The sequence below is a fragment of the Mizuhopecten yessoensis genome, unplaced genomic scaffold (assembly GCF_002113885.1).
Source record: "Mizuhopecten yessoensis strain PY_sf001 unplaced genomic scaffold, ASM211388v2 scaffold4701, whole genome shotgun sequence".
NCBI classification, from domain to species: Eukaryota; Metazoa; Mollusca; class Bivalvia; order Pectinida; family Pectinidae; genus Mizuhopecten; species Mizuhopecten yessoensis.
In genome coordinates, this window is record NW_018405678.1 from 262,381 (window position 1) to 399,714 (window position 137,334).

Below are 137,334 nucleotides of genomic sequence, written 5' to 3' on the forward strand. Positions count from 1 at the left end.
AGTAGCAGTGGCATTAACTCATTCACCCCTACATATCTAAACTGGACTTGCCCAGTCATTGATTTGGTAAGGTTCAAATGTGACTTTAGGGGTGAATGGGTTAATAGAGGTGGCAGAGGGCAGGTCAAAAATAACAATATTATCTCCCCTTGATTGTTTTCATCTCAATTGATTTTTTATATTGTTATACATCATTGAAAATTTTAGAATATTATTTTCCTTGATTGTTGAAAAGCTTTTTTTTTATATTCAAATAATGTTTCAATTCAATATATAATTTTACTTCGTTTATTCTACATACGGTATGCATGAACATTTGAAAAGTTTATTCCGTTAGCTGTACTCTTGATTTGGTGCATGTAACTATTTCCGAAAAATATTTGATCACTTAATTAGTTATATAAATATTTTATTATTTTGTACACTGCAAGCTGTACTCGTGAATTGTTGCTTTGAACGATTTCTAAAAACCTTCACTATGATATATAAAGGTATCTTTTGTTTGTACTATGACCCTTAAAGTTATACTTTTTTTATTCGTTCATCTATAAATTGTAAGTTTCTCATAAGATTGCTTAAGTCAATGGAAAACGATTATTAAAATAAGGGCGAACTCTAAAACCTTCATATTTTAACCATTTTAGGTTCTCAGATACTGATTTCTTTGTTACTTAGCCTTCCCTACCTCCCTCCCCCATTCCAAACTATACATTTCATAACTTCCTCCATAATAATTACTTTCAAACTTTAATAGGTGACTATTTAAATTTAAATTTTATTGCATTCATGCATACAGGTTGGATTAACAAATGAATATATCATAGTGAATATATAATTCTGAAGTGCAAAAAGAGAGGTAGCAAACAATATGTTAAGCAAGTTATTTAATAGTTAATACTTAACTGACATTTAGGGTCCCTCAACTATCAAAGCAACAGATCTAGAACTAAACTATATTGTCGATCTCATATAATATAGTGCAAAGCTATGAGAAAAATATTTCAGTTTACCCTTCTATTTCATTTTTCTTTTTTTATTATCAAATTTTTACCAATCCAATCAAACTTGACTAAGTTGTGTTCAGATTAAAGTTCATCATACTCAAAATAATGTGTACCAAGTTCACTAGCAAGGAAGAGTTTTCCTAAGTTCATTTTACGGGTGCTTGAAATAATGTGGCTGACATTTTTTAACTTTTGTTAAGAAATGTTTACATTTATTTATATACGACTACGATATTGATATTTTACTGCAGCCTCTACCACCAAACTTGAGTGTTGTTACAAACACAGAAACACATGATTAACATCAGTTTGTGAAATGAAGGAATTAAGAACAGTATTACTCCACACAACCTGTAAACATGTTAGACGTTCAGATTTATCATATTCTGTATCACCTAAACGTTTTAACGACAGAATTAAATATTCCTCAATCTATCACTGATAAAACTGATCTGTATAATTCTGTAATACCAATCAAATTTTGTTTTTATGAAACTAAGATTACACATATAATATTGTTGTTTAGAAATAAGATGAGCTAGAACAATACAAATTATATTAGACAGTTTATTAATTAGAATTACATATTATTGCTCGCAAAGAATAAATAAAATCAGAATGATCAAAACTCTATTTAGTTCCTTCAGTATTTTGAAACCTAAATATTGTACATGTAACAGGATTTAACAATCAGATGCATTTTGTCGACATCACTTTAATCAGAATTTCTGTCAATGTCAACAGAACATTTTATGTTAAGCTTATTCAAAATTATTTTGTGCTAAAAATCAATAAAACCATAAATCATGTAAACCTTTAAGAAAAATAATCGCAAAAAAAATATGCAAATCAATGAAATGTCAGCCTTAAAAATTCAGCCAATAAAAACATAACACTGATTTTATAACAGAGCTATTCTTTTGGCATGCTTCATCGCCTGAGGTATGATTATAACTCATATAAAGATAACAATACTGCATCTTAAAGAAAATAAATAGTCATTACATCTGAGGATAAAGAAATTTTATCCATCTATTAGCATGTTAAATTTTGAGTTCTTTGAATTAAGGTTATGACTTGATTTGACATTTACACACATGCAAACTTAACTTGGCCTTCATCGTTGTCCTACAGACAACATAATTATGCAAACATATTATTAAGTAACACAGTTAAAAAATAGAAAGATGCAGAAAGTTGTAATAAGCTTTTTAAGTGGAACTGTTCAATTTTCCAAAACGAGTAACTATATAAATAATATACAATTGACTTTTGGATCCGGTTGTCCAAAGCTTTGTTACTTTGAAGAGTAATTCAATCACATTTTTCAAATGAAATTTTCAATTTTTTATTAATATTTCATATTTTTTTTCTTCAGTTGATTGATATAAATTCATGTACACCTGTGGTCTGACTTTTGAACTGGATTTCATTTTATGGAAGAGGTGCTTCACGAAACATTTTGCATGAACTTTTCATTAAGCTAAGTATATAACTGGCTTTGACCAACCAAACCCAGATATACTTATACCTATATCATGTAACATCAAGTGGGCCTGAAGAACCTGAATAAGGCTGCAGGAAGGCCTTAAGCAGCCAGTCCTGTGCGTTTGTTGGTATACATCTACATGTATATAATACAACACAGCTACAAGTCAGGGTTGTCTGTTACCTCAATCTTAAGACAATTTTAAAAACGTGAAGAATTCTAAAAAAAAAAATCTAAAAAATCTGGGATCAATCCTTTTATAAGACAATTTAACTCATTTACCCCCGAAGACACATTTAAACTCTTCCAATTCAAAGTTTGGAATAATTCGTTATGAAATTCAGGGGTGAATGAGTTAATAGAAACTTGACCTTTATAGTCCTGTGATACTGAAAGTAGTCCAGCTACAGTATACTAAGAGAAATTTTCGCTGCAGGATGAATTTATCATTACATTGAATATAAGGTAATAACAGCTCAATAAACATTGTAATTAAATGTGAAGGGCGAAATTTTAATTGGCAAAAATTGATTTCATGAGCGAAGGTTTGACCAGGCAAAAATTTCTCTGTACACAGTCTACTGCTATATACATGTATATATGTGGCTTTAGGATTTGAACAGTTCCATTGTCATCTATATGTAATATATAAGAATGAGATTACGAGATTACAAAGTGGTGAGGATTACAGAATGAGTGAAGCGTGGAGGAAGCATTCAGGCCAAAACGTAAACACCATGCACACCGCATGTTTTGTACGGATACATATATTCATGGTACGTCAGAATTCCCAAAAATTTTCTATGTCATCAACGATACCCTAAAAACATCTCTGTATATTATATCCATGCATAAAAACAAATCAGCGAAACTGATTTAAAATTGCGTTCAATCATGATCATCTAGATGCTCTGAGCTGTTACTCAATGTCTGGAATCTACTGAGTTATATATATATAAATATAAAAGCTCTGCATGAGAAAAATACCAAATCCAGCAAAAAACACACAAAGCTACACAATTCACACGTAGTGCTAGCTGTTTATGAGCAGCAACTGTGAGCCCCACTCTCTGATGGGGAGCCTGACAATGCATCGGCATATGAATCACTTTCTGGTCCCGAAATCCCAGGATGACGGCTTCATTGATTAAATAGAACACAGCTCCATATTGTTGACATCACTAACTTGGTGTATAGAGGCGATTCATTTTTACAGCAGCAAGACTTCTATCACTGTTTCTAGTGTCTAGGAATTATAATAGATGTTGTGAACAGGGATGATCTTCTAATGGATTTGTCATTGAACTGATTTTAAGGAGGTCTAAGGTTAGGGGTGGGGCTGCCGGGTTCGATGAGCGGTGTTGTTGATGTCAGAGAAGATATATTTCGATTCCTAATATTAAATCCAATATTATCTTGTGTTGTACCACACATTATATGACAAAGCAGGAGAAAATCTGATGTTTTAAAATAAACTCAAGCATTACCTTTTAACACCTAGTGTTTATTTTCTATTTGATATCAATATGTGAAGCTGACAACACCAGTCAACAAGATCTCATTTCAACAAGATCTAATGTCAACAACAAGATCTAATGTCAACAAGATCTAATGCCATCAAGATCTCTTCATTTCCTATATGAAACTTTTAATACAAACCTTTGATGCACTTAGAGACCAAAGGATTATTTTAGTTTCATTATATAATTGCCAGCGTAAAGTATAACCAAAAGGAATGTTTCCGAAAGATTTTTTGTTTGTTTTATATACAATATGCCAATGGAAATTTACAATGTACATGGATAATCCCGGAGGAGGCCATATGCATGGGGCCATTTAATTTTACATACAAGGGCCCCTCTTAATTTTTGATATTGACAAAAAATTGCTGAAATGGCCCACTGCTCTCAAATTCCAGAATTTTCCCTGATGTACTATATGACAAAGCTAAAACAAGGTTTATTAAAACTACCATAACACATGACTCCTTCTCGGGTAAGTAGCTCATGATGACAATGTGAAAAGCTGGATTTGTTATCATTTCTGTAAGCCACCTAGACACTAAGGTCTGTGCAGGCATGTATAAAGGCATTCCAGTGAACATTGTTAACATTTTATTTCTATCTGTGTATCTCCCCTCACATGAGTATGTTGATGTATACTACAGTGAGATTTATACCTGCCTACTTTCTATGTACACAATACACCTATGTAAGGTGTGTTATTGTGGACCTGCTCAATGACGGTTTAGATGCCATCTCTATTAGCACTCATCCATCCAGAGCTTTTACATACTGTATGTTTATGACATTGGTAAGGATATAGAAAATCCTGATAAAGATACGACGCTTCTCTTGTACATTACATCTACTTGGGTGATCTAGAAATACCTAACATAACATAACATATCATAGACTGGACTTCAAAAACGTTCATGGACACCTTTAAACTTCATGACTGAGTTTTAGATGGCTTGCATGGGGGATAATATTTTTCATATTTTTTACTCTAGTTTTTTATTTTTATTTTTTATTTTCAAAAACAGTGTTTACAAGTGTTTTGTTGAGAGATTTGATAACTCGATCATTCAAACAATAGTTATATCATAACATTTATTTTTCCATATGAAATCATTACCAATAATAAATAAAAAAAATTCTGCTTCTTACACAATTCTTCTATCACTACTTATGTTTTCTTATAAATATCCAAGTTATTAACCCGTAGGCTGAAGAATGCTCGACATAGGTCTGATGAGGACCAGGTACGTGATTTTGAGGAAAGGTGACCCTTGAGTGTACAGTCAGGTATATATATACCTGTGGGAAGATGTTAAAGCAGACAAGGTGTCAGGGAGCTGTTTTTTAAATACTACCTATGGTCGCTTCTTGCTTCATCATACATATATAGGTACCTTGAAGGGGTGCATCACCTTCACATCTCACAAGTTTTGCATTCTATTTCTCACACTATCTATGAATGAAATCGTTTAGAACTGTTTTGCCTGTACAAACTTCATGAAAATAAACTGATAATGTAAGACCAAGGAAAGATTATGTTGTGTTTCTGGTAACCTTACCTACCCTATATTAGTGCATATCCTCAATTTTTTCAGTCGATTTTTCAATAAATTTACAGGAAATACACTTATTTCTTGTTTGGCGTAACTACTGTGCTTGTTTGTGTATAGCCAATGAAATATTATTGATGGAGCAGTACTAAAAAAATCTGCTGAAATTTTTTAAACATCACCGAGATATTTTTCATTATAAATTCACTAAATGACTTCAACTTCTGCAACAGTAATAGCAATAGTATTCAAGTTTTCCTGGCTAAACACAACACCCAAACCAGGTGTCCATGAACACAGCACAGTATAATCAGAAACCTGACATTTTCAATTTCTACAGATCTTTGCCATAAAATATCAAATTTGACATGTGTGCTACCTTTGTATGGGATTTTACCCTATAGAAATGTATAACATGCTGTGCCCTTGTAAATTGTTGCCAGCAGAAGTGCTAGTACAGTAGCTGCTTTCTTACCGTGGATCACTCTCTTTATACGTGTGTATATGTTTACCAGTAATTATATATGTAGGGTTCAGCCACATCATATGCTACTCTATTATCTGGAGGTAAAACACCATTTTTTTCATTCTTCATTCTATGATATACATTATAATAAACTGATAAGATCATTCATACATTTAAAGTGTTGTGTTTATCTTCAGCATAAGTACAAGTTTAAATCTTTTAAATTTATGAAAAAAAAAAAAAAAAAAGTTCGAAATATAGGCTAATCATTACAACTCCACCAAAATATATTGTGACAGGAATTTGGCACGAAAACAGGTTTCCCTTGAATGTAAAAATAAAGACAGCTTTTTTTCCATACAGTGATCAAGTTTCGATCAACACCTTTGAAAATTGTTTTTTGTTTGTATATTTAACACACCGTTATTGAGTTTCCAATGATCCAGTTACCAATATATGCTTAAATGATCAACTAGAAACACTTGTAGCGAACTGTAACGAAAATATAAACCTGATTACTGGGAAGATAACAACCCTGCTTACACAGATAGGACGGGTATACACATGGGTATACACATCGCTGACATTCTTAACCAATACTATCCACGTGGCCAATTTCTTTCAACAAGTTAACATATAAATTTAAATAAGTTTTCCCCGTGACTGGTTGTGTAAAGATAATATTAACTGGCTGGTGGGCATCTCATGATTATACACTTAATCAGCTGGGCACTATAATATGTTGTGTATAAATATAAGGCAGCAAAATTAAACAGGCCTGGCTGAATTCTGTCCCCCCTCAGAGCAAAAAAACTATAGCATATATATATTATACGACTAACCAACTTAACGCCTGAAAAATGTTCTAGGTAATTTTCAGAATATCAAAATATTTTTGCTCATAAGCAGAATATTTAATATTTTTGTGTTTTTTGTTTGGATACATGGAAGTCCCCTTAAACCACATCTTTAATTTCATTTGATAACATACATAAAATTATTCACAAAATAATTGACTGGTCGTTTTTCTTTATTTTTGAACTATTTAAAGTTAAGCTAACAAGTCTTAGCCGACATGAAGCAGAGATTCAACACCCAAGTACTGTACTGCATTTAAATGTTTATCGTGAGATCAGATTAGGGATAGAGACAGGTTTATGTAGTAATCAGGATATCCTGGCCAGATGAAATGTTTACTTAGCAGGCAGAATTAGCTTACTGACTTTAATTCAAGATAACCAGGAATCAGGCAGTACGTAACAAATTACGAAAAACTAACATGTAATATACCTGCTAATTGAAACCATTTAGTAAATCTTATGAAATACTTTAATCTATTTTACTTTAAGAAGATTATAAGGAGCTCTAGCTTGTGGTAAAATTGAAGGTAGTTTTCTCATGACTACCTCACAAATACCTAAATTTTTCATTCACAGAAAAAAAAAATGTTGCGACATTTTATTTCGGTAGTACATGTACTACAATTCTGACCTAACTGCAGAACATATGAATTCAATTTTTAAACATTTGTCTTTGCCTTTTAACTTATCATTCCGTGTATTCTACCGGTTTCAATTTGTACTATATGCCATTCCCCAGTGTTCATATATATATATATATATATATGTACCAGTGCTGTGTGTAGTACAGCTCTGTGGGTTACTTTGTCTAGACATTACTTACTGTCCAGTACAAACAACACTGTGACATATATAAGCCAACGTCTACAGCCATACATGATGGCAACGCCACTTATAAATGGTATTGATATCGGGCATCCGATCAATCAAGTGAAACATACATGCGTCAGATTTCACACTTAATCTGACCGTAAGAATTTTAATACCCTACAGATGTACATTTTTATTTGACCAAGTGTAATAATCTGGCACAGAACCTGTGGTAGTAAACCCGAACTGTTTCCTGTTACGATCAATAGGATTCTATATACAATCTCAGGTCACTCGTACTCGTCCAGACTCCCCTACCCTTGAAGGAGACTTCCAAGCACAGACAAGACTGTACCAGTGATGTATATGATGTCTATATTAAAAGTGACGCAACCCTTTCAGTACCAGACCTATTGTTCATTTGTACACTAGCAACAGCACTAGGGGCACTGGTATATGATCCATTCCACAATCAAAAGCACCGAATAAATAGCTAGCAAGCTAAGTCTGTCCACAGCTGACAAAGGCGAAAAGGTAGGGTCTGCCAACAACACCAATCATATGAAAGAATTACATGCAGAAGTAAGGATACTGTGGTGGTTTTATTGGTCTGTAGTGGATATAGCAGGTGTTCAGATGAACACAACCGTTTGTCTGGCGTTGAAGTAAATAACAACGCTTGATACTGTTCCAAACCTCCAGACATAATTACATTGCTGACATTTTGTATGTCTGATAAATAACAAATTCTGAGAACTACATTGGGGGGGTGGNAGTATATATGGCCAATCTGTCTATATAATACATTCATTGATAATACTACAAATGCAGCTATATAGCTTTGCTAGACCACTTTAAGGAATATCGTGTTAAATTCCTAAAATACTCTATTTCCTGAATATTTTCAGACAGTGCATAAGTAATATAATAAGCCAGGATTTTTTTCCCCCATTACATAGTTAAAACAATTCCAGGATTTTAATTTATATAATTATGATCGACTTAATTAAAATACACCTTGTTTAGGTAGGTCAATGCTTTTACTGTCATAAACTTTTATAAAACTTTAATACAGAGCAGATGAATTACACATAATTGGCATTATTAATATTGTACACAGGCCTTGATACAAAACCATGACTACAAAGTGCATCCCGAAAGGGTTAAAAGGCTAAAAAAGTATTCCTGTTCCTAAATTTTCAATGTGGTGGGGAGGGGCATTTATTTAATTAAAGTTGTGTGTCTGGCATGTATAATATAATACAGCCAGATATCAAGGGTCTGTTCCTGTATATTGAGTTTCAACAATTCAAGATGTCATACAGTTTTTTATTTATACAGTTTCAACTACCCAGACCTAAACATTTTTCAATATTTCTGTCGGATGTTGATCACCATGCATGATGCCATGTCTAACTGTAAGTTTGAACAAAGCTCGTGTACTTTTAACACAGACCTTAAAGCTTTATCCTTCAATTAGTATAACAAACCTATGCATGTAGCCACATCGCAGTTTCATAATCCAGAAAAATTCACTCACTGAAAGTCATTTATATGACAATCTACATGTAGATCTATAAACCTAATTTTTTGTGAAGCTATTAAAAGAAAAAAGAACCCTATCATCCTGTTTTTGTTTTGTGAAACTGAGAATTCATTTTGACAAATTAAGAAAAAGAAGGGACCAACTTTCAAATAAGAATGGGACCATTGCTGTAACAGACTTTTACCCTTTCACCACTGTAGACCATAATGGACTCATCCAGATCAAAGTATGGTAGAGTCTACTAAAGTTTTATAGGGGTGAAAGGGTTTAAAGAGTATGGTAAATCTCTGTTAAGTATATCACAACAGTATCCTTATCAAACCGGTCCATAAACTCATTCACCCATGAAATTTCATAATGAACTATTCCAACCATTGAATTGGAAGAGTTCAAATGTGTCTTCAGGGGGGTGAATGAGTTAATATGGATAAGTATAAAGCAGCCAGCTGGATGAGGGAAGCAACCAGACAAAAGGAATAAAATGTATAACTGCTCCACAGAATGAGAGGAGTTAAGAATCCACAAGTATAGACACGTTACCGGTGACAACGGTGACTTTTTTTGGATACGACGGAGAGGCAACTGATTCATAAAACAGAAAACATTCATAAACCAAAAATCAAGCTAAAAAAGCATCATACTGATCAAATAGATTACAGAGCATCACAAACTAAAAGAAACGTCTATCGTTTATAAATACATGTACAATGTCTGTACTGTATAAATATACCAGCTCTGATACCCTAGTATTAGGAGCAATACAGTACAAGTATATGAGAGAGAGTTACCATATTCAAACTAAAAAGTTACCCATTCGTTATAAGAGCTCCCTTCCTCTTTTTCTGATCCAAACGTTTGGAAATGTCTGATGTATGATGGTTATTTTTTGAAGAATTTTTGGAAGGATTTTGTTTAGAGCTTCTGATGATTCAGCATTCAAACTTTTCCGAATTGTTAATTGACCTGCCCAGGGTGCTTATTAGGTTTGAATACGGTATATATACATACATGTATACAAATGTAAATACATTTCTGGCTTATACACTTAAATACTGATTTGTTTAATCCTACGTATACTGACGATATATAATAAACAATACTGCAATATTCACATCATATATATATGTCTATATCAATAGAATACAAAGTTAAATGGTTGTACTGTCAACCAGCTGGTTTCGGGAATTTTTACTGGCGATGCAAGCTAGATCTTTCAAGAATAAATTAGAAATGAATTTCATGGAGTATTTAGTTAGGAGCGTAACTTTACTAGCATTTTTAAAGAAAATCATGACAGTAGCCTGTTACATTGATAATTTGATACAACTCAGTCGGAAGTCTTAACCGCTTCACCCCTAGCTAGCCTGTAGACCATAATGGACTCATCCATATCAATGCATGGTAGAGTCTTCTACTAAATTTACATAGGTGTGAAAGGGTTAAGAGTATCATATTAAAGATTTAAAAGTGGTAAGTTAAAATCATATTAGGTAGCGATATAGATGAATGTACAGTTATTTGATAGTCATATTATAATAGGGAGCTGAATAATACATAGGGGGGCATACAGATTTGACTTTACAAAAAAGTGTTGGATATAGGTTGGAAAGTTGAAATAAAGGCATAATTTCAATCAATTCTGAAGCATCTGGTTATAATGTTGAATGCACTTATACCAGGGTGTGTTGTAATTCAATGTTGCCTATATCTCGAGCAAAGAAAATAATATTATTTCCTTGGTAATACATGCTTATATAGAAATGTTTATGCAATATCTGCATTGTAATTATATAATAAAAGTAAGGAAAAACATTATTTCCTTAAGGAATATCGTTCAAATTCTTGCAAGAATTCAAATGATTATATCTCAGTTAAGATTTTAAGGCTGGCATGCTTCACGACCGGAATAATCTCAAGTAGCAGTATAATATGATAAATATGTTGAAAGTCCAGATATACCATGGTCTACCATACCTAGGTAGGGTCAGTGTTTACATGTGTTGGTAAGTCATCCTCGTATTATATCTACATCATATGCCAGTGTCCAACAATGTAGGTCCGTAAAATGCAGACAGTGAGCATTTACTTTATATTTTACCATATTTATCCTGCAATAAGCCCATGGGACCAACACATAATCTTTAACTTAAAGTAGAGGGTGGGCTTATTACAGGACAATTAATCAATAGTTGTTGGCATTTCCACTGAACTGCAAAAGATATGGGTGGGCTTATTACAGGACAATGAAAAAACTTTTAATTGAGATTTCTACTGAACTGCAATAGATATGGATGGGCTTATTACAGAACAATGAAAAAACATTTAATTGAGATTTCTACTGAACTGCAATAGATATGGATGGGCTTATAACAGGACAATCAAATAGCACTTTATTGAGATTTCTACTGAACTGCAATAGATATGGATGGTTTTATTACCAGAAAAGTTCATATGCCAATCTTATGCAGAAATGGAAGAAGCATGTGCATCATGAATCTAAGATTTGGGGCAGGAAGGCTTGTGAATGCTTATTACGTTATACACAACATATAAAACACAACATACAGAAACGTTAGGCTGCGAAATAAATTAACATGTTTTTTCACAAAGTGTAATCGAAAACAGCTTTAACGTGACAAGACAACATAAAATGCCATGCAGCTTACTAATGCAACAGTCCAAAGATAAGGAAATAGGCCAGAAGTGAGGAGAGATAGTTGTCTACACACACCACACGCACACGGTCATTTCGGAAATCAAAATGTCACAAAATGTGAGAGGAGGTTGATTGCAATTAATTAATTAATTAATTCTTTAGAATCTTAGGGTTACAACATGTATGTGGAAGTAGAGATTCGGCTCGGCAAGTTGTAGGTCTCAGGGAAACACGTACGTACACACCACTGGTCTATAGCAGTGATGATATGATACACTATATTATAGATGTGAAATGATAATGGTCATTTAGTATGAGATATAAAATGATGATCATACAAGTGATGAATGGTTATGATGACAGTGTATATATACAGCCTTAGGAAGCTAGAATATCTACTTTCATTTTAGATATGGTTTACTTTCATTTCAGTTTTATGTTTTGTATCTACTTTCATTTTGTGCTATTTTATGAAAAAATACCTTACTTCAACTAATATAAGTGACACAAAATTACATAAAATGTGACCACTCAACTTTAACAAATAAGTAATGTTAGTTTCATTGACTTTGAAAGGAAATAACATGCAGCAATTTTTTTAACTGAATTTCTTTTAATTAACCTTATAGTCATATCCCATGCATCAATGATAATTTTGATGTTTACAAATATTTGCAAGAAAATAAAATCAATAAATGCATTTTTCAATTAAAAGACTGTGGGGTAAAATTATTAGTATATGATTAACAAATATTGTCACAACAATTAGTTACATTAGATTATTAATGGTATATAATAATGTACAGCTACATGTACAGTTTCTGTGCAGCAGGTGTACCATACATGTGTACCTGTTATGTGAGTACACAGTGTTACCTGGGTTATAAACAGAATGTAAATAATGCAAACTAACAAAGTTGCCATGAATTTACATATTTTGTCATAAGATTTTTATACAAATATTTTTATTTTAAATATATTATTTGACTACATAAAAGATTTAAAGATTGATGAAGTATGTATTGTAAGAGTAGTGTCATTTCTTTATCCAGCGCCTTCTACTTCTTCCTGTTATTTCACCCTGTCCAGTGTTTTAGCATTAATCCAATATTACCTCATGTAGCCTTGTGTCAGTTCATTTATCACGTAAATATAAAACAAATTCAGTCCTGCAGTCATCCAATCAGTCCAGTGTCCACGCTATGCTGTGAGACCTAACAGGTCCTATATATATCTAATAGACATAGTTGATTCAGTGTTAGTTAATTCAGTGTTGCCTTGTCTATACTGTGTCCTGTCGTTTGTCCCTATATCATTTAATATAAACAGTTCTGTCATTTTGTTGGTCTATTTCGTCTAGAGTCACATTTTTAGTCTAGCTTAATATTTTAAGGTACTTTTATTGAGTTACCTGTAGCATGAATGTAAAAAAAATGCAATTTTCCAAAAACCCTTATGGAATAAAAAAAATATTTTCAGAAAGAAATCCCACATGCATTTTACAAAACAGATTCTGAAACTTGGGTTTCTGTCATATAGTGATGATGAGTTATGATTTGGGTTATGTTAGATGATCTTGAAACACCAAACTGTAGTAACATGGGATACATGTTGTCACATGCGTGTAAGCACCATATATGACCCACACATCTAACTGAGCTGACTATGGGTAGAAATACTTTCCGTAGAACACAAGCCAAAGAGACCCACTACTGTTCAGAACCTAATCCTTACTTCCACATCAACAGACACATATATAGGTATTAGAAAATAAAAGTTTGGTGTTGTACCAACATCTATACAACGAAATCCATACGTGTGAGGCATATATTTAGGTCACAAAATCAATATGATCTAGCTATGACAACCAGTGATGTCACTCAGATCTCAAGTTCAATTTTTCTTCAGAAATTTTCTGAGAACTTTGAAAAATTTACAGAAACAATGTGATCTAATGATGACAACCAATGATGTCATACAGATCATAATTAAATTTTCAAAGATTTTTTTTGAGAATTTTGATAAAGAAGCATCAGTAAAGCTGCATGTACCTGGTTACTCAAGGACGTCACTCCGAGTCTTACCCGACTTCGTGACACACTGGACGCAGAGGAACTGATGGAGCTGACTGACTCCTGACTCCCGCTCCGTTCCCGTGACAACCGTAGACTAGTGTTCATCAGAGAACGTGCTTGAGGGCTCGGAGTGGTGCTTCCTGTACCTACTCCGGGCCCAGACCCTGATGTGAGGCGTGCAACTTTGTGTAATGGAGCAAACAGCCCATACATGGGGCGGCAATCAAAATATCTGTGAACACAAAAACAGATTTTCATATGGTAGTAAATAGAAAAAATATAGGATTCTATCTCGCAAATCTGCAAAGACATTTAAGCAATATATATACATGTATACCCTTTTGGATTATAGCTTATTTTCTATGGTACAAAGTATTTGTAGACTTCATCTAAATATTTCTCAAATATTCATTTGGAGTAATATAAACATCTCTTAATTATTGTTCACTTCACTATAACTCAGTTGTAGAATAAGTCATTTAATGCACAACTGTGAAAAAACTAAATAAATGTAGTCAAAAAAAATAATTATCTGTTGAGTTCACAATATATATTTGATATATTAATACATCTTACCTTTTCCCTGCTACAGCACCATCATTTTTACCCTGCTTTTCATCGAGATCTACACCAGCCCAGTCTCCCTTAGCAAAATCTGTTAGCCCTACGTATCTGAGAGTGCCCATCTTAGTCCCACTGACCAATACGCGGTCACCTATCTTCAACACCGCTTTACTTCCCCCAGCAGAGACGGGTTTTCCTCCGAGTGACATCACAGGTGCCTTGGACAGACTGGTTGCTGAACCTAACGGCCCTCTACTTGGTGTTAATCCTAATTTTGGCGTTGTGGGCCTCATATGAGAACCGTTTGGTGTTGCTTTCACAGAATGTCCCGATTCGGACATGTTTTCGTCTGGCTTTGGAGTTGTAGACAGCATCAGATTCGGTGTCCGTGATAGTTTTGAGATTCGCGCAAACACACCCCGTTTGGGTTCACATTGAAAGTATCGGATACCCTGAACTGACCCATCATTTTTCCCTTCAAACTTGTCCAGCACAATTCCTGCCCATTCACCGGCTGCAAACTGGGTTTCCCCCAGGAAGGCAATGAATCCTGGTTTGTTGCCGGACACCCAGATCCTGTCCCCAATGATGAAGTCATCAGCAGGAGGAGGGGGGTTAGGCAGCTCAGGGCCTACAACCAACCAATTACCAGGTAAGCTCTAAAATCCACATATAGTTATAGTGATTGGAATCCCCAACCTATCATACTTCTTGTAAATAACAACCACTATATGATATTACATTAAATCAAAATCCACTAGTAGACAACATATTATTAAGTCAACTTACCTTTGTATCTCTACAACATAATGTAATTTTTATCCTTTACAACTTTCATAAAATATAATAACCTGGAGTTGGTGATACGTCTGTGGTACGTTACAACAAGAAACCACTATACACACAAATGTTCCTTAAAGTAACAGATGTTTTAAAGTGAATTTTAGCTTCTTCCACACTTCAAAGCCTTTCCTGTAAATGTATGCCTTTTAAAGTTATAAACAGGGTCCTAATAGTACCAGCATGTAACATGTTTGTGACATATATCTAAGAGTATGGCAGTTTTTGTTTTGTATCTAAATGCTAACAAATCATCAATATAGTTATGAATGGTTACGATGAAAACAAAATTATTTAGATTTTTTTTAAAAAATTTACAAAAATAGTTACGAAGCTGTACCCTGCTATTTTTCCTTGTATGGTCATGAATACCCTTCTTTTATACAATGTTGAGTCTCTTGGGCCAATGATCCTTTACACAAAATTAGGAGGTACAAGGTTAAAATCTATCCTAATCATCTTCTTTCTTTAGCCAATGTATCATAATATAGCACTTTGAAATAAGTGTGATTCATGCTTAAGTAAGAATACCTCTTCTAGAATAAAGATGCTATCACAAACCTTGGTCCGACAAATACCAGTGACCAATCTACAATTTTTTTTCATGGGTCCTTTTCAACTGTATTGCCTTAAACAATGGGTCACATTATGTTAAATTTAAGTATTTCCAGGAATTCTACAAGTAGGATGTGGGTGGTCACAACATTGCATAGTTATATAAAAATGTTTCATTCCATGTCAAATCACAAAAATGTGTCTGTGCAGTTGCTAGAGTAAACGTTTATCACAGCATCAATGAAAAAATCATACAAGTCTGTAACTGCATGCGAAGAAAAATTAACAGTACACACAATGGGTTACAGGAACTAGGGACTGAAGCACTAGCAGACACAACTAGCAGAGTCAACAAGATTTAATCATATTTATATCATTCAATCATAATTATCAGCCTCATTGACATGATTTCTTGTATTTTTACTCAATATTAAGGTAAATATTACCGATTAATAATTTTACCATAAAAGATGTCCTCCTTAAAAACTTAGAAATATTGGTAGGTACATGTGTACATTGTGTATGTGGAAAAAAATAACTGGGATATACAGATCATTTATAATATATCTTAGTTTGTTATCAGCATGCATCAACTTTTGATAAACACGTTTGAACAACATTTGTCTGCAATGAATTCTAATACATTTCAAAGTGTTCTATTAGTTTATAAATATAAGAACACTGTCACATAGGACTACCTCTCAGTAAATTATATAACATGTACTGTCTACCACTATTGGTGACAGGGTTACCTTTCAGTATATTATGTAGTGTGTACCACTATTGGTGACATGGTTACCTTTCAGTATATTATGTACTGTGTACTACTATTGGTGTCAGGATTACCTTTCAGTATATTATGTACTGTGTACCACTATTGGTGACAGGGTTACCTTTCAGTATATTATGTACTGCATACTACTATTGGTGACAGGGTTACCTTTCAGTATATTATGTACTGCATACTACTATTGGTGACGGGGTTACCTTTCAGTATATTATGTATTGTGTACCACTATTGGTGACAGGGGTACCTTTCAGTGTATTATGTACTGTGTAACACTATTGGGGACAGGGTTACCTTTCAGTATAGTATGTAGTGTGTACCACTTTTGGTGACAGGGTTACCTTTCAGTATCTTATGTACTGTGTACCACTATTTGTGACAGGGTTACCTTTCAGTATAGTATGTAGTGTGTACCACTATTGGTGACATGGTTACCTTTCAGTATATGATATATTGTGTACCACTATTGGTGACAGGGTTACTTTTCAGTATAGTATGTACTGTGTACCACTTTTGGTGACAGGGTTACCTTTCAGTATATTATATATTGTGTACCACTATTGGTGACAGGGTGACCTTTCAGTATATTATGTACTGCATACTACTATTGGTGACGGGGTTACCTTTCAGTATATTATGTATTGTGTACCACTATTGGTGACAGGGGTACCTTTCAGTGTATTATGTACTGTGTACCACTATTTGTGACAGGGTTACCTTTCAGTATATGATATATTGTGTACCACTATTGGTGACAGGGGTACCTTTCAGTGTATTATGTACTGTGTACCACTATTGGTGACATGGTTACCTTTCAGTATATGATATATTGTGTTCCACTAGTGGTGACAGGGTTACCTTTGAGGTTATGTATGTGTACTGTGTACCACTATTTGTGACAGGGTTACCTTTCAGTATATGATATATTGTGTTCCACTAGTGGTGACAGGGTTACCTTTGAGGTTATGTATGTGTACTGTGTACCACTATTTGTGACAGGGTTTCCTTTCAGTATATTATGTACTGTGTACCACTATTGGGGACAGGGTTACCTTTCAGTATATTATTTACCTTTCAGTATATTATGTAGTGTGGACCACTATTGGTGACAGGGTTACCGTTCAGTATATTATGTACTGTGTACAACTATTGGTCACAGGGTTACCTTTCAGTATATTGTGTACTGTGTACTACTATTGGTGTCAGGATTTCCTTTCAGTATATTATGTACTGTGAACCACTATTGGTGACAGGGTTACCGTTCAGTATATTATGTACTGTGTACCACTATTGGTTACAGGGTTACCTTTCAGTATATTGTGTACTGTGTACTACTATTGGTGACGGGGTTACCTTTCAGTATATTATGTATTGTGTACCACTATTGGTGACAGGGTTTCCTTTCAGTATATTATGTACTGTGTACCACTATTTGTGACAGGGTTTCCTTTCAGTATATTATGTACTGTGTACCAATATTTGTGACAGGGTTACCTTTCAGTATAGTATGTAGTGTGTACCACTTTTGGTGACAGGGTTACCTTTCAGTCTATTATGTACTGTGTACCACTATTGGGGACAGGGTTACCTTTCAGTATAGTATGTAGTGTGTACCACTTTTGGTGACAGGGTTACCTTTCAGAATATTATGTACTGTGTACTACTATTAGTGACAGGGTTACCTTTCAGTATCTTATGTACTGTGTACCTCTATTTGTGACAGGGTTACCTTTCAGTATCTTATGTACTGTGTACCTCTATTTGTGACAGGGTTACCTTTCAGTATATGATATATTGTGTACCACTATTGGTGACAGGTTTACCTTTCAGTATATTATGTACTGTGTACCACTATTGGTGACAGGGTTACCTTTGAGGTTATGTATGACGTCAGCAGCATACTTTTCTGCGTTTCCGGCACTGATACCTGCAGCGCGAGCACTCTTAGCAATTGCACCTGCATTAATCAAAATCAAGCAACACACATACAGCAGAGGTTAGACACAGTTAGAAAACACTACTGCAAACCAATTCTGGCAATGTCACACTCATTTTCTGCAATAAAATAGTAAAAATTAAAGAGGAAACTTTAGCAGTTGATACAAAGAATCTTATCTACTCAAGATACATGTGGAACATTAAAACTTTTTTTTTTTTTTTTATAATTAGTTTCAAGAATTCAAAAATAGATAGAGGGTGCATTTCCAGTCCTAGTTAAAAGATAACAGACAACTCTGACACATAGAGTCATCATATCCTCAGGATCATAATTGCTCTATTTACTTAATTGTACATTTGAAGAACCCAAGAATCAGTGCATATATATACCTATTTGAAAGTCCACATGAACATTCCTGGACTTTTCAATCTTGTTAAGTTTTGAAATGCAGAAATGAACTTTGACCTTGACAGAATTTGAATAGTTCAGCAGAGATCGGTGATGGAAGGTTATTGACAAAAAGATGGAAATCAAAGAAACAGTGATAACCACAATAGTTTCCATGCACGGCTTCAATCAAGAAATATTTGACCAAATGCAAAACATAACACATCCTATCATGTGTGTATTTTATCTTCAATTGACCAATCACCAATGGTGATAAAAGTTGTTTTTCTACCCTCTTTTTTGAGTCTCTTGCGATTTAGGCAGTTTCTATTCCCCAATTTTGTAAAATATTTCCATTAAATACAAAATAAAATGCAAAATACACAAAAGCAATGATTTTCTCTTAGACAGGGCTCCTGTCTTAGTCCCATTACCAAAACAGCACTGCACTAAAAAAAACTTCATATTGACGGGTCATTTCATTATATATTATTTCATCAGTTACACATATACATATACAACGACATCATATCGCACCACCAATCCAAACATCGTAATTCAGTGATTGATCTATAAATATAACCACAAGGCAATCACAATGACGACACTGCCTATAATATCAATTTCTAACTGTTCAAACACAGTCATATTAAGTACTGTTATTTTTATTACAGGACAGCCATGTAACACAACAATCAAATCTACCATGCAATTATAATTATTGGAAATCTTTAACCATACTCAAATGTATTTATGTTTGTGGGTTAATTTGTTTTTCATATCACTCCAGGAAATTCATATCATCTTGATTACTATACAAGTACACTAAACAATATAATACCAGGTAAAGACCTTACTAGTAGACCTTGTCGTCCTATTTTATTTTGCACCATATTAGTGTATATTATGTCAATTTTTACTCTTTTTGCTATATTAGCATGTATGTTCATTGCACTTGAAGTGCTTTAACCCTCCTATTATATAGCAACACCTGTGGGATATGCAGGTGTTCACTATTATCTCATTACATCATTTTTAGTATAGTACTTTAAATTTAGTGCCTGTGATATCTATTTATATGCTGCTATGTTATTGTATGTTTTACTCGCTGATTATGTGCTAGCTAGCTTTCTGTGATAGTGTATGGCTTGTTTGTTGTTTTCTGTTTGCTTTTTATCCTGTTTGTCGCAAAAATAGCGCTACAGCGCTAATGTTTCTCTGTTTGATATATGAGATGCTAAATAAAGTTTCTTGTATAGATTTTAAACTGTGATAATGACTTACTATATTATTTCAAGGTAAACAATAAAAATCATTACTATTTTGTATGCAACAGGTTATTTATAACAGGTAAATTTTCAAGATAAAACATAGAAATATGCCGCCAGACAAGTTTCATAGATTTCCCTACAAGTGCCTCAAAGGGTGTGTTACAGGTACATAGGGGGGTCACTTGGTGCAAGTTTGGTGCTAAATTTTGCCATGTATATGTGGCGAGCTTTACACATTGGTGGTGTCAGTCATTATGCATTCCTATCAATCATTGAAATTACAAAAATAACTCTCATCTATGAATATTAAATACATTTCATTTTCATGATGATGACTGTATCAGGCACCATATTACAGACTCTCTAAATATATATTTACCAGACATAATACCAGCTAGAGATTAACGAAAAGTTGTAAAAGTTTTTTTCCATGTTAACACAGGTTTGTCAAGGTTTGTCATATGTTGTGTACATGTTAATAAGGATTCCATTATTTCTGATGTGATGTCAACACATGAAACGACAAAATCAATTAATACCTCTGTTCACCTTATGTATATCATTACATTGTATCACTCAAAAAAACCCCAGGAAATTTGAGTAACTTTTTGAAACACATGGGTGTAAACCAGTTCCAACATGTTAAAATTTACTAAAAGACAGATCTTGTCAAAATCAACGAATTACATTTCCTTAAAAATCTCAATTATCATTTCCTTAAAATCTCAATTATCATTTAAATATAATAATTACTAAATAGGAGATAGAAATAATCTCATTGTGTTTCAATAAATAATTATTTTGTTTAGCTTTTTATTACTAAAACTATGCATATAATATATGAAATATTTGACATCAGTTATTTCAATACCAGATTGTATTTGGTGAGCACAACATAGGGTTTAAACACAAATCACACTGTGGATACAAACATAGGAAGAACAGGCAAATCAACCAACAGAGGAAAGAAAGACAGAAGCAGGGTGGAGCAAGCTTACTTTGCACTTTTTGCACAGAACCAGGCAATGGAATGCTTGTACCTGATGGGCGTGGGGTCGGCACACTCAAGGGTTTGCCGATCTTAGAGGGCGCTTTTAGCCCTGACGGTCGAGGTAAACTCATCTACAAAACAAAACATTCTCTTTTATTATCTGATGTCAGATTTTTTCCTGAAAATATGTAACTTTATTGACAAAGTCATAAATATATTGCAATAAAATTAAAAACCTTATTGAAACTTAACTTAATTGATCATATACCTGAATGATTAAAGATATCAAATACTTTGAGAAATGAGCGAATCAAAGGCTGATCATGATAAAACAAATATTGTGAGGAATGAGAACAAAGTTCTTTTTTTATTCTTTTAATCAAGTGTATCACAGAAGGATCTAAACCAACACATTTTGATAGATTTCTAAGTAGGGCAATTCAACACTATTCTTATTTCAAAATCCAGTGTCACATACATTGTGTAAATCTTGGAAAACTTTTAACAATCTTTTTGGAACTACTATTTTAGAAAATAGTTTTTTGCTGGATAGCCTTTGCTATGTTCCCCATTTACCTACATGAATATGAGAAAATTAAACGGACAATCCTGATATTTTTGTATCATAGTATTGAGCATAAAGGTACAGTAGCATGCATGGAGAATTATAATCAAGGCTAAAAAATAAAGACAATAGGTTACTGCAGGTATATATAATATAGATAAACATTGAAGATACTGAAGATAAAATAATGAACTTGTAAGTTACTTCATTCTGGGCAAGAAAAAAATTGAACAATTTAACTTACTCAATAAACTTTGAATATATATTAATGAACAATTTAATTTGCAACATGATGTTTCTTGAATGCAAAATATTACTGGTCTCAAGTGCTTTAAATACATGTTCAAGTACTTCTTATGTGCATCATATTGTCAACAAATTATGAAGTGAAAATCAATGTTTGCATCTTGTGTCCTTATTCAAATACAATATCATATATTCGCTGAATATTAAATATCACACAATTACCTTTTTCAGCTTTCTTTGTTATTCCATTATATTAAAACATCACCACTTCACAGATGTTGGACAGAAATTAGCAAGAATCTTTCTTGTAGCTGGCAGCTATGACCTGGTAAACTAAATCATCAGCAGGCCCAAATCTTCCCGTGTATATGCACTTGGAAATCTCTTGATGTTTTTGTCTATATCCAACGCAATGGTAGAAAAGTCTCCTACTCCAGTGGCTTCTATAGTTTAAACCATTATTCTGTCGAAAACAAATGTTCATTTTGTAAATTATACACATGCTCATGATATGAAATATCTATTAAGTTTCAACTTCATCTAATAATTATCATGTTTGCAATGTATTTAATATTTAATGTTGCTCGCTCCATTATAAATGGAGAAATAATTATTTACATTAGAATATATACCAAATATGTTTATTTAAGGCCACCAAGTAGAGAACCAACAATTTTTTAATTATATTTAAAAAAAAAAAAAAAAACTTTTTTGTATTATATATATATATATGATTAGGCAAGACCAAAACAAAAACGGTTTCCTGTAACATATTGGACAAAGTTAGGGTAGGTAGGTAGGTAGGTAGGTAACAAGTTTTATTTGTAAAGATAATTTTATGTAGTTTACATAGAGTTATCTTGATTTTAACCATGCTTCTTTGAAAATTGCCTTAAAAAGTTTAGGTAAGACACAAAAAATTAGGGTAGGTAGGGTTACCGGAAACACTAAATATTTGTTTAAGGAAGGCAGAGATATCATAGTCAGCATTGCAGCAAAAGGAAGTAACTTTGATTAAGTTATCTCCTTTTAAAATATTAATTTGTCAATTTTAGCTATAAACTTCAATTACAAAGATGTGTGACACACATTCTTACTTTACAACTGCAGCTTCCACCGTAGTAAAATATGAGATTATGGTGATATCTGGTATTACATGTTGCTTGAAGATATTAACGAATGCTATGTATTGCCAGTTCAACAAGTATTGATCATATATATTCTGATGTACATATATCAAAACATTTCATCAATTATGTCATATTGCCAAATTTTAAAATAACACTTTATTGCTGTGTATTACAAATATAATATATACACTTATGATTATCAAAGTGTCAACATTCTTGACTGACATATGTTTTATGCGACATCAGTTGAATTCATAATACAATAATAAATAGAAAATACAACAAACATTCAGAAGACATATTGCCTATCAAGTCATTTATCCAGTTAAAATATTTAATGGTTGATCAAGTCCTGAACTTAAATACATATATATATATAATGCATTAAAAAATTAAAAAATATAGTGAATTAAAATGAATTAATATGTAATTATGTATATATATATATATATATATATACACACATACAAGTATAAATACATGTAAAATTCTGAGAAATGTTTCACCACATTTCAATGATTTAAGGACATTTTTTGGCCAGTCTTGAACTTCATTTTCAAAATATTGATTAGTCTGTATTCCCATTGAGGGTGGATGGGTTCTCAAAATGCAGATGAGTATACTGTATATAGAATGCAGGGGCCAGGACTCAAGCTTTTCATATAGGTCGACTCATCTGCATTTTTTTCAGTGTTACTTATGACCGATGAAAAATAAAAATGCATGCTGCAGGTATATATATGCACGTGTATATATAGTTGTATGCATTTCAACAGGATTTGGTTTGGTTTAGAGGAAAAAAAGAGACAAAACATTAATGGATCATATGTTATACCATTCTCATTATTCTGCATTATTTTAATGCATTTTTAATGTAGAATATCTTGAGTGGAAAATGAAGAGTGCTGCATATATATATATTATAAATTTGCCAAAACACTCAAATATATTGATCAATTATTCAATATATATATAAATGATATATATTGATCAATAAATTTGAGTGTTTTGACATATTTATAAAAACACTCAAATATATTGATCAATATATATATATATATATATTATCAATGATCAATGTATTTCAGTATTTTGACAAAATTAGAATGCATGACATTACTTGATGTACATGTTTATTTATAACATGCAGGAATAGCACATGTTCATCTCAGGACGAAGGAAACAAAAAGACCCAGACAGCAGACAGATGAATCACTCAATACCGTTTCAGAGTAATTAAAGCATAAGAGACGAACATAAGAAAAGCTGGAAGTCAAGTATATGTGAGTGACTAATGACGCTGTAGTGGTAACAGCTCCTGTGTTGTTGTGTTATGGACTGTCATGAGCAGAAGAGATGCACACAGGCAGACACAACTTCTTATGGCCTAAATTTAGTTTGACTCATCCAGAACACATGTACTACTACTTTACAAATGAACGTGTGAAAAAATATTTATTTTTTAGGGCAGAGCTTCCTATACAGCTAACATCTGTTGTGGGGTCAATTAACAAACAGAGCAGGAGACTGTTTCTCAATGAATGGCACGCTTTCTGCGGAAGCATCAACTACTGTTAGTCGTGTTAGCCTGAGGCACCTAAAGGGAAATTCAGGATGATGGGTAAACATGACAGCTCTATGGGACGATACTGCGGACATGTGTAATGTACAAGTGTGGACACTGTTAAGTGACATCGTTGTAAATTCACAAATAATGACATTATGTCCGACAGGAATGTTAGGACGACAGGTTCAGGTTGACGTCACAACTGTCACTTCAGTGTTCGCATTTATTTACTTTCCCCAACAGTGTAACGAAGTGTATAGAAATAACGTACTGAAATCAAACCTGTCCAAATTTTCACGAAAAATGCCATCTACTTAAAATCAACAGCCTAACTAAATACTCTGATGTTAAATTTTAACGTTACAAGATTACTCATTGACCTCTCTCGAACTCCGACGGGACCGTTTCCTCATCCGACCTCACATCTGCGAAAGTTTTTCGCTGTCTCGTTACTTTTAAAGCACAGATGACTTTTGGACTATATTTTAAAGGTTAAGCAGATTTTCATGTTTTCATTTGCACAGTATATAGGCGTTCAATTTACTCACCTAGTTACGTGGCGCTTGATCGTACCTTTACCCTGCTACCAAATTTATACCACAAATCATGGCTGCAAGAGATGAGGTCCCACATTGCGCATGCGCCGTAAATGAGTTCCGGTGTAAACAAAAAAAATCCCCGAGGCCTCCAGTAGCCTAGCTGTAGATATCTATATATAGATTAATTAATACGTAATTTCTAACCGAGTATATGATAAAACTTTATTTAGAATTCTTCTGTTTCTTTGTCGACATTTTTTGTTAATGAGTCAATCGACAGAAAAAACATTAATGTCACCAGTGTTGATGACTCAGCTGTGAAAGCGTTTAATGTAGAGCTCTACTATACAGTAGATCTGTTGCTGCAGTAACTGGCCATGGGCCTCAGGGCCTTCTTCTTCTTCTTTAGGGTGCCTTTAGGGTGTGATCACAGAATAATGATACTGTAATATAAATGGCAAATTGTTATTAAGCGATTTTCCTTAAGAATTATGAAAAAAGCTAGATGTTTAACATTGAAAAAATATATCGGTGTCATACTCATAGACAATAAATTATCATCTGATAAACATATAATGATATATCTGAAAAAGTAAATAGAGCCACGGAATTAGATAAGTCCGTGATAGAGCTAATTCCATTATGGGAGTTCTACGAAGAACAATGGAATATATGAACTTGGAGAGTTTAAGGATGCTTTAGACATCTTTAGTTAAACCACACATTGAATACGCGTAGCATCTTTCATGTTGATGTCCTTACAGACACAGTTTCAAAACATATTTTTTTGCCATATTTTATTGTTATTACTTATATCAGACTTGATAGACTTATATAACACGTCTCTGCTTATATTGGACATGGGTGTAGAAATTAATCCAGGTCCATCAGTAAATGAATTATCTATATTTGAATGTTAGAAGTATAAGGAATGAATAAGAATATATTGAAAATATTACAAATGAATTCAATATTTTATGTATGACTGAAACGCATTTGGATGAGTATGTATAATACCTACTTCTGAACTAGTTCTACCGGGTTTTGTGGAACCATTTAGAAAAGACTGAAAATTCTCCGGTGGTGGTATTTTAGTATATTATTCTGTTTCTTTAAGATGTGTCCGGAGGAATTATCTCGAATTTCTAGATGGAAAAATAATTTGGATACAGGTAGAATTGGGTCACAATAGTGTATTAATTCACGTCACCCTTTTGGGAGAATTTTAAGTATCGATTGAAAAAGCTTTAGAAATTACTTCGAATGTTATTATTGTTGGTGATATAAATGTAGATATGCTACATGTAACGTTATCACGTAATCATATTTTACACCAAGTCATGTTGGAAATCGACTTAACTATATAATGTTATGAATGGGCCGACTAGGCGTGGAATAACTAGAAATAGTTTACTTGATCCTATTTTATTAACTGATCTTACCAAATGTACTGATTCGTATGTAATTCCGATTGATCGTAATATAAGTGATCATGATGCATGTATTGTATTTTTGTTTATACCTGTTAATCTCTATTGTACCTACAGTCGAGAAGTTTGGGCCTATAAACATGCTGATTTTAATAGTTTATTTTTTTTGAGAATAATTTCTCCTTGATCATTCTTTATTTTACGAAAAGCAATCTGTTTTTATGATTCATCATTCCACTGTCCATCAGTTAATAGAAATTTACCATAATATGTGTTGTATAGGTTACACAAATGCTGGTGTACCACAAGGAAGTGTGTTAGGTCCTCTGTTGTTTTTTATATATATTAATGATATTGTTGATAATTTAAATAGTATTTCGCGCTTTTTTGCTGATGATACCTCTTTGATGTTTTATGGAGTTAAGGCGTTTTGTGGCTCTCTTCGATGTCCTCCTTACGTACAAGGAAAATTCATGTCTTGTGTTGTTTGAATAAACGACGTTGTTTATAGTCAGGATTTCAATAAAATACAGCTTGAGTCTTATGTGGTCTCGGTTTGTAAGAGTGTCATGATGACCCTATTTCAATGTAAACATGCGATCAGAACACGACAGGATGGTATTGTAGTGAGACATGATAACCTACTTCAATACTCGTCATTCCGCCTTTTCATGATGCATTATTACATCACGTTTAAATAGTGTAGGCGTAATAGCCAGCCAGCCAGTTAGACAACGCTAATCGTAAAACATCTCATACGTAATCCAATACATTAATGGTAGATTTTGTTTATCTCTGTCCCTTCTTACACAAAAAGATGACACACATAGTCATCTGTAACGCTTTGAATTATTCGAGACCTCTGTCAGTATTATATCAGCAAGAGACCTAAAGGGTCTGCATCGCTCACCTGGTATTCATTTAATGCGTGTAACCCTAAAACTATATTTCAAAAGGCTAATTAAAGCTACAAACGTTTAGGTATCGAGAAGAAGCCCTTTAAATGTAGAGATATTTGACTCATGTAACTCTGAAACTTGGTCAATGTCATTCATTTGAACAAAACTTTTAGCCCTTCACACCAGCATGCTAATGGCCAAATATAAACCCATAGGCCTCTGGTTTATTAAAAAGTTGTTTAAAATAAAAAAAAGTTGACAATGAAAGGACTACGTACGTACGGACGATGATGGATCCTACACCACGGTACATGTATGTATTAGTTCACTTGGCCCTTTGGATCAGGTGAGCTAAACTTAACATTCCAGATATACTATATGACATGTAAGCTTTGACTGATATACTTCTAATCACAATATCTGTCTATTCTTTGTACTTTATTTGATGCACACTTCTTTATTAACATCTTATCTGTGTTGTCAAAAGTCATAGTGTTATCTATTTATTATAGCATGTTTATTGTCGAAGAGGTCTTAAATAAGTTGTAAAACTTTACGATTCTTAGGCAACATGTTTTACGATAATATATACCGCAATAATACTTTCTGTACCTTTTTTTTCTAACAAACTCTTTTGAAAATGAAAATATACAATTAAAACCCAATCACTTTGTTTCAGATTCTACTTTGCATTGTAGGGGAAATAATGAACAAATTAAAGGTATCAATTTTCAGTAAAATAAAAATGAAATACTATCTGCGAGATCATTTTATCATGTTCTTGTACATTCGTCAGCAGAGTGGATAATGTATGCAAGAATATCACGAATATTAATTTAGACACAAATGAAATGTGGAAATTCAAACCTTCGTGAATATGTCGTCGGAACAACAAACGCGAAAATGCATATTCGCGGGAAAAAGTAATTGTTCTAACAGTATCTTGCTTATCTATAGTAAATTTGTTACGTGGGAGAGTGTTCTGTTAAATCGCTGGTTAAAATTGACATTGTGTCAGTTACTGAATGATAACCTCTAACGTTTTATTCATGTATTGTCGACACCATTTTATAAGCTATAAGGAATCAGTATAGACGTAAAATGCTGTTTAACTATGTCCGAGTCAGTTTGTTGGTAATATTTTTACATATGGTGACAGTGAATGCTAGTTGTAATGAAGACTCTACCAAGAGGATTCTCCTGAGTGACCCAGACTACAACAACTAATAACCCACCTCCAGGGAAAGCTGCAGACCCTCCAGACCACGGTACAGACACAAACTGGTGAACTACAGACCCTCCAGACCACGATACAGACACAAAATAGTGAACTACAGTCCCTCCTGACCACGTTACAGACACAAAATAGTGAACTACAAACCTTCCAGACCACGGAACAGACACAAACTGGTGAACTACAGACCCTCCAGACCACGGTATAGACACAAAATAGTGAACTACAAACCCTCCAGACCACGGAACAGACACAAAATGGTGAACTACAGACCCTCCAGACCACGGTACAGACCCAAACTGGTGAACTACAGACCCTCCAGACCACGGTACAGACACAAAATATTGAACTACAAACCCTCCAGACCACGGTACAGACACAAAATGGTGAACTACAGACCCTCCAGACCACGGTACAGACCCAAACTGGTGAACTACAGACCCTCCAGACCACGATACAGACACAAAATAGTGAACTACAAACCCTCCAGAGCACGGAACAGACACAAACTGGTGAACTACAGACCCTCCAGACCACGATACAGACACAAAATAGTGAACTACAAACCCTCCAGACCACGGTACAGACACAGACTAGTGAACTACAGACACAGTCTGCAGAACTACAGTCCTTAAAAACCAAGGAACTGACAGAAAATGGTGAACTACAAACCATGAAAACCATGAAACTGACACAGACTGGAGAAATGTCTTCACTCAAACAACAACTTTCACAGGCAAACAATGGTAGACTAGACTACTGTAATTATTAAAGTCCAACTTTTATTTGCTTATCTAACCGTATATTTGTCATTTAGTCCTGATCTACACCATCCGTTGGTTTGTTTTATAATTAGTTATATAAGTTATAATAGATTTATTTTTTACATTATTATAATACATTATACGTGCTTTTCCTTTTTAAAATATCGTTTATTTGCTCAAGCTTCACTCGTAACTAAGGCCCAGAGAATAAACATGCATGATTTTTATATTTCGTTCTAATTCCACTTGATACAGAGGCTCGGAGTCAGAATGGTAAAAACACCTCCATAATACAGCAATTGTCTCAAGGTAAATATGCCACTATTTAATTGTTTACATACCATATAAGCTCAATATGGTGTATGCTTGCATTTCCTTTAATAATCAAACCATCGTTCAATAGGCCACGAAAGCTTGTAGTTATAGAGAAATTTTGAATAGGTTAGACGAGCGATAACTCTGTGTATGATGTGTGAAAATTTGGTGGAACGTTAGAACATTTTATCTTCACGAGGCCGACAGCTCCAAATCAGTGGCGGACGATCATGGCTGATTGATCATCGTAAAAAGCACCAATTGTGAAATTTTCGAGATTTTGAAAAAACAAAAATCTTAAAATCACAATCAAAAACAAGTTTATAACCTTGACTATTTAATATTTTGATAAAATACCAAAATGAAAAAAGTCATGAAAAGATGTATTTTTTTTGTTGTTATTTAAACAATCGTAAACAATAGAAAAATCCAAAGCCATTTCAGTTTTTTGAGTTTTAAAAGTTTAGTCAAAAGTACAAAAAAATCCTATAAATTGAGACGAATTTTAATTATCAAATCTTATTCCAACTCCTGAATACGGCGATAGTTAGATTATATTCCATATAGAATTAATTTAAAGAATGCAAATACAATTAAACAGATTGAATTGTGTTTTTGTAATTGGTACAGGAACGCAAACTCCTCCCTAATATGTTAATGTGATTCACTCAATATGTAACGCCGAAAAAGAAGCTATTTGCTTTCATATAATTAAGATAATTGCAGAAATTCTGTTTAGTACGGAAAACATAGTACAAAAATGTCACTTGTCAAGATCTGCTTTGATATTCCTCATATCTCAATCCATGGCAATTTAGCAAGAGTTGCTTGCATATCTCTCTCATCCTAGTATACACTACTGTTATCCGAAAGTGATCTACATTCTACCTTAGTCAGCATAACTAAATCTCAGAACACAAAATCAGTCATTTTAAATCCATGTATTATCTTACAAATTAACGTTTTACATAGGTAAAATGTATCTGAATCGTGTCGACCGTATTTGATATTTGATAGGGTACCTCCAATTATTTTCAATGAAACACGCTTGATGGAAATAATGATGCAATGTGGATATGATGTTTTTGAAAGAGTTTTTGTAGTTTCGTTTCAATACATTGAAAGTGTTCACCTTTTTTGCAGCATTATCATGAAATTAGGGTTTTATACACTTGTTCGCTGGCACTCGTTTATGTAATGCTATTTGATTAACCTTCAAGAAATCGAATTCGCTTGTTCTGATATGACCAGTGATCAGTGATGGTGGTACATAGATTCAATATAAAACTCAAAACATAATTTCCCCTTTGTGATATAGTTGGTGGCGGATCCACGTTTGTCCGCTGGGGAAGGACCGACTGTCCTGCCAATCTGACGGAACTCGTGCATTCTGGTAGGTTTGTTGCTACAACTCTTTTTTCCAATCTATTTTTTTCACATGTTTCGGTTTTTCTAAATTCCTTTTAAAAATATGGAAACATTTTATGTCATTTGATAAACTTATAAAGCTGCATGATGAATTAAATCACGGCTGTGTGATATCGCATTTAAAGCATCATCGTCCATCTAATAAATTTTCCGTTAAAAAGCTACTAGTCCAGAACGACAGAGTAATGATTTGACAACAGTTTGTCTAGAGAATTATTGGGCCAAGGAACTTAGCGTTTATTATTAAATGAAGAGTGTTTTCCCTTCCCCCGTTAATTATTTTGATTAACCAATCAAATGCCATGTTACATCTCAAATGAATTAGAATAAGTCATACATGTATAAGTTATATTAAATTAATTTTCACATTATCAATATATATGAAACTTGCTTTTTCTTTTCAAAGTATGGTTTATTTGTTTATGCTTCACCTGTAATGACGGCGTAATGATTTGACTAACGTTTATCTGGAGAATGATAAGGCAAAGGATCTTAACGATTTAATTTAAATTAAGAGTATGCGCCCTTTCCCCCATAGACAGAAGGGCCGACCAAACAAGATGGGATATTGGTAAATATTTCTTGAAAATACAAGACTGAGTACACTTTATTTAAGTAAGCTTCATACAAATTTATTTTTAAATACCTTAACCCAAATGAACGGGTTTGATATAGGATTCTACTTAAGCATAAGGATGTGCAACCAAATTTGGTTAAAATCGATTGAAAAGGACATAGTATTGGTACGAATGGTGTATCAAATATTGGAAATAGATTATTAATGTACGTGTGTAAATGCCTCCAAGTAAATGTTACCTAGAGCATGATGGAAAGAGATCAAATGGTTTAGGCCCCCTTCCCCGACAAAAAGGGTGAAATGATCAATGTGAAAAAATACTAATTCTTAAGAATGAGTAAACTGAATTTGGTATGATTTATCACTTGGTCAAACGGACTGAATTATGTTTAAACAAAAGTTGACCCCTAATAACTCCCACCCCAATCGATCCCTTTCAAGGCTATGGGGTGGGATCAATAGGATAGAGAGAGTTGAATAAGGATGAAGGGATAGATAACCCAATTTGGTTAGAGTAAATTTCGGCCAAGGGGACACATCATTGTTAAAATAAAAGTCATAGCTGCGCTGTAAGCAAAATGACGCGGTCCAATAGTGGTAAGACTCAAAATTTTGCCTTTACTCAGATTGCACTTATTGTACCCTTTTGACATACATTATAAATGTATTTAGCGCATTTTAAAATAATGATTAAAAGACAAAATGAACTACTAAAACTCCCCGGCTTTTTTCTAAATGATTTTGATCCAACTACACACGAAGTGGGTGTACTGATTAATCTTGAAAAAATCCATTCCCTTGTAAGGTTATGCAGGAGGTTCATGGTATGACCACACAGGCGCTGCAGTTGACTATCTTTGTCTACCACCTGATCCAGAATGGTTACAGACGACTGTTGTACCGAATGCTTACACAGGGAGGATATATGGAGCAGAGTACGAATCTAACACCGGACATTTTCTATTTGGGCCTCAATCACGAGATGAAGAGGTTCCCTGTGCGGTCTGTAGATCTACGTCTTTTGTTTCCTCAGTGATGATACCGGCGAGGACGACCTGCTACAGCGGCTGGACGAAGGCGTACAGTGGGTCACTGGCTTCAGGGAATTATAATAATAAAGCTGCTACCCAGTACGTATGTGTGGACGAGAACGCACAGCCTCTCGCTGGAGGAGCTGATAGAGACGACAATGGTATATTGTTTCTTGGCGTCAAAGCTTTTTGTGGTTCTCTTCGATGTCCTCCGTACGAGCAAGATAAATACATAGCTTGTGTAGTTTGTATGAAATAAATCTTTAAACAAAACACCAAAGATGTCTTGAAGATTTCAAAACAGATATTTGTATTTTCTCTCGTATTATTCTTTTTGTAATCTTCCACGCAGCTGATGACCACTAATAATAAATGATCTCAAAAATTGTCTCTATCAAACTATCGGTTAACTCATTCACCCTGAACACTCATTTGAACTCTTCCAGTTCAAAGGTTGGAATAGTTCGTTATGAAGTTTTAGGAGTGAATGAGTTAAAGTTGACAAATTATATCACTTAGCACTTAGTTACTCAACATGTTTGTCAAGATGGATGTGACATAGAGGTCCAGTGACATTTAATCCCTGACGAAGGGCTAAGCCCGAAAGCTTGGAAAAGAGTCATTTACAAGTTCATTTATATCACTTAGGTTTTCTTATTTCTATATGTTTATTTGTAAAATTTGGCAATGCAGCATAATAGTTGAAGTCTTTGCAATTCCATTGAAACAATTAAAGTGAGGTGATGGTACTGCTAGATTCATTAAAAATAATTCAGTCAACATATTTGGTTTTAATTTTAACCTTGAAAGTTGAGTTGGTAGTCTTGATATTAACGAGGCCATGATCTCAACAATCTATGGTTGTTATTGAATTGAAAGTTTATTTACACATTTGACCCCTGACCTTGAAAGTTGGTCAAGGTCATTTGTGTTTTCAAACTTGCTAGCCCTTCACTTGAGCACGTCTCTGGTAAAACAATAAGTGTCTAAGCTGAGTTTGTTTAAATAGCTTAGCTAGTTTCTACATACTGGACGGAAGTGAGCGTATGTGAGCCATTAAGTAATAGCCCTTTACTGAAGCATGGGAATGGTCAAATATTATTTCCCCAGCACCTTAGTTTCTTAAAAGTTTCTGTATACTTGGCTGATATGACATGACAACAGTGACATGGACTTTTGATATTTGGACCTCAAAAAGCTATCCCAAGCTAGGATTTCTGATAACAGTGTACAAGTGCTGACTCCCTATTGTTTTCTACAGCAAGTGATATTAACCTTCGAAATTCTCATTTAAAAACAAACAACCGCTTTCCAGATGAAGCAGTGCATGTATTTAAATGAGCAGAGTGGTCGAGTGGTTAACACCATCCGCCTACCACGCAGGCGGCCGGGGTTCAACCCGAAGTCAGCGCACGCATGGAATATTCAGCGAAAGTGTTTTTCTCCTGCCCGAAAATCTCCAATAATCCAGGTGGAGTATAAAATGGTCTGGGGTTGGTGTTGTGGTATCTGTGCCGTAGCATTCAAGTGAGGTGGCACTATTAATTATGACGTTGGAAGCACAGTGCTAATACAAACAGATGGAGTTATGCCCCTTTATGCGAAATACTTGTCCGTGCAACTCCTCCTTAACTGACAGGTGGATTTCATTCAAACTTTGCACGAATGGTCGGTATCTTATGTAGTTGTGCACCGGCATTTGGGATTTCGACCCTTTTTGGTTGAGGTATGCCCCTTTGTGCGAAATACGTGTTACTAGTGGCACACTGTGGATTGCTTTGCAATGCTTTGCCTTAGTAACCCTTTAACTTACAGTTCTGATTTATATAGCAGCAGGAGTATTAGTTAGCCTTTGGCTTACAGTTCTAGTTATTGAGTGGCAGCCAATAGTAACAATGACCCTAACCTTGAAAAACCAAACAAAGCAAGCACTTTTGTTAAGGGAGTAGTGCATTTAGTTTGAGTGCTATCAGCCAATGAAACCTTTGGATGAACTCTAGGTGGGTCATCCCCTTTGTTTGTGTAACTTTTGTTCTCCATTAGCTAAAAGAAGCTACCACTCCATTTAGTCTAAAACCTCTCCAGTAGTTTGGAAATAAATGTTATTTAATGTCTTTCTCAATGATTTGATTATCACATTTTCGTAAAAGGTATGATAACTCTTTACAACATTACATTACATACATATAATGTATTTGATTTGAAGAAAGAATTTGAACACCTTTAGGGAATGTCCGACTATTCTATAGAGAGATGCATTATTAGCCTTCAAATTTCCTCGTAATGTTTCTGTGGACTGCAAATATAAAACCATGAAAAAGCAGTTACAAAAGTTTCAAAAACAAATAAGGTTTTATAAAGATTTTATTTCCGAATGAAATATATACATCAAATAATCTCGTATCTCCTCGCAGATAAAACCATAATTTAAAAAAGTATCTATACAAATTCTCTTCATGTGAGAAGCAGTAGAATGATAAAAGCAAAGTGTTAATTAGTCAACTGTATCTTGCTTATAGAGACTTAAAGCTGACAGTGAAAGTTAAAAAGCTTTCAATTGAGATTTAAGAAAAAACCGGTTATGTTATTTCCGGTTTAGAGATCTTCCCCATCTCTTCCTTCTATCGTTTCTAAGGAAGTGCCGACCTTTTAGTTTGTCCTTGCTTAGTAACGAATATGGGTCTCGCTGGGTATAAACAGCGCATTACCCGTCAAACCGGTTATCATTTGTTCAATATGTGCACAAGGTGACACTACTTTACTATATATATAGAACACTTTCACGCACAATTTTTTTACCGACATTTTGTGTCAGATCAGTTGAATAAAACTGAAATGGAACACATCAAAGATATTATTTATCTAAGAAAAGTGGAAATAGTAGTATAATACGACCAATTAAAATATCAAAATATATAATGCACTAATTCCAATCGTTTCCATGAAAACAGTTCAATTATCAAGTTTCACATTGTTGACTTCACACCTGGCAGTGTCGCATTTGGCAAGTGTTTTTTGTAGTAAAGGGTCTACACGACGAAGACTAAGAGTTCATAAGTTATTATTAAGGAGTCATCTGCAAATTGTCCGAGTTTATAATTATTGTGATGTATCTGAATGCCCTTGATATTTGTATTGTTTTCCCCCGTGTTATATCCTATATATATGAACCAAACAATGTGATGATTATAGTGTAAGGGAGGTAACAATTGCTTTATAGAAATTCACATAGAGAATATATACATTTCATATAGAATATACATGAACCAAACAATGTGATGATTATAATGTAAGGGAGGTATTGCTTTGTACTATGTTTGTGAACTTTCCAGGAAGGAGATGAGTAACGAACGAGAATAAAAAGAGAGACAGACGACGAATGGCGTGGTTTATATTTCCTCCGAAATAAGCGAGCCCCAATATATTTAATCCATAACACCTGAATAGTTAGTACATTGTAACTAGTAAGAATAGATACTGTGAGACGGGACCTCCTTGGGGGAATCCACATTTTACATTTAATTTCGACAATATATAATTTTGAGTTATATCCATCTTAGCCCGAGTTTCCTCTGGCCCTAACACCTGAACACTGCATCACAGTTTGGGGGTCTGTATATATTGTCTACGTGTAAAGGGTTTGAGTTCTTAAATTAGATTTGAATATTCAATATTTCCATGCCCTCTACCGCCATGTCTCTACGTCTTATAAACGGTGTATTGTTCTCTATATATGTCGCTACACCACCATGCCGTTTTCCATGCGGCCTGTCCAATCGTTCCAGCTGATAATTATTTATATTTACATCTCTTCTTCTTCAGATTAGTAAACTCTGACTTGGTATAAATTAGTATACGCAATGAAAAAAGGCTCGGCGGATTGATACCTGTTTCAAAAATGGCGCCGTTCACGCTTCAGTGAGATAACTGTTCGGCGACAGCTATTGTTTGGTTCCTTCAACATCTAGAAACATTGCACATATTTGAAATCTATGTTGTCTAATAATTCAACAATTGTATCCTGGCAAACCCTTATTCCGTGGATGCACATTCAAAATTCTTTGACGGTAAAGCAAACAATGGCGGCTTCCTTTTGCGAAGTTTGACCGCGTAACCACCAGAGCAGTGTGTCAATGCATGTACCTAAAGACCTTTATAAATAAACACATATGTTCGAAATGCTACTTATAATACTTAATTTAAACTTTAAAAGCGATAAAAAGAAGAAAAATAGTCTTGTTCACTGCGTCGTTTCTAAATATACCCATATATCGATGTAGATTCACTGGAACTATATTATCTTAGCAACCACGGCTACCTTAGTTAACATCGTAGCAACTCGCTTTGAATGTCTTTTCATTTGTATAGCATTTGAACACTATGATGTAATTATAATGATTGACCTTCGGTTTGACGGCGTAAACGGTAGTATGAACGCAGTTGGCAACGGATTATAGAATATGTTCGTTGCCATCTGCGTTCATACGACCGTAAACGCCGTCGAAATGCAGGCCAATCCTGAAATGTACACCTCATCGTCACTTATGTCCGAACATAACCAGATTCCTGTGAACACAAAATATCGAACTGCTAACGGACGACGTGGAAGGATATTTCTTACGGTGTATTGTAACTACTCCGTATGTTCTACGAACACATCTTTCAACCAGCAGGTAACGAAAATAAGGAATGTTCATTTTCCTCAATATTACCGTACGTAGTACATATGTACCAGTTATGCCAATTGTGCATTTGTAGAACATGTTAAGAATACAAACATTTATGATAGTCACACAATTAAATATCACAGACTGTAAAAGCTACTTGAATCATGTATCACAGTATAATGATATCGGGTAATTCTTCTTAAAACATTTACACTGCATGCATTTCTAACACTGCTGTTTAGCCCATTCCACAATACAGAGCATTTATAGGTAAAAGATCTCTTAAAATAGTAGTTTGTTCTGGCTAAAGGTACATACCGTTTCTCTGAAGATGATGCTCTTGTAAATCTAGCAGTGACCTCATTTACATAAGCAAACATATTGTGTAAAACACATGGAATATCAGTTTAAAATGTTGTCAAAACTGCTTTTCTTAAATCATTAAAGTCAGACACAGGCATCTATCTTAGGATTTAAAAGGTGAACAAGTAAGGTTAAAATATTTCAAACATCGAGTAAAATTCCAGCAGATCTTTTCTGAAGTTTAAAAATGTTACCAATATATATTCTTTATTACTTGGAGTGCTCAACATCGATGAGCGCGTAAACACACTAGTGTTGTATACCTTCAGAAGGATTTCATTAGACATAAAAGGTCTAAGTCGTCGAACAACATCAATCTGTTTTGACAACCTTTCCATGATAAACAATTATCTATGAAGACACCTAGAAGTTTGGCCCGGATAGCAGTTTCAATGGTAAAATCATCAATCCTAACTACAGGATCACTACATTTAGCAAGTTTTTGGACAGTTGTGTCATTTTTTCTTCTAACACTTCAACAGTCTTATTTCTGACATCCTGGGAAGTATCATCAGCATACATGGTAGCTGATGCATGCTTTAGACACCTTAGATAAGTGGTCCCAAAATTGAGCCCTGTCGGACACCAATATTTATTGTTTGAAAGGCGAAGAAAATATTTTCGAAACTTACAGCCTGTGTACTCTCTTAGACTTAAAAATACCAAAGGCCTTACGAAGGTCAATAAAAAGGACACCATTGCCATGATTAGCAACATTTAAAAGTACTGTTTCAGTAGAATGATGTGGTCTAAAACCAAAATGACAGTCACCTGTTAGTTTGATCTTACAATTGACCAATTAGCTTCGTAAAGCTGTTGAAACTTACGCAAACAAGAGTACTTCATTTATTTGCTTATTCCTTTTGTCTATAAAAGAGATAATGAGAAGATACCCTTCAAACACAATAGCTGACTTTTGAAAAAAAAAATCCTGCATTGTTAGGAATAATATTTGTATTATCAATATCATTTTTTTAATGTTGAAGTCCCTTTAATACTCTTTCAAAAGTAGCATTTAAATTGGAAATTTCTTTAATCTGCGATTTCCTTTCGTGCAAATTTGCGAGTAAGATCGATCATCTAAGGATGTATATCGCGAATTTTCATTGAGACACAATTAAAGCTGTTGATGTACTTTTTTCTTTCGTTAATTCAAATCTTCGTGAATACGTTGTTGGACGAACACTTGCTTTAAATAAATGTTCACAAAAACAAGCGTTCTACAGTATATGACTTATCTAACATAAACTAGATTCGTTGGATTTATTTTTGGTTCACCACAAGTTACTCACCTATGCACTGACACTGACCCGTTTTTGACGTGGTGTCAGTTACTGCCTGATAACCTTTGCACGAACTGTTGTCACCATTTTGTAAACTAAAGGGAATCGGTATAGACGTAAAATGGCGATTAACCGTATCAGTTTGGTAGTATTCGTCTTCTATGCGTTGATAGTTTGTGGTCATTGCAAAGAAGACTCTAACAAGAGGATTCTTCTGAATGACCCAGACTACATTCAACAGCTTATAACCCATCTCCAGGGAGAGTTACAGACCCTCCAGACCACGGTACATACCCTCCAGACCACGGTACATACCTACCAGACCATGGTAGAGACACAAACTGGTGAAATATCCTCTCTCAAAACACAACTTTCACAGGCAAACAACGGTAAGCTTCTTAATTACTATAATTGAAGATAGACAGATACTAATTATGTTGAATTTTAAAGTGTGTCATTAAAAAGAAAAGGCCTAACTATACCATTTGCTCTTCAGCTGGGCGAAGGTGTGCACGTATATCGTTAAGAGTGTGAATTGTATATGTAAAAGTAGTAATGATGCGTCTTGGTGTGTGTGTGTGTGTGTGCTTAATATCCCTTAGCAACGGCGTCGCCATCTGGTTGTTTTGACCTGCGTCGAGCGTGCTTGGGTTAAACCGCTTATCGTTGACTTCATTGATTATGGCCCTGGTATCCGACATGCGTGTGATCCTTGGCCACGAAGCGGTGACCCCTGTCAGTTTTTCTATCGGGTTTTCTGAGGTACTTTTATTTTTCGGCTCAACAAAAGTAAAAAAACTCGATGACGTCATGAAAAGTTACTCTCCGTATAAAATTAAAAAATCTCAGTTAAACCTGAAAGAAAAACTGACCAGGGTCAAGATGGCGGCACCGTTGCTAAGGAAAACACCATCTTGCAGCGCCGTTGCTCCCCCTCGTTGACTTCATTGATTATGGCCCTGGTCGCGTATCCGACATGCGTGTGATCCTTGGCCACGGGAAGCGGTGACCCCATTTCCATTTGCAGCATAAAAATTTGGTCTATCAAAATATTATTTTAAGTTTAAAAATCGTACTTATGTCGGCCAGATTGAATTTCAAATCAATTTCTTAGTAACAAGAATTGCTCTGGATCATACACCAAAAACTTTTCAAGTTTTTCAAGATGGCGTCTATATAGCGGCTATATTGAATTTCAATCAGCGCCAAAAAAACAAGTATCTGTCTTAATATAGACATGATTTATTTCCCCATTCAATTCGGCGAAACAAATCAAAAGGAATTGGAACAAATAAAAAACAAAAATCATACACCGATCATTTATCTATTACATGTCAGCGAAATCGGTCCTGAGTTGTCGTTGAAATATATTTTTAATATTGCTACAATTACTGTGCTATTGAATTTCAAATTTGCTTTAACACTACAAGATCTGGTCAGGATATGCATTGCTCATTTCCATTACATTCGAGCTTAATCAAGTCAGTAATATTTGTGTTTATAAAGTAAATTTTAAAAATGGCGTCCTTTGCGGTCATACTGGAATTCTGATCGGTTCTAAAACTACAAAGTCCAGTCACTACCATGTCATTATCATTCCAAATACAGTTCAGCCTAATGAGCTCAATAGAAATTATGTTAAAGGGGGAAAAATCAAGATGGATACCATGGAGTCCATATTTAATTTTAATTTTAAGTATTTAATTTCCATAGTAACAAGAGCAAATCTAAGCCACACATCACATTCCAATTATTTTCAAATAAATTTCAGCTAAATTGGTTTAGCAGAATTGGAGTTAAAACTCGAAATATATTCTGAAGACAGCTGCCATGGCGGCCATATTAAAAAGTTTTTTTGAATATACATGAAAGTTTAAAACCTTAAAAATCAGAACTTAAAGATAAATAAAATAAACAAATCAAGAGGCATGTATTATTTAAAAAAAAATAAAAAATAAAAATCGCAGGATATATTAATTCATAAATCTATATTAAATTTTGAATGATCAGCATGTACTACCACACTCTGTTATAATAAGGAACCATTCAAATCCATTTTGCGTTCAATCCATTGAAACAAGAGACCCAATCGGCCTGTATCAACCCGCATCTATGACAATTAAATAGGTCTTGGTCAAACTCTATTTAAATAGGCTAAAGTATGGTACTTTACAAATTATCAGTATTTTTGGGAGATTGTATTACCTGGTAGACTACACTTTATAACAATTTATAGGAAGGCTTTAACTTACTGTAATAATCTGACCTTCAAAGATTGTTTAGGTCATTCATTCAAATTTCACTGTAACAATATAATAGCAATTTACCCATTAACATACAGACAAATTGGAATAACACCTATGTGACCTTGGAATTGAGTAAAAAAAGTATCACTGGAAACAACTTCAAAGACTATAATATTTTACTTTTACTTTTTCATTCAAACAATTTGATCCTTTTCGGTGTTTTGGCAATAGCCTATTTGTTTTGTCTTAACACTTTGAACTATCCAGCTTTTTGCCTACATAATTATGACATGAATGTTTAAAACACTTACTCGCTATACATGCGCATAAATGTCACCCACTATTCTTTTCGATTCGATATATAAATCAGAACACGTTTTCCCATTTGTTATAGTCGGTGGGGGATCCACGTTTGTTCGCTGGGGACGGACCGACTGTCCTGCCAATCTGACGGAACTCGTATATTCTGGTAAGTTTGTAACTCTATAACCTAAGGACAGGAGTGTCTTGTCTCTTCATCCCTAGCAAGTTTATACCAAGGTATAAGATGAGAACGTTAACTGCTTCGATGTTATGACACAGGGAGTGAGTACTAAGGTGCGAGATACGAGTCTAGTCCTAACAACACTAGTATAATTACCTCTTCCTGCATGGGAAATGTATATACATTATGTAGGATGATGTGATGGGGATTTGCACTGTTTATTCCGTCTTTGCGTATTGTAGAGTTATCTTCTCTTTGGAGTAGGTATTGATTGTTGCGTCACTTGTTTGTGAGAATAACGTCATCAATTTTTGAGAAAACGATGTAATTTTCTCGCACAGACCAATGACGTAACAATCAATACCTGCTCCCAAGAGAAGATAACTCTGCAATACGCAAAGACGGAATAAGTTGTACCCCAGGAAGTAAGTCCGTGTTTGGTTTGGTAGAAATGTTTTATAATTTTACTAGTTTTCTGGTATAATGTTATCCTGGTATCATGAATGTTTTGTCTCTTCATGCCTGCCTAGCAATAATTTATGTGGTAATAAGGTGGAAATCCTGATCATTTAAGTTATGACCTGATTTCCCTATTATACCCCTTTCCTTTGTAAGGGAACAGACGCTAGAGCAATTTGTGGTAGCATAAATGCATTGTCTATTGATGTCAAGTATAATGCATAGACATAGGATGGGGATCACAACCGTTAATTTATTGTATTACTTATTCCATTGAAATAAGGCCCCGTCCGTCTACCTCTATAGGGTTCACATCCCCAATTTATAAAACATTGTCCCCTATGCCACAGATGTTCAAAATCAAACATGATTTAAATACGTTCAATCTTATGGAAGGCGAGGAATTTGAAAGATTTACCTCTACTGCCCCTATTGCGTCTGCCCCTCTGGCCCTTGTTTGACCAACAATGTTCCATACTAAATTTTACAAAAATCGAGTTAGCCGTTCTGGACTAGAAGTGTTTTAAAAGAAACGATATTTTTGTTTAAGATTTGTTTATCTTTCCTTTAAAAATGTGGCGTATTTATAAATAGGAGCCCATTTGTGTTAGGTTTAGCAGGAGGTTCCTGGTATGACCACAGTGGAGCGGCAGTTGACTATCTTTGTCTGCCACCTGATCCGGAATGGTTACAGACAACAGTTGTACCGGATGATTACACGGGGAGGCTCTATGGGGCAGAGTACGAATCTTTCAATGGATATACTCTCTTTGGGCCACAATCACACAATGAAGAGGTTCCCTGTGCGGTCTGTAGATCTACTTCCTTTGTTTCCTCTGTAATGATACCGGCAAGGACGACCTGCTACAGCGGCTGGACGAAGGCTTACAGTGGGTCACTGGCGTCAGGGTCCTATGCACACGTAGCTGCTTCCCAATACGTATGTGTAGACGAGAACCCACAGCCTGTTGTTGGAGGAGCTGATAGAGACGACAATGGTAAAATGTTTCTTGGCGTCAAAGCGTTTTGTGGTTCTCTGCGATGTCCTCCATACCAGCAAGACAAATTTCTATCTTGTGTAGTTTGTATGAAATAAATATTTGAGAAAATATTTAGTATCTTGCATTTTTATGAAAGATTTCAAAACAAATATTTTAATTTTCTCTCATATTTATTTTTTCCTCATTTACACGCAGCAGATGACCACTGAACGTAAAGGATCTCAAAAAATATCTCAATCAAACTATCAATTAATTCATTCACTCATAAAGACACATTTGAACACTTCTTTAATTTAATTTCTCTATGTTCATGTGTAAAATTTGGCAATGCTGCATAATAGTTGAAGTCTTCACGATTCCATTGAAACCATTAAAGTGAGGTAAGGGTACTGCTAGATTCATTCAAAATAATTCAGTTAACACCTTTTATCTAATTGTGACCTTGAAAGTTGACTTGGTAGTCCTCATATTAACGAGGCCATGTTCTCAACAATCAACGGTCGTTCGTATTTCGAAAGTGTTTTTTTACACATTTGATCCCTTACCTTGTAATTTGGTCAATGCCATTTGTGTTTGCAAACTTGCTAGCTCCTCACTTTTCACAGCACGTTTCTGGTAAAACATTAAAAGGATTTTGGCCACAATTTTTTACATTTTGTAAAAATAAGCGAAACCTGTAATATACTTTAATAAATACCGAATCATCCATTAACATATACTTAATACCTTATCATAATCCATCATAACGTTACATATCCCCATATCGACGTCAAAAAGTGAAAGTTTTACCAAACAAATTTTGCATCTGAGTTTGACGTAGTATTATAGCACGTAGACATGGAACGCGAAAACTTTCATTCAATTTGGACTTGAAAAGTAAAAACGCCGGACAGTATAGTTAGTTTGTATACCAACGAGTATACGTGAACAACTAATGTATGTCTAGTGTCGATCAAACTGTCACTGTCACGATTAAATTAGATTATGATAGTTTGAAACATTTGTTTCTTTGAAATATTGCTTTAGATGTCGGCTGAAATCGAGATACGAAAATTAAAATGACCCTTCCCCATTCCATGATTTTTTTTCATTTCACCTAAAATCAGTAACATGTTTTTTAACACTTTGTATGGAATTAGCAAAAAATAATCCTCTTTGAGGTGTTTTGAAATATATGAAAAGGTTTAACGTTCTGAGGCATTATATTATTTGCCTACTCCGTTGAACAACGGTTAAAAAAATGTACAATATCTATTTAAATAATTAAACAGATTCGTCACGCAGGTGTGGCTTGAAGTAATTACCCAAAACCCAGAAACAAACAAATATTGCTTCATATTCTATGCATACTTTTCAGAAAAGAAACAGGTTCCTAAATCTCCACTTATCGCTAGCTTCAAATTATACGTAAAATTCAAACTCAAAATAGAAAAGAATTTTGCCAGGCTTGTGATATTCAATTCAATTAGGCTTCACGGCATTGGTTTTGCGTTTGTTTTAAAACACAATTTCCATAAACAGGAACTTGATTAGTTAGGATCTATGCTAATATTGGAATGTTTATTATGAAAATAGTGTGCCACAAGTAAAGTCATCACAAGTTGTTGGATCCGCCCCTGAAGATATATTTTTGTTAAAAAAGGCTGCTAAACAAATGTTCATGTTGGTATTTTAAACTATGCAATAGATGGCATATCATCACCACCATTGCTACAAAAATAACAAAACTGTAGAATTCAGAATTTTCATCAAAAAACTAATATCGTTTATGATTCACACACATTTTTACCTTATTAACTTGGTCAGTTTTCAGTCCATGTTACTAAACGCATGTCAAATACAAATATAAACGCTGTTGAAATTTAGTTTAACACTTTTAACAACATTTTTTCCCCGAACACTTGGACAAAAAGAAACGCACCGGTACACCATACTACCTGTGTTAGTTGGATGATCGGTTATAAATGCCCTTTGGCCACGACATTCACAGGTAACACCTCTGACATAATGACAACTGTAGTTCACCAGGTAGGTAACGTAAATGCCCTTTGGCTATAATAAAATGTGGTAAGAACTACATGTAACTAACATACCTTTTAATTCACAGGCAAGATATGTAGGTGTGTGAACTGTGTATTACCACGGACTTAGATAACAATCTAATTCCGTGGTATTACTATATCAAAGTTTGGACCTGAACTAAAGTGTTCAGAGTAATTTTACATCTTTAGATCGACTTTCGGTAAAAATGACACCCCCAAAGATCACAAATATATACGAGAAGGGTGGGAAGCTGTCGAAAAGTCGACCCCACCTAACTTTCTTGCATCAAAAACAAAATTTCTAGTTGATCTACTGAAAGTACCGCTGCAAAGATAGATACTTTTCCACGTAAAGTTGACGTCAGCCTCGTGCCGAAACATGCAGTGGTTTAGCGAAAAAAATGGCTGCGCTTCTAGCCAATCACACCACGATCCGCGCGACTCTCCGCAAGTGGCTGACATTACCATCATTAATATTATACAACAAAAGTGGCACGATGACTGCGAAAAACTTTTTGAAATAGCGTGTGTTTTTGAAGCAAATAGAGATCATGTCCGCGGAAGGAGAATACATTTTATGTGCATAAAGGAGGTTTTTAAAAGAAAAACTATCCACCTTTCTAACGGTACTAAGCATTTACCCGTAGATCAACTAGAAATGTTTTTGATGATAGGGGGTGTCATTTTTACCAAAAGTCTATCTAAACACTTGTGACATGTAAAATGAATCTGAACATTTTAGTTTAGGTCCAAATATAGCTGTAACAAATTCTCATGTCCCTGCAAGTGGACATGACAACAGTGACATGGACTTTTGAGATTTTGCCCTCAAAAGCTTTCCCAAGCTAGGATTTCGGATAACGGTGTATAAGCTTTATTGTCCCACATGAATTGTGCTGACTCCCTATTATTTTCTACAGCAAGTGATATTGACCATTGAAATTCTGACTTGAAAAACAGTCGCAAGCAACCACTTTCTAAAGGAAGCATTGCATGAAACTCGAGTGTTCAACAATTAAGTAGAAACCAATAGTAACAATGACTTTGACCTTGAAAAACCATCCAAAGCAAGCACTTTTGTTAAGGGAGGAGTGTATTTAGTTTGAGTGCTATCAGCCAATGGAAACTTCAGATGTACTTAGCTTCTCAGCCTCTAGGCGGGTCATCCCCTTTATTTAGGAGGCACTNAGAATTGTTGAATGTTAGCTGTGAGCGCTGAAATGGCAACACCAGCTGTTTGCTCTCCAGGGAGTTGAGAAAGATATTTGCTGGTTGCAAAGGCTCTATAACCACGGATAATAATTTGTGAACCACTATGAAACGAACTAGGTTGTGATAAAGCGTTATATAAGAACCTAAACTTATTATTATTTGTATAAGTTCTGTTCCCCATGAGCTTAAAGATGCTACCGCTACATTTAGGATAAAACCTCTCCAGTAGTTTGGAAATAAATGTCATGTAATGTCTTTCTCAATGATTTGATTATCATATTGTCGTAACAGGTATGATAACTCTTTATAACATTACATATTTAATTTGAAGAAAGAATTTGAACACCTTTAGGGAGTGTAAGACTATTCTCTATAGAGAGATGAAATATTAGCCTTCAAATTTCCTCATAATGTTTATAATGTTTCTGTGGACTGCAAATATACAAATTGCTTTCATATCAAATTGTGAAAAAGTAATTACAAAAGTTTCAAAAACAAATAAGGTTTTATAAAGATTTTATTTCAGAAAGAAATATATACATCAAATGATCTCGTATCTCCTCGCAGATTAAACCATAATTTACAAAAGTATCTATATAAATTCCCTTCACGTGAAAAGCAGCAGAATGATAAAAGCAAAGTGTTCATTGGTCAACTGTATCTTGCTTAAGGAGACTTAAAGCTGACAGTGCAAGTTATAAAGCTTTCAATTGAGATTTAAAAAGAACAATTATGTTATTTCTGGTTTACATATTTTCCCCATCTCTTCCTTCTGCCGTTTCTAAGAAAGTGGCGACATTTTTGTTTGTCCTTACTTGGCAATGAGTATGGGTCTCGCTGGGTATAAAAAGCGCATTACCCGTCAAACCAGTTATCATTTGTTCACGCACGATTTTTACCGACATTGTGTATCAGATCAGTTGAAAAAGACCTGAAATGGAACACATCAAATATATCATTTATCTAAGAAAAGTGGAAATAGTAGTATGATACGATCAATTAAAATATCAAAATATCTAATGCACTAATTCAAATCTTTTCCATGAAAACGGTTCAATTATCAAGTTTAACATTGCTGACTTCACACCTGGCAGTGTCGCAATTTGGAAGTGTTTATCTAGTAAAGGGTCTACACGACGTAGACTAAGAGTTCATAATAAAGTTATTATTAAGGAGTCATCTGCAAATTGTCCGAGTTTAGGATTATTTTGAAGTATCTGAATGCCCTTGATATTTATATTGTTTTCTCCCCGTGTTATATATATATAGTATATATGAACCAAACAATGTGATGATTACAGTGTAAGGGAGCTAACAATTGCTTTGTAGAAATTCATATAGATTGCTTTATAGACATACATTTAGAGAAGATCTACATTTTATTTAGTATATATATGAGCCAAACAATGTGATGATTAAAGTGTAAGGGAAGTATTGATTTGTACTATGTTTGTAAACTCTCCAGGAAGGAGATAAGAAAAGAACCAGAATAATAAGAGAGACAGAAGACGAATGGCGTGGTTTATATTTCCTCCGAAATAAGCGAGCCCCAACATATTTAACCCATAACACCTGAATAGTTAGTATTTCAGCCTCATACATTGCAAATAGTAAGAATAGATACAGTGAGACGGGACCTCCTTGGGGGAATCCAAATTTTATATTTAGGTTCGACACTATATAATTGTGAGTTATATCCATCTTAGCCCGAGTTTCCTCTGGCCCTAACACCAGAACACTGCATCACAGGTTGGGGGTCTATATATATTGGCTACGAGTTAAGGGTTTGAGTTCTTAAATTAGATTTGAATATACAATATCAATATGTCCATGCCCTCTACCTCCATGTCTTTACGTCTAATAAACGGTGTATTGTTCTCTATATATGTCGCTACACTACCATGTCGTTTTCCATGCGGCCTGTCCAATCGTTCCAGCTGATAATTATTTATATTAACATCTCTTTCTTCTTCAGATAAGTAAACTCGGACTGCATATACATTTCCTTTGTACAGCATTTGAACACTATTTATGATGTTATTATAAGGATTGACTTTCGTTTTGACGCCGTAAACGGTAGTATGAACGCAGTTGGCAACGGATTATAGAATATGTTCGTTGCCATCTGCGTTCATACCACCGTATACGCCGTCGAAATGCAGGTCAATCCTGAAATGTACACCTCATCGTCACTTATGTCCGAACATAGCCAGATTCTTGGGAACACAAAATATCGAACTGCTAACGTGCGACGTGGAAGGATATTTCTTACAATGTATTGTAAATACTCCGTATGTTCTACGAACACATCTTTAAACCAGCAGGTAACGAAAATAATGAATGTTCATTTTCCTCAATATTACCGTAGTACATATGTGCCAGTTATGCTAATTGTGCATTTCCAGAACATGCTAAGAATACAAACATTTATGATAGTCACACAATTAAATATCACAGACTGTCTTAAAACATCTACACTGCATGCATTTCTAACACTGCTGTTTAGCCCATTCCACAACATCGATGAGCAATAGATAAAATGCGTAAACACAATAGTGTTGTATACCTTTGAAGAATTTCATTATACATAAAATGTCTAAGTCGTCAAACAACACCAATCTGTTTTGAAAACCTTTCCATGATAAAAATATCTATAAAGACACCTAGAAGTTTGGCCCGTATAACAGTTTCAATGGTAAAATTATCAATCCTAACTACAGCATCACTACATTTAGCAAGTTTTTGGACAGTTGTGTCATTTTTTCTTCCAACACTTCAACAGTCTTATTTCTGACATCCTGGGAAGTACATCAGCATACATGATAGCTGTTGCATGCTTTAGACACTTTGGATAATCATTTATATTTAATATTAACATCAGTGGTCCCAAAATTGAGCCTTGCGGGATACCAATATTTATTGGTAGAAAGTCGGACAAAATCTTTTCGAAACTTACAGCCTGTGTCCTCTAAGAGAGATAAGACTCCAAAATTGCAGAGCTGACTGAGAGACACCATGTGCATACAGCTTGTATAAAATTACCTTCTGATTTGCCGTTTCAAAGGCCTTACGAAGGTCAATAAAAAAATAATAAGATAGCCTTTGTCAAAAACACTTAGAAGTACTGTTTCAGTAGAATGATATGGTCTAAAACCAAAATGACAGTCACCTATTAGTTTGTCCGTACATGTTCATCTTACAAGTGATCAATTAGCGTCGTAAAACTGTTAAAAAATTATGCAAACAAGTGTACTTCATTTACTTGCTTATTCCTTTTGTCTATAAAAGAGATAATGAGAATATACCCTTAAAACACAATAGCGGATTTTTGGATTTTTTTCTTCATTGTTATGAATAGTATTACTAGTATAAAACTCATTTTTGTTCGTGTTTAAGTCCCAATAATACTCTTTCAATAGAAGCAGATAAATTGGAAATTACTTTAATCTGCGATTTCGTGCAAAATTTGCGAGTAGGATTGATCATCTAAGGATGTATATCGCGAATATTCATTGAGACACAATTAAAGCTGTTAAATCTTCGTGAATACGTTGTTGGAAGAACAATCGCTAAAATACATGTTCACAAAAACAAGCGTCCCACAGCATATAACTTATCTATTGTAAACTAGATTCGTGGGAGTTTTTCTTTGGTTCACCACAAGTTACACACCTATGCACTGACACTGACCCGTTTTTGACGAGGTGTCTGTTACTGCCTGATAACCTTTGCACGGATTGTTGTCGCCATTTTGTAAGCTATAGGGAATCAGTATAGACGTAAAATGTTGCTTAACCGAATCAGTTTGGTAGTATTCGTCTTCTATGCGTTGATAGTTTGTGGTCATTGCAAAGATGACTCTAACAAGAGGATTCTCCTGAATGATCCGAACTATATCCAACAGCTTATAACCCACCTCCAGGGAGAGCTACAAACCCTCCAGGCCACGGTTCAAACACAGCATGGTGAACATCAGACCCTCCAGACTACGGTACAAACACAACATGGTGAACTACAGACCCTCCAAAACACGGTACAGACACAACATGGTGAAATATCCTCTCTCAAAACACAACTTTCACAGGCAAACAAAGGTAAAGTACTTTACTATAAGTGAAGATAGACAGATATTTAAAGTGTGTGATTAAAAGAAGAAAAGTCCTAACTACGATTTACTCTTCAGCTGGAAAACGGTGTGCAGGTATATCATTTAGAGTGTGAATTGTATATGTGAAAGTAGTTACTAGTGTGTTAGTGTTAGCAACGACGTTACAAGATGGCGTTTCCTTTAGCAACGGTGCCGCCATTTTGTTGTTTTGACCTGCGGCGAGCGTGGTTTAAACCGATTATCGTTGACATAAAATTGATTATGAGCATGGTCACGTAGCCGCCATGCGGTTGATCCTGGACCACGAAGCGATGACCCTTGTCAGTTTTCCTATCAGGTTTTCTGAATGTTTTAGTTTTGGGCTCAACAAAAGCCGTTAACTCGATGACGTCATGAAAACGTACCCTCCATCTAAACGAGGTAATCAAACATATGCCGAAAACTACAAAACAAAAAAAGACACCACAAGATATCGGCACCGTTACTAAGGATAATGCCATCTTGTTACGCCGCTGCTACCCGTTCCATCAAGACATATCAAACACTACTTGTACATACATTTGAAATAGAAATATCGTCTATATCATGCTAAAATACCTACGGGTTTCTCACAGCAAATTAGTCTATTGAATTTGTTTCATTAAGGTGTAAAAAAAGTTGATGTCGGCCAGGTTGGATTTCGAATCAATTCCAAAAAAACAAGAATTGCTCTGGACCATACACCAAACACTTCCATTTAATTTAAAAATTAGCTTAGATGAATGAAGTTCCAAGTAGATTTTCAAGATGGCCTCTAAAGCGGCCATATTGGATTTCAAAACAGCTCCAAATAACAAATATCAGTCTGAATATACATATGATATTCTCCATTCAATTCGGCCAAATAAATCCAAATGAATAAGAACAGAAATTCACAAAAATCTTTTATCTATCATTTAAAATTTGACTTGCAGTTAAAAATATGTTTTCACCATCAGCCTACAGACTAATTATAATAACCCTTATTCCATTGGTTATTCAGAATAAGCCGTTTAAATGTTTAAGCACAATTGACCTCTGTGACCTTGGAAAGTAGTAAAAACATATCACTGGGACGAACTCAAAAGACTATAATATCGTAGTTCTAGTTTTTTATTCAAACAATTTGATTAGAATATAGTTGTACTATAAATGGCATATATTCGGTGTTTTGCCAATAGTCTTTTTGTTTTGTCTTGACACTTATCTAGCTTTTTGCCTTCATAATCATGACATGATATACATGTACTTTACTGTCACTCAGTATTCTTTTCGATATATAATACAGAACGCGATTTCCCCTTTGTTATATAGTTGGTGGCGGATCCACGTTTGTTCGCTGGGGACGGACCGACTGTCCTGCCAATCTGACGGAACTCGTATATTCTGGTAGGTTTGTAACTAAAATTACTCTATTCGTTTTGTTATTCAATTTGATAATTTTGACTATTTATGATTATTTTAAATACATTGTAGATTCAAACATTTTATAGCAAGCTGCGAGATAGGTAAACTTATGTATGTGCGTGATAAAAAACAACAAACAACAAGATAATACCGAAGTGTTAACAAAACTGAAATTAAACTGAAAATCAATTACACTAAGTAAAAATAATAACAGAAAAAAGAATTACGTAAAGTCACTTGAATATGTGGAAAATGATAAAACTTCCGATGTCCTGCAAAGGTAAGCGTTTTCTTTTTCAGCGCCAACACCCGCTTGTTGAATCTAGGTCAAATCCAAATTATGTCACGTCCTGACAACTTCGGTTGTGACAACAATACAAGAAGTCGTACTGATGAGATTAACCAATAAAAAATATCGACTTTCATATCACACAAAGAAATGACATATTTTCAAATGATATCATCATTGCCTATCCATAGTCTTTGTGAATCTGCATCTTTAAAAACCATGTATTTGTATGTTTGTCCGTCAGTCGTTGAAGTCTATCGTAGAAAGCAATGATAATCCGAGCAAGTTCTTGAATACTGAATCAACAGCGACATGTAAACATCGAAAGCTAAGAAAGGAAGGATGTTGCTATCAAGAAACGGAAACTTAACTATAGGAAAATCGAAATTGTCTGCATTTGTATAACTTAGCTGTAAACCGTCCTTTTTGATGTAATAAAGTTGTAATAAAAGATCGAGGAAAGCGTTTGGAGTAGAAGAGAATGTTTAAGATCGACTTGTTCAATGAATTGTTTTACTTAAAAAAACACATTATTGATATATGTGAAAGTGAAAATGAAGGATTTGGTTAGATTTGTCTAACCAGTACTGATAAGGCCATCATCATCAATGCATTGAGCCTGAAATGAAAACAAAAACAAGTCGACTAGGTGAGTGGCACTGTTTGTTCCCACAGGAATACCTACAGTCTGCTGGGAAAGTTTGCTTCTGAACACGACATAATATTGTCATCCTAGAACTGTAAGAACTCAATCATTCTCATAATTTCGTCTTCAGTGCTTTTCATTTTGGCATTTGTTCTTTTGTTTTGTTTTTGTAAACACATGATGGCTTCAAATATAATTTGCACATCCTATTTATATCGCCGATTGTCTTTCTTGAAAAAGAAAGCTGTCTTTATAGGTTAACAAAGGCGTTGTCTTCGCTCAATTTATATGCTTAATAAGCTATCTCGCAGCTTCCAGTTAAGAAAAAAAATATATGGTAAAACATATAGGTATATCCTTTAGTCAAGACAATTTGTCGAACATAGTCAGAGCAGAATTTTATATACATTGATGCTCAAATATTGGAGACGGCAAGGTCTACCACCGTCGATCCTGATTATTAAGAAAGAGATTCATCAATTTGGTATAGATTATTGTTAAGTTAGTTTTGAACACAACCATCAATAAATAACGCTTTCGAAAGTGTTTTCCTTGTCAAACAAATAGTGCAAATGACCGGTGTCTCAACTCTGAACCGCCGAAACAACTCATTATGCCACATTTTGCCAAGTCAGTAAAACTTATTAATAATCAAAACTTTAACGATGTTAATATGCAAATTTGGTCGGGAGTGTCCGTCCTTGCGCACAGGGACTTGTTCTTATATACCGAAGAGTATGAAATGTATAAATGATGATATGATGTGGATCTAAACTGTTTCAAACTGTTATGACCACGAAAGTAAGTCCGTAGTAGTTGGTCCTTATTCCTGGACAAATCCTGGTATCATGCATTTTTTCTCTCTTCATATCTAGCAATAGAATATGAAGTTATAGCAATTCCAAGTTATGACTTAATGCCCCTATTGGACTATTCCTTTGGGATAAGAACAGTCGAGATAGCAAACTCTGGTAGCACGAATGCATTGTCTAATGATTACAAGTATATATATATATGGAACTAGGATGGGGATCTATACCGTTGAATGTAGGCCCCGCCCCTCTACCTCTACATGGTTCTCATCCTCAATGTATACAACATTGTTCCCTATGACACAACTGTTCGAATCAAACATGATTTAAATACGTGCATTCATATGGATTGTTGGGGATTTTAAGAATTTACCTGTATTGCACCTCTGCCCCTTGTTTATACAAGTTCAAGTCCAGTTTAACCAACAATGTTCCACACTTAATTAAATAATATCCAGTTAGTCGTTCTGAACTAGAGGCGTTTTGAAAGAAACGATGACAAAGGAACCAAAGGAACGTTGATAGATGCCTTAAAGCAAAACATAAAAAGGGATCAAGAAAAAAAGACAAGGTAAGAGATCAATGCTAATGGGTTCTTTGCTTTTGTTTTAGATTTTTTCATCCAACTACACATTTTTCCTTTAAAAAAGCTGGCGTACTTATAAAAAGGAACCTATTTATTGTTAGGTTATGCAGGAGGTTCCTGGTATGGCCACACTGGCGCTGCAGTTGACTATCTTTGCCTGCCACGTGATCCAGAATGGTTACAGACAACAGTTGTACCGGATGATTACACAGGGAGGCTCTATGGGGCAGAGTACGAATCTAACACCGGACATACTCTATTCGGGCCTCAATCACGAGATGAAGAGGTTCCCTGTGCCGTCTGTAGATCTACGTCTTTTGTCTCCTCTGTGATGATACCGGCGAGGACGACCTGCTACAGCGGCTGGACGAAGGCGTTCAGTGGGTCACTTGCGGCAGGGTACTATGGACACATAGCTGCTTCTCAGTACGTGTGTGTAGACGAGAACGCACATCCTCTCGCTGGAGGGGCTGATAGAAACGACAATGGTATATTGTTTCTTGGCGTCAAAGCTTTTTGTGGTTCTCTTCGATGTCCTCCGTACGAGCAAGACAAATTTATATCTTGTGTAGTTTGTATGAAATAAATATTAAAAAACAAATGTTATCCTGTATTTTTATGAAATAAACAACACCACGAAAGATGTCTTGAAGATTTCATAACAAATATTTGTATTTTCTCTCGTATTTTTCTTTTTGTAATCTTCCACGCAGCAGATGACCACTAATCATAAAGGATCTCAACAATTGTCTCTATCAAAATATCGGTTCACTCATTCACCCTGAACACTCATTTGCACTCTTCCAGTTCAAAGGTTGGAATAGCTCATTATGAAGTTTTAGGAGTGAATGAGTTAAAGTTGACAAATTTTATCACTTAAGTATTTTAATTTCTGTATATTCATTTGTAAAATTTGGCAATGCAGCATAATAGTCTTTGCAATTCCATTGAAACAATTAAAGTGAGGTGATGGTACTGCTAGATTCATTAGATTAGAATCAGTCAACATATTTGATTTTAATTTTAATCTTGAAAGTTGAGTTGATAGTCTTGATATTAACGAGGCCATGATCTCAACCATCTATAGTTGTTAGTTAATTGAAAGTTTATTTACACATTTGACTCCTTACCTTGCAATTTGGTCAAGGTCGTTTGTGTTTTCAAACTTGCTAGCCCTTAACTTGACCACGTCTCTGAAAACATTAAGATCCTAAGCCGAGTTTGTTTAAATAGCTTAATTGTTCTTACTGTACATACGGAATGAGCTTATGTCAGCCATTTTTACTGAAGTGATAGCCCTTTACTCAAGCATTGGAATGGTCAAATATTTTTCCTCAGCACCTTAGTTTCTTAACAGTTTCTGTATAATTGGCTGATAAGACATGACAAAAGTGACATGGACTTTTGAGATTTGGACCTCAAAAAGCTATCCCAAGCTAGGATTTCTGATAACAGTGTACACGCTTTATTGTCCAACATGAATTGGGCTGACTCCCTATTGTTTTCTACAGCAAATGATATTGACTTTTGAAATTCTGATTAAAAACAGTCACAAGCAACCGCTTTCCAGATGAAGCAGTGCATGAAAATAAATGGACAGATTGGTCGAGTGGTTAACATGGAATATTCAGAGAAAGTGTTTTTCTCCTGCCCACACAACTCCAACAATCCAGTTTGAGTATAAAATGGTTTGGGGTTGGTGTTGCGGTATCGATGCTGTAGCATTCAAGTGAGGAGGCACTATTAATTGTGCTGCTGGAAGCACAGTCCTAATACAAACAGAACACAATACATATCCAGCACACACACAGGCATACACTCATTGGTAGATATTAGCCAGGTGAAATAGGACTAGTAGTTATCGCCTGATAAGGCAGCTCCTGCGAATTCGACAAAATTGTATTGATTAATGTATATGCTAATTGTGTTCATTGTTGATCTATGTACTGTAAAGTGCTTTAGAGTGGCTTATTCTAGCTAGATAGGGCGCTATATCAAATGTTTAATATTAGTATACCCCCGCAACGAAGTTAGGGTTTGGGTATACTGGAATAACCCTGTCTGTCGTCCACAGTCACTTGCCCGAAACACTCATCCTTAACTAACAGGCGGATTTCATTTAAACCTTTCATGAACGATCGTTATTTTTTGTTGTTGGAATCTTTTTGATGGAGNGTGCGCATTACTTTTCCGCAAAACTCCTCCTCTTTAACTAACAGGTTGATTGGTATCTTATGTAGTTGTGCACAAGCATTTTAATTTTTGGATATCGACCCTTTTGATTGAGGTATGCCCCTTAGGCGAAACACTTGTCCGTGCAACTCCTCCTTAACACATAGGTGGATTTCATTGGAACTTTTCATGAATGATCGGTATCTTTTGTTGTTGTGCATCGGCATTTTAATTTGGGATTTCGACTCTTTTGATGGAGTTATGCCTCTTTGGTAGAAAGACTTGTCAGTACAACTCCTCTTTAACTAACATGTGGATTTCATTGAAATTTTGCATGAACGATCGGTATCTTATGCAGTTGTTAATCGGCATTTTAATTTGGGATTTTGACCCTTTGTGATGGAGGTATGCCCCTTTGTGCAGATACTTAATACTGGTGGGAGACTATGGATTGCTTTGCAATGCTTTGCTTTAGTAAGCCTTTAACTTACAGTTCTGGTTTAAATAGCAGCAGGTGTATTAGTTAGCCTTTGGCTTACAGTTCTAGTTATTGAGTGGCAACCAATAAAACATACAAAGCAAGCACTTTTTAAGGGAGTAATGTATGTATTTAGTTTGAGCGCTATCAGCCAATGAAAACTTCAGATGTACTTAGCTTCTCAGCCTCTAGGCGGGTCATCCTCTCTATTTGTATAAGTTCTGTAACCCATAAGCTAAAGGATTCTACCACTACATTTAGGCTAAAACCTCTCCAGTAGTTTGGAAATAAATGTCATTTAATGTCTTTCTCAATGATTTGATTATCATATTTTCGTAAAAGGTATGATCACTCTTTATAACATTACATATTTGATTTGAAGAAAGAATTTGAACACCTTTAGGGATTGTCAGACTATTCTCTATAGAGAAACGCCTTTTAAGCCTTCAAATTTCCTTGTAATGTTTCTGTTACCTGCAAATGTAGAACCATAAAAAGCAGTGACAAAAGTTTCAAAAACAAATAAGGTTTTATAAAGATTTTATTTCAGAATGAAATATATACATCAAATGATCTCGTATCAACCATAATTTACAAAAGTATCTATACAATTCCATTCACGTGGAAGCAGCAGAATGATAAAATTATAGTGTTAATTGGTCAACTGTATCTTTGCTTAAGGAGACATAAAGCTGACAGTGCAAGTTAAAAAGCTTCTAATTGAGATTTGATTTTTTTTAAATGTTATTTCTGGTGCCGACATTTTAGTTTGGTCTTGCTTGGTAACGAATATTGGTCATTTGTTAGGGTGCAATAGGTACACAAGGTCACAAAACTTTACTATATATATATAACACTATCACGCACGATGTTTTACCGACATTTTGTATCAGATCAGTTGAATAAAACTGAAATTGAACACATCGAATATATCATTTATCCAAGAAAAGTGAAAATAGTAGTATAATACGACCAACTAAAATATCAAAATATCTAATGCACTAATTCCAATCTTTTCCATGAAAACGGTTCAATTATCAAGTTCGCATTGTTGACTTCACACCTGGCAGTGTCGCATTTTGCAAGTGTTTTTCTAGTAAAGGGTCTACACGACGAAGACTACGAGTTCATAATAAAGTTATTATTAAGGAGTCATCTGCAAATTGTCCAAGTTTATAATTATTGTGATGTATCTGAATACCCTTGATATTTGTATTGTTTTCCCCCGTGTTATATAGTATATATATGAACCAAACAATGTGATGATTATAGTGTAAGGGAGGTAACAATTGCTTTATAGAAATTCACATAGAGAATATATACATTTTATATAGTATATACATGAACCAAACAATGTGATGATTATAGTGTAAGGGAGGTAATACTTTGTACTATGTTTGTGAACATCCCAGGAAGGAGATGAGTAATGAACGAGAATAATAAGAGAGACAGAAGACGAATGGCGTGGTTTATACTTCCTCCGAAATAAGCGAGCCCCAACATATTTAACCCATAACACCTGAATAGTTAGTACATTGCAACTAGTAAGAATAGATACAGTGAGACGGGATCTCCTTTTCGGCATCCCAATTTTATATTTAAGTTCGACAATATATAATTTTGAGTTATATCCATCTTAGCCCGAGTTTCCTCTGGCCCTAACACCAGAACACTGCATCACAGTTTGGGGTCTATATATATTGGCTACGATTAAAGGGTTTGAGTTCTTAAATTAGATTTGAATATACAATAATTTCATGCCCTCTACCTCCATGTCTTTACGTCTGATAAACGGTGTATTGTTCTCTATATATGTCGCTACACCACCATGCCGTTTTCCATGCGGCCTGTCCAATCGTTCCAGCTGATAATTATTTATATTAACATCTCTTTCTTCTTCAGATAAGTAAACTCGGACTGCATATAAATTTCCTTTGTACAGCATTTAAACACTATTTATGATGTTATTATAAGGATTGACCTTCGTTTTGACGGCGTAAACGGTAGTATGAACGCAGTTGACAACGGATTATAGAATATGTTCGTTGCCAACTGCGTTCATACGACCGTATAACGTCACTTATGTCCGAAAATAACCAGATTCTTGGGAACACAAAATATCCAACTGCTAACGTGCGACGTGGAAGGATATTTCTTACAATGTATTGTAAATTCTCCGTATGTTCTACGAACACATCTTTAAACCAGGAGGTAACGAAAATAATGAATGTTCATTTTCCTCAATATTACCGTACNCATTCATTTAGAGAATATCTACATTTTATATAGTATATATATGAACCAAACAATGTGATGATTATAGTGTAGGGAAGGTATTGCTTTTTACTATGTAAACTCTCCAGGAAGGAGATGAGAAAAGAACGAGAATAAAAAGAGAGACAGACGACGAATGGCGTGGTTTATATTTCCTCCGAAATAAGCGAGCCCCAACACATTTAACCCATAACACCTGAATAGTTAGTATTTCAGCCTAGTGGATTGCAAACTATAGCAAGAAAAGATACAGTGAGACGGGACCTCCTTTTCGGCATCCCAATTTTATGTTTAAGTTCAACAATATATAATTTTGAGTTATATCCCTATTAGCCCGAGTTTCCTCTGGCCCTAATACCTGAACACTGCATCACAGTTTGGGGGTCTGTATATATTGTCTACGAGTAAAGGGTTTGAGTTCTTAAATTAGATTTGGATATACAATATTTCCATGCTCTCTACCGCCATGTATCTACATCTTATAAACGGTGTATTGTTCTCTATATATGTCGCTACACCACAATGTCGTTTTCCATTCGGCCTGTCCAATCGTTCCAGCTGATAATTATTTATATTTACATATCTTCCTTCTTCAGATAAGTAAACTCGTACTGGGTATACATTAGTATACGCAATGAAAAAGGGCTCGGCGGATTGATACCTGCTTCAAAAATGGCGCCGTTCACGCTTCAGTGAGATAACTGTTCGATGACAGCCATTGTTTGGTTCCTTCAACATCTAGAAACATTGCACATATTTGAAATCCATTTTGTCAAATAATTCAACAATTTTATGCTGGCAAACTTCTTATTCCGTGGATGCATATTCAAAATTCTTTGACGGTAAAGTAAACAATGGCGGCTTCTTTTTTGCGAAGTTCGACTGCGTAACCACCAGAGCGGTGTGTCAATGCATGGACCTAACGACCTTTATAAATGAATAAATATGTCCGAAATGCTACTTATGTTATTAAATTAAAACTTTAAGCGATAAAAAGAAGAAAAATAGTGTTGTTTACTGCGTATTTTCTAAATTTACCCATATATCGATGTAGATTCACTGGAACTATATTATCCTAGCAAACACGGTTACTCTATTTAACATCGTAGTAACTCGCTTTGAATGTCTTTTCCTTTGTATAGCATTTGACAACTATTTATGATGTAATTATAAGGATTGACTTTCGTTTTAACGGCGTAAACGGTAGTATGAACTCAGTTTGCAACAGATTATAGAATATGTTCGTTGTCATCTGCGTTCATACGACCGTATACGCCGTCGAAATGCAGGCCAATCCTGAAATGTACACCTCATCGTCACTTATGTCCGAGCATAACCAGATTCCTGTGAACACAAAATATCTAACTGCTAACATGTGACGTGGAAGGATACTTCTTACAATGTAAATACTCCGTATGTTCTACGAACACATCTTTAAACCAGCAGGTAACGAAAATAATGAATGTTCATTTTCCTCAATATTACCGTAGTACATATGTGCCAGTTATGCTAATTGTGCATTTCCAGAACATGTTAAGAATACAAACATTTATGATAGTCACACAATTAAATATCACAGAATGTAAAAGCTATTTGAATCATGTATCACCGTATAATTATATCGGGTAATTCTTCTTAAAACATCTACACTGCATGCATTTCTAACATTGCTGTTTAGTCCATTCCTCAATACAGAGCATTTATAGGTAAAAGATCTCTTAAAATAGTAGTTTGTTCTGGCTAACGGTACATACCGCTTCTCTGAAGATGATGCTCTTGTAAATCTAGCAGTGACCTCATTTACATAAGATTACATATTGTATAAAACACATGGAATATCAGTTTAAAATTTTGTCAAAACCGCTTTTCTAAAATCATATAAGTCAAACACAAGCATCCATCGTATGATTTAAAAGGTGAACAAGTAGGAGTTAAGATATTTCTAACATCGAGTAAAGTTCTAGCGGCTCGATTCTGAAGTTTAAAAATATTATCAATATATATACTTTATTACTTGGAGTGCTCAACATCGATGAGCAATAGATAAAATGCGTTAACACAATAGTGTTGTATACCTTAGAAGAATTTCATTATACATAAAATGTCTAAGTCGTCAAACAACACCAATCTGTTTTGACAACCTTTCCATGATAAAAAATTATCACTAAAGACACCTAGAAGTTTGGCCCGTATAACAGTTTCAATGGTAAAATCATCAATCTTAACTACAGGATCACTACATTTAGCAAGTTTTTGTACAGTTGTGTTATTTTTTCTTCCAACAGTTCAACAGTCTTATTTCTGACATCCTGGGAAGTACATCAGCATACATGATAGCTGTTGCATGCTTTAGACACTTTGGATAATCATTTATATTTAATATTAACATCAGTGGTCCCAAAATTGAGCCCTGTGGGACACCAATATTTATTGATAGAAAGTCGAACTAAATATTTCCGAAACTTACAGCCTGTGTCCTCTAAGAGAGATAAGACTCCAAAATTGCAGAGCTGACTGAGAGACACCATGTGCATACAGCTTGTGTAAAATTACCTTCTGATTTGCCGTATCAAAGGCCTTACGAAGGTCAATAAAAAGGACACCCTTAAGATAGCCCTTATCAAAATCACTTAGAAGTACTGTTTCAGTAGAATGATGTGGTCTAAAACCAAAATGACAGTCACCTATTAGTTTGTCCGTACATGTTCATCTTGCAAGTGACAAATTAACTTCGTAAAGCTGTTGAAACTTACGCAAACAACTGTACTTCATTTATTTGATTATTCCTTTTGTCTATAATAGAGATAATGGGAATATACCCTTAAAACACAATAGCTGACTTTTGGATTTGTTTTCTGCATTGTTTGGAATAATATTTGTATTATCAATATCATTTTTTTAGTGTTGATGTCCCTTTAATACTCTTTGAATAGTGGCAGATAAATTGGAAATTACTTTAATCTGCGATTTCCTTTCGTTCAAATTTGCAAGTAGGATCGATCATCTAAGGATGTATATCGCGAATATTCATTGAGCCACAATTAAAGCTATTGATGTACTTTTTTCTTTCGTAAATTCAAATCTTCGTGAATACGTTGTTGGGAGAACAATCGCTAAAATAAATGTTTACAAAAACAAGCGTCCCACAGTATATAACTTTTCTATCGTAAACAAGATTCGTGGGATTTTTTCTTTGTTACACCCAAAGTTGCACACCTATGCACTGACCCATTTTTGACGTAGTGTCAGTTCCTGAATGATAACCTTTGCACGAATTGTTGTTGCCATTTTGTTAGCTAAAGGGAATCGGTATAGACGTAAAATGGTGCTTAACCGTATCCGAATCAGTTTAGTAGTATTCGTCTTCTATGTGTTCATAGTTTGTGGTCATTGCAAACATGACTCTAACAAAAGGATTCTCCTGAATGACCCAGACTACATCCACCAGCTTATAACCCACCTCCAGGGAGAGTTACAGACCCTCCAGGTCACGGTAGAGACACAAACTGGTGAAATATTCTCTCTAAAAACCCAACTTTCACAGTCAAACAACGGTAAGCTACTTAATTACTATAATTGAAGATAGACAGATAATATGTTGAATTTTAAAGTGTGTCATAAAAAAGAAAAGTCCTAACCATACTATTTGCTCTTCAGCTTGGCGAAGGTGTGCACGTATATCGTTAAGAGTCTGGATTGTATATGTAAACGTAGTAATTATGTGTCTTGGTGCGTGTGTGTGTGTGTGCTAATATCCCTTAGCAACGGAGTTGCCATCTGGTTATTTTGACCTGCGTCGAGCGTGCATGGGTTAACCCGCTTATCGTTGACTTCATTGATTATGGCCCTGGTCGCGTATACGACATGCGTGTGATCCTTGGCCACGAAGCGGTGACACCTGTCAGTTTTTCTATCGGGTTTTCTGAGGTACTTTTATTTTTCGGCTCAACAAAAGTAAAACAACGCGATGACGTCATGAAAAGTTACTCTCCGTATCAAATTAAAAAATCTCAGTTAAACCTGAAAGTAAAACTGACCAGGATCAAGATGGCGGCACCGTTGCTAAGGAAAACGCCATCTTGCAGCGCCGTTGCTCCCCCTCGTTGACTTCATTGATTATGGCCCTGGTCGCGTATCCGACATGCGCGTGATCCTTGGCCACGAAGCGGTGACCCCATTTCCATTTGCAGCAGAAACTCAGCAAAATTGGTCTATCAAAATATTATTTTAAGTTTAAAAAGCGTACTTATGTCTGTCAGATTGAATTTCAAATCAATTTTCTAAGTAACAAGAATTGCTCTGGATCAAAAACTCCAATTTAATTTTATTGAAATCGGTGCAGATACATTGGAGTTTAAGTTCCAAGAAGATTTTCAAGATGGCGTCTATATAGCGGCTATATTGGATTTCAATCAGCGCTAAAATAACAAGTATCTGTCTGAATATAGACATGATTTATTTCCCCATTCAATCGGCGAAACAAATCCAAAGGAATTGGAACAATAATTAAAAACAAAAATCATACACCGATCATTAATCTATAACATGTCAGCGAAATCGGTCCTGAGTTGACGTTGAAATATATTTTTAATATTGCTACAATTACTGTGCTATTGGATTTCAAATTTGCTTTAACACTACAAGATCTGGTCTGCATTCGAGCTTATAAAATAAATTTTAAAAATGATGTCCTTTACGGTCATTCTGGAATTCTGATCGGTTCTAAAACTACAAAGTCCAGTCACTACTATGTCATTATCATTCCAAATACAGTTCAGCCTAATGAGCTCAATAGAAATTATGTTAAAGGGGGAAAAAATTAAGATGGATACCATGGAGTCCATATCTAATTTTAATTTTAAATACTTAATTTCTATAGTTACAAGAGCAAATCTAAGCCACACATCACATTCCAATTATTTTCAAATACATTTCAGCTAAATTGGTTTAGCAGAATTGAGTTAAAACTCGAAATATATTCTCAAGACAGCTGCCATGGCGGCCATATTAAAAAGTTTTTTTGAATATACATGAAAGTTTAAAACCTTAAAAATAAGAACTTAAAGATAAATAAAATACACAAATCAAGAGACATGTATTATTTAAAAAAAATAAAAAAATAAAAAAAATATTCATTGCAGGATATATTAATTCATAAATCTATATTAAATTTTGAATGATCAGTTGATGCATGTACTACCACACTCTGTTGTAATAAGGAACCATTCAAATCCATTTTGCGTTCAAACCATTGAAACAAGAGACCCAATCGGCCTGTATCAACCCGCATCTATGACAATTAAATAGGTCTTGGTCAAACTTAAATAGGTTAAAGTATGGTACTTTACAAATTATCAGTATTTTTGGGAGATTGTATTACCTGGTAGACTACACTTTATAACAATTTATAGGAAGGCTTTAACTTACTGTAATAATCTGATCTTCAAAGATGGTTTAGGTCATTCATTCAAATCTCACTGTAACAATATAATAGCAATTTACACCATTAACATACAGACCAATTGGAATAACACCTATGTGACCTTGGAATTGAGTAAAAAAGTATCACTGGAAACAACTTCAAAGACTATAATATTTTACTTTTACTTTTTCATTCAAACAATTTGATCCTTTTTCGGTGTTTTGGCTATAGCCTATTTGTTTTGTCTTAACACTTTGAACTATCCAGCTTTTTGCCTACATAATTATGACATGAATGTTTAAAACACTTACTCGCTATATACATGTGCATAAATGTCACTCAGTATTCTTTTCCATATATAATCAGAACACGATTTCTCATTTGTTATAGTCGGTGGGGGATCCACGTTTGTTCGCTGGGGACGGACCGACTGTCCTGCCAATCTGACGGAACTCGTATATTCTGGTAAGTTTGTAACCCTATAACCTAAGGACAGGAGTGTCTTGTCTCTTCATCCCTAGCAAGTTTAAACCAAGATATAAGATGAGAACGTTAACTGCTTCGATGTTATGACACAGGGAGTGAGTACTAAGGTGCGAGATACGAGTCTAGTCCTAACAACACTAGTATGTATATACATTATGTATGATGATGTGATGGGGATTTGAACAGTTTATAAGTTATACCCCAGGAAGTAAGTCCGTGTTTGGTTTGGTAGAAATGTTTTGTCTCTTCATGCCTGCCAAGCAATAATATATGTAGTAATAGGGTGGAAATCCTGAGTCATTTAGGTAATGACCTGATTTCCCTATTATACCCCTTTCCTTTGGATGGGAACAGACGCTAGAGCAATTTGTGGTAGCATAAATGTATTGTCTAATGATGTCAAGTATATGCATATATGGACATAGGATGGGGAGCCCAACTGTTAATATATTGCATTACTTATTCCATTGAAATAAGCCCCCGTCCTCCTACCTCTATAGGGTTCACATCCCCAATTTATAAAACATTGTCCCCTATGCCACAGCTGTTCAAAATCAAACATGATTTAAATACGTTCAATCTTATAGAAGGCGAAGAATTTTAAAGATTTACCTCCACTGCCCCTATTGCGTCTGTCCCTCTGGCCCTTGTTTGACCAACAATATTCTATACTAAATTTTACAAAAATGGAGTTAGCCGTTCTGGACTAGAAGTGTTTTAAAAGAAACGATATTTTTGTTTAAGATTTGTTCATCAAACTACACTAATTTCCTTTAAAAATGTGGCGTATTTATAAATAGGAGCCCATTTGTGTTAGGTTATGCAGGAGGTTCCTGGTATGACCACAGTGGAGCAGCAGTTGACTATCTTTGTCTGCCACCTGATCCGGAATGGTAACAGACAACAGTTGTACCGGATGATTACACGGGGAGGCTCTATGGGGCAGAGTACGAATCTTTCAATGGATATACTCTCTTTGGGCCACAATCACACAATGAAGAGGTTCCCTGTGCGGTCTGTAGATCTACTTCCTTTGTTTCCTCTGTAATGATACCGGCAAGGACGACCTGCTACAGCGGCTGGACGAAGGCTTACAGTGGGTCACTGGCGTCAGGGTCCTATATGCACACGTAGCTGCTTCCCAATACGTATGTGTAGACAAGAACGCACAGCCTCTCGTTGGAGGAGCTAATAGTGACGACAATGGTAAAATGTTTCTTGGCGTCAAAGCGTTTTGTGGTTCCCTGCGATGTCCTCCATACCAGCAAGACAAATTTATATCTTGTGTAGTTTGTATGAAATAAATATTTGAGAAAATATTTAGTATCTTGCATGTTTATGAAATATTTCAAAACAAATATTTATATATTCTCTCATATTACTCTTTTTCTAATTTCACACGCAGCAAATGACCACTGAACGTAAAGGATCTCAAAACTTATCCCAATCAAACTATCAATTAACTCATTCACTCATGAAGACACATTTGAACACTTGTGTAAAATTTGGCAATGCAGCATAATAGTTGAAGTCTTTACGATTCCATTGAAACAATTAAAGTGAGGTGAGGGTACTGCTAGATTCATTCAAAATAATTCAGTTAACACCTTTTATCTAAGTGTGACCTTGAAAGTTGACTTGGTAGTCTTCATATCAACGAGGCCATGTTCTCAGCAATCAACGGTCGTTCGTATTTCGAAAGTGTTTTTTTACACATTTGATCCCTTACCTTGTAATTTGGTCAATGCCATTTGTGTTTGCAAACTTGCTAGCTCCTCACTTTTCACAGCACGTTTCTGGTAAAACATTAAAGGATTTTGGCCACAATTTTTTACATTTTGTAAAAATAAGCGAAACCTGTAATATACTTTAATAAATACCGAATCATCCATTAACATATACTTAATACCTTATCATAATCCATCATAACGTTACATATCCCCATATCGACGTCTAAAAGTGAAAGTTTTACCAAACAAATTTTGCATCTGAGTTTGACGTAGTATTATAGCACGTAGACATGGAACGCGAAAACTTTCATTCAATTTGGACTTGAAAAGTAAAAACGCCGGACAGTATAGTTAGTTTGTATACCAACGAGTATACGTGAACAACTAATGTATGTCTAGTGTCGATCAAACTGTCACTGTCACGATTAAATTAGATTATGATAGTTTGAAACATTTGTTTCTTTGAAATATTGCTTTAGATGTCGGCTGAAATCGGGATACGAAAATTAAAATGACCCTTCCCCATTTCATGATTTTTTTTCATCTCACCTAAAATCAGTAACATGTTTTTTTTACACTTTGTATGGAATTAGCAAAAAATAATCCTCTTTGGGGTGTTTTGAAATATATGAAAAAGTATACCGTTCTGAGGCATTATATTATTTGCCTTCTCCGTTGAACAACGGTTAAAAAATGTACAATATCTAGTTAAATAATTAAACAGATTCGTCACTCAGGTGTGGCTTGAAGTAATTACCCAAAACCCAGACACAAACAAATATTGCTTCATATTCTATGCATACTTTTCAGAAAAGAAACAGGTTCCTAAATCTCCACTCATCGCTAGCTTCAAATTATACGTAAAATTCAAACTCGAAATAGAAAAGAATTTTGCCAGGCTTGTGATATTCAATTCAATTAGGCTTCACGGCATTGGTTTTGCGTTTGTTTTAAAACACAATTTCCATAAACAGGAACTTGATTAGTTAGGATCTATGCTAATATTGGAAGGTTTATTATGAAAATAGTGTGCCACAAGTAAAGTCATCACGAGTTGTTGGATCCGCCCCTGAAGATATATTTTATTTAAAAAAGGTTGCTAAACAAATGTTCATGTTGGTATTTTAAACTATGCAATAGATGTCATATCATCACCTCCATTGCTACAAAAATAACAACACTGTAGTATTCAGAATTTTCATCAAAAAACTAATATCGTATATGATTCACACACATTTTTACCTTATTAACTTCGTCAGTTTTCGGTCCATGTTACTAAACGCATGTCAAATACAAATATAAACGCTGTTGAAATTTACTTTAACACTTTTAACAACATTTTTTCCCCGAACACTGGGACAAAAAGAAACGCACCGGTACGCCATACTACCTGTGTTAGTTGGATGATCGGTTATAAATGCCCTTTGGCCACGACATTCACAGGTAACACCTCTGAGATAATGACAACTGTAGTTCACCAGGTAGGTAACGTAAATGCCCTTTGGCTATAATAAAATGTGGTAAGAACTACATGTAACTAACATACCTTTTAATTCACAGGCAAGATATTTAGTTGTGTAAACTGTGTATTACCACGGACTTAGATAACAATCTAATTCCGTGGTATTAATATCTCAAAGTTTGGACCTGAACTAAAGTGTTCAGAGTAATTTTACATCTTAAGATCGACTTTCGGTAAAAATGACACCCCCAAAGATCACAAATATAAACGAGAAGGGTGGGAAGCTCTCGATGTCGAAAAGTCGACCCCACCTAACTTTCTTGCATCAAAAACAAAATTTCTAGTTGATCTACTTAAAGTACCGCTGCAAAGATAGATACTTTTCCACGTAAAGTTGACGTCAGCCTCGTGCCGAAACATGCAGTGTTGGTTGGTTTAGCGAAAAAAAAGGCTGCGCTTCCAGCCAATCACACCACGATCCGCGAGAGTCGCCGCAAGTGGCTGACGTTACCATCATTAATATTATACAAAGAAGTGGCACGATGACTGCGAAAAACTTTTTGAGATAGCGTGTGTTTTTGAAGCAAATGGAGATCATGTCCGCGGAAGGAGAATACATTTTATGTGCATAAAGGAGGTTTTTAAAAGAAAAACTATCCATCTTTCTAACGGTACTAAGCATTTACCCGTAGATCAACTAGAAATGTTTTTGATGATTGGGGGTGTCATTTTTACCAAAAGTCTATCTAAACACTTGTGACATGTAAAATGAATCTGAACATTTTAGTTTAGGTCCAAATATAGCTGTAACAAATTCTCATGTCCCTGCAAGTGGACATGACAACAGTGACATGGACTTTTGAGATTTTGCCCTCAAAAGCTTTCCCAAGCTAGGATTTCGGATAACGGTGTATAAGCTTTATTGTCCCACATGAATTGTGCTGACTCCCTATTGTTTTCTACAGCAAGTGATATTGACCATTGAAATTCTGACTTGAAAAACAGTCGCAAGCAACCACTTTCTAAAGGAAGCAGTGCATGAAACTCGAGTGTTCAACAATTAAGTAGAAACCAATAGTAACAATGACTTTGACCTTGAAAAACCATCCAAAGCAAGCACTTTTGTTAAGGGAGGAGTGTATTTAGTTTGAGTGCTATCAGCCAATGGAAACTTCAGATGTACTTAGCTTCTCAGCCTCTAGTCGGGTCATCCCCTTTATTTAGGAGGCACTATAGTCTAGTGGTAGGACGCCCGGCTCATGACAGAAGGGTTGCGGGTTCGAGTCACGTCACGCCATTGTGTTGTATCTTTGAGCAAGACATTTTACTCCGCTTGTTCCAGTCTAATCAGCTGTAAATGAGTACGTGGTTTGGCAGTGCTAGAATTGTTGAATGTTAGCTGTGAGCGCTGAAATGGCAACACCAGCTGTTTGCTCTCCAGGGAGTTGAGAAAGATATTTGCTGGTTGCAAAGGCTCTATAACCACGGATAATAATTTGTGAACCACTATGAAACGAACTAGGTTGTGATAAAGCGTTATATAAGAACCTAAACTTATTATTATTTGTATAAGTTCTGTTCCCCATGAGCTTAAAGATGCTACCGCTACATTTAGGATAAAACCTCTCCAGTAGTTTGGAAATAAATGTCATGTAATGTCTTTCTCAATGATTTGATTATCATATTGTCGTAACAGGTATGATAACTCTTTATAACATTACATATTTAATTTGNATAAGCCTTCAAATGTCCTTGTAATGTTTCTGTGGACTTGCAAATATCGAACCATAAACAAAGTAGTGACAAAAGTTTCAAAAACAAATAAGGTTTTATAAAGATTTTATTTCAGAATGAAATATATACATCAAATGCTCTTGTATCTCCTCCCAGATAAAACCATAATTTACAAAAGTATCTATACAAATTCTCTTCACGTGAAAAGCAGCAGAATGATAAAAGCATAGCGTTAATTGGCCAACTGTATCATGCTTAAGGAGACTTAAAGCTGACAGCGCAAGTTAATAAGCTTTCAATTGAGATTAATAAAAAAATAACAAAAAAATGTTATTTCTGGTTTAGTGATCTTCCCCATATCTTCCTAAGGAAGTGCCGACATTTTAGTTTGTCCTTGCTTGGTAACGAGTATGGGTCTCGCTGGGTATAAAAAGTGCATTACCCGTCAAACCAGTTATCATTTGCTCAATATGTGCACAAGGTGACACTCTATACTATATATATATATATAAAACACTTTCACACACATTTTTTTGCCGACATTTTGTATCAGATCAGTTTAATAAGACTGAAATGGAACACATCAAAGATATCATTTCTCTAAGAAAAGTGGAAATAGTAGTAAAATACGACCAATTAAAATATCAAAATATCTAATGCACAATCCCTCCCCCCCTCCTATATCTAATGCACAATCCCTCCCCCAATTAAAGGACGGCCCTGAAAGAAGCAAACATACGACAAACACTAATGCCTACCTTTTAGATATCCAATTAGTGATAATCTCCTGTGTGAAAACAATACTAATTCCAATCTTTTCCATGAAAAAGTTCAATTATCAAGTTTCACATTGTTGTCATAGCACCTGGCAGTGTCGCATTTTGCACGTGTTTTTCTAGTAAAGCGTCTACACGTGTTTCAAAGTATTCATGTGAGTGTGTTTGAATTTCGATATCGGTTGCCGATCAGGGTGTGCGGTGCATTGTATCGCAAGACGTTACCAAGCAAGGAAAAACCTTAAATGTCGGCACTTCCTTAGAAAAACGGTAGAAGGAAGAGATGGGGAAGATCTCAAAACCAGATTGATTTTTTTTTTCTTTAAATCTCAATTGAAAGCTTTTTAACTTGCACTGTCAGCTTTAAGAACATAAAAATATCATTATCACATACACACCTTCTCGCTTCAAAACAGGAGTAATGCAACGGAAACGATACTCTTATTGATATATCTCGTCCCTGAAACAATTTTCAACTTGAAAATTCACTTATGACATTGAAAATGTCTGAACTGGGTAACAACTAGAATAAGACTTGAAAATATAGCTCTAGCTACTACCTTCATCCATTTTTCTTAACTTACATTTTCCCATTAGAAAGCATTATTAGAGTTAAGGAACTCTGATGAAAATTTTCCTTATCATCAAGTCACAATATTGCAAATACTAAGACTAAGTTTGACTTAAGACGAGTTTGAAGTTAACTTTCTATGTTAAGTCTTTCAGAAACTAAGCTTGAGACAATCTTAAACGTTGTTCACATTAGGGAAAGCAATGCTTTCCTTTTTGAGAGGGCAAAGGACTGTATGGTTTGGGCTTTTTTTGACCCCCAAATCCATCAAAATTAAAAATCTGCGATAGAACTGTCAAACGACTGTTTCTTTAATTTTGAATACCTCTCCAGTACTATTATGTAAACATTTATTTGTGTTTTCAATTATGGCTGCCATGGTAACCAGGTCATATTTGCATAAATTATTGAAATTTGATTATTCAGTCGATTTTGGCAGGTTTTCACCTATTTTTTCTCTGAGCTACCATAGAACGCACTCTTGAACAAACTTTTTATTTCTCCTAGAGATGTATTACAGGTGCCTACACATTATCCTTTGATATTAAGTTTGTTAAAGCATGCACTCTATAGTTTCTAGGAGAAAAACTATGCAAAATATCACAATATTCACTGAATATTCAATTTTTTCTAATTTATGCAAATTTGAAGTTGTTACCATGGCAACAATAATTAGAAATATACATAAATATTTTCATTATGGTATTTAGGAAGTATTCGCAATTAAAGAAACAGTCATTTCAAAGTTCATTTAAAGGTTTTGAATTTTGATGCATTTGGGGTCTAAAACAGGCCTAAACCATACATGGTCCTTTCAAATTACAGAATTCTTTAAGTTGAGGAATGTGTGTGAAACTGAAGTGCAATTGTTGTTAAACAACAATGATTGAACATATGAACGAAAGGTTTGATCATGTCTGTCAACAAAATACTAAAACAAAAGCTTATTAGTGTCCAAGAGTGCAGCTGCCCTTTTTAACCTTTACTAAGATTAGTAGGGAGATTAACCCTAAGTCACAGGACTGATCGTAAATATATAGAATTCTACCTCTTGTCAGATTATCAAATATGCATGACACCTGCCCAGTGTTGAATACTGCCACACTTTTTATATAATTGATCTACCAAGTTTCATTGAAATCAAATCAAGTCTTTTAGAGACTAAGGTTGTTTTTTTTACATGGAAACCAATAGCAAATCAGATTGAAGTATGCTAATTAAGTATGCACAGTAAACCAATAACAAATCAGATTGCAGTATGCTAATGAAGTATGCACAGTAAACCAATAACCAATCAGAATGAAGTATGCTAATTAAGTATGCACAGTATCTGTATAGCCTTGAGCTTGGCCCAAGTCTTTAAGTTATATTTGTTAATCTTCAATGTTTCATTAAAACTGAATTATATTTAAGTCAGTTATTGTGTGAATTACTGAACATCTGATTGCTGTATGCTGATTAAATATGCACAAGACCTGCTCGTTAAGAAACTGGCCTTCGTTTTCTATTACCAAAAAAAAGGGATCTTGTGCCTTAATTGGATAATAATCTATGAAGTTCTTGTGTGAAAAAAACAATAACCAATCAGATTTGCAGTATGCTAAATTATGATCAGTGAATTCAACATAGAATGTGGACATTTTTCCGATTATGCATCTAGATTTCTTGTCAGACAAAGTTTCAGTTAAAGTAGACCATATTTAATAAAGACATTTTTAGACCAGAAATTGGATCGTGTTTGCGGAAGACATTGACAGAAACCAACGTCTAATCCTAACATACCCAGTCTTCTACAGGCATATAAAGGCAGATGTACGAAGGCATGTAATGTCATTGTTCTGAGGTCATAATTCTGCTTAATTAAAAACAGCAGATGAGCAAAACAAATAAGTAGAAAGAAATATATTTTTCTGTCACAACATCACATGAGGTTAAGTTTTCAGTGATTTTCTGAAGTTTATATTCTGCAGTCCTAGATCACCGATATCGAGTCATTGGAACCATTACTATTTTTATCTCTGATGTATGTGTCAACATCCTCCGATGTCCTTCCTTTTCTTCCTTCGGAATCTTGTTTCCTTAGGATCGAATCCCTGTTCCTTGCACCCAAACACTGCCCAGGAAGGTGTCTTAGCCATGTAGTCCTCGGCACAGAAAGTCTCTTGACCGTTACTGGACTTGAACGCTTGCACAAGTTTGTGAAACTTCTCGTAATCTATCCATGTCCACCATTCACCGTTCACCTTAAACTTAAAACGGAAATTCCATACGATAAATTTTATTGTAATTTTTGCATTACACTAGAAAATTAAAAAAAAAAAAAAAGTTTTTAATATTTCAATTACTTTCCTCAATTTCCCTTTAAATTCATTGCTTGTGCTCACAGTACCGTATAACAGATTATTTACACAGGCTTGAATTTTCAGGATTTTGACCCAAAATTAGAAAATTATATTTACACAATCTAGACATGTGAATAAACTAAATTTTTGCAGTGTTTCAGCACAGGGATGGAACACTTGGCATATGAAATGTCAAAAATTCAAATGAATACATAGTATTACAGCATATTGAGCAAGTAGGTGTATTTTGTTAAACAAATCCTCAACAAAACTATAAAATGTGCAATATAATCTATTTTCAAATATCTGGTATTAATCTTGACGTAAATAAATCGTTACAACCACATACTCGCCATTTCGTGACAACATAACGGTAATGAAGTATAATATCGCCGCTCAATTTTACGCTTGTCATATCATTCTGAGAATCATATTTTTCGCGATCACATTATTGACTTGCGAAATCGCGAAAATATCATCCCCGCAGAAATATCCCGCTCTACACTAACAAAACTTTATAATGAACAATATTTTACATTACTATAAATTGATCGAAATTTGAATCAAAATACATAATAGAGATTTTTAATGTCTGACGAATACAGATATTGCGAGTTACCTTTTTGTGAGCCATGAGTAGACAGTTTGAGTGTTCGTGTTCCGAGGCAATCTCGTACTCGTCAAGTTCATCCTCAAGAATCTTGACAAACTTGATGACTTCCTCGTGCCAGGGTACATTTTCCATTGTCAGTGTGGAGGCCTTCGACTCACCACAGTAGGTAACACCCTGGAACAACATTTTTGAAAACTTTTTTATCATGGTACACTGATGTGATATGGGGCCAGTGTTGTAAATGTTGTATTTACATTTTTTTCTTTCTATATTTGTACTTGTGACTTGTGTTTACTGCATTAGGTAGTCTTTGTTCCTTGAAGAAATTGGCAGTTCTTAATTTATTTTAGCAGCAAACAACAGTAATTGTCAATCCAACCGAACTAACAAGTCAAAATGTTTCAGTCAGACGACGAGGAAATCTACAAAGTAAGGTGTCTTATACGTATACCCAGCCGTGAAAACATATCTAAAGTGAATACAGCAGGAGAACAAGTCCGAGGCCTACCGTAGCTGAGGTTGCATACGATATTGATGCTTCAAGATTTTTGCAGTGTTATTAATCGTCATTTTTGTTATAAAAGGCTGTGTGATAACAGAATAAATTTGTGACACATTATGCAAGTTTTCCAATTAGAGAGGAAATTATCGGGTCTTTGCAAAGTCATTTCTAGCAAGGCTGGATATGGAGATTATTACAAAATCCCATTAGCATGATAGCATACAGCAAGACAGACTGGTTAAAAACAGGTGTAATGTGCCTTTTTTTACAGTCATAATGTGACATTATCTTCAACATGTTTGAAATAGAAAAAATCCAGAATATCAAGAGCTTTCAAACAATAAGAAAGATGTTTTACTTTTTGCTTATAATACATGCATATAGGGAACACCTTGGATAATGTAGAACAAACCAATTTCTTTTGAAATACATGTATCAAAGCATGCTCAAACCTTAACAAAAGTTAGAGTACTGACCTTGACCTCTATGAAGTCAGGTTTGCCCTTGGAGACAAGCTTAGCATAGTTCTCAATCTCCTCTGTATTCCATGCCTTTACCAGGGTCAGTCGGTACACAGTTCTCTGTCGTTTCTCACCCAGGGCAAGCAGACTTTCCATAAATCTATCCCAGAAGTCCCTGAAGAGTGGTCTGTCAATCTTTTTGAGACTCTCCTTGGTGCTGGCATCCACACTTACATACAACTGGGTGACAGGAGACATGTTCCTGTAACAAAGTTAAAACCCTTCATTAATCTCATGAACAGATCTTGAATCTAAATTACTAGTACCTTTAGGTGAGGCTGACCCAATGATATAGGAACCTGATAGATTATCATTGAGTGTGAACAATGTAATCTGTACTACAGGTTACGGAAGCACACATGTTATTCAGGTGACTCTTAACATTTTTTACAATTTCAGAAGTCAATTAGAATTTTCCAGAATTGTGAAGAGTCAAAACATGTAAAATAAACCTGTCTTTTAAAACCTGAGAGTCTAAGTTCATTCCCAATTTCCGGGGAGTCAAAAACATACTCTTTTGAGTTTATTGAAAGCCCTATAACATTGAAAGTAATAAATGAGCTCAGAAAATGTGTCAAAATTGCCTTTATTTACAAGCCTATTATTGTTCTTTATTTACAAGCCTATTATTGTTCTTTATGTTATAACTCTAACTATCTGATTATCCTAAATTAATATCAAATTGACTTCCTTAAAGATTGAGCCAACAATGGCAGGCGAACAACCTTGAAAAAGTTCAGTCAAATTACCATATAGCGTAAAATGGTACCAATACTTAATTAATACCACGTGCCATGTATTTCACTGCACTGCAAACAGCCTGAATATTGGATTTATCACTAAAGTAAAATAAAGTAAAATAACCATTTGCCGTAAATTGGTACCAAAACATTATTTCAGAACTCCTAAACCTTTTTTTTAAACTACATTGTATGCTATTCTTTTGATAAATTGCAAAATGTTGGTGAGTTTCAGCTTTCAGGCAAATATCACAAGGTGAAATACTTAAATGCTGCATGCATGGCCTGAATATTGGCTGTATCACTGAAGTAGGATTCAACAGTTTTGTGATAAATCACGGGAGACGACCACTTACTTGATAGCATCTGGGAACTGAGCATTTGTTACGAGGAAAGAGGAGATGCCCTTGTCATGCAGCAGGTCCACAAACTTGTTGATCTCCGGGTACATGATTGGTTCGCCGACTAGGGAGAGGGCACAGTGTTGGATGTCATGGCCCTCCTGTAGTCTCGTAGGTAGGACACCAGGTACACCTGATATATTAGATACAGGTAAAATATTTCAACAATCAAAATGCATATGACATTTTACATGCTATGACCCCTTGCAGCCTGTCCTCAGCCTCTAGGGGTCAGCCCATTGTTTTTAAAATCCCAATCCCAACCAGAGACTGATGATAACGATTTATGAGGTAAAGGATCATTGTCATTGTTTATGGGTAATGCACAACACACAATGCTAGAAAACAAATGAAAAGTAATCACAATAAGTCAGCTTAGCCACTCAATTAACCTTAACAGACAGTAGCCAGAGTGTTTTGTACTTTAATTTAACTTTGATAATCTAATGAAGCGATCTCTGGTAGGTCCTCTTCTACCATGGTACTGTCACAGTAAATAGCACAATCTTGGTCGTTTCCCATCCTGACTCCTACCTCAGAATTACAACAATCAGAACAGTTGCCTTTGAACTGTTTGACGTGACTTAGTTCTCAATCCTGACTCTTACTTTAGAATTACAACAATTTGGCTCCGAGATCATGTTTTTTAGTCTAAAATTGTCTCAAGTTTGGACGTGACCAATGAAAAGTGACGTCATATGTGATTGGCTAAGCAAAAACTTAAGTCAAAGATTGTTTCCTGATCCTAGGGTAAGGACAGTTACCTTTGAATTGTTTGATGAGACTTCGATGATTTTGGATGGCCCCCTCTATCACAGTTTCAGCGTCATCCATTTTCCACCTCCACTCTGTCCCCACAGGGTTTGTGTGATGCCTGTGGGGACATAACATATATACTAGTTTAAACGTTTGAAAAGAGAAACAAAAAAGTTAATCATGTTTATCAGAATTGCAGAATATTCCTCATTAAGAGCGGAGTCAGTGCTTTCATTTACCAGTCAACATCCAACATAAGTGTTAAGAAGGACCTAAGGTTTTCTAAGACTCTCTTTATTAGCTCTCACCATCCGCCTCCAGGGAGTCAAACTTTACATTAAAATAGTGTCCCGTTTGCCCCCAGATGCTCAATATCAGATTTTGTTAACATCTCTTTTGTGATTTTAAACGAGTCATACATCAAACTTAAAGTTGACAGTAAAGGATAGACATAAACACAGACAAACAAATACAAAAGCTGTACCATTGCATAAGCTGACTTCGCTTTCTGGGTATGATTAATAAGTTTAAACACACTAATATCTAGGTGAGTCATCGGCCAATCACATCATCATGACATCACCAATACAGGCATAGTGACTTTTCATAATAAACCTTTTTATAAATTTGCAGAACTTCACTAGTGAAGTAATGAAGTATTGAAGTAGTGAAGTGAAGTGAAGTATATATTGATTGGTAAAAAAACAAAGAGTTTGAAAAGGGCTGGTTGACTCACCTCCAGCAGAAAACACACTTATTGGCACAGGCAAGACTGGGTGTGGTTTCCATGCAGCGGTGACTCTCAATGCCATAGAAGGCATGCTTGTAGCACCCTCCTCTTCCTCTCAGCATCGACTGTTCTCAGGCAAAACACAAAGTTATAGTACAATACATGACTTTAACCAGACAGAGCTTTGGACTGTTACCAGGCCACAACACACAGATACTCAGGACTGTTGCCATAAAACAGAGCTTAGGATTGTAACCAGGCAACATCACTCAGATATAACAAGAGTTTATAACTGTAATCAAGGAACAACACATAGATATTAACTTAGCATTGTTACAAGTCCACAACACACAGAATACAGCAGCGCTTAGGAGTGTAACCAGGCAACAACTACAAGATAAAGTAGAGCTGAGGAGTGTAACCAGGCAACAACTACAAAATAAAGTAGTTCTTAGGACTGTAACCAGGCAACAACTACAAGATAAAGTAGTGCTTAGGACTGTAACCAGGCAACAACTACAAGATACAGTAGAGCTTAGGACTGTAACCAGGTAACAACTACAAGATAAAGTAGAGCTTAGGACTGTAACCAGACAACAACTACAAGATAAAGAAGAGTTTAGGACTGTAACCAGGCAACAACTACAAGATAAAGTAGTGCTTAGGACTGTAACCAGGCAACAACTACATGATACAGTAGAGCTTAGGACTGTAACCAGGTAACAACTACAAGATAAAGTAGAGCTTAGGACTGTAACCAGACAACAACTACAAGATAAAGAAGAGTTAAGGACTGTAACCAGGCAACAACTACAAGATAAAGTAGAGCTTAGGACTGTAACCAAGCAATTACTACAAGATAAAGTAGTGCTAAGGACTGTAACCAGACAACAACTACACGATAAAGAAGAGTTTAGGACTGTAACCAGGTAACAACTACAAGATAAAGTAGAGCTTAGGACTGTAACCAGGCAACAACTACAAGATAAAGTAGAGCTTAGGACTGTAACCAAGCAATTACTACAAGATAAAGTAGTGCTAAGGACTGTAACCAGACAACAACTACAAGATAAAGAAGAGTTTAGGACTGTAACCAGGTAACAACTACAAGATAAAGTAGAGCTTAGGACTGTAACCAGGCAATAACTACAAGATAAAGTAAAGCTTAGGACTGTAACCTCGCAACAACACACATATACACAGGGGAACAACACAGTATTGAGTGAGAGCTAATGATAAAACAGCTCAAATGTTGAGAGAGAAATAATGATACCACTTCCCAATTGTTGAGCAAAACCAAAATAAAATGAGCACAATACAGAAAATGGGAACCAGTAAAAATAGATTATTATGTCCCCTTGGTCCAGCAACACCTTATCACACGAGTGAGACCCTGTGATAACAGACGATGTTGTCCCTACCTTGGTCCAGCGACACAACTTGACACCCGAGTGGGACCCGATCAGTCGGTAACCCTGTTTCTCTAGTGCTTTCCTGAGCGCTGGCGTCACCATCTCCTTAGGTTCCGCACTTGCTTTGGCAAGGTCCTCTCTTTTCCTCCGTACCTGGACAAAATATCACAGTTGAAATTTCAATTATTTATCTGGAAATACTTCCACAAATATAATTTTTTTTAAACCTTACATGGTCATAATATTTTGGTAATTATCTGCTTTTGGTAAAAAAAAAACGAATTGAAAACATTACCGTAAAAACACAAATGAGTGTCACAGCAACTTCCTGTCTCAAACTTTACATAAAAAAGTCAGGTTTCTGCTATCACAAACATATACATTAAAACCCTCCTATATTGCCATTATTTGTCTTACAGAAGTCTTGCATTTCAAGAGATTTGGATTTGGATATTTTTTTGTGAAACAAACAGGGTTTCAAATGAAAACGGGCACTATTTATGGACTGAAATGCATCTTTTAAACATTTATGATGGTATGCCACACAGTTCCATTTAAATTTATTCCATGCTGCACAGTAGTGCGTCTTAGAGAATATGTTTGAACAGAAATATATTGCATACCATCAACAAGCCATTCCTATTGGTATGTCTCGCCTGTTTCCCACTTTGACCATCAATGCACATGTCAAGTTTGGTTGGTGTAGCACTTATAGTTTCAGAGAAGCTAGCTTAAACACAAAACACTAATGTTGATCGAGATGCTGACAAAGTCAATGGACCATGAAAGGTAGGCCACATCCAGCATTTGATGCATGGGTTGAGATGTACTACTAATGATGCATCTATGGTCCAAGTTTGGTTGGTCTAGCATTTATACTTTCAGTGAAACTAACTTAAACGTAAAAACTTAATGTTGACGCCGCCTTCGCCAAAAACTAACACCTTAATCTCGCTTCCTCTACTTCGTCGCAGCGAGACAGAAACCTCAGAATCTTCATGGTTCTTTCAACAGCATAGATCTTTGTAAAGTAACCTCTTGAAGCAGCTTTCTTTGTGTCCCTGTAAAATAGCCCAACAGTAGCGAAGACATTTGGAATACCTTTGCTTTTTTCATGTTCTTCATGACTTTTCCCAGGTCCTCCACATCTACAACACCGTTGCTCTTCTGTAGTGACATATCACTGCCGTCCTCATTTGCTTCCTCCTCCTCATCATCATCATCTTCTTCTTCACTTGTTGTCTCATACAGCTCCTGGAATCATTAAGAAGTAGGTACAGATACCTCTAAAACACTGTTGATACCCATATCATTGTATGATGGAGAAAACAGTCTTCAAAGTGATGTCATATTTATTTTAACAGGGAACTACAATTCTAACAAGAGGCCGATGGGCCTTAACGGTCACCTGATATATTTATACAAAGAGTTGATTTTTGTTTTTAACATGAACAGAAATATTATTCAAAGTGACAAAAAACAATAAAACCACCTTATTCAATATCTAGCATGCAGATTTAATACTGAAAAGTATTTGAACTAGCACCTCTGATTCTAAACAAGGAAAATGAAGAAATTTTATTTTAACACACAGACTCCATTGGGCCCCACCCTACAGCCCTTGGGGGTAGGGATGGCTCAACATTTTCAAAGTATCAAACTGTCAACTTAGGGTTATAATTCCAATCAAATTATCAACATGTAATCTTCAAAGTATCATTTGCCATTATAAACCATAACAAATTTTGCCCCCCCCCCCTTCCTTCCCCAGGGGTAAACGTGAGACCCTAGGGTCATAAAGTTCACAATTTTGGTAGAGCACCTAAAAACCCTTCCATCTATGAAGAGAATTTGATTCTACCATATCTGGTCTTGAGAAGAAGATTTTGAAATTTCAGTCAATTCGACCCTTTTTTTGCCCCACCCATCAGCCCCTGGGGGGTCAGTCAGGGCTGATATGTGCATACCATCAAACTGCTATCCAATACTGATAATGCTAACCCAAATTGAATTACTTCCAATGGCAATGAAACAAATGTTGGTCCAAAATGTGATTTCCCTATATAAACTATAGTAAAGTTTCCCCCGTCCCCAGGGTCATGAAATTCACAATTTTGGTAAAGCACCTTAAGACCCTTCCATCTATGAAGAGTAATTGATTCTTCCATATCTGGGTCTTGAGAAGAAGATTTTTGAAATTTCGGTCAATTCAACCCTTTTTGGCCCCACCCATCAGCCCCTGGGGGTCAGTCAGGGCTCATAGGTGCATACTATCAAACTGCTACCTAATACTGATAATGCTAACCCAAATTGAATTACTTCCAATGGAAATTAAACAAATGTTGGTCCAAAATGTGATTTCCCTATATAAACTATAGTAAAGTTTACCCCCTCCCCAGGGGGAAACGTGAGACCCCAGGGTCAAGAAATTCACAATTTCGGTAAAGCACCTTAAGACCCTTCCATCTATGAAGAGTATTTGATTCTACCATATCTGGGTCTTGAGAAGAAGATTTTTGAAATTTCAGTCAATTCAACCCTTTTTGGCCCCACCCATCAGCCCCGGGGGGTCAGTCAGGGCTGATATGTGCATACCATCAAACTGCTATCCAATACTGATAATGCTAACCCAAATTGAATTACTTCCAATGGCAATTAAACAAATGTTGGTCCAAAATGTGATTTCCCTATATAAACTATAGTAAAGTTTCCCCCGTCCCCAGGGTCATGAAATTCACAATTTTGGTAAAGCACCTTAAGACCCTTCCATCTATGAAGAGTAATTGATTCTTCCATATCTGGGTCTTGAGAAGAAGATTTTTGAAATTTCGGTCAATTCAACCCTTTTTGGCCCCACCCATCAGCCCCTGGGGGTGAGTCAGGGCTTATAGGTGCATACTGTCAAACTGCTATCCAATACTGATAATGCAAACCTAAATTGAATTACTTTCAATGGCAATTTAACAAATGTTGGTCCAAAATGTGATTTCCCTATATAAACTATAGTAAAGTTTACCCCCTCCCCAGGGGAAAACGTGAGACCCCAGGGTCAAGAAATTCACAATTTTAGTAAAGCACCTTAAGATCCTTACATCTATGAAGAGTACTTGATTCTACCATATCTGGATCTTGAGAAGAAGATTTTTGAATTTAAGTTAATTTTACCCTTTTTGGCCCCGCCCCTCAGGCCCCTGGGGGCTGGGGACCATATAATTCACAATTTTAGTTGACAGCTTGACATGATAGTTTCCCCCCCCCCATTGTCTATTTTCAGTAAGTGACCTTGACCTTAAAAACTGTTTCCCTATTGCTCATCTACATATCACAGTTTATCACCATGTGACATTTTTAAAAAGGTCATACTTTTGGATTTCAGGATAAGAAAAGTACTCCTTACAGCCTATTTTTAGAAACAGTAACTTTGACCTTAGAATTGTTTTAACCCCTATTGCACATCTATATATATCACAGTGTGGAATGGGATATGGTTATTATGTCAGTATCTAAATATACAATCTTTCTGAAATTTGAAATGGTGATACACCGTGCAATAAGGGTTTATGAAATTTCTGAGGCCAAGGTCAAAGTCACTGTTTCTAAAACTAGGCCAAATGATATACACATATCACAGTGTATCACCGTGTCATATTTCAGAAAGATTTAAAAAGTCTCTCAGATTCTGAGATAATCTGAAGAAACAAAGTGCAGACAGAGGGACCGACACTGTGATTACTATGGGAGTCTAAAAAAGAATTCAGCAAGAAAGTCAGAAAACTTAAGTGTTATTTTGGTCAGATTTAATGCTATAATATTTCTCATTAAAAGCCTGTAAGTTTGAAGTTTTGACCTGAACCCCTGTATTTACAGGTAACATGACTGACCTCGATCGCTCATCACTGCTACAGGCCTCCCCGGAGTCCATGCTATAATATTTCTCATTAAAAGCCTGTAAGTTTTTATTTTTGACCAGAACCCCTGTATTTACAGGTAACATGACTGACCTCTCCACTGCTACAGGCCTCCTCGGAGTCCTTACATTTGCACTTCCCACCACAATTATTAGATCCATCTGAACATTTGTCGTTTTTCTTTTGTTGATCGACTTTCTTGGTAAATGGTAAGTTTTTCAAAGTTTTCATTTTTCTCCAGAATTCTGCTCGCCATGCATCAAAATCAGCTTCTATTCCTGAAAACAAAACAATGTTTGTGTCTTACATAGGTTTACTTCTTTATGATGGTTTTAAGTTCACTGTCAATACCGTTCACAGAACAGATTTCTTGTATGTGGAGGATGTTTAAACTATTACAATTCATTTGTAAATTATTTTTCAAAGAGAGAGTGTTCAATCCTACCTGCATGTTTACTCTCAGCAACGTTCTCATCTCCAACACCTGCATTCACAATCCTGTGTCCAGACAACTGATGTAGTAAACTGTCAACCTTTTTACCAACCTGGGGAAACAAGAAATATGTCAAGAATGCTACTTCAATCAGCAGATATATATATGTAGCCAGGTGTTCAACTACAACATTCAAATCATCGCCCATAGTGCCATTGTTAAGAAATGTATATGCACGTGCAGCACAGACCACCCGTCCATATCCCAGTCACCGCCGTCTCCCTACTTTAATCTGACTTTACCTCACGATGGTAACACACGGAACCATCGAGAGCACGAACCAGTCACTCCTTGCTCTGGATGCTCCTGGTAAGTATTTATGTGTGTAGTTATGAAATAATTTAACTTTAAACATAATAATCATTTGTCATATATTTCATCATTGTATATCCATTATTTTATAGTGTGAGCGATGTATGAGTGATTATGTATGTTTATTTATTCCATAGGTTTATTTGTCCATGACAAAGAATAAATCCATCTTCTCATATAACTGGAATGGCATTTGGAGTCGATTCATTTAGAACCTACACGCTACATATATAATGTATGTATGTAACCTAACTGAACTATGCAGAATGAATTTTTGTTAATTCAACAAAAAACTCATTCTAAATTATAACTTCTACCCAATATGGTACAGGACAACTTAAAACAAAGTGAGCAGGAATTTGGATATACCCTCCAAAGTGGTTAAGTGTGACCTTTGACCTTTTACTCTTGTCTTGTTTACCCAATGACCACCAAAATCTAACTAGGTTAAGAAACTGGATGTAACCAAACTATGGCGTACATCTAAACTAAATCTGTTGAGATTTGCTTGAGATGTCTTGTACACAAGCTTTTGACTTCAAAAGTGGTCAAGCGTGACCTTTGACTGACCCTTTAGCCTTGACTGATGACCACAAATCTCGAATCAGGTGTACAGCTTGATGTTATCGTATCATATGGTGCAAATATGAACTGAATCTGTTGCAGGATTACCAGCTGCTTTGTACAAAAGATTTTTACTATGGACACTGATGCACAGTGATTTCCATATTTACCCCTCCACTATAAGCGGGAGCATAATGTCAGCCCTTTGTATAAAATATAACAGCAAACCACATATCAACAGCATGACTTCAAGCCTTATGGGTCTGTAGAAGTTATTTAAAAGTTTTTTAGAAACAAGTTGAGGTTGTAGAAGGCATTTTTATAGGATCATAACCGTGCATTTTTTTTTTCAGTGGCCAAATATAAAATGTATAACTTAAACCTGCCAAACACTAATTGATATTTTATCATATTTTTAAGCCCCCCCCCCCCCAAACTTATTCACATATTGAATAACTCTAATTAACTAAGATACTTATTAACCCATTTGGTAAGATTATTTTATGGTTTTAATATGTATTAAGGATAAAAAAGGATGAATTGTGAGACATAACTAAGCCAATATATAACAAGGTCACAGTGACCTACTTATCAACCATGTGCTATTCTTTTCGGCCATTTTTAATATTTGCAGCTTTAGTGTAACGTAATACACGAAAATGATGAAGAAACTTAAAAAAAAGATACATATAGTTTTTTCAAAAAGCGTCCATTTGTGATTTTGATCCCCCCACTTTACCTCCTCATATCTCGGGATGATCTCCAAGCTGACCTTAATTTCATGTCATATCAAATTGATGGCATAACCCCAAGGTATGTAAATACAAAAAATGAAACTTATCGGTGATAGCCACCAGAAGGCCCAAATTGGCACCCCTCCTTTCAATTATGATTTTGAAACTTTGATAAATGAGCCCCAAAAAAAGGCCAAAACCATGCAGAGACATTTTGCAAACATTTTGTTGGCATGCATACATATATGGATATTTCTTTTTTCTGTCATTATTTTTCAAGTTGAGCGAAAAAGTCACCAAGTTGAAATTTGATTTTTATTTCTGTTTGACTTTGCTTATTTTCATAGTATTTTTCTTCCTTAAACAATACAATCTATGAAATTGTTTGTGTATAATTCAAAATCGGATTTAATAAACAATGCATCAAAATTATGATTTCAACAATCATTCAACAATGGTTTACACCCAAAACACTCTAAATCTTTCAACACATATCAATGTCTAGATTGTTTTTTTATACTATCACGATAAAGCTTACCACACCAAAGTGTTCCTTGTACAATGAGTTTCCCAGTCCAAAAACAGCGTAATTGAGATCCTTCAGTAATGTTTTTTGTACACGGAAATCTGAGGATGTGTCTTGCAGCCATTTCAGGAACCAAGCACTTCCCTCTGGTGGCTGACCCTCAGTGTAGGTGGAGATAATCACAACAAGATAACAGTCATCTGCCTGGGGAAAAAAAAATCATATAAAAATTAATAAACAGTTTAAAAAATTGTTTGTTCTATTAGTTGATTTTTAAATGTATTCTTGAATAAGGATTACTTTGGAAAAAAGTTAAATGATCAAGATCTGCTTGATTCAGAAAACATTAATGCAGAGATTCAAGTTTCAAACCCTCATGCCATTGTGCAAACTAAATTTACGTATTATTATTACCCAGTATATGAGAGTAAATACATCATTTTTTTTTCAAAAGGCATGAATACAATTTGTGTGGGAATTTATCTCGATTAGAATTGGAAACAAGAAAAATGAAATATGAACGATGCTTTTATAAACCTGTATGAAGTCTTCTTATAACAGGACATCACAGCCGCTACCATTACCAGAAATGCTGATAAATGCAACTTACATTTGACCATCTCAAATATTCTATTTATAGTAACAGTGATCTTAGTAATGTCGCGATGTAAACTTGCACAGGTTATGTTTATGAACAAGTTTTTCAGTTTCATGATAATGGATAAAAAACGTCTGTAAAGTGATGACAGCAAATCCAATTCAATGCAGCAGTGACCTTAATTTGGGCCTCATTATCAATTTAGAACACAAAATCGTACAAAAGAGGATGTTTGTGAACATATACATTTGTATGTGAAGTTTTATGACAGTAAGAAATGAAATCTGCTCAGCAATTGCAGTAGAAGTTATATTACTTGTGGCCTTGGTAGAATACCGACTCCTACAAGCAAATCAATGATGTACATTAGCTGTTATTAACATTTGTCGACCTAATCTAAACATTCTTTTCTTTTGAATGCTTTGATATACATGTTACAAGTCTGTAACTTCAAAAACAAGAATTATTTCAGAAAGATTAAAATTAAAATCTAAAATTATAAGTAAACAGATTTAAAATGATCTTTCGAACAAAAGAGACACGAAAAAAATCATCTTTTGAATATTTACATTAATGACTTAATAAACTTATCAGACATTGCTCAACTGGCGCTGTATGTGAGAGACTTACCTCGTCAGCCAGTGTATCCTCAGGTTCGTAAACTTTCAGGTCCTGTATCTCGGACGTAAAACCCTTACGTTCAGCATCACTGGCTAAAAGTCCAGCAAACGTCTTGAAAAGGAAGAATCATACATATTGTTATTGATGAATTAATTTATAAATAATGAAGTAACACATTTACATTCTTAATTGATGAGTTACTATAGTGGTATTATAGTTCAAATGTATATGAATTTAACCAGATTCCTCCAACATTCTCTTACCATTCTTCATTACATATATATACTTAATTTACTTCACAACAGTAATGAAAAATCTTTTGTTATCTTATATTAATCACTCATGTTAGCCTGGATGGAAGTGTGCATGGGGAAACACGAGTGTGTGAGAAAACGAGTAGCTGGAAAAGTCCAACATGGCTGGGCAGTTGACCCTATACTTTTAATGTAAGACCATCCCTCATTACTTGAGTTTTGCGCCTGCGACGGATCTATCAACGATTTTGTCTAGTTGTATAATGAAAATTTTAATGCTGAAAGTCAGTAAAAAAATATGAATCTGAAGTTTGACCAATCCATTGGGGTGTAAATTTAAAATGGCTCCATTATCAGTTGATATTGTCTTCACATGACCTTCACTGTCACAGAAATATAAAACAAACCAACATTTGAGCCCTCCACATATACACTGTCTGATGTTTTGTTTTAAAACTAAGGCCGGTGAATATCAGGCTTCACAACACTCTTTGTAATTAGCATGTCTGACTTATATGTTTTAACAAAATGTTGTCTGGATTTTCTTTTTAAGTTAAATATTTAATTACGAAGTTCTTCTTCACACGAACATTTTCTTAAGTTCGGTAGTCTTACCTTAGACTTCCCTGTTTGTGTACCAAACAAGACCTTGAGTTTCTTTTGCCTTGCCTGTGTGGTATCAGATGTACTGATAGTGGGTTCAGCTTTGTTAGTCACTGTCTCTGGTGGGGAACTATATCCCTTCTACAACACAAAATAGGTAATACAATGTACAGCCATGTTTCTACTGCCTGGTGGAGGACAATTTCCATTCTACAATACACAATCAGTGATCATGTGTCTACTTTCTGGTGGAACTGGGGGGGACTATATCTCTTCTACAATACACAATGGGTGACATAGTGATGTGTCTACTCTCTGGTGGAGGACTATATCCCTCCTACAACTTGGAGGACTATATCCCTCCTACAACACACCAATAGGTAATTCATAATATAGCCATGTGTCTAAGCTCTGGTGGAGAACTATATCCCTCCTACAACTTGGAGGACTATATCCCTCCTACAACTCGGAGGACTATATCCCTCCTACAACATACCAATAGGTAATTCATAATATAGCCATGGTCTAAGCTCTGGTGGAGAACTATATCCCTCCTACAACTTGGAGGGCTATATCCCTCCTACAACACACCAATAGGTAATATAGCCATGTGTCTAAGCTCTGGTGGAGGACTATATCCCTTCTACAATACACAATAGGTGACATAGTGATGTGGCTACTGTCTGGTGGAACTGGGGGGGGGACTATATCTCTTCTACAATACACAATGGGTGACATAGTGATGTGTCTACTGTCTGGTGGAGGACTATATCCCTTCTACAATACACAATAGGTGACATAGTGATGTGTCTACTGTCTGGTGGAACCAGGAGGACTATATCCCTTCTACAATACACAATGGGTGACATAGTGATGTGTCTACTGTCTGGTGGAACTGGGGGGGACTATATCTCTTCTACGATACACAATAGGTGACATAGCCATGTATCTACTCTCTGGTGGAGGACTATATCCCTTCTACAATACACAATAGGTGACATTATATAAACACAATTACATGCATTAGAGTGTGACAGTACCTAGGGTCACCCCGAGGTTATCACCATCACCTTCGGCTTCGCCTCGGGTAACAGTGATAACCTCGGGTAACAGTGATAACCTCGGGTAACAGTGATAACCTCGGGTAACAGTGATAACCTCGGGTAACAGTGATAACCTTGGGGCGACCCTAGGCACCGTCACACTCAAATGTCAATGTAGTATTTATTTTATCATACCAAAAGGCAATCATCTGTGGGGAGTTCTTACACCAAATCACCATGAAAAAACCAATGGCCCTCGATCTGCACCAGAAATAAAGATACATTAGACCTACTGCATCGTTTCCACATTTCAGAGTATGCCTGTAGTGTTTATCTAGCAGATGGCCTGTTATATAATTACAAGGTAACCAAATCAAAGAAGCCCTTGGAAATCCCACTCATTTCAGCGTTGTCGTATGAATCACCAGAGAGTAATAAACAGTAGCGAAATGGAATGCCTTTGGCCTGCTAGGGCGTTAGGAAGCACCCTTCCATTGACTCATTAATTGTTAAATCGAATGTGACAGTATGAAATGAACAATTTGTCTCGACCAATCAGATTACAGGATTTTCACTAGAGGTATGAAAAAGTGATTTGTCTACTCTGTTGTGGGGAACGATGTCCCTTCTGCAATACACAATACAATGTAGGTGACATAATGATGTGTCTATTCACCAAGCATATACATTTGGATTGAAATTTATTCCTGATTTAATCTACCTTTTTGTGAAATCCTTGCCTTTATAAATATACAATGGTATTGTACTTTTGGGTCCACTCCCTTTCTGACTCCATATACCTTCGGGTTAACTCCCTTTGTGACTAATACACCTTAGGTTTACGTCCCTTTCTGACTCAATACACTCAATACAACTCCCTTCATGACTTATTAAACCTCAGGGTTAACTCCCTCCGGTACTAAATTATATATCTTAGGTTTAGGTCACTTTCTAACTTAATGTAAGTTTAGGTTTCCCACCTTTTCGACTCAATATATTGTTGGGTTAACTCCCTTCATGACTTGACATAAGTTGGGGTTACCTCCCTTTTTGACTTGTTTTCATGTAGTGTCGACGTAGACGTAAGCTGACTTAGTATACCTTTGGGTTAACTCCCTTCCTGCCGATGTGTAGAAGCCAGACTAAACATCCTGTAGCGAGAGCCACAGTCCATACGGGAAGCTGTATGTATTCTGACACAGTGGCTGTTAAAATCTTCTCCAACATCTTTGTCGATCAGTGTAATAAAATGAAACTTTTACTGTTGTCATCTGTTGTCAGACATTCCACTCTGAAAACAACAATGTAGCTACATAGAAGATTTGCCAAATACATAACTTAAAGTAATTTCCTTTTCATCAGTTATATTGAATTTGGTGTGTTCCTTGTCATCCGATAAAAGATCAGTGATTTTTGAACATATACACGCTTTCAATTTAGGTTTACTATATTGGACTGATCATTTTGTTTCCCTAGAACATATATATAACATCGAAATAATTTCCAAAACACTTAATTCTACACTATAATGATATCAAAAAGTCAATCACATTCTAGAAAGCCAATCTCACAATTTGCAAACCAAACTCTACTTTAAGTCAGTGAGGACAAGTATGAATTATATCCAGTTAGTTTACCTGAGAGTCATCAAATACGTGTACTTTCACTTTTTTCATTTTGATGCAATGAGTTTTGAAAATTTGGTATTTGACATACATTTATTGACTCACTGCTTTTCAGAACTTGTTAAGAACAGAGGCAATAAACATTAACAGCAGAATACCAGAAAAATGAGGAATTCTGTGGCAATGAAAAATGGACCTTTCAGACAGGGACACATTTCAAAACCCTTATTATAATTATTTTTTTTATTTTTTTGGGGGGGGGGGGTCTAGTTTCACAGTTGAATTACAGGCTGTTATAAGTGTACCTATATTTGTAGCAACAAAAAGAAAAAATGAGGAGGACCTTCTCAATGACAACAAAAATAAAGCTTAAGTTTCCAAATTCATTTAAGAACAAGCTGTTGTTAATTTTGAGAAGAAAAACAGTGGCAAACCTACACTATCAGAAGCTAGGGCTAGGGGGTGAGCCAAGGATACATTTTCATACAATCAAATATTCCAACAAAGCTTCAATAATGACTTCCCACAGAAAATAAACTAAGTATACCCAAAACTGCATTTTTTTTTTATAAACTATAGTAAATGTAACCCCCTCTGCAAGGGGAAATGGGTGACCAGGGTTAAGGAAATTTGCGATTTTGATAAAGCACCTTTGGTTATAAGCACCTTAGCACCTTTCCATCTATAAACAGTATTTGATTCTAGCATATATAGGTCTGCAGAAGAAGATTGTTGAAATTTGAGCCAAGTTTAGCTCAGGCCCTGGGGCGAGCCTGGGACTAAATTATCATACTGTCAAACTGCAATGATATGATTATGATTGTAACTAAACTTGAATGATTATATGAACTATAGTACATTCTACCTCATTCCAGGGGGGATAGAAGACCCAGTAAAGATGAAATTCCCAATTTTTATAAAGAACCTCATAACTGGGTCTGAATCTGACCCTGTCACTCTGGCCCCTGGGGGTTAGATCCATATAAAACAGAAATTTGGTTTGCCTTTAACCATGGAAACTTACTGCAAAATTTTATTGAAATTGGTTCTGTGGTTTTGGGGAAGTTAAAAATGTGAATTTTGCTTAAATAGACAGATGATGCGTGAAAACGGACAAAAGACAATTGAAACAGGTCCACTGAGTATATTCTAATAACACAAGAACAAATAATCAAAATAATTGACCAATGTACATCAAATAACTGTTTATCTGGCATTATTATTATTATAATGGATTTAACTTATACGACCTACACATCTTTATTGGACATGACTCAAGTACATGGAATTTCTTCTTGTATGGGTAAAGTACAAATTCTCATATCTCTTCTCCTTTTCAGAAATTCTGAACAATGAGTGATTTTTTTTTTTTCAAATACACTGTATAAGATTTATAGGAATTTTAGTAAAATATAGAAAAAATATAGCAATGGCCAAATATTTAGAAAATTATAGGAATATGTAGGAAACAGACACTGCAATTTTGCGCCACTCAAGTTCTGCATTCAAAAGTTACTTTTAGGACAAAATCTACAATATTTTCGACAAATAATTTCTGCTTAGGTCATTATTGACATTGTTCTTGACATGGGTATACAAAGTAACTTTCCGTATTTTTTTTTCATTTTGAGGAAAAGGTATGAGCCCATCACATACTACACTGGCATGAGTCTGTATGAAATACTTTAAAAAATGTTTTTGTTTGAAGCGAAACTGATATAAAGAAATTTAGTTTTATATTATATTCTGTTTTAACAAGTTGCATAATTTTAGGACCATATTTATAAACAGAACTTTAAACTTGTTTCTACATAGTATTACATTAATATTAATACCCGGCCTCTTCTTCCTCGTGGCAAGAAGCTACGTTATCGCAGCTAAGGTGACAGTACGCCAATCGGATCACCAAACCATCATTTTATTAAAACCTTGAAAAATCTGAGGAGGAATTATATCCATTTATGGTTGTATCAAAGAAAAAATATCGATGGGTGTTCTTACAAACGAAATTAGCACCCGGGGCTCACTTGAGATATTTATAGAACGCTCTGAAGTCACCAACCAGTGTCTCCGGTTTTGTCGGGACCCAAATCGGATCATGGCTTGAATTTTGCAGTATATTACGCTTCAAATGAATATTTTGTCAGCATATAAACATTTTATGATGACCTTTAGAATTTATATGACAAAAAGTATTTCTATAGTGTGAATTTATTCCTCTAGTCCAAAACTGAATGCATAGTCGTCGCATGCGCCATTATTTAAAAACGCAATCAAAACACTGACATTTGAGTTTGAATTACGTTTTCTTGTGCTATTTGAACTTAAAAACTAATCATCTGTTGACAAAAAATGGTGCATGGCTATCTATTCTAAGATTACATCATTGTTATAACTGATTTGCTGACACATTTATTGATTTATAAGTATTTTTGCAAAAAGTGATCCGATTTGGGTTCTGCCTCGACAGTATATCGACAAATAAGCGAAACAAACAACAAAACCACAAGAAAGATGTTCGTTGTATGTCTTTCGTACTCTTGCTATTAATTTTCAAATATTTCTTTTACCTCCAGAGAAAGTATTGTTATTCATTGTGGTGTTAGACCTATATTTCCACTGTCTACCGCCTAAAGACAAAAAAATATATCTTCTTTCCTCCCTGCACGTCCACATGCAACTTCCGGTGAAAACATAATATAGAATAAAAACCGTAATTGCAATCCGGATGTTTTCTTCGGTTTTGTTCCAAATGCTATTTCTGTCGAATCGTTTTTCCTTTACCATAGTTATACAGAAATATACAGAAAGTGTATATTTCTGATATTGAAGTAATTAATTATTTGAATAAGGGAGTTATTGATACTTGTGTTATTTTTATTTTTCACCTTCGTTACAAGAACTTATATGACATGGATTGTTTTACTTTCGGTTTAGAATACACACCTTCATGAAGAGGAAGTGAAAACCCTTCGTCATTTAGATATAAATTAATGTTAGGGACTCATCAGAAGACCAAATGAAGACCTAAAAGTAAGTTACAAATATTTCAACGTTTTTGTTTTAGCTAAACAGACAATAGTAGATCTTGTTCCATTGAACAGTTGAAGACATTATTCGGTTACTCCGACTGGCACTAGGCCTAGGGAGAAGTCTTTGACAGCGAGGCGTACAGCTGTCATTTTTTGGTGAACATTTTGTCATAAATTGTTTTGTTGGGTTTCAAAAGAAAAAAACAACTTTTGATTTTGGTAAATGTTGAATTCTTTTATTTTGTAAGTCCACAGGTGTTTGAAATTCTGACTGTAAATTGAGATAAAAATCATATTAAAAATAAGTGCATTACTATAAAAAGGTACTGTACTTTTTATAGTAATACCCTTATTTTTTTATATGATTTTTATCTCAATTTACAGTCAGAATTTCAAACACCTGTGATAAGTCACAGTATCTACAACAAGTATTGTATTCAACCAATAATCAAGACAATGTCTTACCTTCACATAAACAGCTGATAAACAGGTTGGACACTGTAACCCCTATATGGCTTATAACCATGAATTTAAGTTACAGTCACTGTTTTAAGTAACAATTATATTATTGAAATGGGGAATAAATTAAAATCAAAACTCATCAAGTTCTTTTTAACTATATTATAACTTGAATATAAAATAGACAGTTTCATGCGCATGCTCACCTTTCGCATTTGCACTGACTATCATTGCACCCCCTGGTATTCGATGGAGAACAAAGTCAGTGATTGTCATTTTAACAAGAACAATGACAATCAATGACTTTGTTTTTTCATTGAATACCTGGGGGGAGCCTGACCAGGATTCAAACCAGGGATCTTCCGAACACTAGATGAATACTCTGTCAATTGAGCTACCTGGTCCCCAGCGATCAAACTAGTCCAGTTCCACTACACATATACACATCTATTTCTGCAATATTTCTTTATAAATATTGTTCCCCTTGATTGATCATTTAATAAGGACAGCAGGGCCTCTTAAATGGAAAATGCTGTTTGTCCTTTTATCAGGTATAGAAGTAAGAACATATAACCCTTCAATGGGTGGAAAAATTGCCATTTGGATAACAGCTGATTTTTTTTAAAAGTAATTACACTTAAATTGTTGACAAGTAAAATAAATTGACAAACAGAAAGTTCTTAAATAGAGAACAAAAAAGGCATCATTCTTTCAGCATAGACCGAGTTATGTACCTTATTGTGTACAAAAATATCAGTTCTGAAGTTTAGTTTTACTGAATTCCCTACTGCAAAACTGGATTTAAAAAAATATATTTTCAGGATGGCTTGAAAACTGGCTTGGCCATCTTGGGTATTTGACTGAACATACCTATTATCATTAACAATTTCTTATTGAGTTTTATTGAAATCACTTAAGCAAGCATAATTGGAGATATTCACATTATAAGCAGCAGTGAATACTCTCTGGGATATCAAAGGAACCCCACAAAAAGGCATCACTTAATCAGGATCATGTACTATGAACTTTCCTAGGAAGCTTTATTTAAATGACTTCTGCAGAAGTGGAGTTAAGATTTTTCAAGATGGTTGTAATGGCTATCACCTGGATTGCTAACCTTTTTATATATAGCTACCGAAAAAATAACAACACATTCTCATTTAAGTTTCATTAAGTCCTTTCGGCAGAACAAGATTTATCAGTTATAAGAGATATACAAGCCATCGGGCAAGTGGAATTTTACACCCTTACAGTCAACCTGTATGATTGACCCCCAAAACAGAGCAACAGTTTGTCAGAATCATATACTAAACATTTTCATAAAGTTTTATTGATATTCCTTCAGTTGTATTTGCATTTAAGATAAAAATGTAAAAGGTAAACAGACAATTGAAATAGACGGGTTACAATACTGGTCACCGTGAGCCTTTCAAGGCCTCAGGTGACTCAAAAATATGTCTAGGGTAGGAATATTTACACCAGGTAGGCTGGTAGGCTTTACTTCGGCCAGAAAAAAACCATATGTGTGTTTCAGGTAACATGCCTGAAAATAATAGGGTATGTCAGTTAAGGCAAATAATTTTATTTTAATGTATTTATTTTAATTTTCGTGAATTCATATTATGCTTTATTTCAAATTTACAATGCATTTTCACACGTTATAATGGCTATTGATTTGTCAAGAATAAGATCAGACTTGTAGAATAGGTACATTTTAATGAGTAACTGAACTTAGTGTGGCTAATAAATTAATTTTATAGATACAAGTATAGGTGATAAATATCTAGGGTCGACAATAAAATCAAGGGTAGGTCGGGATACCTGAAACACACATATTTTCTTTTTGCCTTACCACGCATGGCTGTACATGTTGTGAAATGAAGCCTATCCATTTTTCATCATGGCCAAGGCCTTGGTATAGGTAAACGCACTATAATGCATCATTTATCATGGGTGATGAAACACACATCTAGTTTTAAAGATAAATAATTCAAGAGCTATTTTACACCTAATGATATAGAGTTGTAGGCCGGGTTGATCACTCTGAAAACATTCCTAAACTGTAATTCATTCAATCCTGTCCAGTTAATCAATTGTTGAGTTTTAAAGATAAATAATTCAAGAGCTATTTTACACCTAATGATATAGAGTTGTAGGCCGGGTTGATCACTCTGAAAACATTCCTAAACTGTAATTCATTCAATCCTGTCCAGTTAATCAATTCATGAGTTATATGTCCTGTTTTATTTAATAACACTTAATTTGCTTGGAAAATAATAACAAATTCCTCAGCTTGCTATAAACACACATACAAATGTAACATATCTGCCAAATTGACATGTCTCCTTTATTTATAGTGGCATCAGGGGGATTTCCAGATCCTGGTCGTCCTGGCGACGATAGACCAGGAGACACACCTTTAATTCCTGCACCTGATTCTGCATCGTCCGATGATCCCGATAATCAGACGTCACAAGATTCTGATCAGTCATTTGACACCAGTTCTGGTCTAGAGACATCCAGGGTACATGTCGGGTCATCCTTGAGCCCAGTGTTGATGCCAGCCTCTATTGACTGGAAACTGAAAGTGTTTCTGATGAATATTGCAAGGAACATTGATGAGGAAGACTTGGATGATATGAAATTCCTGATGAAAGGTACTGATGATTAATTTCATTATTTGCCAATAATGCCAGTATCAATAATATAAGACCCCTTTATGCCCAGGGGTGTAGCATAGGGAAATTTCACCCTCGGGATTTTCAAATTTGGCAAAATCCACGTTCCAACTACTGGACTACTAACATGAATGTATATGGCAATGTTTAAATATGTACATGTAAACAAATACCTTCACTCGACAAAGCAAATTTGCTGGAGATATGTCACACACGGCTGATTTATAAACATTTAAGTCCATCATCATCAGAATGTCAGCTGTTCAAATCGCCCATTGTCCATGGTCCGCCCATGTTGGTAATTAGTTGTGTATGTTTAATTTTGAGATTGATCAGAAAAACAAGTCCATAATTATGCTTTTCAGAAGAACAAGATGGCAGCCAGATGACTATAATTTCCCCAAAATCATTGCATTATAAAGTTAAGGTAATCAGATACCAGGACGGTTTGCTCATTTAATCAATTGGTCTGTGATGTAAAATCTTAGAATATGTCTCATTTTAGAATCTAATGATGCTTAACTTTATTTTGTTTCAAAGGAGAGTGTGGAATGGGTAAGAGAGCACTATCAGAAATAAAGACTGTCAAACAGTTCTTCAACCACATGATGGAAATCGACTTTGTGAACAATAATAATCTGTTACAACTACAGAACTTACTCTGGCATTTAGGCAGGAAAGACTTGCACATCAAGTTCGTAGAATTTGCCAGAGACTACAAGACAAGCCCACTACACTTCTTTATACCGAACCGTGAGCCAAGTAAGTGTAAAGTTTGTCAAAATGTTCCCGTCAGTATAGGGTTCATATATCCACTTAAAGTGAGTACATAGTTGATTTCTGCATGAGGTAATTACAATGTGTCAGTAGTTTTCATCTCTACCCAAAATAAGGACAGAGAATATTTTAATCTTCCGTAATATATATAGTACAGGGTTGATCACTACCACAAAGAAGCAATCTTTACTAAAAAGTAACTACAGGGTTGGTCTCTGTTACATGCTGTGTCACATTGTCCGTTGTCTGTCAGCTTTATCCTTTAAAGGACTTCTTCTTAAGAACAGAAAGGCCTAGGGTTATGATATTTGGTAAATTCCTGAGATAGGCCCTACAAATGTTGTGAATAAAAATGACCTGGACTTACTTTCAATGTTGTCACAGTAATAAAATATGTCAAAATCTTCAAACAACTTCTTCTGAAGTACAAAAAGGCTTAGAGTAATGATAAAAGGCTGGTAGCTTTCTGGGATGTACCCGGAGAACATTGGCTAAAAACATTCAAAAAATTTGCTTGACTTCTTCTGATGAACCAAAAGGCCCAGAGTCGTGATATTTGGCTGGTAGCTTCCTGGAATGGAGCCCTACAAAAATTTCAAAAATGGAATTATCTTGACCTGCATTATGTACTTTCAAAGTCACATGGATCAAATATGTTGAAAACTTCAATTTAACTTCTTCTGGAAAAAAAAATGTCCTGGAATCATGATATGAGGCTGATAACTTTCTGGGATGGAGTGTAACAAAGTCAAAGTCGAAGACGTAAAATATGTCAAAAATATCTTCTTCTGAAGAACCAAAAGGCCAAGAGTCATGATATCTCTAGCTGGTGATCTTCTAGGAAGGAGCCCAAAGTTTGTGAATAAAAAAAACATTTACTTACTTTTAAGGTCACAGGGGCAAATAAATAAAAACCTTCAAACGACTTCTTGATAACTAAGAGGCATAGGGAAGATACTTGCCAGTAGCATGATTGGATAAAGGGCTATCCATTTTGTTTCAAGAAAATGATCTTAACCCTCTTTTAATGTCAAAGGGAACAAATATGTAAAAATCTTCACACAACTTCTTCTAAATGTCCAAGAGACCAAAAGTTATTACATTCAACCTGTAGCTATGAAGTGAAAGATCTGAATAGATGAACTAGACCTTCTTTGAAGGTCAGCTTATTTCAGTAAGTTAAAGTCTCCCAAAGAAGACTGATAACGTGCAAAGTACCAGGTAATAAAATCATCAAATAAAGAATGATAATGTTTAAAGTAACATTTACTGAAGCCAAATTAAATAGATATATATATGACATTGTCCCTCTTTGAAGGTCATGGATGCAAGATGAATAACAGATGAGCAAAAATACATTGTTCTCTTTAACTCAGTCACCCCTGAAATTTCATAAAGGACTATTCCAACCTATGATTTGAAGAGTTCAAATGTATCTTCAGGGGTGAAAGAGTTAACAAGTAAACTCATGGTTGACTTCTATGCATTTCTTTTACTTTTAATACTGCTTTAAATCCCCAGTTTTATTGTGTATCATTTGGAAACAAGAAATTGGTTAAGGAATACATAATATTATTTTCCTTTAATCATCAATGCATATTGTTCAATAGTTTCTGATATAAATGTCAATATTCATTCAGGTAACATATTACTGATTATCTTTGTCCGAAGGAAATGGTTATGTGTATGCTGACTTCCATATTGGGGGAAGTCTGGAGACCACATCGAGGCAGGAACTTGAAATCCTACGAACAGAAATAGCAGAACTGATGTGTGTTCCTCCAAAATTCATATTCATCAAAGGTTTAGAGCCCCTACATAGTTTGATTGTGACCCTGATGGTTCCAGCCAAGGCGGCATTTGCCCTGTTTGAACTTTCAGAAGTTGAGAAGTCTATATTACAGAGCCTGAGAATCGACTCATTTGGGGTGGGGGACAAACGTGTGGTTCTGGCAAGTAAGTATCCACTTGTGTTTATTCCACACTTATTCCACACTATCAACTCTTTCTGTGATTTGTCTCATGTTCAGGTAACTCCCCAGGGCCATTTTGATAATGGACCACACTTTTGTAAAATACCTTATTTCTTACCCATTTTTAATTAGATCATGTACTACTGTATAGCAGTTATATTTTGCGTTTTTGTTTTTTTTGCTACATTCACATTTCGACTTAATTCTGCAAATCTATGATGCATGAATTTCAAGTGTTGAATGAAGGAACACAGCAATTATGATATGATGCTTTGTTACTGGTCAAGTATTGTATAAAACAAACCAATAAAGCAAGCATTAGAGCATCTTCTTGAGATTTAATAGTGGTCTGGATACCTTAATTAATCTTGTTTAATTTGTTGGACATTGTTTTTAGATTTCAAATTTGAAAAAGCGGCCTCTCTTAGTGAAAAAGACGAAATACAGCGTATTTTGAAGAAGAAGGAGCTACTAACATCAGAACTGGACAAAAGCCAGGCGAGGCTAATAGAACGAGGCAAAAAACTCTCGTCTTCAGAGGAAGAACTGGCCGAAGTAAAGATCACCAGTGACCAGCTCAAACTGGCCAATGACCATGCCATGATGATTTTGGCCACACTTGTATATCAAGATCTAGCTCACAATTCCAGCCCTACTGATTCTCTCAGCAGGCTCAGCATCCTTACCTATTTTAAATTTTGTCTTAACAAATTCCAGATACAATACCCAGAGGCAGCAGATCATGTTGGAGATTTGCTGGATGCAAATGCTTTGGTGGTGCGAAAAACAGAGAGAGATCTTCATAAGAACTATGTAGAACGATTACAGATCCACCAATTAGCTTTAGAATACAGGTGTCAGACTGTGCAGCCCGTATACACCCTTAGTGACCATCTGTTCCAGCGACCGTCTGAGGCTGTTCGCCGGCAGTTCATCAACACCAAAACTCAACAACAATTATTTCGGTCGTTTACTCATGCGCAAACTCCGGGTAATCAACATAAAACCACCACCTCTAGGAAGAAACTTTTTGATAGAAGGACAGATAGACCAGGTAGGTTGAGATTCTATAGGTTCTTTCGACATATCATCATTTAAATGTATTTGCTTAACCCTTCCACCCCTATGTAACTTTAGTAGACTCTACCATGCATTGATATGGATGAGTCCATTATGATCTGCAGTGGTGAAAGGGTTGTGACCAATAATGTGACCAATAATGTGACCAATATTAATCTGTATAAATAGGTTATTGAAAGAAATTGTCATGGTTCAACTTTGAAGCTGTATTCTTTTATGATATATATTTGAAAAGATTAGAAAAAAACCCAGAAACATGTAGATCTGTAGAGCACTAGTGCTTTCATTATATAAATAAAATATCAAGATACCGACGCTTTACAATGCACACATATTTACATATATAGCTATACCTAGATACAAGTTATGACGTCACGAATAAAAGGGAAAATGGATATTATGACGTCGTAAAGAGAGGGAGATGATTATCATTACCCGTAAAAGAGTCTAGGCCGGTATTCAATTTCAGGTTTCATGTCTTTATGAAATGGTTTTCTTTTTTCTTTCATTCAAAAGCATTTTCCAAAAATGATTTGTGCAATTGGAATATAGTAAATTTCTTTTTTTCCGCAAGTGTCTAAATGTCACTAAGTTTTATTTTTCTGTATCGCGTATGGTACATTGATGTGTTTTTAATGTACATTGCACATTGGCTCCTAATGTGTTGCCAATTTCCGAAATGTGATTTTTTTTTACATCCTGAGCATGGTACATGTATGACATAAATTAGGTTCGTTGAGTCACAAGACATGCTGGAGTTTATAACAAATTCCTTTTGTCCAAGCTTGTTCGCATTTGCCACATCGCATATCTCAATACTTTGAAACTTTGTTTTCCAATTTCTCCTGAAAGTTTGATTGACATGAAATTCTTTTCAGGCTTTTTGGTTGATGTTTACTGTTAATAAATTTCTTGTTTTCCAACACCCTCTTCATATGTTCACCTTCTATGAGTAACTGGTAGGTATAGCTATGTGTAATGCTGTTGAAGATTATATTACCGTAATACTTAGTTCATTTCCCATTGGGTTCTATGTTAATTCATCTTTTTCCGATAAATTTTCCAGACTTCATTTTTCGTCCTATTTGATGAAATTTTGCACACAGTCGGAAAATTATGCTGTGCTCCTTACAGTAATACAGATAAAATTACAGTTATCCATGTCATTGAGATATCAATTTTAAATGTCCGCATGAAAGTCGTTTCCACGTATCGACACAATTTGAAATTCTGCTATAGAAAACTGTTTTGGCCAATGAAATAATCCTGGTCAAAACTTTTAAGAAATTGAGTATCATTTAAAGACAACCATCTGGAGTTCTGGATAATCTTTCTAGTTGTTTGTCAAATTTCATCAAAATTGGATGAAAAATGAAGTCAGGAAAAGTTATTGAAAAACGTAACTGATCATATAGAACCCAATGGGAATATATTGTAGCATGAAAGACTTAAGGCACATCTGTGAATTTATATGTAATCTCTACTGAAAACTAGGCAGATGTATGGATAATATATTAACTAATTACAGAAAATTTTACAGTTCTTAGAGTAGACTTTTCAGAAGGTACAATACTTTCAAGATTATCTTATAAACTGATGTTTTTTCTTTGCAGTACCTTCCACGCATCCGTACCACAGTGCTCTCAAGGAAATCTCCTTAAAACTCAAAGAAACTCAAAAGGAGAAACTCCTCGGCAACTTACGCTTTAATAAGGTTGAAGAATGTGAGGTTGCCAAGCAACCAGAGAAGTTCTTACAATTACTGTTTGAAAAAGAGCTGGGTGCGATACCAGCTGATCCTTGTAAGTAATTTCTAGTATTTACCTGTCGTAAACACTGCTACAGGTATGATATACCTATAGTGCCCTTTGTTTCATTTGCCATATCTCACTCACTTACTTCTGAAATATTTCAGTGTCCTCTTTTCTGTTTTTTTTTCTTCTTCTCCTTCTTTTCCTTTTTCTTCTTCTTTTCCTTTTTCTTCTTCTTTTTCTTCTTCTTCTTCTTCTTCTTCTTCTTCTTCTTCTTCTTCTTCTTCTTTGCCATTACAAGGATCTGAACTTGGAGTGCAATTGACCCTGGGGGTTGGCACTTCAAAGAATATATTTTGTAATTTTTAAGTATTATATTAAAACTATGTACATGTACATAATGAGGATGCGAAAAATTAGTAGAGAGACTGGGGCATGGTAACCTTCAAGTGAGGACTTGAAAGAAGGTAAATTCTCACTAAGGGTTTTTCTTGAGATTGAGGTATAACTGTCCCACTGCAGGCAAAACACTAGAAATTCCACTGTTATTTTTGTATATACAGCAATTTTGTTTTGGATATATAATAAACACAATTGGGAAAGGGCATGCAGTTCCGTTGAGCAGGAAGCTCAATTGGTAAGAGTGGCAATATGATGATCTGAAGTCCAGGGTTCGAATCCTGGTCTAGTCACGCTGAATTTTTACACTCATAACAATATTGTTGATTATTTTTGTTTATTTCACCTGTATTATGTTTTCATAAAAGTCCTGCAATGTAATGTTTTCTTTCCGGAAATAATTTATCAAAGCTTTAGTCAAGCGGAAAATAAGTTTCTGATGCGTGGTTACAGTTTTTAGCAGTGGTACGGGGATCCTTAACAATTTGTTAATACATCTCTCTTTGGGTATAGTGCTGAACCTCTTTATAATGCCAAAATGTTGTGAAACTTTACTGTAGATTAAGATGTATATAAATCCTGTTTCTTGATGATATTTTTCAACTTTTATAACGAATACATTCCATATCATTCAGTTTCTTCATTGTTTTCATTTGAAACAGGTGAACATGTCCTGAAAAAGCTTCGTTTAACAGGAGATCAAGATTTACAGGTCTCTGCTAACAAACTTTTATCAAAACGTAAAGGTGATTTGAATAAAGACGCAGATAACTCAAGCTCTTCAGGCCTCAATGTCTTGGGAAGAAGAAGACCTGATCAGTCGTCCGATACTGACCAGTCCCCACATGTTGCCAAACAAATGGAACAAAGGGAAGATAAGTCTGGTGTCTCAGATTCAAAGAAAACACCAAATTTATTTTCTAAAACTATGTTCAAGCCAGGTAAGAGGGATATCAGAGATGTGATTGCAGGGGCTGCTACTCCTGGGGATGATGGTTCACAACATACTTCCGAGCTGGACATTCGAGGTGTACATAAAAGCGCCAGCGAATCGGCCCTTCGCCGTCTTGATTCAAATGACGAAATGCATGAAAAGTTGAACAAACTCTTGTCGGAGATTGAGTGGGTAAAAATAATGCTGCAAAACCAAGCAATGCATCAATCCCCTGTGGGAATGGGTGCAAAATGGTTTCCTGCAACTCCAACAGAGTTTTGAAGTGTGTTTCCCTATATTAACCTTTTCTGCACTGTAGACCATAATAGACTCATCCAGATCAATGCATGGTAGAGTCTACTAAAGTTACATAGGGGTGAAAGGATTGAAATGTAGTGTTATATTGGAGCACCAATACTTCAGATACTTTCGTTCCCAGGAAAAGTTGCTGGATTGTGAGAGGTCTGGATTAGTGATACGTTACACGCTGTTGTAACAGCCCGTTCATTACCCCCGCTTAAAGTTACCCTGTGGAAAGAAGCAGTTAACTGGTTTCTTCCCCAGGAAATCTTTCAGGTGGGGTAAAGAAATGTCTACAGCTACATGTACAGCTAGTGACATACAATGTACAGTAAGATCTGTCAATTTCAAGAGATCATGTATTTAAGAGCTTGGCTGTTCAATGCCTCTATACAGATTGTTCTCCTAATGAAATTAATATCATAAAAGAATTGATGTAGCCTTAGATGATAGATTTCATTGTTCTAATTAATATCTGTTTATTTTTACTAAAAAATGAATACTTACCGGTAAATATCAGCAATTGTGTTTTATATACTTATCTAGAATTATTTTAACCTGTAAATGTACTTCTTTCAGCAGTGATACTATTTTAGCAGTTCTTGTGCCAGTTAAAATGTACAAAACTTTGGCAAGTTTTCTGTTTGCAATATTTTTTGTGATATATGAAGGTCAAAGTTTTTTACTCATCAACCCCAAAGACACATTTGAGCTCTTCCTATTCAAAGGTTGGAATAGTCCATTATGAAATGTCAGGGGTGAATGAGTTGATTATGTTCATTAATGTGCCAAGTTGTTTCATTATCACTACCCTGGTTTTTGCTTTGAGGATGTATCAATACTTCGGTCTGACCTAGATTTACATGACAGGTGTTATCTATGAAGCAGAAGATGCTTACCCCTCGGAACACCTATTGTCCTTCGTTGTCCCTTTTCAAAGATCTCCATGTACATTTTTCTTTCGATTATGTTTTGCTACAGTTTTATCAATTTTCATTTTGAATAGCTGTTTTATTTACTTGTTTTCTGTGATTGTTTTTACCTCAACTCTGACAATGCCTCAGAAATTAGGAAACCTATAGTATATTTAAAAAGCCTCGTCATTATCATCACATATATATACATTTTGTATGATATAAGCTTTTTGTTGAATTTTATCAATTTTATTATTGCTGACTAATAAAGAATTAATGTACGTGATAGACCTAGCTTTCCATATCAACCAAAGATATACCAGCTGATTATACAATCATCAACAATGGTATTCATGTTGCAAAAACTGTATGTGTCATTAATCTTATCAGGTACCTGATCATGAGCATGGCACGTAACTCTTGTCAAAAAAGAGTTCCACTAAAGGCAGATAATCCTGGATGATAGATGTTACGTTATGTAAACTTTATTAATTGATTGATAAAACATTGGGAATGTAACATAATTACATACATAGATAGTGCTCAGATGAGTTTAAGTCAGGAACTAAATATATTGCTAAGAACTCTGATTCACCCATGAAAACACATTTGAACTCTTCCCATTCAAAGGTTGGAATAGTTCGTTATAAAATTTCAGGGGTGAATTTGGAAATATACAAATAGCAAGATGGCAAAATGGACTTCAAGAATAAAGCTTCTGTTGAAGTACGGAGACGACTTTATCACGTTATCTTCAGAAGATTTACTGCAGCTACCTTTCATCATTTTAGTGTGATGGTTTTTATCGATATATTTACTCATGAAATATCAAATTATTTCAGTTTAATTTAGTAATTTTATGATTAACTGACTTAGAAATTTGTTTGAAATGTTTTGTTCTGTTGTTGTCTGTTTTCGTTCCACAAATAATATTTATGGTAAAGTTGTTAATATTTTATACTTGCTAATGATATTGTTTAAAAAAAAAAAAAAAAATGATCTTCAGAAATACAATCAAACCTAGAGACAACTCGGCTAAGAGACCACCTCTATAAAAGTCCAGATTGAAGTCATTTTCATGTTAACTTTTACAGTATTTCCTCTGTATGTAGGAGATTTGTTTTTGGCTCGTTATTTTCCCTCAAAATAAAGATGAATGGGGGCTGTGAGAGGGGAAATTGTGAATGAAGAACTATGTGTAATATATGACCATAACGGTGAAACTGTTTGTTGCAATCATTTTTTTTGTTTTGTCTGAACTTCAAGTAGCCATCTACATATATACTGTGGTTCAAATTCTGTAAAAAAATGTAAGAAAACTCCTCGAATGTCCATAATGATGACATGTATTTCCATGGTATATATGACAGCTATTTATAATTCTAAAGAAGTAGATCTAGAGCACACGAGTCAAGCAAGTTCACCTGTGAGAGAGTGATATATAACCTTGTTAGACAGGGTTTGTTTCTACAGGTAAAAGTCATGTAGGTGACAGTACCCAAATTAGATCGCACAACTATCATTTCCTTTTACATTGAAAATTCAGTGGATGAATTATATCAGTTTATGGTTATATAAAAAGGAGTATACCTATGGGTGTTATTACCAACGAAATAAACACCCAGTACTCACCTGAGGTATTTATAGAACAACACTCCGTCTATGATGTCACCAATGAGAGTTTCCGTTTTTTTGTAATGTCAGGACCCAAAACAGATCAAGACGTGAATTTTGCAGTATTTTGCGCTTCAAATGAATATTTCTTTGTCAGCATTTTAACATTCTATGATGATTTTTTTGAATTTTAATTAATAATAGTATTTCTATATTTTGAATTTAATCCTACAATCCGAAACTGAATACATAATCCTCGCACGCTCTATTTTGTAACACTAACAGCGAAAACAAACAAAAAAACTAGATTTTGAGTTTGAAATATGTTTTCTCATGCTATTTGAACTTAAAAGTCAATCAACTCTAAACTAAAAATGATGTACAACTATGAATTAGAAAGATAAGTTATTGTAATAACTTAACTGTTGATACATGTATTTTTGCAAAGAGTGTTCCGATTTTGGAACTGATCCAATTTGGGTCCTCAGCTTCCTGACATGTAGAATGCTGGTTTTTGTATCAGCAGTCAGCCTTAGTGTGCTTTGTCATCATATATCTCATAGGAATACATGTCATAATTCTGGATATTTGAAAACTTTAATTACCGTAAAATCTTGTATTAATTTTTCGGGATTAATATAGGAGTTAGATTAATATACTTTAAAGACCAATTTATGTTGTTATTATAATAATTTTGTTATTCCTAACAATCAAGGCTGTGAATAAGATTACTTCAGTAGGCAAAGTTATAAGTTAATTTCATATCGGAGAAATTTTGTTTGTAATATATTTTCATTGGGATATGGTCTCAAATGTTGTACTCGTAGTGTACTGAGTTTTACTCTTATTGTATGCTTAAACATTCTGATCAGATAAGTGTATTTGTTAGTTGTGTAAAGAGGCGACTGATCAGCTTTTGGTAGACAAGCCGGGACATTCACCATATTGGGGAATGGTGCACCCATAGCTATATTTTTACTACCAAAGGTAGACTTTTGAAATTTATAACTTACGTTCCTGTTTCCTTTCTTTATGTTTAGCTTCATGAAAATATTCCTTGCAGAAAGTACAATAACTTTGTTGATTTGTATTCAACGTGTTGAATCTGTTCTATTTGAAAGAGAGAGGAATTGGAAGAGAGTTAGATATTAGATGATAAACAAATTGTACTCTTTTGGTTTGCTTGCTTTTATATCAAATGTGAACACCTACCTCTGGTGAAAGGAGTCTGTGGTTTCCGCATCACACTCCTGTGCTTTGGTTATGAGTGCCAACTTTGACACAATTGCGGACACTGCTGTTTCACCTACTTAAGTTATCTTCTTAAATTGGTCGTTGTTGTTGTCCTTTTGCAATTGATGTCAAAGATATGAAGAAAATGGATTTGTGATCACAACATACTCGAGCATCACCAATTCAGTGAGTTTCTAAGTTTGACCGACCAAGGTGAGGCTCCATTACCTTTAAGTTTGATGTTGAAGATTTAATTAGTTTTTTTCCATGATTGTTGATGTCGCAAATATTAGCCAAATTCCTTCAAACTTGTTAACAATGTTTGTGTTCCTCTGTCTTTCCACCCATCTCGGGCACTCTTTGGTTTTCGTGTGATAATTGCTGGAAAAGATGTTGTGCAGATATTTCAACCAAATTCCGTATGCACATCCGACTGATGCTAACTTTGCCAACCGATGTGATTTGTGCATATTTACGGATAACTAATGAGGTGTAAGGTTGTTGTTTTCTTTGAGTTTCAAGCTATGCATTATGTCTCACACGTGTTTAAACCTAACCTCAATAATGTTTACCTACAATATGTCCTGCAAGCGGGGGGATATACATTCCAAGAATTTGCTTGTTCATATGGATCTTACATTGAGTACGTATACAGCAGCATAAGAGACAAATCTCACAGATCCAAATTTATATATGGATCCATTTTTTACAGAAATGGGTGATAGAGTGACTAAGTATGTATATGATAAAACATATCAGTACTCGGAAAGAAAAGCATTATTTGTGGTACAATGTATTATCAGTATGTTTTGTTATATTACCTGTCGTGATAACCAAATTATTGTAAGTCTGGTGTTGGATGAATTATGTCACAAATGTCTGAAATAGGGGGACACATATACTGTTGTACATTACATGTTCAATTCTAGTATCACGTGACTATTTGGATATATATATTCATGAAATGTGGCGGCAACTCATCAAAGTCATTTCCTGGCGACCAGTGGTAGTCATTTCGAGTATCAGAGGTCCAACCAATGGCAGCTACATGTACATGTATGTTCACAGCTATAGTGAATTGGTACGTTCATATATATATATTGTAACAAGCCATAGGGGAACCTTGACTCGATTTTGTAATAGCGCTAGATATCAAATTCTTATTAATCAAGTATAAATGTAACATGACTTCGTGAATAATTACAGAAAGGTAAATTTTCAAAATTAAATTTGTAATGACCAGAAGTGTTGTTCTATTAATGAAATTATTTTATGTTATTTTATTATATTTATCAAGTTTATCACGAATTAACATGTAGATACATACACATTTAACAGGTAATGTATATAATACATGCATATATATTAACTCGTCACGCACGACAACCTTCATGGTTTGTTTAGCAAAGTCACTGTGACATTGAATCGGGAATTATTTTGAATATAGTACGTCACGTCATACTTGGCACCCATTGGACATTATTTAGAATACAACCGATAGAACAATATATTGAACGATATGTTGAGGAATGTCCGTCATACATCATCGCGACTTCATAGTTTGGCCTTACATTGATTATAAAAGAAGTGAATGGGCATTTTGTTATGTCTGTGGATATCGGTAAATAATGCTAAATTTATCAGACACCTAATTAAATCACATGTAACATTGCGACTGCTTTCTTTTTTACACTATGTACTGTTTAGTCCCTTATGTTCATTGTGTCCTATTATGATTACATTCTATTGAATAACACATAGTTTTATCAATCGTTTCGGTGTGTTTGTCTTTCTTTTTTTCTTTTTTTTTTCTGTCTGTCTGTCAATACCAATTTACATATGTCGCCATTTCTCTGTGGCAATAAATATCCGAAATATGAATGACACATTTTAAAAAATTGAGAATAAGTTCAAAATATATCAAATCAGCGGTCATGACGGTCACGTGGAATTAGATCCTTAGATTAGGTCGAAAGTTGTCCAGGACAATAACACGAATACATTCTACGTTCGGGCCGTTTTTCCTAATTGAGTCTGCAACAGTTTTTGTACATTTTTTGTGTGTCTCTGAGAAATAAAAACCATGTAAAAACATCAAAATATCATGCTTTGTTTAGTCACAGCTGAAGTTGAAGAGTAGCCGTGCAAATACGGGCTAAACGTAATGAAAAGATAATTTATATGTATATATACCTCGGCTTGAACACACAACGACATAATCGGAACTCATAGTTCTATGTCTTGAAGTTGAATTGTTCGCAAAACACTGTATTAACAGTTAGTGGCTATACATGAGTAAGAAAATAACAAAATAACTACTGAAATTATTGTAAACTTACTAAAATACATTATTAATGTCAAGTCGATTTTCATCTGAATTTGTAAAAAGGATTACCCCAAAATACTGCATTACGTTGAACAAATATTTCTTTTTAATCGTTCGCTTTTGCAGATGGCAGTGAGATAAACATCTCTAAATTTTGTGATCTATATTTACTATATGCAATATGTTGCCAACAGTTTTTTGTATATGTAAATCTCATTACCATTGGTTAACCTGAAAATGGACAAGTGATTTAATTATGAGGAGAAACTAGACTTTCTTGCTTGATTTGTGATCAAAAAATAAATATCTAAACTAAAATAATATTTATTCTTTTTGAAATCGGTTAAGAAATGGCTTGACCACGACTTTGACTATTGCAGTTACCTGTAGTGATCAGTTTTATCTTTGCAAACTCGTTAATTACCACATATTGAACGTGTAATTACAATGTAATGCAATTTAACGTGTGATGAAATCAACAAAAAACACAAACATTTACTTACAAACTTTAATTGAAAGTGTTATGATTGAACAACATCGCCAACCTTTGTGAAAAAGCCTCCTGCTGTTAAATGAAATAAGATAGAATAAGATCTAAGTCGTCTATTGGTTAAAATTATTGTATTCTATAATGGTATTGTAAATTGATACCAGAGCATCTATGTAAAAACTCAATGTTTCGGTATTGTAAATTGATACCACCAAGCCAATGTATGCTGTAAAACATTATCTCATTGCAATGTTTCGGGTACAATATTATAGTAACAATTGCACCGACAAACCAGAGACGTATACAATCATGTATGATAAAACCATGAACAATCATCCCGTATCACATTATACACCTATCGCAAATCCCCAAACTTGGACCATATTGATACTCAACTTACAAAGCAGAGACGTATACACTCATGCATTATAAGTCCCTGGACTATCATAGACTCTTCCATATCACATTCTACACCTGTTGAAAAAATCTCTAGAATTTTGATCATATCTATAATTCACTAGCAAACCAGAGACGCATAAAATCATGTATTATTAGTCCCTGGACAATCATAGACTCTCCCATATCACATTCTACACATTTCAAAAAAATCTCCAAAATTTGGATGATACTGATACTTCACCGACAAACCAGAGATATATTAAAGAACGTATCATAAGTCCCTGGACTATCATAGACTCTCCCATATAGCATTCTACATCTATCGCAAATATCCAAAACTTGGATGATATTGATACTCGACCAACAAACCAGAGACGTATATATAAAATCATGTATGATAAGTCCCTGGTCAAACAGACTCTCCCATATCACATTTTACACCTATTGCCAAATTCCAAAACTTGAATAAGATTGATGCTTCTCTTTCGCCCCTGTCATACTGTATTTCTCTTTATTGGTATTGCTAAAAATAATTTCTTTCTGTGCTGCAGGCGAAATAATAAAGATCGCGATTGTAAACAATTTCGCTGCCCCTGAAAAGACCTGGGTAGTAATGATCTTTGAGATGCTGAAACTTCGATATATATACTGTGTGTGTTCATTAAAACTTTAATAGAAGGCATTTTAAAATGGGTACATTTTGAAGCATATAAATCGTCAATATTTGTAACTATAATTATATTGAGAACAAAGCAATTTGTTTGTTTACCCTATCACCCCTAGGTAATTTTAGTAGACTATACCATGCATTCATTAGGATGAGTCCATCATGGTTTTCGGTGGTGAAAGGGTAAATACGATATTTTATATTCTTTGAAATAATTTGATGGTAGATAATCTGCAACACTTGTAGATGCAATAATATTGAGGAAAAATCAACCCATAATGAATCGCAAGACGTTACTGTAGAGACGATGATGTCGTTTTGTAATGTTTCAATGACCGTAAATGTCATATATTATTGTTTCACATACTATAATGGCATGCTATTACATACACGGTAAAATTCGTTTACCTTGAGCGTTCCAGTTTCCTAGTACCATCCCGTTATATAGTTTCTGTTAAAATGTTTCGCATCAGTTGCATTCACTTTTAAACATTGATGTAATCGATGCTCAGTCACTGAAATAGACGCACTATCGCATTATAAAGTAGTATTTTCCCCTGTTAGGAATACATTAGTGTTGTAGTGCTTTTCAATGTTGAATCCATAAGAATTTACTATGGAGTAAACGCATGCAGAAAGTAACATATTATATTGTTTCAGAGTCGTTTTTAAGTGACCTGTTATGTTAATATAACTTGCCAGGGAACTAAACCGATCGATCGAAATGACACACGGTTTTTGTCTTTTAATTGTTGTCAAATATTGCTAATTGAAATGTGCAAATATAACGGAATTAAAACCAAATTTATAGGAATTAAAAAAGTAAATCATAATTTTAAAATCAACTCGTCGAGTTGAACCACTTAAGTTCTACATGCAAACTGTTTGTCTCGACTTTGTTCATCAGAATTAACGAACAGGTTACAACTGGACGACGTTAGCTAAATCCTGTAAAACACTTAAGCATTCTTTTGGCTTCTCCGGATTATTGTGTAGACGTCTTAAAGCATCTGGTTCCACATGGCGTCTTTGTAGCCCCTCGTGGAATCTGACTTGCGGTGTTATCGTGAGCTCCTGTTGAACTGCTAATTGGTGTTGATAACCTGCTTTTTGGACCCTCCGGATGATATCAAGTACCTTTATTTCCAGCTTTTTGTTATTCAGCAGGCGTATCGTCTCACGCACAAAATCCACTGTGAACGAGCATCGAACATATTTTAATGTATACTAGGAGTAATATGTAAGGTGGAAGACACGCTTTGATGCATCTTTTTACTATATTTCGTACTTGTTCATTCGTTTATGCTTCTGCCAGATAAATTATGTGATTCTGGTCAATGTAAGTAAAGGTACCACACGAATTGAAATATTAATAAATGATATTCGGAGCTTTAAAAAGTGAACGTCAAAATAATTTAATGATTATTATAATACTCACATGGGGTATCCCTACGTGGCTGCATTTCAAATAGTTTAAAGAAAAAACTCTCCAAAGGTGTCAGGAAAAATTGCTTCTCGGAGTCTTTGATCCTGAAGTGCTGCAAGATAATATTCCGTTGTTTTTTGCTGATCATCTTTGACAGGTCTTCCATTGCTTTCATTACTGAAATATATGAATATGATATCATACTGTTAAGTTATTGAATATTTGTTTTTAAATCTAGATTTTTGAGTGCCTCATTCACTTAACAAATCGTTTGCCTGTTTTGGTGATAATATTATTTTCTTTGGTTCCTAATTCTCTGAACATAAGTGATTTCATAAATGGAAAGGAATAGCATTCAGAATCAAAAAGTAAAACTCAGGCAATATCTTTTTCCTTTTGCTAAGTTAGTTAATGTCTTTTCTTTCAAAGTAAGATTAATCTTTCCATTTTTGATTGAAGAAATAATTATATACTACATGTATTATTAACAATACGTACTTGCTATGTCTCTTTATAATATGTCTGACTGTAAACCTAACTACATACCAATCAAATGTGTTTGGACATTGACGCCGACTTCTATAAATCCTGTCATACGCTGCACAACAGCCCCACCCAACAGCAGACGTGAGTTGTGATGCATTCCCTGCATATTTGCCGTCATCACAGTTTCCTGCATTTCATGCATATTCTTTTCCAACGCAATCACAAGTTGCAGGTTTTGTTCACGCTTCTGCCATATTTCTCTTTCGGTCTTGCACGCGACTAGCTCTTTAGCTTCCAACAGTATCTCAATGGTGTCCATCTCCTCTGGAAACTTAGCCTGGAACTGCTGAAGACAGTGTTTGAAGTAGACCATTGCACTCTTGCTCACCAATGAATCGATAAGACGGGTAACTGGGCGATGATTGTACAGAAGTGTCAAGCAGGCGACTATAGCTTGGTCTTTGCATGTTCGCATACATTCTTCTTTTCTCTTTGCCTCTCGAAGTTCTTCAGTACGTTCTACCAGACAAGATTGTACTTTATCCAACTGTGACTTGATCTTGTTTCTCTCTCTTAAGATAAGTGCGACTTTCATTTCGGGCGTTGTGGTTGACTTCTGCACCTGTCCTCCTGAAATTGTTTTGTTTTATGTTATGGCAATGCAATGCAATAATACAACGGTTTTTTACTCGAATGGACATATATTTAACTACAGGACGGATTATTACCAGTTTTATGTCTAGATTAACTTTCACCATGATCTATCGTCACCAATCTGCGATTAAGTTTTCAGATAAGAATTAACAAAATCAGAAACTATTATTAAAATGTAATACTGTAATACATGTCGTTTTGAATCTGCCTATTTTGTTTCTTAAGAGAGAAGATTAGCACTGTTTTGCTAGTCATAGATTGTTTTTAAACTGTATTTTATCATATGACTTCAATGCTTTACAGTGTAATAAAGCCATTATACAATGTTCTGTATTGCACACATCTAACAAAGCTTTCAGTTACGTTGATTGGCTGATCACAGAGTACGTGTGAAGTATATTCATACACGTGGCAACGACCTACTTCTTTTTACTACCAAGCGTAAAATAACGACTTGATAAAGAGCTTAATAACCAAAACATTCTTCCGAACCAAATAATACAAATTACAAGTGCTTGTAGCAGTCAGAACGTTAATTATTACAAAATTTGAGAATGACACTTTACAAAAGAAGATATTGAATATCTTCCTAAATGCATGTCTGACTATCGTCGACTAACTAACACGTGTAGCAAAATCCAAAATAATGCCAACAAATAAGCGTAATCTAACGTCGCATTTTTACGGCAGTTTGAACACTTTGTTTGATGAAAGCATTCTGGGTGGAATATTTATTTTTTCGCGATTAACTCGCATGAGAGAAGGGGAAAATCCATAGTTGTCAAAACCCGCCGTCCGTTGATTGGGTATAAAACCAGCAGCGACTTAAGTTCGAGTCTCCATTTTCGCGTCAAGTGACGTCACGCCCGACGCCACATACAAAACAGTCGCTCAGGCACTAGTAAATTAAGATTGGTTGTACATTTGTTTCAATCGCAAAACGCCATTTATCAGTTGTAAATAATTCCATGTTTCTTAAATATATATGACGAGATAACTTTATTTAATATGAAGTAACACTTAAGAATCTACGTTATGCGTTGGACTATTTCTTCTTTCGCCGGTATGTTCGACCTACTTCGGTTTTTAGTGATTTGGTTGCAATTGTTTACGGTCAGCTTGCGATGAAGGAAAAGAAAACTAAGTTCGAGAAAATCGATGGTAAATATGACATATGATAAAAATAATCTGTCATTCATTTCCCTTCATATTAGAATTACGATGCTCGTTTAGAGTTTTGAATTTTTACGAGCCAGAAAAATTCAAAACTCGTATCATAAATCTAATTCGAAGGGAAACTCATGACAGATCCGCTTATTCTTTCAATTTTGATTGAGTTTTCCAGTGATATCTGAATGAAATGTTCTGCTTACCGACTATAGGTATTTCGTCATCGTCTAAGATAATGCAATCGACCTTCATTGATGTAAAGATTTCCTTATCTTCGGATGTTAGGGAATGAAAAACATCGACAGCCGTTTCAGGAACCATGAATGTAAGCACACTGCTGTTGGACGGGCTGTGGCCGACGAGGAAGACATCTGTGTGTTTAACACACATCAAAGATGCTACATATCCTCGTAGATTTTCCATCACTTGTCTGTTGACGTATGAGCCTCCAACGTGGAATTTCACATGCCTAAATCCATTCGCTGGAATATTTTATCAACATTGCATTAACTCATTTTCCACATTATTGTTCATATTAGCCGTATTCAAAACTGATTTGCAGACTGGTATTTTGAATATAGACTCAGCAGTATGGTGACCTGTATGACTTAATGTATATAAACATTTTATACAATCAATAAAACACTCATGTTTCAAATTGAATAAAACACTCATCTTTTACATTCAATGTTTTACAGTGAATAACAAACCAATGTTCACAGGAACAAAACACTGTTTTAATATGCTGTAAAACATGAGTATTTTGTTCCTGTGAACATAGGTTTGTTATTCACTGTAAAACATTGAATGTAAAAGATGAGTGTTTTATTCAATTTGAAACATGAGTGTTTTATTGATTGTATATAATGTCTGAATGTACTGTAAAACACGAGTGTCTTATTGTTTTTTTTATTCATTGGTAATATGGGTATTTTGTCAATGTAAACATTGTTGTTTTATTCGTTGTATATTAAGAAACAATGGTGGTGGCCGTTAACAAACGTCACCATGAAATTCAAAGCAAGGAAGGTGCCGTAGAAATAATTATCGACCATCTTTTGACCCCCAGGTAAAATTTACATATAAGTAAACAGGTTTTACTACTTACACATATTATACATTTTAACGGTAAAAAATAGAGTGACATGTATATACCTGGTATTTCTTTTGGTGTAAAAAAGTATAATGGCTCTTTTCGGCACTTCTGTGCGAAAGCAACCATTGATTGGTGAAGATCTTTCCTGCCAATATGCCATAGCATGGCTTGTAGTTGCAGAAGATTGTTACTGTTCAGAAACTCCATATCTCTTAGTAACTGGAAAAACGACGTAGCTGTTTTAGCTTTGTTTAACGCAGATCTTCCGAGTGCTCCCTCTGAAGAGAAAATACAAGAAATTTTGAATTCAATATTATTCCTAATGAAGTGAAATACAATATAAAACAATTTGAATTAACAGTGTCATGATTATATCCAAATTCCCTCTAAACAATTTGACTCTTTTGTGTAAATGGAACTCTAACCCTCAATAATATGACTTCCGGTCACTTGGGATGAGGTTCCCGTGATGAATCGTCTTGCAATAAGTAGGACAAAAACTGTGTCATCGTGTTGTTTAAAAAGAAACATTTAAGGGCGAAGCATGGTGAAACAAAACGCTAAGTAAAAAATGAATCGTATATCGGTGTATCCTTCACGTGATTCTATGTATTATGTCGAGAAGCAGTGAATACTTTTTTTATTCTTGATTTATTTTGTGTTACATATGCATTGAAGAGCTAAGCTTCTTTTACGTGAAGCATTTTTTATCTCATTGAGTTCTATGTCAATTACATTCCTTTTTCCTGACTGACTTTTCATCCTTTTTAATTGCAGGAGGTTCTTGGAGATTGCCGCGAGTCAGTTTGTCAGTAGTTTTTGGGAAAACCCAAATTACTATACGATCACATTCATCTACCAACACTGGACAGGCTCTCCCACGGATACCATATTACACAAACAAACACAAAAACAAAACAAAAAACCAAAAAACTCACCCCTGCAGAAAGATTTCATTCTGGTGATTTCTTCCTCACTTAGATCCTGGCCGATTTTGTCTAGGAAAATATTGAAACGCCACAAAGGTGTAATGAGGTTATCTTCGTCCATGTTGTTGTCGTCATCATGAGCGTCAGACGTTTCCATGGTTTCCATAGTTGTCAGAGACATATTCTTGAAAGTACGAAATAGATTAGTATTGATAAAATTAACAATGCAACCATACAAGTTACATAGATAATTTAGATAGTATTTGTAACACCCGGATGGACATATAGTTTGTCTGTTGTTGTTTTTTTTCAAAATAGGGTATTCCAAAGTTATTTGATCGCGAACAATACGTTATTGGATCTATTACACTATATTCAAATATAAATGGTTATGTAACCATTAGTCTTTATGAAAAGAAAAAAAGGAACAGGGAAAGCTAGGAGAGAAATCAGATACATTATCAATTCTAATAAGTTTTTATATGACTATAATATATACTAACAAATAAAACCACATTTTGTTTTAATTATTACCAAAATATTAAGCCTTTTAACTCCTATACTCAAAAGTTTGTGCAAACTTTATTGGATCCATAAATTCTATTTTTGCTTAGCCAGATTCAACTGTATCTTGTTCGTACTACTGGTATATCAGCATCCATAGATATTCTGTGATATTGCGATCAATAAAGTATGTAAATACTTATCGATTTCCATTCATCACTTTTGCCTGCTACATATATAATATTTCCTCCAATTCAAATATCATACATATTTATGAATTAAATAAAGATGAATTAATTGCATTCAGGATGAAATAGGTTACATATTAAGTAATTGAAATGCATGATTTGAACATTGATGATGGTACATGTATGCAAGACAGTGTCTTACATACACCCTCCAGGACAATAAATCTGATATGACAAAAAACATGTCTTTTGCAAACCGGACAGTTTTCGTAATTTTAGCTCGTATTGAAAGAAATTCGAAAATCTGTCATTCATAGTTCCTTTTGTTCGGATAATGATTAACAATTATACCTGTCTTATTACAAATAGATGATTTTGTTTAGAATAAACATCATTCTGGATTTTTTTTAAATTCGAAACTATTATATCTGTTTAGTTTCGGTTTCTCTTTCTTTCCAAGAAATCGTGTCACAACAGTGAGTTGTGCAGTACAACGAGTGTGTACATCCTCAGCCTCCATTGATAGTAAGGGGAATGATGTATATTATTATTTATGAACTGGAAACACATGAGTCGCAATAAGAAGAAAGAGAAAGATCATGCTATTTAGCTATGAGGGCCTCAAAATACAATATTGATCTACTAAGTTTTAGAAATGTGCAGGAAGTGCGCATGCGTTTAAGCTCTGCTCAGAGTTCACTCAAATTATCAGGACATGCGTTTCTTAATATATTTAGTTATTTGGACGAAAACTTGTCAATAATGAAAGATATTTGAAACCCTACGGTTAATGTGAAATACAAAATTGCACGATATGTCAAGTTTCGCTTTCATTCTGTTTCTGAGAACCCGCGCTACAAGGATCAAAGTTCACACCATGTGTTATCGACATACGTGTGTGTAGGTTATTTAAATGCTGACGACAACAGACGTGATCAGACAGGTGACCTAGATAAGACCATGCTATTTCAGCCAAGTCTTCGAGTAATACATACGCATTAAGACTTTATAATACAGGTTTCCTTTTTTTACTATTTAGTTTATTATTTCAATTTTATATATTCTTAGTCATGTATTGTCACGTGTCACGAAGATAATTGTACTAAAATGATCTATTATGGATGTATGTATTAAAAACATTTAAATAACAATGCGCACGTTTTGCTTATATTATGATGATAATAAATAAATAAAAATTCGTAGAAAGTAATATTTTCAATTTCGACATTAAACAAAATGATATCTGGACAGCTGAAGACATTTCAACATACGAGCAAATTGAGTGATTCGCGTTCAAGTACTCTAGTGGTAACAGAAAATATGTTATACCCAAAGTTTGGAATTCATATACCTATCAAAACTATACATGTAATATTTTTTTATGTTTCAACTACCTTTTAATAGACATTTCGTTGACGATATGAAAAGAAAGATTATTCAACATATTTTAACAATGCAATTGACGGTCTAATGACGCATAGCTTGTAAGGTTATAGTTGCTATATACTACCTAAAAACCGGAACACGAGACAAAACAAAATCATATAAGAAGCAAAGATAGTAATTAACAAATGATTAATTACACACAAATATCTCCACAAATATAACACTATGGTATTGTATACATTAAACAAGACGAAATATGATTATCAACATGTATTTAAAATCATAAAATATTACAGGTTAACAAATGTTCATTTAAGGCAGGTTTTAATGGTATATATGATTGCGGTCACTTCAAGTTTCGTCCTAGAAAGAATTTCTGTTTAGCTTAATCGGAAGAGTAACAAGCGGAAAGCTTGGGTTGGCTTGTACGACCCCAGGTGGAAGACTCTACTCTCTTTCTATAACAAATAGTGTCCATGACCCTCCCTGTGGTGTCAAAGAAATAGAACCTAGGTTAAATTGATGTTCGGGGACTAACACATTAAGAAAAAGAAAATGGTATTAGCTAATGGGGCAGGTCTTAATTACAGATACAGTTGCCTTCAAGCTTCGCCCAAGAGGGATTGTTTCAATATCCAGTGGAATCACACTCTTCTTGTCTAGCTACATATTTACAAAAAAATAACAAAGGTTAGGAACAACAACGAATAATATTATTTTAGTAAAACTGCAATCATCCTTGGAATCCCATTGGTTTAGCTCACTTCCGGTGAGAAGGTAAGTGAACGTAACACCCAGAATTTCGATAATGTAATGACTACAATATGCGTTAAGGTTCGCTTTCACAGCGTTTCCGGAAAATAGAGTCCCCAGGTTTGTTTGATGATAAATAATTAAAATATATATTTTTAAATTTGTTCTACCGGAATTTAAATACCGAAAGAAGATAAAAGTTACAGTTTAACTGTAGATAATATACAATGTAATAGATACCGAGTTTTGAATCAACAAAAGTATATTGAAACACACCTAGATTGTGACCTTACCTTCTATTCTGAAAGTTACTCCCCTAGGACAAGAGGTCGACGTCTCGTTAACACGTTAACAGTTGATCATAGGAGTTCTAATCATAAACTTTAACATTTGAGTTTCACTACCATGGTCTCCGAAATACAGTTTTAAGATAATGACTACCATATATCTTAAATCTGTATTTCAGATCCAACACTAAATATCCGGGTTGGTATGGGAAGTTTCAATATGGCGGCTGAATCAAAATGTAGATTTAGAATGCGCATGTCTATCACGTATCTAACAGCTACTAACCAATGTCACGTCACAATTACTATTTATAAGATCTCAAGTTAGAAACCTCTGGAAATTTCTTCATTTGGAGTTTGAAACTTGATGAACGTACATACTAAAAGGCATTTATATTTTCAACCTCAAAACATATCTGTACATGAGGTCAATTTTTATTAAAATATTGATTATCATAATTTGTGTTTTTGATTTATGACTAAAAGATAACCGGGATGGTGAGATGATAGTCAAACTCATTTTTATCTCGTGATGATAATTGTACTAACGTAAAAAAAAGCAACTAAGTATACGAATCCAACATATAATTAAGGAAAGTCTTTTTGTATTAGTCACTTCCACTTACGTTTATTTTTCAGAGAAGTGAACTGATGCCATTGCCATCAATAAGCACTTTCTTTTGTGATTATCTAGTCGTCGATAGTACTACATATATATATAGTCGCATAAGGAGGGTAAGTTGCAGTCAATGGCAGTGTTATCCAAATCAGGTCTTCAGGAAATTTTACAAATTCTACATATTTTCTAAAGTGAACCGTTTCATCTTTCCTTTGTCCTACTGATTGTTTCTTCAATTTTTGAACTCTTATTGTATTTTGAAGAAGAAAATAAAAGCCGAAAAATGCATCTTTATTCAACAGTAATTATACATCTTAAATTTGTAATTGATTTCGAAACGTTTTTGATATAGATATATAGCTTTTAGCTAATTGCGCATGCTCGTTGGAAAGCCAGTAATTTGTTCCGTATATGACGTGACGTCACAAACATTTACCACAAGGTCTACTAGGAACGTCTTGTTCATTCTAGTGTTTTCTCTGTAGTTCTGCATACCAGTCATTGATTGATTTAGATTTATTTCAATAATAGTTAATAAAATATATTGCGAAAAATAGAGAAAATAACTTCACTGTAGTTGTAATTCATGGATTGAAAACTTCTGGTTTGAAGAAATTAACATGAACTTATTAAACATGTAACGGGGTGAGAAAAGGAGCTTTTAGTTTAACCACTAGATCAACTTATTTTTAAATAATTACTAATAGGCATAATAATAAATCAAAATTAACAAAATTTCATAAGCCGATTAGTTTACTTTCACTTTTGCGTCAATTTGTTGTTAGTTTACGACTGCGAGTAGTGAGGTAAAAGCAGGCTTTAATATAGAGTGAACATAAGCACACACTGTGGTCACTTCTGGTAAATAGTCGTAGAGGGCGACTTAATCATGAGGAACAAAACTTTCTAGTTACTAGAGTAAGTGAAAATAAGTGAAACGTATGTGATTTGTTATAACTGGTGCATAAATATACAATTCATAATAAGAATATCATAAATAACAGGTCTAGAGCAGCTGCAATGTTCAGTTATTACGTTACTTAAACGATAAGTCATCATCAAAGAAACAGCTTTCATTATAATTTATACATATATCCCATTTAAATGATTTACAATGTATACATTTATAAAGCTTCTCAGGTTTTACTTTAAAACCCCGTTTCAGATTCTTTTAAAACAGGAAATAAAGAAACATATTTAAACATGTTGGTATCCATATATTTGTTTTATTTTCATGCTCTTTTGTGCTAATCCTTACAATAGCGTTTGTGCAGATTAAACATTATTCATCACGTTAGAGAAATTTATGTATAGCCTGAGAATAGTTGATGATTCGGATGAAATATAAACATTTAACATATTATTATATATTCGATTTTAAGTTTCAATAAACATAACCCAACAAATCATCTGATTGTATTTCTTCCTGATGTTATCTATAATGGAATCTTAAATGGGTTTGTGAAAGTATTATACTAATGCTTTGTTTTATTATCAATCATTTGAATTTATTCTACCTGAATGTATTTATCGAAAGAAGATAAAAGTTACAGTTAAAATGCAGGTACCGAGTTTTAATTCAATACAAGTATATCACATTAATCTTCTTTTTATTCAAGACTACATTTACCACCACCTGTAACATGTGACATCTCTTCTTGTCTTTCCGATTGAGAACAGTGCACGTAAAGTCATATGGACCTTTTGGTATCATGATGAAGTTAGAATGGAATGATTTCACTCACTGGTTGTCACGATTATTCATGTACTTTACTTCTATTTAGTAATTTGATATAAAATCACATTGTAATCGCTACCGTCATATGATATAAAGTGTTTTTATTAGTGGGTAATGTATAAAAATACTTTAACTCCTCATTTTAAAGCTTTTCATTCTGAGTATCATTTAGGGGCAAGAAATGGAGGATTCGTTGGTAGCAGGTAATTTGCAGAAAAGGATGCGATCTTTTTGCACAACAGAAACATATATTTTGAACATTAAGGACGGTATGCAAGGCAATTACTTACAAACAACCTTCAGGATAATGTTTTAGAAACAGTCTTCAAACTGATACGCATACACCTCATGTTTTTGTTTTAAGCTTCAATTTTGATTTTCAATCGTAACAAAATAAAATGACTGGCTCTGTAATTAAAGACATACAAACAAATAATCTTACGGGGAACTCCACTGATAATTAAAGATAATATACTTAGCATATTTAGTATGATTATATGAAAATACATAGAATATATATATATATTTTTAAAAGTTAAACAGAATTACAAATATTAATAAATGTGTTCAACCAATGTGAAATTGAACGCTAATGCATGCATACTGCCTATGATTGGGTAAAATTGTGATAATAAATGTGATATGACAAAAAAGATGTAGTTTCCAAACCGGTCATTATATTTAATTGTAGACATATGCAGGAAGTGCGCATGCGCTTAAGCTCTGATCAGAGTTTACTCAAATCACCAGGACATATGTTACTTAGTTAATATATTTGGACTTAATCTTGTCAATATTGAAAGAGATTTGAAATCCTGCGGTTAATGTGAAATGTAAAACTACACGATCTGTCAAGTTTCGCTTTCATTCTGTTTCTGTGAACACGAACAAGTGTAACCAGGATCAAACTCCACATCATGTGTTATCGACATACCGGTATGTAAGTTATTAAATGTTGACGAAAACAGACGGGATCAGACCACATGCACCTGTAATATAATCATGGTTGCTAACTCTGTCTCCCTAGTGAAATGACCCAGTTCCAGAAAATATGCGATTTTGTTATAACCGTTCACAATATGACGCCGGGAGCAGTCTAGATCGACAGGAAAATATTTATTCTTTAATTTGATGTATGATTTGACATATATATCATGTGGTGTATTTTTTGCAGACTATATGAAACATCGTTAAATGGTCGAATTGCAGTTGGTCGGACACTGTGCTGTCCCCGGGAAGACACGCTTAACCCCTAGTGGGTAGCGCAAACCACACGGCATGTACGCTATTCAATGTCAGTACAGTGTTTCTATAGTAGGAAACAAACTTACTTGTTTGATATGTCATGCCCTTACATTATCATGTCGGACTTTTGTGACATCGGCGCTGATAGGTCCGTTAACTTTAGAAGCCAATAAGCGTGGAGATCACAAAAGTTTGAGAAAATGGCAGTGTCTGTTCAGATTTCCTATCGTCAGCCTGACAAGCTTGAAAACTAGAATCGGGTGTCCGACATGATAATGAATAGAATATGCGTTCAGTTTCGCTTTTACAGTATTTCCGGGAACTCATGTCACCAGCATAAAAATGATAGATTTGGAATGTTCAGGTGCTGTTGCACCATTAATGCTTTATGATGAAAGGGTGTGATATAATCCACAACATTGATTAGAAAAGCATGTTACCTCCTATAAGAAAATTTAAATATGTAGGTATCCATATATTTGGTTAATTTTTTAATATACGAAAACTGCGCATGCGTTCATACTCTTTAGGATTAATCCTTACAGTTGCGCTTGCGCAGATTATACATTTTTCAACACGTTAAACAAATTTAAGAAATAGTTAATGATTCGGGTGAAATATAAAGATTTTTTACATCATTTTATACTTGATTTTAAATTCTAAACAAACAGTAACCAACTAATCATCTGATTATATTCCTTCCTTGGCGTTATCTGTAATGGAATCTCAAATGGGTTTGTGAAAGTATTATACTCATGTGTTTGTTTGATTATGATTTGTTCTACCGGAATTTAAATATCGAAAGAAGATAAAAGTTACAGTTTAACTGTAGATAATATACAATGTAATAGATACCGAGTTTTGAATCAACAAAAGTATATTGAAACACACCTAGATTGTGACCTTACCTTCTATTCTGAAAGTTACTCCCCTAGGACAAGAGGTCGACGTCTCGTTAACACGTTAACAGTTGATCATAGGAGTTCTAATCATAAACTTTAACATTTGAGTTTCACTACCATGGTCTCCGAAATACAGTTTTAAGATAATGACTACCATATATCTTAAATCTGTATTTCAGATCCAACACTAAATATCCGGGTTGGTATGGGAAGTTTCAATATGGCGGCTGAATCAAAATGTAGATTTAGAATGCGCATGTCTATCACGTATCTAACAGCTACTAACCAATGTCACGTCACAATTACTATTTATAAGATCTCAAGTTAGAAACCTCTGGAAATTTCTTCATTTGGAGTTTGAAACTTGATGAACGTACATACTAAAAGGCATTTATATTTTCAACCTCAAAACATATCTGTACATGAGGTCAATTTTTATTAAAATATTGATTATCATAATTTGTGTTTTTGATTTATGACTAAAAGATAACCGGGATGGTGAGATGATAGTCAAACTCATTTTTACCTCGTGGTTATAATTGTACTTACGTAAGAAAAGAAGCAACTAAGTATACGAATCCAACATATAATTAAGGAAAGTATTCTTGTATTAGTCACTTTTACTTTCGTTTATTTTTCAGAGACGTGAACTGATGCCATTGCCATCAATAAGCACTTTCTTTTGTGATTATCTAGTCGTCGATAGTACTACATATATATAGAGTCTCATAAGGAGGGTAAGTTGCAGTCAATGGCAGTGTTATCCAAATCAGGTCTTCAGGAAATTTTACAAATTCTACATATTTTCTAAAGTGAACCGTTTCATCTTTCCTTTGTCCTACTGATTGTTTCTTCAATTTTTGAACTCTTATTGTATTTTGTAGAAAGAAAAACAAAACGAAAAAAATGCACCTTTATTCAACAGTAACTATATATCTTAAATTTGTTATTGATTTCGAAACGTTTTTGATATAGATATATAGCTTTTAGCTAATTGCGCATGCTCGTTGCAAAGCCCGCAATTTGTTCCGTATATGATGTAATGTCACCAACATTTACCACAAGGTCTACTAGGAACGTCTTGTTTATTCTAGTGTTTTCTATGTAGTTCTGCATACCAATCATTGATTGATTTAGGTTATTTCAATAATAGTTAATAAGCTATATTGCGGGAAAAAGGGAAAAAAAATAACTTCACTGTAGTTATAACTCATGGATTGAAAACTTCTGGTTTGAAGAAATTAACACGAACTTATTAAACATGTAACGGGGTGAGAAAAGGAGCTTTTAGTTTAACCACTAGATCAAACTTATTTTTAACTAATTACTAATAGGCATAATAATAAATTAGAATTTACCAAATTTCATAGGCGATTAGTTTACTTTCACTTTTGCGTCAATTTGCTGTTTGTTTACGACTGCGAGTAGTGAGGTAAAAGCAGGCTTTAATATAGAGTGAACATAAGCACACACTGTGGTCACTTCTGGTAAATAGTCGTAGAGGGCGACTTAATCATGAGGAACAAAACTTTCTAGTTGCTAGAGTAAGTGAAAATAAGTGAAACGTAAGTGATTTGTTATAACTGGTGCATAAATATACAATTCATAATAAGAATATCATAAATAACAGGTCTAGAGCAACTGCAATGTTCAGTTATGACGGTAACTTAAACGATAAGGCATCATCAAAGAAAAAGCTTCTATTATAATTTATACATATATCCCATTTAAATGATTTACAATGTACGTGTTCACGTCGGTTTATATGGTTTCAACGTTTTCCCAACCTTTGAATGTATTTGACGATAATGTAAATACAATGTGTAAGCTACTGTGGAATTAAGAAATACAGCATGAGAGAATCAAGCCAGGTTTACATATTTAAAAAGATAAATTTGCTTCGAGTATCTTTTGCCCTTCTCATCATATTCACAGAATAATAACCGAAAGCGAAAGTGTTGTTCAACATGTTTATAGTAGCATTCTACGAGTACTAACCAATAGCTGTTGAAGTATATGCCTATGTTCATCCTATTTATCAGGGGACGGGGTATAACCTAAATTTGCCTTTCGACGTCTAAAGCGAAAACTTAAGTCTGTAAAAACAGTCATGTCATGAACATATTAACTATTAATAAGATGACATTTGCTTTTCTGATATATTATCAAAAGCTGTTTGGCTACCCTCAAAGAACTACATACTACATTACTTCTACTAAGTAATTTCGTTTATGAACAAAGCTTTTACTATTATTTTGGCACTTAGAGAAATGTTACGTTTATCGGTTTTCTTTTAAATAATTTTGGTTGATTGTTTCGAATATATACAAATTTCAATATATATCTGCAAACATTTCAGATGATGAACTATCCGAGCATATCTCTTCCCCAACAATTATTATGTTTACAAGGCAACGTACACAATTTCTGTAAGTTCAGTGACTCAATCAGGGAGAAGCCGTCTCTCTTCAGTCAAATATTTTACTTTGAAGCAACTGTTTTTACTGATCGGATCATGTTCAAATATCTGTTACATTATTGTTATGGCTAGTTTGGTTCACCTTAACATCCATAGCCATACAGAAATGTATTTTAAATAATATTTTCACAGAAACATTGATAAAGAATTCTTACTCGGCTACTGACAGACAAACTTACAACACACGGTCTCCGATAATGCAGGTTGATGGTGACGATGAACAAGGTCTATGGTCACCATCCATTACTTGGATTTTACCTTGATTTACATGGTGGGTGTTATCGATGAATAAATAGATGTTTACCCTCCGGAACACTTTTTCTTATTTTGCTAATAGTTTTTAAAGGGCTTTCTTGTAAATCTGAAATTTGTTCTTATTTCCCTGTAGTCTTATCGGTTAATCACTCGAATGATGGTTTTTTTTGACAATTCGATTTTTATCATTATTTATTGATTAATTTATTATTGTTTTAACCATCCTAGATTCCGAAAAAAACATGCAATGCCTTTACCGCAACGCAAAAGGCTATCAAAATTTAAATATATGAATAAGAAAAGTGTATGGAATGTGACTAGTCTAACAGCACAACTGTACATGTGTGATTAAGGAGTAGGAAGAGGTCATCTACATGATCATTATAGAATAGAATCTGAATCAGTATTAGATGAAACTTATTTATGCTACGATGTTATGTTTCTTTTTGTTTTTGTTTTTATTTATTAATTTATGAAATTGCAAGCTGGTTAAGAAGTGAAATTATCCTAATAATGACGCAACATGACGTTTTGTCTTGACCATTGTCTATCTGTGCCTGAACCTATAGTTGTTAATATTGGTTACGATATAAGGTACCATATTTACATTAGTTTATCTACACTTGCTTCTAACTCCTATTCAGTTATGTTCATTCATGTTTGTATTATGCATTATATATGTTTTGTGCATAAAGCAAAGTTTCAACTTCTGTGAGAAAAACGTCACCGTGGACTAGCTGAGAACGAGTACATTGTATTTCCATTTACGGAGCACATTGTATAATCTATGTCAAATATGAAATAGAAAGAATTACAGTCCATCGCAGGCAATTACAACGTCAAAGAAAAGTATACTGTAAAAGCATATATTTTCGTTTGGGTTAAATTTCGTTGTTTTTGTTTGGGGACAAATTCGTTGGGATTATAATTCGTGAAATCAATATTTTAAAACCCTTTTTTTTTTTTTTTTTTTTTTTTTTTTTGTAAATAGAAAGTTAAAATTGACAGGCATCACGACTTATAATAGGTCCGGCTAACTGTACATCGCCCGAGGTGATAACCTATCCACTCCAGGTGAATTTTTCACACCTCGCTTCACCCCAGTCAGTGGAAAACAATAGATCGACCATCGCTCGATGGTCATATAATTAAGTCTAAACAAACATGTGTGGTAGTTAATATAGCTATCTAAAATGGAAATATTTAGGCCTACCGACATTTTATAACACAAATTCTGATAGGAAAAAGAGCATGCATTTAATAAATATTCACGGTTACCTTGACACATCATGTGGGAAAATCATGCCGAGTTCAATGAAAATATTACTCCAGAAGGAAGACGCGTTTTCAATCATTTAAGCAATAGTTTTTCTATTGCATTAGATGTTGATTTCCCCGTGTCTCAGTTGAAAAAGTGTCAAAATCGGGGCATATCGTCCTGACAGCATGGTGCCGGAAATTGATCTAAAGTCAACTTTATTGTCGTAAACAACTGACGACGACTGCTTTGAATAGAATATTTGATTAATGTTAAAAAGGAAATGTTTTGTGTGTGTTTTTGTTTTTGTTATTGTTTACTTTCTAATTACCTGTACCCCGCACGACTTGCGAGGTACAGGTAATTAGACCGGGAGATTAACTCACTCGATGGGTATCGGTCAAACCCGTCATGATCTATCTATAGTTTACATACACATATAAGGCTTGATTGACACGCTATTGTTATAAGTGTTTAACTCTGTTCCTGTGACGATGTGTACACCGTTTATCATGACTTGTGTCTAAATGTAAATACAGCATGGATTTATAATTAAATTAATAGTTTATTTCATATTTTCGTTAAGTCAATCAATCAATCAATATTTTATCATAGTGTCACGCATCATTATACTCACAAACAATCATTCATAAAATATCATATACAGCGAGTTTATCAAAGATGCCCAGCCGATATCGGCTTATGAGACACTTGTAACTATGTATATGTACATCATGTGTAAAATAAAAGTGAAGACCTAGCATATATGCATATAAAATATCCTCATAGAATATTGCATGTAAACCTGATAGAATAGTAGAATCACATATCTTTCTTCATCACATTACAGTTAAATCAATATTGCGATACGTTAAAATTTACGATTGTATATTTACATATTTAAAAGCGACCGCCTCCGTCTCATCATATAATAAATTGTTTTAGAAAGTGAAAATTGAAGCGCATTATCCTGCAATAAATAAAACAACTTTTCATTTTCGTTGAAGTAAGTTCATTAAAATAACTAAAGGAGTTCACTGCGCTTTTGAATAGATCATATCTGATATCACTATACAAAGGAGCGTCACAAAGGAAATGAGACTCATCTTCAACTATATTTAAGCAAAAAGGGCATTTCCTTTGCTCTACTGGCAAGTTACTGTAGCGTCAAGTTTACAACATTAAGGGGAGACAACCGAGTCTGAGTAACGCGAGGTGGCTCCGATAGTGACGTTATATAATGTTCCATTACTTTGTCATTTTTATATCTTCTATATGTTCTTAGTTAACTGCTTGGAATGTTGTCGTTCCATAATTTCGAGAACCAAATAGTTTTGTCATTCCTGTTAATGGAACCGGTAATTATACGTAGTTTGGTTTTAACAGATACGCGAGTGTTAAGTATATTTGGTGCCTTAAGTTTGTTTCCTAAATTGCGGACACGCGCTTCCCACGAGTTCCTTCTCCTAGATGACCAGATATACACCTTATGTAGATGCCTATCTGTATCCACATTTCGTAGTCTACAGTAAAGTCTAAAAACCTCTGTGTGTTGTTTTGCCCGTATATGTATTCACTCCAAGATACGCTTTTATTGCTCGGTTTTGAATGTTGTTGATTAAGCGTTGTCCCGCTTTACCCAAAATACAAGAGCCGTATAACATAATTGGTTGTACTAATGACTCAAAAAGACTGGTATATACGGTGTGTGACATTCCTCCACTGGCGATACATTTACTAATTAAAACTCCAAGTGCACGACTGGCTGATTTCGCTAATTCCTGCACAGCAAAATTCCATGTAAGATGTTGATCAAACCAGATCCCAAGGTATTTATATTTATCTCTGATGACAATCGGAGTGTTGTCCAAAGAGAAGAATGACGGAAGTGAATTACGTTTGACTTACTGTGGTTCACCGATAATTTCCATTTTTTAAATCATGATCCAACATGATCAATTTGACCCTGCAGTTTATCTGGAGTTAAAGTTAAGAGTACAATATTGTCAGCATAGAAGAGCGGAGAAATATTAAAATCATCAACATTGATTCCCCTGTCTAAATCACGAACTTCTTTTATTAGATCATTGATGAATATAGAAAGAAGTGTTGGTCAAGACAAACAGCCCTGTTTTAATCCCCTTCCGACGCTGAACCAATCATTGAAGATCATTTACTTTAATACAGCATTTTACGTCAGCATACAGGGACTTGATAGCCTTAATCATAAAACCGTTCACTCCAAAACGTTTCAGTTTTATTCATAGAAGATCACGATCTACCGTATCGAACGCTTTTTTCAAGTTTATATGTTTATATGTTTAGTTTATATTACGTGTACATCCGACTCAATATATCCAAGGAATCAGTCTTCGGATGAAGAACCACTATTATCTACCACATGAACATCTTTACCTTTTTTAAATGTTCGCTTTGTTGAGTTTGTTTTGGTTCGACACTTTTTTTCAAAGTGATTTACTTTTACAAGAATGTCGGCATTTTTCACCATTTGCAGGATATTTATTGAGGTCAAAGGGGTACGCATAGCCACATATACCATATCTTGAGTTTTCAGATTTTCTCAGTGGATGTTTGTAAGACATTTTTTGTGTTTTTGTTGGACAGCCTTTACCTTGACATCTTCATCGGCCGAATTTGACATTGCTTTTTCTTGTACAGAAGAGAGTTCATGCAGGCAAGTAATGTCAGTTCTGTGCCAACGTCAATCAGTTTTCCCTTATTTTGTGGCTAATTTTACGCCTATCACAATTCGGTCACGAATCATCTTTTCCTGGAGATCAGCGTAGTTACGATCTCTCACCAGCAGTTTAAGATCAGTTACAAACTGATCAAATGTTTCTGAGTAAGATTGTATCCTTGTGTGAATTTGTAGTGGTTGTAATTGTTTTGGCCCTTTTACCGTTCCGTATCATTAGGTATGCGCATTTGTCACTTTCGTCTTTCGATTTGAGGGGTCCAGAGATTATGAATTGGACGTGATTTCTGAAGGCCTTTCAATCGCCCCGAGATCGTAATTTTCCAAGTTCATTCTCGGCATAGCGCTGACCAGCGTTTCCATTATGTTTCTTACCCGTTTACCGTCCTTTCTACAGATTTTACAGGTATATTCATTAGTCCATCCCACTTCTAAAAACCATGTCGTGTTCTGTATACAAAGAACTCCCAACATGGCTTACATTTTATAAATCACGTTTATTAATTTTCGTCTCATAGAGATTTTACATGCATGACCTACGTGGATGAGATTCAGAGTAGATACTATAGGGCGATACTAAACACCTGCCTATAAATATCCGCACCTCCTACGACTACACCACCTCCTATTTATTTCCATATTGCAGTGAGTCATGCAATGTTAACGTCAGGTACTCAATACTTTAAAACAGTCTGCCGTCGACGGAGTATCTTTTAGACGATGATTATAGATCAGATCTGCCTGGTTGTTGATTGTGGCAAACCCTTCAAGAATGGCTCAACACAGGAATAAAAGTTCAAAAGGAAATTTATTTGTCGACAATTTAAAATTCAAGTGACATGTAATACAATACAAAAATACACTCTCCAAAGCAGCCCGAGAGGTCACCGGAACGAGTGTCTATATGTTGAGATGAGTTGTCTCCCTTTGACTAATTGACAATGAATATAAGCAGATTCTTTGAATTTAGTACGATTGTTTTGATTAAATGAGATGTAGTATTACCTCTTTGATTTCTACAAATATTAATAGCTATAGAACAAATTAATGAAAATTGCATTTCTCATAAGAATGTCTATTAAAAGGCCCTTATACCGAATATTACCGAATGTATTGTATACTAAACGGTATATATATTTTACATTATTGCGATTTTCACGATCACGGCTGAAAGTAAGTACTTGAAAATGAAATGACCGATTGCAAAATCAGTACATATAACAGAAAAATATTAATATCTTTTGTTAATTGTTAATCGTTACATTAAGGTATCACAATTATCACAAACTCAAAAGTAAAAATTGTAAAACGAACAAATGTCACATATATCGCAGTGACCTACATAAGTAGTGTTTGACCTCAAACATCACACAAATGTTGCTTAATGGCGAAGTCCATGAAAGGTCTACGGACGTCAGCACGAATGAAGGAATGGACCAATGGAAATGCTAATAATATATGTCCTTTTACTCTGCTGTTATGACATTAAAAATACAATAAATCTCAATCAAAATCACAGTAGGTTAAATAAACTGATTGATCTGTATACATATTAAAACAATGAGGCAGCCATGTCGTTAACTAAAACATATTAACAGAGATGGTCACGATGATGAGTTTACCAAAATAGATATCCATTTGAGCATATGTGTGAAGCAGTAACAGGTATTTGTACATAATCTATTTGTATATATTCACGCAGATAAGCAATGAAATTGCTTATCATGAACTATTTGAATAAGTTTACATTTGTTGGTACAGAGTTAATGAATTAATGAATTATCAGCAAATCATAAGCTTCAAAATACGAACAAATTATGTCCTTAAATTCTGAAATTTTAATGGGAAATTCCTTCATGAGCATCTTGAGCACGTACACGATTATTCTGATATGAATATTTACGGATAATATCGACGCTTAATATGAAAACAACGTTTGTACTGGCAGAAGTGAATTCTAAGAAAAACACCTTTTTTAGTCACAATTTCAGATGATAGTGGTATTATTCCGTGAACTCGTTATTTAACAATTGAATTCCAGGAAATGTTCAAAGTCAGTAAAAAACTGTGTTAATGTTAAATACCATGTACATCAATCAATCAGAAGTTATACAAATCATTGGAAAAAAACATGGATTGATTTAATCTATTTAAGTGAAATACAACCTCTTAAATCATAACTCAAATTAAACAAAAATCAAAATGATATATTACGTAAGTTCAATAATCCAGACAAACTTTAAAGACAAACAAGATACATACTCAAATTTCCATGGAAAAATCCTTCTTGAGCATCTTGACCCACCATCTTGGATTGCTAAGCAAGACATCTGTTACTGTTAATTCTTCGAAAATCTACGTTGTCAGTAAATGACCAATAACATTTTGCTTACACCTGAAGTTAGTAGACTCTTTGATCTTTGAACCTCAAAAGACCGCCAATTGCAGGTCCCATAGTTCATACATGTATATGCTATTTGAATGAAGGTCCCATAGTTCTTACATGCTATTTCAATGAAGGTCCTATAGTTCATACATGCTATTTGAATGAAGGTCCCATATTTCATACATGCTATTTTAATGAAGGTCAAACAGTTCATACATGCTATTCGAATGAAGGTCCCTTAGTTCATACGTGCTATTTGAAAGGAGGCCCATAGTTCAAACGTGCTATTTGAATGAAGGTCCCATAGTTCATACATGCTATTTGAATGAAGGTCCCATAGTTCATACATGCTATTTAAATGAAGGTCCCATTGTTCATAAATGCTAATTGAATGAAGGTCAAATAGTTCATACATGCTATTTGAATGAAGGTCCCATAGTTCATACGTGCTATTTAAATGAAGGTCCCATTGTTCATACATGCTATTTGAATGAAGGTCCCATAGTTCATACATGCTATTTAAATAAATGTCCCATTGTTCATACATGCTAATTGAATGAAGGTCCCATGGTTCATACGTGCTATTTAAATGAAGGTCCCATACTTCATACATGCTATTTAAATGAAGATCCCATAGTTCATGAATGCTTTTTGAATGAATGTCCCCAAAGTTAAAACATGCTATTTGAATGAAGGTCGCATAGTTCATACATGCTATTTAAATGAAGGTCCCATTGTTCATACATGCTATTTGAATTAATGTCCCATAGTTCATATATGCTATTTGAATGAAGGTCCCATAGTTCATACGTGCTATTTGAACGAAGGTCCCATAGTTCATACATGCTATTTTAAAAGGAAGGTCCCATAGTTCATACGTACGGTATCATAGTTCATTCATGCTATTTTTATGAAGGTCAAATAGTTCATACATGCTATTTGAATGAAGGTCCCATAGTAATACATGCTAATTGAATGAAGATCCCATAGTTCATACGTGCTAATTGAATGAAGGCCCATAGTTCAAACGTGCTATTTGAATAAAGGTCCCATAGTTCATACATGCTATTTGAATGAAGGTCCAATAGTTCATACGTACGGTATCATAGTTCATTCATGCTATTTGAATGAAGGTCAAATAGTTCATACATGCTATTTGAATGAAAGTCCCTTGGTTCATACATGCTAATTGAATAAAGGTCCATAGTTCATTCATGCTATTTGAATGAAGGCTCATAGTTCAAACGTGCTATTTGAATGAAGGTCCCATATTTCACACATGCTATTTGAATGAAGGTCCAATAGTTCATACGTACGGTATCATAGTTCATTCATGCTATTTGAATGAATGTCCTATAGTTCGTACATCCTATTTAAATGAAGGTCCCATAGTTCATACATGCTATTTGAATGAAGGTCCCATAGTTCATACGTACGGTATCATAGTTCATTCATGCTATTTTTATGAAGGTCAAATAGTTCATACATGCTATTTGAATGAAGGTCCCATAGTTCATACATGATATTTTAATGAAGGTCTCATAGTTCATACGTACGGTATCATAGTTCATTCATGCTATTTGAATGAATGTCCTATAGTTCGTACATCCTATTTAAATGAAGGTCCCATAGTTCATACATGCTATTTGAATGAAGGTCCCATAGTTCATACGTACGGTATCATAGTTCATTCATGCTATTTTTATGAAGGTCAAATAGTTCATACATGCTATTTGAATGAAGGTCCCATAGTTCATACATGATATTTTAATGAAGGTCTCATAGTTCATACGTACTGTATCATAGTTCATTCATGCTATTTGAATGAATGTCCTATAGTTCGTACATCCTATTTAAATGAAGGTCCCATAGTTCATACATGCTATTTGAATGAAGGTCCCATAGTTCATACGTACGGTATCATAGTTCATTCATGCTATTTTTATGAAGGTCAAATAGTTCATACATGCTATTTGAATGAAGGTCCCATAGTTCATACATGATATTTTAATGAAGGTCTCATAGTTCATACGTGCTAGTTGAATGAAGGTCCCATAGTTCATACGTGCTATTTGAATGAAGGTCCCATAGTTCATACATGCTATTTGAATGAAGGTCCCATAGATAATATATGCTATTTGAATGAAGATCCCATAGTTCATACATGCTATTTAAATGAAGGTCCCATTGTTAATATATGCTATTTGAATAAATGTCCCATAGTTCATGCATGCTATTTGAATGAATGTCCCCAAAGTTAAAACATGCTATTTGAATGAAGGTCCCATGGTTCATACATGCTATTTAAATGAAGGTCCCATTGTTCATATATGCTATTTGAATGAGGGTCCCACAGTTCATACATGCTATTTAAATGAAGGTCCCATTGTTAATATATGCTATTTGAATAAATGTCCCATAGTTCATGCATGCTATTTGAATGAATGTCCCCAAAGTTAAAACATGCTCTTTGAATGAAGGTCCCATGGTTCATACATGCTATTTAAATGAAGGTCCCATTGTTCATATATGCTATTTGAATGAGGGTCCCACAGTTCATACATGCTATTTAAATGAAGGTCCCATTGTTAATATATGCTATTTGAATAAATGTCCCATAGTTCATGCATGCTATTTGAATGAATGTCCCCAAAGTTAAAACATGCTCTTTGAATGAAGGTCCCATGGTTCATACATGCTATTTAAATGAAGGTCCCATTGTTCATATATGCTATTTGAATGAGGGTCCCACAGTTCATACATGCTATTT

The 137,334-nt window shown here is 34.7% G+C and overlaps 8 protein-coding genes and 1 long non-coding RNA gene across 9 annotated transcripts in view; 6 read left to right on the forward strand and 3 right to left on the reverse strand.

Annotated features, from left to right (window-relative positions):
• The window catches only part of LOC110449606 (CAP-Gly domain-containing linker protein 1-like), a 96,353-nt gene extending 70,904 nt beyond the window's left edge, over positions 1-25,449 (reverse strand). The window contains exons 1-6 of the mRNA XM_021496572.1: positions 25,367-25,449; positions 22,344-22,584; positions 21,318-21,441; positions 18,593-18,679; positions 14,553-15,171; positions 13,986-14,208 (exon numbers count right to left, since the gene is read on the reverse strand). Of these exons, the coding sequence (XP_021352247.1) occupies positions 13,986-14,208; positions 14,553-15,171; positions 18,593-18,679; positions 21,318-21,441 (1,053 nt within the window). The 5' untranslated portion in view covers positions 22,344-22,584; positions 25,367-25,449. The remainder of the gene's footprint in view (positions 1-13,985; positions 14,209-14,552; positions 15,172-18,592; positions 18,680-21,317; positions 21,442-22,343; positions 22,585-25,366) is intronic.
• Positions 25,450-28,800: 3,351 nt separating this feature from the next.
• On the forward strand, positions 28,801-33,303 carry LOC110449594. Its single transcript, XM_021496548.1, has 5 exons — positions 28,801-28,812; positions 29,159-29,666; positions 29,940-29,993; positions 31,318-31,392; positions 32,810-33,303. The coding sequence occupies exons 1-5, from the start codon at positions 28,801-28,803 to the stop codon at positions 33,292-33,294; spliced, it is 1,134 nt and encodes a 377-aa protein (XP_021352223.1). The 3' UTR covers positions 33,295-33,303.
• A 6,134-nt stretch (positions 33,304-39,437) lies between these two features.
• LOC110449616 (short-chain collagen C4-like) lies at positions 39,438-43,638 on the forward strand. Its single transcript, XM_021496588.1, has 3 exons — positions 39,438-39,737; positions 41,989-42,063; positions 43,149-43,638. Exons 1-3 carry the CDS (start codon positions 39,470-39,472, stop codon positions 43,631-43,633), a joined length of 828 nt encoding a protein of 275 aa, XP_021352263.1. The 5' UTR covers positions 39,438-39,469; the 3' UTR covers positions 43,634-43,638.
• A 6,922-nt stretch (positions 43,639-50,560) lies between these two features.
• Positions 50,561-55,244, forward strand: LOC110449595 (short-chain collagen C4-like). Its single transcript, XM_021496549.1, has 3 exons — positions 50,561-50,886; positions 52,233-52,307; positions 54,760-55,244. The coding sequence occupies exons 1-3, from the start codon at positions 50,577-50,579 to the stop codon at positions 55,242-55,244; spliced, it is 870 nt and encodes a 289-aa protein (XP_021352224.1). The 5' UTR covers positions 50,561-50,576.
• A 7,660-nt stretch (positions 55,245-62,904) lies between these two features.
• LOC110449596 lies at positions 62,905-66,794 on the forward strand. Its single transcript, XM_021496550.1, has 4 exons — positions 62,905-63,136; positions 65,395-65,469; positions 66,308-66,383; positions 66,515-66,794. The coding sequence occupies exons 1-4, from the start codon at positions 62,905-62,907 to the stop codon at positions 66,792-66,794; spliced, it is 663 nt and encodes a 220-aa protein (XP_021352225.1).
• A 5,603-nt stretch (positions 66,795-72,397) lies between these two features.
• LOC110449607 (S-adenosyl-L-methionine-dependent tRNA 4-demethylwyosine synthase-like) lies at positions 72,398-93,754 on the reverse strand. The gene is made up of 15 exons (XM_021496573.1): positions 93,632-93,754; positions 90,538-90,727; positions 88,406-88,534; positions 87,546-87,647; positions 86,330-86,521; positions 84,134-84,233; positions 83,782-83,966; positions 80,882-81,034; positions 79,790-79,933; positions 78,375-78,493; positions 77,647-77,756; positions 76,838-77,015; positions 75,697-75,943; positions 74,725-74,892; positions 72,398-74,012 (listed from the first exon to the last, which is right to left on the reverse strand). The coding sequence occupies exons 2-15, from the start codon at positions 90,661-90,663 to the stop codon at positions 73,794-73,796; spliced, it is 2,172 nt and encodes a 723-aa protein (XP_021352248.1). The 5' UTR covers positions 90,664-90,727; positions 93,632-93,754; the 3' UTR covers positions 72,398-73,793.
• Positions 93,755-94,002: 248 nt separating this feature from the next.
• Positions 94,003-106,584, forward strand: LOC110449608. The gene is made up of 7 exons (XM_021496574.1): positions 94,003-94,094; positions 96,910-97,209; positions 97,771-97,992; positions 99,679-99,963; positions 100,378-101,034; positions 102,674-102,862; positions 103,873-106,584. Coding segments are annotated over exons 1-7 (2,208 nt in total). The 5' UTR covers positions 94,003-94,093; the 3' UTR covers positions 104,427-106,584.
• Positions 106,585-111,025: 4,441 nt separating this feature from the next.
• On the reverse strand, positions 111,026-121,220 carry LOC110449609. Its single transcript, XM_021496575.1, has 7 exons — positions 120,973-121,220; positions 117,858-118,032; positions 116,979-117,197; positions 116,027-116,305; positions 114,060-114,629; positions 113,526-113,690; positions 111,026-113,280 (listed from the first exon to the last, which is right to left on the reverse strand). The coding sequence occupies exons 2-7, from the start codon at positions 118,027-118,029 to the stop codon at positions 113,009-113,011; spliced, it is 1,677 nt and encodes a 558-aa protein (XP_021352250.1). The 5' UTR covers positions 118,030-118,032; positions 120,973-121,220; the 3' UTR covers positions 111,026-113,008.
• An 11,456-nt stretch (positions 121,221-132,676) lies between these two features.
• On the forward strand, positions 132,677-137,325 carry LOC110449611. The gene is made up of 3 exons (XR_002462871.1): positions 132,677-136,100; positions 136,188-136,340; positions 136,581-137,325. It is a non-coding gene; the product is annotated as an uncharacterized LOC110449611 (long non-coding RNA).
• Positions 137,326-137,334: the final 9 nt, after the last annotated feature.

Excerpts from the sequence above, each read along its gene's own strand:
- LOC110449594 (XM_021496548.1), top strand. Across the intron at positions 29,994-31,317 it reads AATACAGCAATTGTCTCAAG|TTGGTGGCGGATCCACGTTT; the intron begins GTAAATATGCCA and ends TTTGTGATATAG. Across the intron at positions 31,393-32,809 it reads GACGGAACTCGTGCATTCTG|GTTATGCAGGAGGTTCATGG; the intron begins GTAGGTTTGTTG and ends TTCCCTTGTAAG.
- LOC110449616 (XM_021496588.1), top strand. The coding sequence starts at position 39,470 with ATGGCGATTAACCGTATCAGTTTGGTAGTATTCGTCTTCTATGCGTTG. Across the intron at positions 39,738-41,988 it reads ACTTTCACAGGCAAACAACG|TCGGTGGGGGATCCACGTTT; the intron begins GTAAGCTTCTTA and ends CATTTGTTATAG. Across the intron at positions 42,064-43,148 it reads GACGGAACTCGTATATTCTG|GTTTAGCAGGAGGTTCCTGG; the intron begins GTAAGTTTGTAA and ends CATTTGTGTTAG.
- LOC110449595 (XM_021496549.1), top strand. The coding sequence starts at position 50,577 with ATGTTGCTTAACCGAATCAGTTTGGTAGTATTCGTCTTCTATGCGTTG. Across the intron at positions 50,887-52,232 it reads ACTTTCACAGGCAAACAAAG|TTGGTGGCGGATCCACGTTT; the intron begins GTAAAGTACTTT and ends TTTGTTATATAG. Across the intron at positions 52,308-54,759 it reads GACGGAACTCGTATATTCTG|GTTATGCAGGAGGTTCCTGG; the intron begins GTAGGTTTGTAA and ends ATTTATTGTTAG.
- LOC110449596 (XM_021496550.1), top strand. The coding sequence starts at position 62,905 with ATGGTGCTTAACCGTATCCGAATCAGTTTAGTAGTATTCGTCTTCTAT. Across the intron at positions 65,470-66,307 it reads GACGGAACTCGTATATTCTG|GTTATGCAGGAGGTTCCTGG; the intron begins GTAAGTTTGTAA and ends CATTTGTGTTAG. Across the intron at positions 66,384-66,514 it reads CTGCCACCTGATCCGGAATG|CTACTTCCTTTGTTTCCTCT; the intron begins GTAACAGACAAC and ends CGGTCTGTAGAT.
- LOC110449607 (XM_021496573.1), bottom strand. The coding sequence starts at position 90,663 with ATGTTGGAGAAGATTTTAACAGCCACTGTGTCAGAATACATACAGCTT. Across the intron at positions 84,234-86,329 it reads ACAAGGAACACTTTGGTGTG|GTTGGTAAAAAGGTTGACAG; the intron begins GTAAGCTTTATC and ends TTGTTTCCCCAG. Across the intron at positions 74,893-75,696 it reads CTGACTTCATAGAGGTCAAG|GGTGTTACCTACTGTGGTGA; the intron begins GTCAGTACTCTA and ends ATGTTGTTCCAG.
- LOC110449608 (XM_021496574.1), top strand. Across the intron at positions 97,210-97,770 it reads TATGAAATTCCTGATGAAAG|GAGAGTGTGGAATGGGTAAG; the intron begins GTACTGATGATT and ends TTTGTTTCAAAG. Across the intron at positions 99,964-100,377 it reads CAAACGTGTGGTTCTGGCAA|ATTTCAAATTTGAAAAAGCG; the intron begins GTAAGTATCCAC and ends CATTGTTTTTAG.
- LOC110449609 (XM_021496575.1), bottom strand. The coding sequence starts at position 118,029 with ATGTCTCTGACAACTATGGAAACCATGGAAACGTCTGACGCTCATGAT. Across the intron at positions 117,198-117,857 it reads AATGAAATCTTTCTGCAGGG|AGGGAGCACTCGGAAGATCT; the intron begins GTGAGTTTTTTG and ends TTTTCTCTTCAG. Across the intron at positions 113,691-114,059 it reads TGTCCAAACACATTTGATTG|TAATGAAAGCAATGGAAGAC; the intron begins GTATGTAGTTAG and ends CATATATTTCAG.